Source organism: Pseudonaja textilis, chromosome 2, assembly GCF_049901715.1.
Source record: "Pseudonaja textilis isolate UNSWEBS1 chromosome 2, rPseTex1.2, whole genome shotgun sequence".
In the NCBI taxonomy this organism is placed as follows: domain Eukaryota; kingdom Metazoa; phylum Chordata; class Lepidosauria; order Squamata; family Elapidae; genus Pseudonaja; species Pseudonaja textilis.
The window spans coordinates 191,730,653-191,870,486 of record NC_141991.1 but is presented as its reverse complement, the minus strand read 5'-3'; the positions used below and the strand labels follow the sequence as shown (position 1 = coordinate 191,870,486).

The 139,834-nt window shown below is 37.4% G+C and overlaps 2 protein-coding genes across 5 annotated transcripts; one reads left to right on the top strand and one right to left on the bottom strand.

Moving 5' to 3' along the window:
• The first annotated feature begins 24,295 nt into the window (after nt 1-24,295).
• APBA1 (amyloid beta precursor protein binding family A member 1) lies at nt 24,296-106,137 on the top strand. Of its 3 annotated transcripts, XM_087926719.1 has the most exons (14): nt 24,365-24,565; nt 52,470-52,509; nt 72,035-73,238; nt 80,949-81,050; nt 85,623-85,662; nt 93,240-93,385; nt 96,098-96,130; nt 97,524-97,610; nt 98,909-99,094; nt 99,846-100,025; nt 100,823-101,035; nt 103,108-103,227; nt 103,545-103,685; nt 105,148-106,137. In XM_087926719.1, the coding sequence occupies exons 3-14, from the start codon at nt 72,087-72,089 to the stop codon at nt 105,217-105,219; spliced, it is 2,472 nt and encodes an 823-aa protein (XP_087782845.1). In that variant the 5' UTR covers nt 24,365-24,565; nt 52,470-52,509; nt 72,035-72,086; the 3' UTR covers nt 105,220-106,137. The 3 variants fall into 3 exon arrangements, with proteins under 3 accessions (XP_087782846.1, XP_087782845.1, XP_087782847.1); XM_087926720.1 differs by lacking the exon at nt 52,470-52,509 and having other exon boundaries at nt 24,296-24,565; XM_087926721.1 differs by lacking the exon at nt 96,098-96,130.
• Nucleotides 106,138-112,095: 5,958 nt separating this feature from the next.
• On the bottom strand, nt 112,096-139,592 carry ENTREP1 (endosomal transmembrane epsin interactor 1). 2 transcript variants are annotated; one of them, XM_087926709.1, is made up of 11 exons: nt 139,310-139,592; nt 134,459-134,515; nt 130,660-130,770; nt 130,078-130,206; nt 128,067-128,174; nt 127,825-127,961; nt 124,074-124,203; nt 121,409-121,484; nt 118,785-118,922; nt 115,330-115,619; nt 112,096-113,688 (listed from the first exon to the last, which is right to left on the bottom strand). In XM_087926709.1, the coding sequence occupies exons 1-11, from the start codon at nt 139,484-139,486 to the stop codon at nt 113,485-113,487; spliced, it is 1,557 nt and encodes a 518-aa protein (XP_087782835.1). In that variant the 5' UTR covers nt 139,487-139,592; the 3' UTR covers nt 112,096-113,484. The 2 variants fall into 2 exon arrangements, with proteins under 2 accessions (XP_087782835.1, XP_026559566.2); XM_026703781.2 differs by lacking the exon at nt 139,310-139,592 and adding an exon at nt 138,314-139,294.
• Between the last annotated feature and the right edge of the window lie 242 nt (nt 139,593-139,834).

Below are 139,834 nucleotides of genomic sequence, written 5' to 3'. Positions count from 1 at the left end.
AATTCCATTAGAAATGGAAGAACAAAAAGGAACCTGCCTTTTACAGCCCTAACTGCATAATATTAAAGGCTTCTTGCAAGCAAACTGGAAGTTAAATAAATGAGCATAGCAAGCATATTTTCTGAAACATGGGGTTGTCTAGAAATACAAATTGACACAGAAACATGACAGGCAACTCTAAATGCTGTACGTGATATTTAGAGTATAGATGAAAACTTCTGAAGTTGGATTAATTGAGAATCCATTTGTGAACACTAATTTGACTAGTTCCTTTGAAGTCTCCAAATAGGAAAAATAGCATACAAGAATCACATATATTTAACTATGCCTCTGGGCACTAGTGCTTATTACCATACATTAAAGGCACGTAGCAGAGCTCTGCACTACTAAATAGCAATATATTAAGCATTTAGCATGTCAGAAGTCAAAATACTGAGACCTAATAACTCAGCCATGACACTAGTGAGGAAACACCTGACTACCTTATCCAATATCAAGTGTTTCTTCATAAAATTTGTTAATTGTATCAATATAAGCACATTATAAGCACTACAGAGTATCATTCATGGGTGTTCTTAAGAATTCAGGAAATGTTACAATGCAATCCTAGTTGGTTCTGAAAATGAGGCACAAAGTGCCTCCACTGGAAGGATCCTAGAGGATTCGTTATTTTATTAACCTCACATCCTAAGTTTTGTTGATCTGCTAATAAGCCAACAAAATAGTATAGTAGAGTAATTGAAATTTGGCTTAGAATGAACTGAAAAAAGAAAAAGTTAAGCTGTTCCACATTCACTCCTATGTCATGGACAATACTGACCTCAACTTATTACAAATAATCTGAGTTCAGTAGAACTCTAAACAAATAATCTAATTCTCCCCTATTCACACTTACATATTTAAAGGTTAACACCCCTATCCCAATGACAGGGTGTTAACATACACACAGTTTAACCAATCTGTTCAGCTCATTAGTCTATTTTGCTCACTTGTAATTGACTGCTCCTTTGCTGTTTGCTAGATTGCATCACATTTGAACCGGTACATTTTTACTTTTCCTTATATAATTGATAGCCTTATGCTATCTTTTTCTTAAATGTAAACTGCAACTGTGTTTGTAGATATCACGGGGTAGTTCAAAAATGAAAATCTCTTAAAAAAGGGAGTATCCAACAACAAGGAAGTCATCTTAAAGAGAAAATAGTGCCAACTTAGTAAACTTAAGTAGTACCACGTAATAAAGAGAGCAAATTGGGTGAGCTAAAGTTCCATCTTCCAGCTAGAGGTTTCTTTTCAGCCTTCCAATCAGCAAATGGTGAAATGTGCTGACTAATCTGCAGTCCCAAAACCGTCTTTCCCAGCCTACTGTTCGCCTCTGGCTTCTTCCTCTTGCTGCTGCTTCTTTCTTTGCTTTCCAACTTTTAAATCCACATACAAATCTTCCAAAGTCCAATATAATGCTCAATTTATCTTCTCCCCAATATTAAGTAGATGTAATAGTCATGTTGTGCTCAGACCTGAGGATTCATAAGACTCAATCAATGTTAATATTCTTTCACCTCCATCGCCTCCCTCTTCTCAAATAGAGTCAAAAAGAAAGGTCCAAGAATCAAATAAAGCCCCTCACCAGTTCTTGATCTCCAATCTTCAGGTTTTAGCAATCTCCCTCTTTCCCCAAAGCTTCCCCCTCACAGAGTAAAATTTTCCCAATTGCTTTTCTGGCCGCTCTCCGCCCGACTTCCAAGAGGTGCTTATCACAACCAGGAGAGAAGAATTTATGCTATCATTCTTCTGTCATTCTACTCCCTTCAGACTTCAAAGAATCCAAGATATAAACCGTTTCTCTGTTCCTGTTACTCGATCTCATGAGGCTGTCACTGCTTTGCTTATTCACTCAAGTGGCAGACCGGATTGGAAGCTGCCATAAAATGACAGCTTACTCTTTAGCGCCGAGCTTGGGAGCTTCCCTCTTCACTGTCGGGGAGTTGCCTTCCCCCCTCTGCAGCTCGAGGATCTCCACGTTGACACGAACCTCTCCGGGGTTCATGTATCCCTGGGGGATTGCTCTTGACGCCAGAAAAGGTGTTCGAAGCCTGCACCAGACTTCTTCACCTCCGTTCTCCTGTCCTGCCACTCCAGTTCTCGGGGTAGTTCAAAAATGAAAATCTCTTAAAAAAGGGAGTATCCAACTCCCGGTCCGTGGCACAGTACTGGTTGGGAACCAGGCCGCACAAGCGGTAGGCGAGTGTGCAAAACTCCATTAGTGCAAGCAGAAGGGATGCGTGTGAAACCATCCTCTTCCCCCTCCCCACTGCACTGCTGAGCTGGAAAGATTAGGGACTGCTGCTTTAAAATAGTAAATTACGAGATCAACATAAGCAAACAATCAATACATACATCATTATTTGTGAATTGATTTAAAAATTAACTCTTCATTTCCAATACTAATCAGATAGAATTGCTAGTATCTTTGGGATGACAGTTGTTCCCCATTGCGATAGTTGAACTTCTACTAGCCTTTATATCTTTTTTTTTTCCAGTTTCAGCCCTGTTTTGATATAGTCTGCATCATAGTAACCATCTGCTAAAGATTCTTTTATTTTTGTGTATTGTGAAAGCAGAATGCCTACCATGAGTACAGGTAGTTCTTCACTTACAACCATTCGTTCAGTGACCATTCAAAGTTACAATGGTGCAGAAAAAAGTGACCGATAACTGTTTTTCAAATGTTGAGATTGTTGCAGCAACCACTGTGGTCACATGATCAACAGACACTTGACAACTGGTATGTATTTATGACAGTTGCCATGTCCCAGGGTCACGTGATCACCTTCTTCAGTTTTCTGACAAGCAAAGCCAGCCTCACTGAACTGTGTTACTAGCTTAACAACTGCAGTGATTCACTTAACAACTGTGGAAAGAAAGATCGTAAAATGGGGCAAAACTCACTTAACAACTGTCTCTCTTAGCAATAGAAATGTTGGGCTGAATAAAGCATTGAAAGGTTTTGACTATCTGAAAAGCTTTCTTGATAGTTACATTATGGGCTCCCTCTCCCAATTGTTTTATATTAATGTTTATCACAGGCAGAAAATGATGCTAATCCTTTTAATAAGGTCTCTATGAATGTAGCCAACGCCAACAGAAGCCATTGATTTTCAGCTTTATGTTTGCAGCAGTGGTTGATCTGTTTTCCCCTGCTTATTACAACTGACAGAATGTATATACATTGTTTTTAAATACAGTTTTGTTTTAATGAAAGAATTAAAAGAAAACTTAAGCAATCTACTTGAGTTATTATGAGACATACTGTTAGTTCTGTGTAGAAAACACCAGAAAAATATCAGAAAAATACAGGTACATATTATACCTTATTATTAATTTGCCTTATACCTTAACATCTGCTTTAAACCTGCAGCTCATTACCTCTCTATATCTGGAATATTATTTGCACAGTAATGCAGTTCTAAGAAAATAAAGTTGTCTACCAATATTAAGAAATGACTGGCTGTTAGTGTACAGTTCAGTCTAATAGCCTGATTTGGAGAGTTGTTCAGTGGTTTCCATTGAAAATAGTAGCATTTTTGGATAATCTTAACCAAAAAAAAGTATATATTACTTCCATGCTTAGTTATTATGGATATAATTGAACCTGAATTTTACAATCTTTTCAAATGACAGAACTTAGACTGTCAACTTTTATTTGTCCTAGGTGTTTCAAGTGAAAAATAGATGTGAATTATATGCACAGCTAGACCAGGAGTCTCCAACCTTGGCAACTTTTAAGACTTATGGACTTCAACTCCCAGAATTCCTCAGCCAGTAACTGGCTGAGGAATTCTGGGAGTTGAAATCTACAAGTTTTAAAGTTGTCAAGGTTGGAGACCCCTGACCTAGACCATTGTTTCTGAGGCTTGGCAACTTTAAAGGTATGGACTTCAACACCCAGAATTCCTCCTCTTTTAAAGTTGCCAAGCTTGAGAAACACTTACCTAGATACATTCCCTCAAATGACAGAGTTTCTGTTGAATTTTAAACACTTTTTGATAAAAAAAGATGGGGGATCCACTACTCTAAAAATTTGAGGCAGCTTTTATTGAACAAAGCCAGTACTTGTTAATGAGACATTTTTCTCTCTTGCTGCGTTTAATTTGTTGTGTCCTAAGCTGTTTCCTTCTTAAAGAGTATGGTGGTACCATGGGGAACATTGTCTTTTATAGGTAAACTTGACTACCTCCCAAAAACAGGGATAAGGCCATCTCTTCAGATGAGCTTCTTTTTATGTAGAACCTCATCCTTGGGGTTGAAAAAGCGAGAACTGTAGGAAGCCTATTTAATACCTTAGGAAGCACTTGTTTCAAATAGTTTTCTAAGTAAAAAAAATGCAGTGCCTAGACTTCATTTTTCCATTTCCATAAACAGAGCACTCTGCTGTTGTCAAAAGAAGGAAATGACCACATGTGGTCAGTTAATGTTTTCATTAGATAGTAAAGTCAGTAGTGAAAATGGACTCTTCCCTGTGATTTCTAGCTCAATGCTAACTTTACTCAGGGCATAGATTAACTAGTGCATTAAATACTTTTTACCATTATGTTGTCTACTGTTGTAAATTCTTAAATGCCTAAAATGGTATTTTATCAGTCTAGCTTTCTATCTTATTTTAAAAATGGCTTTTTAAAAATGGCTTTTTTTTAAAAAAAAAATGTGGCTCTTCTTCAGTTTTCTTTGTGCTTGAAACTATTTTGTCTTTTAAATAAAAACAGCTGTGGGCCCTATGTTAGGTCAAATACCAATCTCTTTGTACTGGAGGGTTTCTGAAATGAAGAGGTGAAATTATGTTTTACTTAATAGCACAAATTATTAATTTCTTCTGCTCAATATGTCATCTTAACTGAGCATGTCTTCTAATACCAAGGATATGAATCTCATGTAGATTCAATATTACATGATTGGAGATATGCATCTTCTTCTAAGATGCAAACCTTAACAAACAGGTTGATATTTGTGTATGTTTAATAGAATCAATTATTAGGCAAATACTTTTTAATATGGGGCAAACTCCAATGAAACTTAACTGTGTATGTTAATTAATTTTTACTCTGATGTAAAAGACACTGACTTTAGTAAGTTTACTCCCAGATAAATATACATAGAATTGCCGCTTAGAACACATGTAAATCCCATTTATTATTGTGCTCTCTGAAAATAAGGCTTTAAGAGTGATAAATATCCATATATACACAGAAATAAATCCCACTGTTTACTACCAGGTCTTCATATAGAACAGTATTGTATTACATTTTAAATTGGTTAGATTTACATTTTGAAATGTGCAGAAAGTATTCAGAGCTGAATGTGGAATTAAACATGAGAGGAATTAAACACAATAGTGTATAACAGTGTGCTTTTAAAAAGCTTGTTTATTTCCACTACATTGAATGCAGCTTACATAAATAACTTAAAACACAAGTAAATTAAATGTTTTTTTATTCATTTCTTCGAAACCTTAGAAGCTTTTCCGGAATTATTTTGTTGGATTTTATTTTAATTTTTACTTTGTGAAAGTAAAGTTTCCTGCCTTGGTGCAATTTCAGCATAATTTTTTCAGCAAAACTGCTTTGTTTATATGTTCTGTTGCTCCAAAGTAATCAATTAGATTAATACTAATAGGAGAGCACTTAATATTAAACAGACAGAACAAAGCAAAGCTGTAGCCCATACAATACTTGTTTTTCACTATGTAAATTGAGTTGTGGTGAACCATGAATTTGCTTGTAAGTCCTTTCATGAGGTTAGAAGCTTTCTCTTTTGATTTCAAATAAACCACAGTCCTCCACAGTGTTCAGATGTGTACATAATTCTCCCCATGTATATGTTTCATGTATTCTCATTCTGATTTCTTACTAACACCGATTTAAGCATATTGTGGTTGTGTCAGCCGCTCCCTCTGGCAAGGAGGGGCAAGGGGGCAATCCCTTTTCCTTTTTGCTATCTCATGAAATACTTTGTTTTCTATCACATCTGAATCATACTTTTTAATTCTTCAGTAGTGATGTAGGAATGCATTTTGCCATTTTCATCTAAATTGGGGGTGTCTATCCATGGAAACTTTTAAGACTTGTGGATTTCAACTCCCAGAATTTCCTAGCCAACCTTGTTAAATCCACAGGTCTTCAAAATTACCAAAGTTGGACACCTCTGGTCTAAATAATACTTTTCATTCACTAGGGAAAAAGTGAAATGAAGTTGTATGTGTAATGCCAAAAATAAAAATCTAAATAGCTTGTTCTGTTGTTCAGAAGGAATTGATCTTCTAGTTGTTGCATTGTACTGTAATAAGTGGTAACAAATACTAAATTACTTGCAGCACATTAATTTCAATTTAATTCAAAGCACTTCAGTTTAATGCTCTGAATTTGTTCTACGTTGTGCTAGCAATTAATAAGTTAGAATCTTTCCATTTCGATACAGAATAAAGCAGTAACTATATCAATGCAGTTGTTGATTTAACTGCAGATGTTCTAATTGATAGCAATTTGTGAATGGCTGTTCCATGATTCTAACATCTGCCAAATTTCTCATTCATGTGCTTAAATTGATGAGGAAGGATTTGTGTATGTATTCATTTAATTTTATGCTACTCTTCAAAATATTGTACACTACTCCAAAACTGTTGGATAGTACAGATTAGGTAGAATAAATTAAGTAAATATTAATTAGTTTGTCTCTCTGCATAGATGCATTCTGGAATTCCACTGGTTTGCCCTTAAGGAAAAATAATATATCTTGAGTATAGAGCAGAACATTAGCTAACATGTTAATTTGAGTTATAGCTCCTCCTCCAACCAACTATTTGTGATGTTCTTTGGATGGTTTCAAACAGATTATGTTGAGGAAGTGTGTAAAAAAAAACATTTGCAGCAAACTCATTTTAAAGTTTAAATCAGCTGACATACACATGCTTGTTCAGTGCTTCCTGACAATAATTGTAATAGCATTATGATACTTGATCAGTCTGAATAGTTAACTGAGTTTAGGAGTAGCTTACAATCTTTGCAGGCTAATGATTAAGCCACCCTGTAAAAGAAAAAGTAGAAGATCTACAAATAATCTTGACAAACAAACTGTTAAGAGACATAGTAGTTTTAAGGCAATGAAAAATGTACTTGGACAGGCTTGGCTTCTTTCTATGCTGCACTTCATTTGTGGTATTGTTATCCGTACCTAATCTTAGCTATATTTATATATTTTTAAATATCACTACTTCCAACTTAAAATACTGACAAAGGATTTAAAACAGTAATGGATACCTTGAAAAAGCATTTTCTTAAAAAACAAATGTACAGTTTAAACCAAGAGCGTCCAACCTTGGCAAGTTGAAGACCCAAGGACTTCAACTCCCAGAATTCCTCAGCCAGCATTCTCAGAATTCTGGGAGTTGAAGTTAACAAAGTTGAACACACCTGGTTAAAAATGAAGTTTTTTTCTTTTAGGATGACTCATTAAACAAACAGAACAGTCTGAACAGTTTCAATAAACCACAGAAGTGTTTTGAATTCAGCTTTTTGATTTTTGTCCCCAACTTGTAGATTTTTGTTATTATTTCCTACAGGAAAATAAGTCAAATATGCCAAACTGCTTCACAAAAGGATCCATTTCTGATGTAAAAATATGGTTCAAATTATTATTGGCCTCAGTATTAAATCAAATGCAGTGAAACTATGATGATGTGATGCAGTACAAATGTAAACCTTTTTATACTACATTATTGCTTAGCAGAAGACTTTGTGATACTTTTGTGTGTAATTTCCTTGATTTTGCCATTTTCAAACTACACGGTACCTATTTTGGTGCAATAAAATGTCCTTTATAGCTGCTTTCATCATTTTTAATTGCTGCTATAATTTAGATTTAAATTATTGTACTGTAACTACTTAGGAACCCTTAGTATTTCCATATTCATTCTCATTGTATTCCTTCTTTATAGATTTGGCATCTTTTACTTTGCTTAATTTTGTGATTTTATTAAATTCTGTGTGGACCTGGAGAAAGAGTTGGAAATGTTATTCTGCTTAAAAGATTACCAGCTTGTTGTCACAGTAAAAGTGGGCAACCACCGATTTTCTACTTTGGCTTTATGTATGTTAAATTAATTCTTTCTTTTTTTTCTGATTATATCAAACTTCAGATTACAGATTGATGCTTGGGATTCTTTCCATCCCTAAGCATATATCTTCCAATTCTAATAAGCAAAATCACAATAGTGATTAAGGCATTGAGGAGCAAAGTGAATTTTTCACTATTTATCATTTACATTTGGGTGTTTATGGGGATTTTGTATGTGTTTATATAGAATGTTCTAGTACTAAGCACAGTGTAAGTTATTGTATTAGTGTATAAAAAGAAAAAAATAGTGTACTTTTTCTGGTTATATATAGGCAGTTTTTAAATAAAAATTTCTCCTAGAATCTCAGTCTTCCTTTCATTTTTCCATCCACTAAAATACATTTTTTATAGATTTTTAAAAATCCGCTATTCATATCTTTAGATAAGAAATGTACAACTTTGGCAACTTTAAGACTTGTTGGTTTCAACTCCCCAGTCAGCCATGCTGGCCAGGGAATTCTTGGAGTTGAAGTCCACAAGTCTTAAAAGTTGCCAAAGTGGGACACTTTCTGCTTTACTTAAACTTACTGCAAACACTTAAGATTGGATCATGGGAATGACAACTGTATCATTTAGGTGTGAAGAATGATAGAGCTACATTCCTGTAGGAGTCCTTTCGAATGAAAACATTGAAAACAAACATGAAAAACAAAGAACCAAACAGTGATATCGTCGCTCTTGCATATATTACAGAGTACACAGGATTGTACTATATTCCACATGGCAGTCTCCTGAATAGCAGCTGTCACTTAGAGAGTTTGAAGTACCAGGAGATTTCAGTGTTGAAGGCTCCATGCTTCTGGCAGCTGTCATATCAAATAGGCATTTGGACACTTCAGCACTCTATTGTTATTATCATTATTATTGAATCAATCTATTTCACTTGGCCCCCAAAATCTGACAGGAAGTAGCCTGCAGGAGCCAGTATGATTGACAAGAAATCAGAAGTGGGTCATTTTGTAATCATAAAGTTTGAGAAACTCCTTGCAGCACAGAAATTGCCATAATTGGGACATCAATAGTGTATTTATTACAAGCACTTTTATGCCTCCAATCGGAAAGTAAATTTAAGTGCATTACACTAGTTGTGTACCGTAAAATACATTACATCATCCTTTAAAAGAAAAAAGACAATCTGTCAACCCTGACACAAATATAATAACAAGTGTTTAACCTTCCTCAGCTATGTTCTGCTTGCATATCACACCCAGAAATACCCTGTCAAACATTAATTTCCTCTTAAATACTAAAACAACAATCAACTATTCGTAAGAATGGGAACAATAAATATGAGGCAGGTTAAATAAGAAAAAATTAATAAAAAGTTTGACTATGTGCTCTCAATTTGGCATTGATTATTAGCAGTGCATAGATAGATTTTCTCCTAGACAATGTGTGATCACTCTGTACTTCAAGTTTTTCAACTATGTTGATGTTCCCCCATCAACATAGTAACAGTTCATCCTCTTAATTGTCAACCACTTCTCTTCATTCTGCCTTTCCCAGCATTACAGACTTCTCCAGAGGGTTTGATCTTCACATAATGTATCTGAAGTATCAACTGAGCCTGATCATTTGTGCCTGTGGGTTGATCAGTTCAAATCATTTTTCCTGGAACATAATAAAAAACCGCGTATGATTATTTTAAAAGGCACGGGATAATTAAAAATACGTACTTTCCTAGCATTCAAAGGATATCGAAGAGAATCATTGAAATGAAAAGGTAAGCTTGTGAAGAAGCCCTTGTCATGGTCATAATACATTCACAGCTCAAAATGTATCCTGCTGAAGAGCTTCCAATAATGTCCACATACAAATTGCTTTATAAGAATATATTCCAAAAAAACTGGAATTACCATGAAAGAGAAAAAAGCAGTTTAGATTTTGAACAAAAATGAGTGATATAGTAAAGAACAGATTTTTAATGAAACTAATGTGGATTAATTTCCTTGATGTAGATGTAACGTGTTCTATATCATATTGTATCCTGGTAATGACTTGGCCAATGAAATAGACTTTCATGAGAAATTAACCATATGAAGTAATGTTTTGTTATAGCAAAAGACTGACAATTAAAAATAGTCTTATACTGTTAGTATTGAAACACGTAGACAATCTGCTGCACAATACTGAAAGAATGGTACAGCTGCTGAGACAATCACATTACTAGTTGTTACCTACTGGTGCACAGTACAAGATGCTGTACAAAATACTACTCCTAGGTTTTAGTAGTTTATCTAGATGGCCAAGGAATATTTTAAAGGTACGGATTACTATCCCCAAATATTTAAAGCATCTAATTGACAGCATTTTCCTGGATGTTACATTAGTTCATTTGGGGATTTTTGCAAATGATAACTTTTATCTTTGTTCTTTAATCAAAAGATACTTGTACCTGGTCTCTATAGGTAAATTGTAATCAAAGGTGAGCAATATATTAAAATAGGCCTCATAGTTTAACTTGCAGAAGCACTTCCTATTCTCGGATATTTAATAATAGATAGTTATTCTTCCATCTCTCCCTAAATTATATTGGTCATGAAGACACCTAGGTTAATTCAAGTAGGAGAGTGGATTTTATTTAACTTCAGTTCTAAAAATCTTGAGTTAATTGTTTTAAATGGTATGCATATATTTTTGGGTTATATTTCCATGTATGTTTAAAAAAACTCACACAAGAGTTGTTGAATTGTGTAATCACTTGGAGCATGGGGTTCTGTCTAAAAAGAAATTTAAAAAACAAAGATCTGGTGCTTCAATTTTTTAAAAAGAAATTAAAACCTAAATGGTGTATTTGCACAATAGCCTATAACTAAGAGTACTAATAACAGGCAGATGGAAACTAAACCATCACAAGTTAGGATGACTGCCCGATGAAAGTTTCCCCCCACCAATAGTGATGTCTAAGAAATGCATTCAACTGAATATAAATTATTATTTTTAATGGATTTACCCATAAAAGAGCATGGCCCAGCTCTACTTTTTACCCAAATTTTTTTGCGTACAATATGTTTCAGGGGAGAAAACTGAATATTATTTTGGGGGTGGGTGGGAGGATAACATGATGTAGAACGTAATGGATTTGCAAATTGTTGCGCGTTTCAGTTCTTCACCTTTTCTTCAAATGAAATTGAAGGCAATTATGACAAGGCCCAAAATGAACAGACTGCTTGGTTCCAGCTGATGTCCTTTGGGCAGCCTTTTCAATTTTGTCTTGTTTGACTTGAATGAACAAAAATTAAAACTCTCTGGCCACTCATTCATCTGCAGTGACACTGACCTACAGTATTTCCATAATCAGTATTCGAAAAATTGAAGGAAGAGAAAACGTCTTAGGATTTGAAGCAAAATATGAAGCCTTATTAAAACGAATTGTATATACGCTTTGTGTCTTCAGTTGTACCTGACCTAAGCATATTGGTGTGTTGCTGGTTTTGCGCCACCTTTTTTGATTATTGGGAGATTATTAGGAACCTTTCAATGCCCTCTAAAAAGCAAAAGTAAAAGAAATCAGGAAATGAATCTCAATTTCTATATAGAAAGCTTCTCAGATACTGTAGGATGCCTTACCAGGTTCCAAAATTCCCAGTCTAATAAGAGTTGATATCCCATCCTATTTTAAGGGCACCATGTTGAGAAAGCTTAAAATGATAAATTTCTACTGTATTCACTTGGGTATAATCATATTGCTATCATTAATAACAGTCACAGTAAAATCATGCTATTATTGAAGTATTTGAAGAACTGAGTGGACTCCACATTTTTCTAACCTCTGAAATTTTAACATATCAAAAATTTGCCCCATACCAAACTGGCAATCAAGAACAGAAGGGATACTTTTCATTTATGTAAAAATATGTGAGAATTTTTAGAATATCCACATTTCAGAGAACCTCATTTTCTTATAACTCATATTGATTTTTTATCTGTACGTATAAAGGATGAACAGTATAGAGATAAAGAACAACTTCTGAATAAATTTTGCTCTGCTCTGTTAAATGCTCTATTATCATTTTTGTCTTTGTCAGGTTAACAGGCATTTTTTTTTCCAATCTACATTATCATGTGTCTTACAAAAGTTTTCCGGTTACCGACTTGAGTTTGTTTGTTTGGTTTTTTTTTTACTGTCAAATTATATTTAATTTACTTCTTTAAGAAAATTAAGTTTTCCATTTGTAAGAATGACAAGTAAGACTAGTGGTGTTTTTTAAAAAATATACTGTATTATATTTAATATAAGGGTTTTAAAAAAAATCCTTTTTTTACCGTTTAGATCTGTATGAATTAATAGTTATGCTGATTCTGAAAATAATGACTGGTTCACTAGGTCTTATTTGAAATGTCTTTATATAAAATATTTCCCAAACCATTAGAGCTTAAAAGTTTCATGAAAGTCAGAAGGTGGAATTCTAAGTTTTAAAATGGTATAAGCCTTTATTTCTCTCTCTTGACAGTACATTTTCTGACTATGTATTCCTCACTTTTTTTCTTATAAAAGTTTTAAAGGTGGAAGGGAACATGGCCATGAAGTCCAGTCCCTGTTCAATGTAGGAATCCAAATTAAAAAATTCCCTCAAATTGGTTGTTTGATACAACCAATCTCTGGGAAATTGGTCTCACTGTTGAACTTATAAGTACCCTTTCCCCCCCAATCTTTAGTTGAAATCTGCCTTTTTCTATTTTTAAGTTCATTATTCCATGTACTGCATATTTTAAAATCTTTACTTTTTGTGACACATTTTCAAGGATTTGAGAAATGCTACAACATCCACTTGGCCTTCTCCTCTCAAGGCTAAACTTTTCCAATGTTTCTTCATAGGACAGTTCCTAGACCCCCATCCTCTCCCCCATCATCCTCGACCCTTTCTTAATAACCTGTCAACTTTGAACTGAACCTAGCAGCAACCATTTTTCTGTTTCTCAGTTGCCATACAGAGGGGAAGCGGGAAAGGGGGTTGGAATGTCTTACTAGACACAACAGAAAGCTTTCTCATGAGAACCAAGGTCATTTCTACTGGCAACAGATAAGGTCGGGGAAGGAATGCCTGGAGAGCCTGCCAATTAACCGAATTGGTCACTGTGACCTATGATAATTGGGGGATGGGGTTATTTCCTATTTAAATTAAACTGAAACCATGGGAAAGGTTTAGAGTTGGTTTTCTTTTGAATCTATGCCAATATGATATATTCAATAAAAAAAGAGCTTTGAGGAGGATCCTAGTCTCAGAGTTCTGATTTGCTTGGATTTATGAGTAGGAACATTCTAGCTACATTAGTCAGAAGCCTTTCTTAAAATGTAGCTCTCAGAATTGGAGATAATATTCAGGATGACTAATACAAGATAGAATGGACCTATTATGTTCCAAGGAGTAGAAAAAAATTGTCGCAGTGTAACCTTCCCTTTGCCACATTCATTTGCTGCTTAACATTCAGTTCATAAGCTATATCAAGTAATATTACCAAGTTGACCATTCCCACCCATTCTACAGTATATTTTTAGTTTGATCATTGCTTCCTGTATGAAGTTTACTAAAGTTTTGCTAAATTTTATTCTGTTATTTTCTAACCTATCAAGTCCACTTCAAATGTATGTTTGCTTTCTAGAGCCTTAGCTATTCCTTGCAATTTTCTGCCATCTGAAATCTAACAAGCGTTCTTCCATCTCTTAGTACAAATCATTAATGAAAAAGATTAATGAAGTACAGGATGCAGGACCAAATTTTATGGCAACCTAGATAAATCAGTTTGATGAGCATCTATGGATAACACTCTGCATACAATTTTAAATTGACCTTTTTGTCAGCTTCATTATCATGCTAACCATGTCACACTTAATAGCTTGCTAACAAGGAGGTCATGGCATATTTTGTTCTGTGTTTTGCTGGAATCAAGATACTTCCACCATCAAAATTACCCAATCAAAACTTGAATATGTTTTCTCTTTGGACTTTTTTTCTCAGGCATTGACCTTTGTAATATTAATTTCAATTCCATTCTTCAACATATTCCTGTGTTCTCAAACAAATCTCTAAATACTCCTATTAATCCATCCCTTCATTTTCATTCCAAATCATTTGATTGCTTTTATTAATTCAATTCCTTCCTTTGGAGATACCTTTGCAATCATATATATTATGGTTTATATTATGAGCTTTTTTTCATTCATAGCTTTTACCTGCTTTACTCCACTAACATCCATTTTCATACTACACATTAGCCTCGCTCCATATGTTTGCTTGCTGTTTCAAAAAATTTCCACATCAGTTTTCTTCATGGCTGTTTTATTTTATTACTGTTTTATACAATTTTTCATAAGAGCACTGTGTTCCAAAATACTCCAAGCAGTTTTCCATTCATTTTACCATCAATAATTATCTTTTTAAAAAAGGGAATATATAACTTTCATTATTCTTGCAGGTCATTTCACTTTCACTTCTGTTGCTTTTCTATCATGTCTTTTTTTCCCTTGAGAACCACTTCTGACACTAGCAAAAACTTAGCCCAATCAAAGTCTCTCATCATTCCTGTAGCCCTCATTCATTAAAGTTTCTCCTCTGGTAATACTGTTTTACAAACTAGGGCATTAAAAACCTTTGCAAAACCAATACTTGAATTCAGCTCTGCTGTCTGGAATCCGCACTGTATATCAGACATAAATACAATTGAGCGAGTCCAGAAGTATTTTACCAGAAGAGTACTACATTCCTCTTTTCACAACAGAATACCTACAGCACCAGACTTGAGACTCTAGGCTTAGACAACCTTGAACTATGCCAACTAAGATTGGACAAGCATAGTACATAAAAATCATGTTACAACATCTTACCAGTTATTTCAGCTTTAACAACACAAGAGCACACAACAGATATAAACTAAATGTAAACCACTCCAAACTCGATTGCAGTATGATTTCAGCAACAGAGTGGTCAATGTCTGGAACTCACTACCTGATTCTGTTGTCATCTGCTCAAACCCCAACTCCTTTACCCTCAAACTAACCTCTATTGACCTCACCCCATTCCTAAGAGGTCTGTAAGGGGCGTGCACAAGCATACAATCGTGCCTACCGTCCCTGTCCTATTGTCCCCAATTATTAGTTCTTATCTCTTGTATTTAAACTTATATTTATTCTTGTTTCTGTTATATTGTAAGCTTTTGACAAATAAATAAATAAATCTCACAAGCTTTCCTCATAACATCTGAAACGATGTTGCTTAAACCACATATTTAAAAGTGACATATATTTTTCTAAGCCAATACTAACAAGCAATCACTCTCCCTATTTGTGGCTCTCTGAATGTCCAGTTACTTTTTATCTATTCTGACATCTCATTCCATTTATTTCATTGCATAGAACATTATTCCATTGGATTACATTAATTGAGAATATTGGAATTTTTTCCACAAGATTCATAACTTCTTAATAAAAGTAGGAATCTACTATGATTAATGTATTTGCAAATAACTGGAAAAATAAAAAGCAATTTTGGAGAAGAGGGACCTTGAGAAAGATGAAAAGTTTACACAGAACCAAGATTATACACATCTATGATTTTTTGTTAAAATTCAACACAGAGGTGGATGATAAAATGGATGCAGAATTTTAAAGAATTACAGGGCAACAATGAGAAGATTTATGGAGAAAATAAAATTCACAGCAAGCTACAGTCTGAGGGATGGTGGGTATAAAATGTTCTATTGATTATGTGAAACCAAGTCTTTTTTTGGTAAAAGATGGAGTAGAGAGACTTACAGGTTTTCCATATTTTGTTAATCTACAATAATAAGAGAGTATTCCTAGAATTCCTGCTCTTCTTTCTTGACTTTTGCTGTCCTGAAAGGCTGACCTAGTGGTAGAGAATATCTCTAGCTCTGCTTCAGCCATCCACTCTCCTTGCATTTTGTGGTGTCCTCAGTCAACTAGGATACCACATCTCCTTTCTTTATTTGATGAATCTTCAACACTCATCTGTCAAAGTGTAGCGACCTGCACCTGCTGCTCCAATACTTTGAACTTTTTGTCAAGTGTGCAGTTGTTATAAATAAACACCAAGTTATTTTCAGGCAGGAACACACACATGCAATAAACAAAGCACAATTGTAGAGTTCGCTCTGTTCATCTAAGTTTTTATTTTTTTCAGAAACTTTAATTTCTTGTTCCCCTTTTAGGCTCTCAGTTCAGCCAAACACAATACTGACAGGATGGAAAAACTTACAGTGACTTCTCAGTTTAATAAATTTTCAGTGCCTTAAATCTGGAAGGAACTGCCCAGATCTCTGCAGATACACCCCTATTTCTTCTTTTCATCAGTACCTAAAATGGTTGGATCTTTGTGAACAGTATCAGTTTAAATTACATGTGCTGACTTTATAGTTTATGTATATAGGAATACTTGCTTGTTTGAATAACATCATTTCAATTGAGGGTTCCTTGATGCTCTCTGAGCTTGGTTGTTTTCTTGAAGATGGTTCATTACCCATAATAGGTAATAAAATTACAAGTAATTTTGCTGATTGCACTGATGGTGTTACCTAGTTTGGTTAATTAAATATCTGCAAGAAAACAACCCAAGCTTCACCAGAAGCAATGATGTTTGGGTACTGAAATGTTTGCAAGAAAATATCCACACTCAGAGAGCACCAAGGACCCATCATTTTAATCTTGAGCTGCAAATATTTTTCTTTATTGGTATCCTCCCAATTCATGTTCTTGTATAATCAAGGTCAGTTAATTTTTCCTTTTGTTAAAATGCCCCCCACTCAGTTTTGAGGGCTTTTTCCCATTCAGCCCCTACTATTTAGAACTGATTTGGCCTTGAATTAGATCTGAAATCTGACCTCCTAAAGTTTAAAATGGTCTCTAAAGCATTTTTTTTTTGCAGGAACTTTATGTAACTGAAAGAAACTTATTTCTCATTATGTCTACAGATGTATAAAACCATTGTGTCAGTATCAGAAAAGTTTTATAATCATTATTATTCCAGGAAATTATTATATTGTTTTATTGCTGATAATGATCTCTTTTATATAAGGATAAACTTACTACTACTATATATTATATACTATATTATTATACTATGAAGAGCCGTGGTGACACAGTGGTTAGAATGTTGCACTGCAGGCGATTTCTGCTGACTGCTGTCTGCCAGCAGTTCGATTCTTACAGGCTCAAGGTGAACTCGGCCTTCCATCCTTCTGAGGTGAGTAAAATGAGGAGCCAGATTGTTGGGGGCAATATGTTGTCTTTGTAAACCACTTAGAGAGGGCAGTAAAGCATTGTGAAATGGTATATAAGTCAAAGTGCTATTGCTATTAAAATAGTAGTATAAATTGTCTATTGTGAATTTGGGCTCTGAAAAATATTAAGTTACCACAAGTTACCACCCCCACCTCCAGCAGACACTGCACTTTCCTGATCTTGAGTGGCATGACAATAGGTACATTACCCCATTAGCCCAATTCTTCGTGCCACATAATGAGAGAGAATAAGTGAGCAGAACTGTATTTTTAAATCCATCTGTGTACACTGAACTCTTTCAGGCATTTGTGGCCTGTTGGCAGACTGCCCCATTCGCTCACTGATCTACAATGTTAAGCAAATCCATTTTTATCCAATATTTCTTTAACCTTCTCTCTCCATATTAATTATGAAAAGTCTTTTTTATTTGAAAGCTATGACTTTATTAACATTGGTCTATTAAGAATTAATAATCTCCATAGCTATCCTTTTTCCACAAAAACCTTCTTTGAAACAACTCCTCCTTTCTGGCACTTTCAGGTATCTCCTTTAAAAAAAAAAAACCATGCAGTATCTGCATTATTCTCCAATTCCAGCCGTGTAAATATCTACCCTGGTGTTTGTGCATGTCTTTTAAGTATGACTGATTTTCCTGTACTATAATTCTGCTTTGAAAGGCTTATAAATGCAGGTTTATTGCTGTATCATCACAAAGCTACAATTTTTTTTCATATTTTACAATTGATCTTCCATTACCACTGTTTGTCAAAAAGATTTTTTGCCAAAACACAGGGAAATTTTTTGCAGACGAACTGATGGACTGGTGAGATGATTATATGCCCTAATCATGATTGACTGTTAATGGCCATACAGATGCTCCATGAAGCTCTGTCTAACCTGCTCTTTCTGATTTGTGAAGCACTGATTTGTGAACCTGGACTCATAACAATGCTAACTATACAGATAGTCCCCAGTTAATGACCATAATCAGGACTAGGATTTCTGTTGCTAAGCAACATGATTGTAAAATGTGATGTGTGACTTTTAATTGCAGTTCCAGTTGCAGTCATTAGGCATGATATCACACGATCATCATTTGAGACCTTCTGCTGGTTTACCTGTTGAATTCGCTTATCAGAAGCAGGCAGTGAAAGTTGCAAATGGCAATCATATGACCACAGGACACTGTGACCAATGTAATTGTGAGCCATTTGCCAAGAGCCCAAATTGCGATGATTCGATTGCGGGAATGCTGGAACAGGGTGCAATTTTGAGGCCTGGATGTAAGTCTCCTTACAATATTCAGCACTGTTACAATTCTTAACGGTTGCTGAACAAATTGTTGTTCACTGAGGATTAGCTGTAAGTACGTTTTAATGACTGCATGCTCCTATGAAAATCATCTAATTCTGAAAATGATAAAAGCAACTCATAAGTAACTGAAATACTTATTGGAAGAAAAATCAGGTCCAGCTCCCAGTTGGGAGCAAAATGAAGTAAAATGGAGACAGGCGGAAGGAAAGGTCTCTGTCTGATAGCCAGAAACTTCAGTGACGGCAGCGTGTTTCTGGGGTGGCTGACAAAATAAGGTAGAGAGTAGGTGGGTTTTTATACATTCTTTGGGACTTCGTGATTGAGATGCCTATTCCTGTGTTAAGAATGTCCTTTAATTTAATGGCTGTTGCCATATTCCTATGGGATCATGTAGGGGTCGTGGTTGGCTATACAGGCAAGAGAGGAAATGCAAATCCTAGGTGTTTGGTTTGAGCTAATCTTATCAGTTTGGGCTCTTTGCCTATTTTGGGGTTTCTGGCTATTCTTTGCATATGAACAGTGTGGCCCAGCTTTCTGAATGGATGCAAAATATCCATTCCTAAAGACTAGCCTCTTCAAGCTTCTGCTTGAGGCTGTTTTCCTATGGCAGGAAGACTGAGGCTGCTTTCTGCCTTTGTTAAAGATTTTTCCCCTCTTCTCCTTTCGGGAAAATATTCTATCTTTTAATGTCCTGTAGAATAATTTCATTATAGGGAGCGGGGGCCTTCCCACACCCTTTAATATTATAAGGGCCCGAAGAACTGATAGACCAGTAAGAATTTTATTCATTTATTTGTATAATTTATCCACTACCTCAATCCTAATGGACTCAAGGCATTTTTAGTTAATACACAAAATAAGTAATACAATCACTTTAATGAATAAACCTAGTACAGCATATATCAATAAGTAAATCAAAAGAGCCGCATATCCTTTTCTTTCTTTTTTTCTGGTTAAATAGTGGCATTTTTCTGGTCACATTTTTGGATCAAAATATTATATGCTCTGCATATTGATTTTTTTTTTTTGCAATCTCCGTTTCTACTTCTCCTCCCCTTGACTTCCTACTATCTAATTCCCCAAGAAGATAAACTCTTTAACAAATAAATTCTAAAGGCAAACCACATGGTACCTGAATTTAAGGCTTCCGTTCTGCTGCATCCTGGCCTTATACTGAGAAATCCTAGCAACACCACTGCTGCTGAACCCAGCCTTCCTGCTGCTTTCCAGAGAGACAGAACTGAGAGTAGCTATGTGCTGCTTCCTCTTCTTACCCTCTCTGAGGAAATAGTTTATTCACTAGGTGCAATCCTCATTACTACTGCTGCCCAAAGAGAGATTGCAAGAGAATAAATGAGGTGAAGTCATTGTTCCTTCCATCTTCTATATGTTTTGCTAAGGGAAGGCAGAGAAAGAGCCCAAAGAAGGACTCTTTACCCTTTCTAGGCCATACTGGGGTCTCAGCATCTCCTTCTATGGCTTCTGTAGATAAGCAAAAAAGGGTAAAGGCACTTATTTGGCTTGTACATTTCCCTGATATAATTGCTGAAGAAGCAAGGAACCAAGTCTTGTATTACTGACGGTTTATTGTTTGCCTTAGTCACGCATTCATTAACTTATTTATTTATATGTTTTATTACTGAATTTGTATGCTGCCTATCTTGCCAAAGGTAACTCTATATTGTGTTCTTATTGTTTTTATAAGTACAAGCAGTCTTCAACTTACAACTGTAACAGAGCCCAAAATTTCTGTTGTTAAATGAAATATTTAAAGTGAATTTTGCCTCATTTTACAACTTTTCTTGCCATAGTTGTTAAGTGAATTATTAAAGTTGTTAAGTAAGTAACATGGTTGTCAAGTGCATCTGGTTTCCCCATTGACTTTGCTTGCCAGAAGTTCACAAAAGCTATTCACATGACTTAGGGACACAGCAGCTGTCATAAATAGGAGTCAGTTGCCAAGCATCTGAATGCTGATCACATGACCATGGGGGATGCTGCAATGGTTGTGTGAAAAACAATCATAGGTCATTTTTGTCATTGCCGCTGTAACTTTGAACTGTCACTAAATGAACTGTTGTAAGTTGAAGACTACCTGTAACTCAAGGCAATGGACATACCTAATAATCTTTCCTCCTCCTATTTTTCCCACAACAACAAACCAGTGAGGTTTGTTGGGTTGAGAGAAAATGGCTGGCCCAAAGTCACCCAGCTGATTTTCAAGGGTTCCTGAGCACTCTATGAAACCTGTTATTTATTTATTTTAAAACACTATCACCAATACTATGCCTGTCAAAGGAGGATTAAACATGCCTGGAGGAGGGCACAAGGCTTCTGTGCAAAGCTCTGAATATCTGCCCTAGGATAGAAAAGGAAAACAAACAAGCTACAAGATGGCAGAGGGAGGGAGGGAGAGAGAGATTGGGGGGGGGGGATTTACAAGAAGCAAGCACCAGAAGGGAATATTGTAGAAAAAATATGGGCTGTTTGTTGTCTTACTGTGGCTCTTTTTGGGAAAGAGCCAAAAACAACTTACAGTCAGTGTTTTTTCCATGTTACAGCAAAGCCAAAACAATTTAAGAGAAGCTGGTTTAAGCAAGGAAAAGCCTTGTGTTTTATTTTGTCTCCCGACTTTGAAGAGTGGAAATGAAATCCAGATTTCAAGAATTATGCAAGTTCATCTTTTCCCTTTAGAAAATGGCGGTAGGTTTTTCTTTGAGAGTGATGGGCAGTTCAGAAATGTGAAAAATAAATAAAACTGATTGATTTTTTTTTACTTATTTCCAATATACGATAGTACTGTGAAACGCTTTTAAATTAAATTGTTTGGTGATTTTATTTTGATCTATCAATTAAAATTTATTAAGAGTGATATTTTTATTCCTTGCCCAACTATAACTCTACTTTATTTGAGAGGGATTATTTATTGCACATATAAAGTTTATTGTTTGGGGAGTTCTGAATATTGCAAATTCTAAAGATCCCTAGCTTATGATACCAGCTTTAGTGCACATCCTGATTTTCTTCAAAGGATCCATCTTGGTAAGAAAATGCATGTCTAAGACCATATTTCCTTGCTACATGGAGAGATTAAGGGAGAAGAAAATCAGAATATTGTATAGGCTTGATGCCTAGGTTAAAAAAAAAAACCTGAGCCCTTTGTTACAAATGCTTTTCATTATTTTCTCTTCCATTATCTTCTTGAAGTAGATACAAGTCTCTGTTGATTTATATCAGATCTTTCTTCCAGTGAGGCTGAGAGTAATTTGCCCTTTTAGAATGTGCTCCAAGTAGTGTAAGGATAACAGGATAGGAATATTCAATAGAGTCAGTTTGGTCTTGTGGTTAAGGTAGCAGGCTGGAAACCAGGAAACTGTGAGTTCTAGTCCTGCCTTTGGCATAGAAGGCAACTGGGTTACCTAGAGCCAATCATTCTCTCAGTGCAATCCACTTCAGAGGGTTGCTGTTGTTGTGGGGAAAATAGAAGGAAGAATACTATGCATGTTTGCCATATTTTCTAGGGGAAAACAGTAATAAAGGTGGGATAAAAATGCATAACACATAGAACTGCAAATTTGCAAATGAAAGCAGTTTTATAACCTAAATAAACTTACATTGGGAAAAGCAGCAAAAAAGTCAAGATGCCTGCTCATTCACAAGAAATACCAGGCTACTCCTGTGTACAAAGCTTATTTTGTACTACAGAGCTACAACAGCACAATACCAGGTAGTCCTCGAATTTCAACCATGACTGAGTCCAAAATTTGTTGCTAAGCGACACAGTTGTTAAGTGAGTTTTGCCTTATTTTATGACTTTTCTTGTCATAGTTAAGTGAATCACTACAATTGTTTTAAGTTAGTAACATGGTGTTAAATGAATCTGGCTTCCCCATTCACATTGCTTGTCAGGTCACAAAAGGTAACATGTCGTTGGGACACTGCAACCGTTATAAATACAGATAATCCTTGAGTAACAAATGTAATGGAGCCTGCCAATCACATTCGTAACTCAAGGATTCGTAGGAGTGAATCGCTTAACATGATCACTCTCTGCTTTCACCCATGCATTTGCTAATCGAATGTGTAGATCGTTAAGTGCACATGAGGTATCTCAGGGTGGGAAAGACTATGGCGGGGGGATAGTGATGGAACAGGCCCCCAAGGCCTCCCTGACCCACTGAGATACTTCATGCTTCCATCCTCCCATCCTAGACTCATTTACCTTGCAAAGATCTGTCTCCTCTCTTCCGCAGTTTCTTTGCCTTTGAGGGAGAGGAGAGCAGGACAATTTCCTTTCCAGCCTACCAGCCAGTTTGCAAATGCTTTTTCGCACTGGGAGTGAAATGTTCTGGGGGGTCCATGATCTCATGCGACTTCAGGCATCCATTCTCTGCAAAAGTGGATGGGTGCCTGAAGTCATGTGAGATCACAACACCCAGAACCTTTCACTCTCAGTGTGAAAAGTATTTGCAAGCTTACAAAAAGTATTTGTAGGTTGGAAGCAATGCAATTTCGCTTCCCGCCTACTGGTCAGCTTGCAAGTGCTTTTCGCAGCGAGGGTGAAATGTTCTAGGGGTGTGTGTGATCTCACGCGACTTTAGGCACCCATCCAATTTTGCAGAGAATGGAAAAGCATTTGCAAGCCGACTGGTAGGCTGGAAAAGAAATCATTCTGCCCCACTCTCCCTCAAAGGCAAAGAAACCACAGCAGAGAAGAGAGATCTTTGCAAGGTGAGTCTGGCGCAGCAGGATGGGAGGAAGAAGCAGTTGTGGGGAGCGGAAGGGGGCAATAGGGTGAATGTTACAGTGCCTCTGTGATCGTATGTCAGGGTGAATAACTGCCATGGTGCTGCAAGGTTCGTAATTTCGGGACATGGTCGTAAATTCTAGAGGCGCTTATCATATAATTCGACCAATCACTAAGTGAACTGTTGTAACTTGAGAATTACCTGTATGACCTGTCTCGCCAAGCATCTGAATGTTGATGTCATCATGCGGATGCTGATCATGGGGATGCTGTAACGTTGTGTGAAAAATGATCACAAATCATTTCTCACACAACCGTGGCAGCAACATTCAGATGTTTGGCAACTGGTTCATACAGGTTAACCTTTCACTCTCAGCGTGAAAAGTATTTGCATAAATCTTTTTTCCCCCAGTGCCATTGTAACTTGGGTCATTACACGAATTGTTGTAAATCGAAGACTACCTGTAACCCTCTAACCTTAATGTGCACTCCGAGATAGAGAAGCGGCCTCTGCACATCATCAGAGAAAGTCGTTACTTCGGATTAATATGCTTGCAACCCAGCAACCGAAGCAACAATTAAGCGAACCGCTTTTTTTTTCTTTTTTCAACACCCGAAGAGAGATCCGCGGGTCGGAGGTCTGCCTTCCTTCCTTTCCTCCCGTGGAAGGAAAAAAATGCCATCTCCGCCGCCTGAGGAAAAAAAAAAAATACCCCTCAGGCCTCTCCTCCGTTTCCGTGGCACCGGTCTAAGCGAAGCGCCCCCCGGCGGAGCTGCGAGCCTGGTCGCCACACCGGAGTCACGGGGGAAGCTTCGGAGGCGGGCTGAAGGAGGCGCGGGAGGCGGGGGCAGAAAGAGGCGCTGTCGCGGATGGCTGCTGGACTGAGCCGAGGAGGAGCGAGAAGAGGCGGAGGAAGATGGTGGAGCGGGAGGCCGGATTAGCGGCTGAAGGAAAAGCGGCTTCCCAGGTTTCCTGCCTGCCACTCCGTTGCTGCCGCTGCTGCCGCCACCGCCGCTCCCGCCATCCGCATCCCAGCCAGACCCGCTGCGGCTGCTGTGCGTCGCGCGCGGCTTTGGCGCAAAGGCGCGGAGAGAGGAAGGTAGGGAAAAGGCGTCGGCTGCCGTCTCCGGGGGAGCGGGGGGGGGGATGGGCCGGGATGCCCGAGGCTCCTTGCAGTCGAGGAGGCAGAAAAATCGCCCCGCAAGGTTTGCTGAAGCCGGCGGCGGAGCGCGAGGGGCGGAAAAGCTCGGCCGGATCCTCCGCGACTTATCGAGCGAGAGGCCCTGGCGGGGCGGAGGAGGTGCCCGCGCCACATTGCGTGTCATCTAACCTGTGTGAACGGGGTAGAGTCTCGCTCCCACCCACCCCCATCCCACCCCCGTTCTTTCGCCCCCGTGGAGCCACAGGCTCGCTCTTTTCCCCTCCTTCCCCAAGTTGATGCGACAAGAGAAAAGGGGGCGACAAGGACGCGGCGGCGACGGCCGCCGCCGGATTCAACAGTCCGGCAGTCCCGGGCGAGCGCTTGGAACTTGTGAGGGAGGCGGCGGCGGCGGCGGCGGTGAGGAGACGCTGTGAGGCTTTGAGGGTGAGGGGAGGAAGGAAGGAAAAAGCTGCGTTGGGGATGGCGAGGCGAGGGGCGGCTTCGCCTGCCTGCGGTGGAAAAACCGAGGCGGTGAATGACGCGCGTGTTTATTCGGAAAGGTGGTCGAGACGAAGCTCGCTCAGTGGGCGGAAGGTACCCGCGGTTGCTTGGATTTCTACGTGTAGTGAGAGAGATGTGGGGAGTGGCGAATCGCAACAGGGTACTACTTACACATGGCAAATGGGGAGGAGGTCCTGAGGGGTATTTTTTTTTTTCTGAAGGGGGCGCTGCTGGTTCTCCTAGATCTCCTGGTTCATGGAGGACCACCTTCCTCCTCCTCTTGCCATCTGCTTGGGTTCTTGACCGCATTTATCACTATCGACATGCTAACCTGCAGAAGAGTGTACCTGCTGACATTTGCCCCTTCAGGGGAACAGAAAGTGCCTTAGCCTACCCTCTTTATTAAAAAGGGCATCTAAACATATGGTGCAAGCCAGTACTGTTTTTTTCATTCAGTGTTATGGTATACTGTTATTTTTTTTAAAAAAAAAAAACGTATTTCTTGTGGAGGTGTCTGTGACTGAGTATTTGACCATTTATTTTACTGCCGAGGTGATAAATGAAGTACCTGGGTAGTGACTAGAAGCTTCGTTTAGTGCTTTCTCATTTTTCTCCAAGGCTTACTGAGAAGATGAAATTAGCCCTCTTTCTCTAGTGATAATGAAGATTTTTCTTTAAAGTGCCATATGAGCTTCAACATATTGCAAAGAATTAACAAAAAGCTTGCCTTAACCCTTTCCTCTTCCCATCTTGCAAATTAGATATAAATAAATTCAAAGGAGTATATCAGTTAAGTAGCATAAATCTCTAAACTTGAAGAATGCTCCTCTTTATGGAGGTACCCGTCAAAGTACAGTGTGTGTGTGTGTGTGTGTGTGTGTGTGTGTGTATCTCCACCAGTGGGCTTTTGGACATATCTTTGTTTATATATTTCATAAACTCCTGTAATGGCAACTATATGCAGTCTTTTTCATGGAACCTTAATATTCTTCTGCACTGCTATGAAAATGAGACATTTTTCCACAATCTTTGTACCTTTTTTGCTGCTCACCTTGTAAAGGCATCAATGCCACATTGTCATATTTATCTGAGATTGAGAAATTGAAAAAGGGTACGAAACATATTTTAGTGGTGTGATTTTATCTTTTTCATATCAATCCAGATTTGTCTGATGTGCTTGCTTCTTCATTCCACGACAAAGGAAATGGAGCTGAAACACTACATATGCTTTCCTGGGACTAAACCACATTGGACACACTACTTATTGAATAAAAATCTATAGACTTATATTGGGTAGCTGCAGTCTCAATCACATTTACTTGCAATATGTTCTGGTAAGCAGGACTTATTTTTGAGTAAATGTGCATAAGGATAAAGGTACAGTTAGATCCTATGGATTATTTTCTTTCTATGACTGACCTTTTGTTTGTAGTCTTATTTAAAGTTTGATTGTATTTTAATTTTAAAATATGTTTTAGGTTTGTGATTAGTGTATTAGAACTCTTTATCACAACTGTTTTAAAAGAATTATCAGCCAATGGTGTCCTGAAAATGAATACAGCGCAATAATATTTATTTACCATTCTATTTTATTTGTGCATGTTTGCATATGTTTCTCTCATTCAATCTGTCCTTCATATATCAGCATTTAGATATTTTGTGAATTAGAAGACCAGCATTCTTCAGTTGATGTTCTTCAGGTATGTTGGAGCAAATCCTATAATTCTCCAGCTGCTATGACCAATCTAGAGGTCACAGAATTAAAGAAGGCAAGAGAAAGCAGTTAGCAAGCTTATTAGCGTATTTTATCTTGCTTGAGTTTGCCTTCACTAGCTGAGTGACTAGCAGAAATCCAGCAACTCTTTATGAATATGCCATATTTCAGAGAGCTTCACTGTGTTTCTGTTTATAATGATTAAATATGTTGTAATTTTGCTGAGAAAAAAACCAGACAATTTTTTAAAAATTGTCTTTCTTAATATATATGGAAAAAGAAAAAAAAATAGAAGAAATTGTTAGACCATTGCCTTGCAAATGAGAAATCGTTAACCTAGTTTTAAAATACATAATTAAACCCTGTCTACACGAAATAATATTGATCAGTCTTTCCATTAAGTCAATAGAGAGCCAATTGATAAATAGAAAGCAAATACATATTAGTAATCTAAGATAGAAAATGTGGAGTTGTGCTCCTTTCGACATTAAAGAGAGATTTTTTTTTACTCTCTTCCCTGTGGTCAGTGTCCTTCATTATTCATATAATTCTTCCAAATTTTGGATATAAAATTCAAATGTGAACGTACCTTTGAATGTAATTCAAATGTAATTCAAAGGTATGTTCACATCTTAAATAGTATTGGTTTAAAAATATAATACTTACAAAACCTAATACGTCAAACCAAAGCCATACAATATTTTATTCATTTATTTAACAGTTTTCATAGCCAGCCCATCCAAAGCAAAAGATTCTGAATAGTTTACCACACACTAAAATCCTAAAAGCAGCAATAATAATAAATCAAATTGTAAGAACATAAAACAACTAGTACACAAGTCTATTAGTAAGAAATTAAATAATAAATCAATCCTTCCCCAAGGTGAATTAAACTTAACTAGAGTTGAAGGCTTGGTGAATAAAATTGCTCTTGAAGATCTAGAAAGTATGAGAGAAGAAGCTTTATGGACCTCTGGGGTAAAAGTGTGGGGCCCATCACAGAAGCCTGTCATTCTGTCCATATTGTTCTCACTTCAGTTGGAGACAGAACTCTTAACAGGTCTAGAGTTAGTTTCACCAATGAGCAGATTTGTTTCTGACAAGGCAGTGTGTGGTTTAAGCTGATGTAACACCATACAGAACTTCAGAGATAGCTACCAGCAGATCAGAATTGGTCTGGAAATTGATTAATAGTTACTATAGTGACTTCAGAAGAAGTGTTACCCTGCAATGGCTGGTTTAACCAGCTAACAATATCACTGTTGTATTCTGAACTGCATGTAGTTCTTGATTTACATTCGTTTAATGATGATTTGAAGTTACAACAGTAGTGGAAAAAGTGACTTACTCGAACTTGTAATCATCACAGTATACCTGAATTCAAGTGATCGGAATTTGGACACTTGGCAGCTAGCATATATGGTTGCAGTATCCCAGGGTCAGTTAATCACCATTTGTGGGATTTCCACAGATTTTCTGACAAGCAAAGTCAGTGGGAGGAGCCAGATTTGCTTAACAAGTAACTGTATGATTCACTGTGATGGTTTGTTGCACAACTTTGGCAAAAAAAAAAAAGGTTGTAGAATTAGGCACAATTCACTTAACAGCTGCATTTCTTACTGATGGAAGTTCCAGTCCTAAGTGTGATCATAAATCAAAAGTAGCTTTTGTCTCCAGATAGTTTTGAAAGGCTTCCACATATGGCACGCAATACAATAATCATCATTAAAGTATCCTCAGCAGTGGTGGGTTTCAAAGTGGTTTACCATCAGTTTGGTGGGCATGCTTTGCACACGCGCGCACACTTTGCGTGTACACACGTGCCAAACTCCTGTAGCTTCAACAGCTGACGTGTGGCAATCTGCTGTGCCTTGCAAAGCAGCTGCGCTTCAAAAGCAGGGAATAAAGGTCAGTATGAAAGCCTGGGCGGATGGGCAGGCCCAACAGCAGCTCCCAGAGAGAACTGGTTCGTTCTCGGCTGATCTTCGGCGTTACCAGTACGCCAGAACTGGGCCGAACCGGTAGAATAGCACCTTGATCCTGAGATATACCAAAATTGAGCAAAGTTGCCTCAGGCAAAACTCAGAAACAGTCTTTTACTTTTGCTTAAGCAGTAAAACAATCTAAGAAGATCCCCAAGTCATGTACCAACTCTAAATGGGACCGTGCCTCTCCTCAGCAATTTGATCCCTTTTGATGTACAGTAGTTTTAGTCTTGGAGGAATGGAATATGAGTTTATTTTGCTCCCTACAGAGCCTGATAGCTTTAAGGGCAACAGAAGCACAAGTCTGTATAATATGAGAAAGTGTCCCTTTGCACATTAACATGATAAAGTTAATAACAAGATTTTTAAATCATACTCTGAGGTATCCAGTAAATATGAAAAAAGAATCACTTGTTGAATTAGTTTCTTCCTAAGATAGTAAGAAACATACTTCATATTCAAACTTTCAGTTTTGAATTACTCAGTGAACAGCTTAAAATCCTTATCTGATTTGCATGATACACAATCATATTGTTGCCGCATTAGGATGTCAGTGGAATTGAGATAATGAATGAAATTATATTTATGGCAACCTGTAGCCTAGGTTGGGCTTATCTGGTCCAATGAGGCATCAGTACCCCTCATCATGTGAACCTATGTGGTTCATAGTTAAGCAACCATATCTTCAACAGTGTCTCAAATTCTTTTCAGTTTTTAATAGTCTCTCTCCAAACACACACACACACACACACACACACACACACACACACACACACACACACACACACACACTTTTTTGGAGTTGGGAAAGAGATAAATTACAGTGGCTCTGATCTGTTAGTCCATCAGTCTGTGTTTCTCTTTTTATTTTATTAACAAGAAGAAAACCATGGTTACTGGAAAAAAATAGTTGCTGTACCAGCTGGGGAGAAAGGGAAGCTGGAAAATCAAAGCTGGAACCACCATGGTGTGACTTCTGTGGTATCCTCTATGGTACTTTGTTTACACCCAAGTCTTGCTATGCACTAACTTTCCCATTTTCTCAAGTAAAGTGCTGCCAGTTATTCGCTGCTATAAATTGTTATAGATATAAATTGATAAAACATTAATATCACTATTATGGTGGCTATAAAGTAGCTGTATATAGATTGCAATATTTGAGTTAAAAGGGACATAAAATCTGAAATTCAAATGGCTCCTAAATAAGAATAGTGGAACTACATAGAATATGAGAGTATGTGTGTCCTGTAATTCATGGAGGCATAGTACTATTCTAGCTTGAAGCTACATTTTTATTTAGCCCTAATGGGTTTGGCTTAATTTAAGGGTAATGTCTTTTGACTGTTGTTTTGCCTTCTGTCAAATGCGAAGCTAGCATTTTAGAGAAGTAGTGAAAGAAACATATTCATAGATTGACTGGTTGAATATAAACTGAAAAGATAGCCAGGAGGAGGCAACTCTAAAAAAACATACTGCTTCCTTGAGAAACTGACACATTTTTCTCATATTGCCTATCATATTGCCCATTTTTTCTATCAGTAATATTGCTGCATTGCAGGTTTTAGTGTCTATTGATTCTGATTTCTCTAGATTGTGGGTGTATGGACCCACAAGCATAACCATTCTTAATAGGCAAAAATCATTTGACAAATATGTATTTAGTTACTTACTTACAATCCTTACTTATATGATAAAGTGTTCTAGGGAATCCATCCAAAACAAATTATTTTAGTATCTAGCTCTGTTAATCAAACAATAAGAGAAATAAGCACTTATTTAAGAGTTAAGGTGGACTTACATAATTAGCTCAGGATTCTGCCTATGGGATAACTGAGAGGAATAGAAAAATAGTATCTATGTACCGTAGATGACTAGTGGCTTCTTACATTTCTTTAATGAACCTCTTCTACTTTGTGAACACTGACCGTAATAAGTTCCTCCATGGAAAAATATATTGTCATCTTTGAATAATTGTCTTTAACTTAGTTTGGCTTTTTTTAAAAACCTTCCTGAGATGGATCTAGGCAGAAATGTAACTTTTTTGGTTGGGAAATTCTAAATCAGCAATTTTAAATACTGCTACAAATAATTTGCAAACAAATAAATAAACAAACAAACAAACAAACAAATAATAAATAAATAAATAAATAAATAAATAAATAAAACATAAAATAAACTTGTCTTGGGCCCAAGAAAAAGCAATACATTGCTTTTTCTTGGGCCCAAGACAAGTTTATTTTATTTATTCTTTATTTACTTATTGGATTCATACCCACCAGAATCAATCAACTCTTGGCAGCTTACAATGAACATAGCAAAATGACAATTTAAACATCTCCATATAATGCCAACACAAATGACAATAAGTAAAAGAGAATGAAACAATAAAATGGTGCAATAAATTAAGTCAACAAATCATGGAAATGCTCTTTGCAATAATTCAGCTTTTAATAGCTTTCTAAAGACCAGTAGGAAGGAGGGGAGTCTAATTTTTCAATGGGAGGCCATTCCAAAGCAAGGGTGCCACTACTGTATAGGGAAGCTGTGTTGCCTGCCTTTGGCTGTTCTTCCTTTCTAGAAGTGTGGAACCAATAGCCTTCATTCCCTCAATGCAGGTAGTTCTCGACTTATGATCATAATTGAGCTCCGAATTTCTATTGCTAAGTGAGACAGTTATTAAGTGAGTTTTGCCCCATTTTATGATCCTTCTTGCCACATGGTTAAGTGAATCACTGCAATTGTTAAGTTAGTAACATTCTTGCTAAGTAAATCTGGCTTCCCCATTGACATTGCTTGTCAGATGGTTGCAAAAGATGATAATCAAATGATCCTGGGACACTGCAAAAATCAAAAATATGAGTCAGTTGCCAAGCAGCTGAATTTTATCCCATGACTATTTGACAGTTTGGCTGTTTTGGATTTACATTATATTGTGTTACTTAATTAACATTCCTATACTTACTTACTTACTTACATACATACATATACATATACATATACATATACATATACATATATATATATAGTATTCAGCTTTGTTCGGGTATTTTCCCACGTCATTGTAGTTGTAGCAACGTTTCAGCAGAATCTCATCTGCCATCATCAGGCTTCTGGCGAAACGATGCTACAACTTTAAAAGCACAACTACAATGACGTGGGAAAATACCCGAACAAAGCTGAATGCCATACATGTAAGTACCCGCGAAAACTTAACATATATATATATATATTTATAAGAGCAATAATAATAATTATAATCATAATTATAATAATTATAATAAACTTTTCTTCAGTATAATATTTTAATGTCAATAAAATATTATTACTGAGATACAACTCATTTTACATAGGTACTATATATATAAAAGTGGGGGGGCAATAAGAACATCAGGGCAACCGGTCTTGACTCAGATCAGGTCCCTGAGCGTGCCAACCGCCTTCTCAGTATTTTATAATAAGCATACTGTAATTCCAATTTGAATCGAAATGGCAGATGGTAGCACCTCTTGGACCTCATCCTTGAAGGCAAAAGCCAAATCTCAACACAAACCTAAGCAGGCTAAGGGGACTTCTAAAGCCTCAGAAAGGGATGCTATAAGGTGCCATAAAGCTTTACAAAAGCAGATAGACAAGCGCACTTGGGAGGCGCACAATGTATCACAGGACTTCTCCTCCTCCAGTCCATCTGTTTCTTCACACCCTCCTCCTCCCCTAGATCTCTCCCTCTCATCCAGGTGCAGCTTGGCTCCCCAAGGTCAACAGGCCCAAGTGCCCGGAACACTGACCACGCAAAGGGCTCCTGAAGCCACATTCACTCCGACAGCTGCTGGTCTTTGTCAAGGCGATAGTCTCATTGAGGAGGTTCCAGAAAGGATGAAAGCCTGGATGGATCTGGCAATTCGCCAGGGAATCGCAGCGGGGCTTCAACATGCAGTCATGACCAGGGAATACCCTGTGATCACCGATCATGAGTCCCAATCACTGAGGTCATTGACTAGGTAGGAGCAGCACCATACCCAGGTACATTTACAGGGGGAGACCCCCCTCCAAGGGCCGGAGGAGGAAGTGGATCAGATTAATCAAATGGAAGAGACTGAATCGGGATCAATACATGATAGCGAGCCCCTATCAGAAGCAGACCCCTTAGAAAGGGGAATGTCTGAGGATGAGGGTCTTATTCCTGACCAACCTATTTTTACAGGCTTATTCCGCCCACAGCTTTTCAGATCTCTCTTGTTTAAGGCAAAAAACATTGCACGCCTAAACAAGTCAACTCCGTCCACCACACCAAATCCTTCGGAAGAGGGACCAGAGGACCTGATCTTCAACCAACCAGTAGTTGAAGCAGAGGTGATCCCAGTTCCTCCTATGTTTTCGGACCTGGTACAGAAGCAGTGGGCCTCTGCAGCGGTGTACACAGCCCCCACTGGATATGACAGGAAATATTTCAATCTGGCCCCTGATTTCTCAAAATTATTGAGTACTCCCGAGGTAGATGAGCCTATAGTGGGATTAGCATCCTCCTCCATTCCCAGTGATGCGCTCGAGGCATTAAAGCCGGAGGAAAAACGGGCCAAGCTAGCCCTACGCAGAGCTCATCAGTCTGACGTGTGGGCCATCAGAGCAGCCACGGCCGCCTCCTTCACGCAGTCGTCTCAGATGGCTCTGTCTTTTACAGCAACATGTCCCTAATTCTAATCTTAGCACGCACCAAGATATCGCTAAACTTATTGCTGTCGCTGAATTCTCAGCTGATGCAACTTATGCAGTCAAGGGCCATTACCTCACATGTCACAGCGAGGCGCTTGCTATGGTTAAAACATTGGCAAGCCAACTTTAAACACAAATCCAAGCTGGCCTCATCCCCCATTGCGGGAGACAGATGTTGGCCCTTCCCTTGATCTGCTACTAATCGAAACCCGTAACAAAAAGAAAATTCTTCCTTCCCTTTTTTGGAAGTCAGATCCTAGAAACCCCCAGTCCTTTCGGAGGGGATCCTTTCGACCATTTTACCAGGGATCCTTTGACCCAGATACCAAAGATCCCCACCATTCAGACCAGGACAATGGTCAGATAGGTCCGACTCAGTGGACAGGAGCAGAAGGGTTGGTCAATCCAAAAGATCCTTTCGGGGAGCAGGAAATAGGTCCTTTTGGCGTTCAAGATAACTCCTGGGACCCAATCCCCATTGGCGGATGCCTTAAAATATTCGCCGACCAATGGGACGCCTCTACCTCTGATTCTTGGTCAGAGATACGGTTAGATTCAGCCTTGTGCTGGAGTTTCAGTCCACTCCCCCAGATTTTTTTCATGTCATGCCCAGTTTCCAGAGACCCGATTAAACGTAATCTCATGGAATCGGCTATCCAACATCTACTGGATATATGAGCCATCCAACCAGTAGCTACCACTCAACGAGGGCGAGGTTTCTATTCACATACTTTCGTTGTGCCCAAAAGTTCACGGGGGTGGAGAGATTAGACCTGAAACGTCTCAACCATTTCTTAGTATATCGCAAGTTTAAAATGCATACCCTGCAATCAATCTTACTGGGCATCAGGAAAGGGGATGTCCTCACGTCCATAGATTTGACGGAAGCGTACCTGCATATTGCTATTCGGCCTTCCCACTATACATTTCTGACATTCTGTTATAATAACCACCACTTTGAATATGTGGCCCTTTCCTTTGGACTAGCTTCTGCCCCTAGGACCTTCACGAAGGTCCTCGCAGCGCTAGCTGCTCATCTCAGGGACATCCCCGTACAACTCCAGTGTTATCTTGATGACATCTTGATTTTTGTCACCTTCCGCCCATCAAGCAGTCAAAGACACCCAGAACACATTACAATCCCTACAAAAGCATGGCTTCTTAATAAATTGGAAGAAGAGTCAATTAACACCATCGACTTGGATAACCCATTTGGGGGCGGTCATAGATACTGTGGAAGGCAAGGTTTACCTGTCACCAGATAGACTAAATAGCATTCAGCAATTAGTTAAGGAGATCAGGGGTCTTAAGAGGATGTCCCTAGCTGAACTATCAAGATTGTTAGGCAAGATGATCTCATGTATTTCTATCATCCCTTGGGCCCACCTCCACACTAGATCCTTCCAGTGGTTCCTGCTACCATACCAGCGCTCCGGCCGAAGCAACTCCAAATCAGGGTTCCACCAAAGTTCTCATCTCTCTCCTCTGGTGGTCCAAACCAGTTATCAACAGAGGCTGTCTCTTCAAGGAGCCACAAAGGCTCACCATCACCACTGATGCCAGTCTGTTTGGATGGGGAGCTCACGTCCAGTCGCTTACAACCCAAGGCCGCTGGTCCGCCATAGAACAGTCATGCAGCATAAACTGGCTGGAGCTTTGAGCAGTACACCTGGCTCTCCGCAGCTTCCTTCCCCAGGTACGCGATCAGCACATACTGATACTGACCGACAACGTAACAGCCAAAGCTCACAGAAACAAACGGGGGCACACAATCGAAATATCTTATGTGGGAAGTGGAGCGCTTGTGTCGTTGGGCGGAGACCAACCTACTTTCCATCAGAGCAGAGCACATTTCGGATCTGTCAAATACACAGGCAGACTGGCTGAGCAGGGCCACCATCGATCAATTGGAGTGGAGCTCCATCCCTCTTTGTTTCAAGAAGCGGTCAGGACATTTGGACAGCCAGTGGTGGACCTGTTCGCTTCCCCCCTCAACACTCATCTCCCGAGATTTTTTTCCAGGTACCCATCGTAAGGGGCGGAGAACTTCAACTCGCTCCACTGTCGTTGGCCTCCGGGGCTCCTGTATGCATTCCCTCCACTTTCACTGGTTCCCAAGGTCATCCAGAAATTACTAGATGAGAGGGCGGAACTACTTCTAGTAGCTCCTTACTGACCCAGATGGCCATGGTTTGCAGACCTCTGCAGTCTCTCTGTATCACCTCCTTGGAGAATCCCGCCAGACAGGATTTCGTTAACTCAGGGGCCCCTTCAACATCCGGACCCTCAATGGTTGCACCTGACTGTCTGGAGGTTGAGTGGAGTGGTTTGAAGAGCGAAAAGTTTTTCAATAGAGTTATCGCCACTATCCTAGCCGCCAGACACCCCTCAACAACTCGCATTTACAATGCCACATGGTTCAGTTTTTGCAAATGGTGTACCAAGTGTCGAATTGAACCTACCTCTTCTTCTGTGGCTCAAATTCTAGAGTTCTTACAAGAGGGACTTGACAAGGGGTTGTCACCTAATACATTGAAAAGACAGGTGGCGGCCTTGGCATCAGTTCTCACTTGTGAAGGCCTATTGTCTCTTTCCCATCATCCACGCATACACTCCTTCCTTCGAGGAGCCACTAATTTACACCCTCCAGCAGTGCACCGTTATCCCACCTGGGACCTTAACAAGGTCCTTGTCGCACTCACTAAGGGCCCTTTCGAACCCTTGAAATCGTCAAGTCACCAATTTCTGACGTATAAAGTAGTTTTCCTTGTAGCGATCACTTCTGCTCGTCGGAGATTACGGCCTTGTCTATTAGACAAGATCTTTGTGTTTTCCATGCTGACTGGGTGGTCCTTCGCCCCAATCCTACATTTATACCCAAAATTAACACAGCTTTTCATAGGGCACAAGAGCTGATTCTTCCTAATTTTTGTCCCAGACCATCACAAGGGATGGAACTGCAATCGCATAGGCTTGATGTGAGACGAGCATTGCGAATATATATCAATCGTACAGCGGCTTTCAGAAAAACGGAGGCCTTATTCTTTCAGCCCAACACTCAGGGATGCAAGGTCTCACCTTCTACGATAGGCCGTTGGCTACGGGCTGCAATAGCGAAAACGTATCAGACTCAATCCCTTCAAATGCCCAGGGGCATAACAGCTCATTCAACAAGGAGCGCCACAACATTGGCAGCGTGGGCCACACTGGCACCAATAACTGAAATTTGCTGAGCCGCAACTTGGGCTTCCCCATCGCCATTCATTAGACATTATAAAATTGATGTGTTTGCATCCACTGAGGCTTCTTTTGGCAGAAGAGTTCTGCAACAGGTCCACAGGGACCAAGAGGAGATTCCAGGCCAGATGGAGTCCCTCCCGTAGGACAGGCCAAGCTTTGGTATGTCCCACTACTGGATGTTCTGAACAGCTCATGGGAGAAAGGGCGTCGGTACTTATGTGACACACCCGTTCTCTTTGAGCTGTGAAGAGCATCCAGCCTCACCCTTTTCCCATCTGGTGGGGTCCTGTTTCGGCCAACGAATTGTTAGGGCATTGAGGATGAGGGCGTTTATTTCTCTCATCTTCGCCAAAACTGGGGAACACTGAGGAGGAGTCCCGTGGAGGAGGAGGAGGAGCATTCCACAATTTAAGCCCAGCCTACACATGCAGAGACTGAAGCACCTCCTACTACTGGATGCTCTTCATAGCTCGAAGAGAACGGGCATATCAGGTAAGTACCAACGCCCTTTTTCTCCCATGAACTGTTCAGAGCATCCAGAAGTGGGAGGTGCTTCAGTCTCTTCTGGAAAGTCTAGGCTTAAAACTCTGGGACGCTCCTCCTCCACGGGACACTTCCTCAGCGTCCACCAGTTTTAGCTCAGCCTTTGTGGTAAGAGGTTATGCACTCCCTGACTGGAACGGTTTTCTGATTCAGGTTTACTCTTGGGTTATTTCGGCTTTTAAAATTCTTCCCCATTTAATTTGGCCTTTTCAGGCTTGTCCCTCTATTAGGTTACCTTGATTAGTTAAAAAAAAACACAGTTTCTTTGTAAATAGCGGAGCCTGCCACTCCACAGACAGCTTGAGGCTACCGCCTCAGGCAATTACCTTATCTAACTTTCCGATTGCCTTCTCTGCGATCGGAGAGGAGCGCTCGCAGCCGCGGCTCACTTTGCCTTGCTGTTTCGTCTGACAGCAGCATTTAACTTGCAAGTTAGAGCCTCAGCAGCAGTGGCTCATTAGACGGCTCAGACATTAGCAATGGTGATTCTGCTTCCCGCCCTTTTCAACGGCTGGCTCAACTTCACGCATAATTATCACAGGCGCCATTCCTCGTTGGTTTCCCTTTCTGGGGACTGAGGCAGTACCTTTCCACTTTGTTCTCCCTGGGTTTAGCTCTCCCTTGTCTGGCTAACATTGCATTAGCCGGCTAGTCATTAAACAGGCATTTCTTTGCATTTGCCTTTGGATCATTTATTTGGACTGAAACTGTGAGTGCCATTTAAATTGCGGGACGTTTGATTTTGACAGGAAAGGATTCACCTCAGAGCCTGTATAGCTGGTTTCCCTTGTTGGGGACCAGGGATCCAGAGTTTTTCTCGCTTGGAGCATTTGGGGGTTTCCCTTGTTGGGGACCCTTAGATACTGTTTACCATATACACAGTTATAGATATAGGCATATGTCTATGTATATGGGCGTGCATATGTGTGTGTGTATTCTTACTCTCCTGGAGGAGCGTTCTACTTTCAACCGCAGGGGAAGGCATCACCCCAAAGTACAAATATTAACAACAATAATAATATTTTTTTTTTTAAAAAAAGAAAATTTAAAATTAATGAATAAGTCCCGAGATAAGCCAGTGGGTCCCAAAAAGGCCTCTAAGGCAGCGGATAAGGATGCCCATAGACGGCACCTAGCTTTGGAAAGGCAATTGCAGAATCGAGCCAGGGAGGCAGACAAGATGCCTATGACACAACAATCTGATCAGAACCCAAACCCATTGATGGGGCCCTTGGACTTATCTACCCAGCCCAGGCAGGCTGTTTCTGGACAACCTCCCATAGGCACATCTCCTGCAATGAGCACTGCCCAGCCAATCTCAGAGGCAACCTTCACCCCTACGGTCGCCGGCCTAAGACGGGAGGTGGGATTACCTGAGACTATCCCCATCAAAATGAGGCAATGGATGGAGATGGCGATTCAAAGGGGCATTGCAGCTGGAGTTCAGCAATCCATCAGGACCAGACACTTCTCAGCCGCTTCGGATGTGGAATCCCTGTCCACTCGATCCTTTGCGCATATGGGACAACATCAAACTCAGGTATTCCCCAATATTCCTAACATACCAGCCCAGGGTCTTCGGGAGGAGGTGGACTTTGAGGATCAGGATGTTCCCATGGAGGGGGGGTCGATCCATCAGATGGACTTGGGGTTGTCAGAGGCTGACCCGCTAGAATGGGGAATGTTGGACGACGAGGGCCTCATTCCGGACCAACCTACTTTTTCTGGCCTTTTTCACCCACACCTCTTTAAATCCTTACTGTTCAAGGCAAAGAACACCGCTAAACTAAGCACATCAAACCCTCATCCATTGTCAACAGGGTCTCAGGACGAATCTAAGGATCTAATATTCTCACAACTGGCTAATGAGGTGGAAACTATTCCTGTCCCTCATATGTTTGCTGAATTAGTACAAAATCAATGGGCATCAGCAGCATCATACCCAGCCCCAACAGGGTACAATAAACGATATTATAATTTGGCACCAGAGTTTTCAAATTTTCTCAAAAAGCCAGAGGTGGATGAGCCCATTGTGGCACTGGCCTCTTCTTCAACCTTTCCCAATGAGACCGAGGAAGCCCTGAGACCGGAAGAAAAGAGAGCAGAGTTGGCATTCCGTAGGGCACACGTTTCTGACACCTGGGCCATTAGGGCTGCTACAGCGGCGTCCTTTTTTACACAGTCCTTCCTCCAATGGCTCTTCCACTTGAGGGATATATTGCCGGTGTCAAATGTCAGACACCACCAGGACATAGCTAAAATTATTGCATCAGCAGAATTCTCCGCCGACGCCACATTTAATGCAGTCAAATTCTCGTCTAGTGCCATAGCATTTCATGTATCAGCACGGAGACTGCTATGGCTCAGGCATTGGCAGGCGGATACCAAGCATAAATGCAAATTGGCATCAGCCCCAATATCGGGGGATAAATTATTTGGCAGTGTCTTGGAGCCCCTCCTTATAGAAAATAGAAACAAGAAAAAAATGCTTCCCCCTCTTTTTCGGAGGTCTGAAAACAGAACGCCCCAGTTGTTTCGAAGGGGTTCCTTTCGGCTTTACTATCAAGGCCCATACGTTCCCAGATCTCAGAGAACATCAGGCTACAGGCCCAGTTTTAGACAGGATAGGTCTGAATCTTCCAATAGAGGTCAGCAGGGAGGCCAAAGCAGAAGAAACCCCAGAAGCACTAGAGGCCAATTTTTTCGTCAGCCCAAGTGAGTCCTTGACAGCAGTTCCCATTGGAGGGCGGCTAAAATTGTTTGCTGATCAATGGGACAGCTCCACCTCTGATGCGTGGGTCAAGGACACTATTAGGTTTGGTTTGGCGCTAGAGTTTCAATCCTCCCCCCCAAAACTTTTTCATTAGGAGCCCTAGGTCCACGGACCCCATTAAGAGGGTGTTGATGCAGGAGGCTATCAATCATCTTCTACATATTCGGGCCATTAGAGAGGTCCCATCTGAACAGCGGGGTCAAGGCTGTTACTCTCTATTGTATGTGGTCCCAAAGAGTTCAGGGGGCTGGAGGGCAATTCTGGACCTCAAACGTCTGAACAGATCATTGGTTTATCGAAAATTCAAAATGACTACTCTCCAGTCCATTCTGCTCAGCATCAGAGAGAACGATGTCCTGACCTCTATAGATCTGATAGAGGCTTATCTACATATACCAATTAGACCTGCTCACTACAAATATCTTAGATTTTGCTATTGTGATCGGCACTACGAATATATCGCCCTGCCATTCGGTCTGGCTTTGGCTCCTAGGACTTCTACCAAGGTCCTCGCGGCTTTGGCTGACTCACTCAGGATCAAATCTATTTGCTTACAGTGTTATCTGGATGATATTTTAATTTTGTCATCTTCCAGACATCAAGCAAAATTGGATACCAAGATTACTCTGGAGACCCTTCAGGGTCGTGGCTTTTCCATAAATTGGGATAAACGCCATTTGGTCCCCTCAACTAGGTTAGTTCATTTAGGCGCAGTGATATATCTATCACTGCGCCTAAATGAACTAACCTAGTGGAGGGCAAGGTCTTTCTCTTTCAGGCCAGGTTAAACAGTATCCAGTCTTTGGCCAGAGAGATCAGAGCCTTAAAGAGGGTTTCCCTGGCAGTGCTGTCTCAACTATTAGGAAAACTGATTTCTTGTATTTCCATTGTGTCTTGAGCTCGATTCCATTCTAGAGAGCTGCAATGGTTCCTACTACCTTTCCAGCGATCTGGAAGAGCCACTTCCAACGTCTGAATAAAGGTACCGCACAATGTTCTCCGATCGCTCCGCTGGTGGTCAGAAAAAACGATAAACAAGGGGTGTCCTTTCAAGGAACCTTACAGGGCAACGATCACAACCGATGCCAGCCTGGTAGGATGGGGAGCTCACTTCCAATCCCACACTGTGCAGGGAATTTGGACTATTTCCGAACAATCACAAAGCATCAACCTGTAGGAGCTGCGAGCAGTTCACCTGGCCTTACGCAGTTTTCTACCCCTTTTCCAATCACGCCACGTTCTGGTCTTGACAGACAATATCACAACCAAGGCCTATGTAAACAGACGGGGGTACCCATTCTGATGCTGGAGACGGCCAAGTTGTTCAAGTGGGCCAAGGCCAATCTGTTTTCACTCAAGGCAGAACACACAGCAGGGGCCTTAAACACACAAGCGGACTGCCTCAACAGGGCCACGATAGGTCAGGCAGAGTGGTGCATACACCCGTCTGCCTTCCAGGAAGTAGTGTGGAGGTTTGGGCAACCGGTGATCGATCTATTTGCCTTTCCTCTCAATGCCCAATTGCCCCGGTATATTTCAAGATACCCGACTCAGGGGGCGGAGGCTGTCAATGCCCTACGATGTCAGTGGCCTCCCGGACTTCTATATGCGTTTCCTCCACTCCCGATAATACCCAGGTTGATCCAGAAGTTATTGGAGGAACGAGCGGAATTGATATTGGTCGCCCCTTACTGGCCCAAGTGAACGTGGTTTGCAGATTTACAGGACCTGTCAAGAGAACAACCTTGGAAAATTCCACCGTCAAAAGTTTCCCTCTCCCAAGAGCTGATACTTCACCCGAACCCACAATGGCTCAGTCTAGCTGTATGGAGGTTGAGTGGAGCCGTTTAAGGGCCCAACAGATTTCAGAGGATGCTATTGCCACCATTCAAGCATCCAGACGGTCCTCAACAAATCGTATATACGAGGCCACGTGGTCAACCTTCTGTCGCTGGTGCCAGAGGTCTAAGATCGACCCAACTGCCCCATCAATAGGACAATTATTGGACTTTTTACAGGAGGGGTTGACCAAGGGCCTATCTCCAAATACTTTACGCAGACAGGTGGCGGCTTTAGCCTTGGTGATAGCCTGGGGTGACCTCCGTTCCATAGCGCACCATCCACATGTCCGCAGCTTTCTTAAGGGTGCTGCAATCTTACGACCTGTAATTCACCGCTATCCCACCTGGGACCTCAACAAGGTGTTAACCGCACTTACAACTGGCCCGTTCGAGCCTTTAAGAACCTAGTCTTAAATTCTTGACATATAAGGTGGCCTTTCTAATTGCAATCACATCAGCTAATCATCTCCACAGGTGAATCATTAATACATCGAAGTGTTTGGCTATGTCTGCCTTTTATGAAATTGACAATGACCACTTTATTTTTTTCTATGTTTAAAACGAGGCTGTTTTTGTTACATCAGTTCACCAAATCCTCTACTTCCTTGTGGTAAACACCTTCATTGTCATCTTGAATAAGGCCCACTACTAAGCATGTATAAATTCTGAAAGGCTCACTAGAAGTGGATCCATTAGGTACCTGAGGCAGGCTAACAAAATCTGATTGGCTGATTGGTAGTGACAAAGTCCTTTGGCCAACTGGTCCACAGGTTAGAGCATCTCAATTAAAAGTTGAGTTTGCCACAAGTTTGGGAGTTTCTTGAAACAGCCTACTAAGTGCCATCCCCATATCTTCCTTTACCTGACAATATACCACTACAACATCCATCCTCTTGCCAGGAGCGACTCATTCTTACCTTGCTGTGAATTTGGGAGTGTACATGCCTCAATTAACCACAGTAATATAATAATAATGAAAGAACAAAATAACCAGTACCCAAGATCAACTATTGGAAACCCAGTCAGTTGGGCTTTACCGTTAACACCCTCAACTCACTCCTCCAAGTCATCAACACACTCATTCTACAATATATCTTTCAAAAAATGAGAATATTTTTAGCTCAGGGTTGAAATCAGGGATCCTTGATGCTCTCTGAGCTTGCTTGTTTTCTTGCAGATGTTTCATTACACCCCCCCTCCATCTGGTAAAGAGTGGGGATTTTCTCTCAGTTTATATTCTTGTGTCTTGCCCTGTCAGTGTTGGTGGGTGGTCTTAGGTATTCTTTGGTTGGGCTGTTTACTGCTGGCTTCTTTGCTATTTCTTGATTGGGGTATTTTTACTTGATTGTATCTTGGAGTTAATCTATGCAGATCTGGGTGCTGATTGCTGTTGGAGAGGTGTTTGGGTTTTTTTGTTCCCTTTTTGGCTAGTTGATTGTCTCTTTTGCCTAGCCTATAGATATTGTTAATGTTGGCTAATTTTCAGAGTGCCAGGCTTCTAGAAATTTCCTAGTGTTTTGGGGACTTGGCTTGGTCTAGGATGGCCACATTTTCCCATTTGAAACTATGGTTAAGTCTGTCTATATGTTGTAAAATGAAAGAGTTTTCATCGTGTCTTTTGACTGCTGGTTGGTGTTCATGGATGCCTTCTGCCAGTCTTCTGCCTATTTGCCCTACATTGGGTAATTAAACGTCAGCAAGAAAATAAGCAAGCCCATAGAGCACCAAGGGCCGATATATACCTTCCTCTTTAAATAATGCAAATCTAGAGCACGTAGGTGTATTTTCATCTCACACTAGGCCTCTAGACTTCTCCCACCCAATGTGGACATGCAGATTTGGAATTAGCTACAGATTTGGAGTTAACTACATCATTGGGGGAAGTTGGCCTATCCGTAATCCTGAGCATTCAGACCCATTTACTACTACTGTCTCCAACAAGGCAGAACAGCCATAGATACTTATTTCTGAACCACCCACTCCCAGAGGTGGGCTACATACATTCTTTAATGACCACTTTGCCGAAAATGTGAGTGCACACATGCCCCCTTTGCACGGCTTGCGCATGGCTGCAAAACCACAGGAATTTCCTGCGCACAGCAGCCAGGGTGAGTTGATCAGGCGAGACGCGGAAAGCAGCTGGGCTGTGAGGGTGGGGCACGCAAGCAAAAACGTGACATATATAGGACGGGATAGCACCTGGATGGGTGGGTGGGCCCAACTGGTAGTCGTAAGTACCAGTACAGGGGAGCCAGTCCGAACCGGCAGCAGCCACCACTACTCAGTCCTCTGTTACTGGCAGTCTGGCCAAATGTCCTAGAGTTGTAATTATCTATCTGTTGAAAGATAGACAAGACATGATTGAATTTTTAACTTAGCTATAATGAACAAGTTCTTTCTTGCTCTCAGTTGTCCATTCATAAAAGAAAGGAATGTTTTCTTATGGAGATGAATAAAGTAGGGATTGTAAAATGTATTAGGGATAAATAATGCTTTTAAGTTCTAATAATTTGGCCATAGTAAAAAAGCATAATCTGCAATGATTTGAATTTTATCTTCCATGACTAAGCTAGTCCTCTGGTAATCTCTTAGCCTTTGCGATTGAAATGTTATGCTGTATTTGTCCAGGTTTGCTAGTTACCTTTAAGCTTTAGAATTTTTGAGTAGGCAATTATTTTCTCATCTTGTCCTATTTTTCATGTTCTTCTGTGCCTGAACCACTGTTTTGCATAACAGCTGTAGATTTCAGTTAATAAATAATTGGAAATCTTTCTTCCCTATATTATGATATGCATTTGCAGGAAAATAATAAATATTCCTGCTCTTTTAAATGTATTGTGCATTGTATCCTTACAGCAGCTGAAGATTTCACACTTCCCAGGATTGAAAAGTGCATCTAATCATTTACACTTAAATGTAGCAGATTTTATAGTAGTGATGAAAAATGGATTTATCTTGTTATTATGAATAGCAAAAGGTAAATACAAAAGGAATTTTCCTTTGAATTGCTGGATAGAAATACTTTCATTTAATGGCAGATCCCCAATGTGAATCCCTTTGAATCCAAAGCACTAGTACCATCATCTTTATTTGCAAAGACGTCTATAGCCTTCAAATAGTATTAAAGGCATGGCAGCATTCTGGGAAATTGGTGTTTTTTTATATATCTGACATAACTATTTTGTGGATGCTCAAGATTCCTCAGCAGCAATTTTGGCCTACAACACGTTGTCAAAATTTCCAGTATGTCCATTAGATGAAAATTTGGGAATCGATGCACTCGATTATTGACTCATTGACAATGGATTCTACAAATGTATGTATATATGTTTTTATGTAAGCATGTATGGGTATGTGCAATATAATTTTTCAGTCTGTATTTTGATAGCACACACATTTTGTATTTTAGATAAAACAAGTATTTATCTTAAAGAGGAATGAAACCTCAACTCTTCTGCAGAATTATTTTAAGATACAGTGAAGATATTTTGCCTTGATTAAATCATCAAACTCATGTGTTTTTTTCCTATGAATGGAGCCCCTTCTCTGTTCTTCATCCAAGATTTGAAATTGCTTTTAAACTTGCTGATTCTGAATTATAATTATTGTTCCCAATTTTAAATGAAATGGGAAATTAGGTTTCATAGTACATTTCCAGATTTAGATGCTGTATATGCCATAACAGGCATAACAAAATGGCTCATATTATGATTACCCAACTATTACCATTATTTCTCTTTATTAATTGCCAGATTTAATTATAATTATGTGAAATTTTAATTTTTGAATAATTGTCTTACAGCTGTCTAGCGTATATAGTATTTTTATTTTGCATTTTATTATATATGTTTTATTCAGATTGCATTTTAATTTGTTTTCTTATAAACTACTCAGAGAGCTAGTGCTTTGAACATTTTTAATTTTTGAAATAAAAATTTAGGTAAAAGATAGACAGGCAGAAAGGTAGACATACATAGATATTTCATATAAATTTTAAAGATGCAAATACGTTTTGAAGAAAAATGAAGATGTCTTCCAAAATAGAACAATGCATGAAAATAACTGATAAATTAGAGTATAAAAATATACACTGCAAGAATTGTATTGCAAATTATGCCATATACATTTGTTTTTCTACGTGCCCTTTTAAAGGAGAATATTATATAATTCTTTTTGCTTTTAAATGAGAATAATAAAAGTCAGATATGCCCTTAAGAAGCAAACTGAACAAAATATATTTGAATTACTATGATTCTACCCATTTGCTTATGGGAATCGCTCACATAAGACGAACATTGTTTTAAATTTAGGAGAAAAATGTCATATAATGAAAACAGAAAACAAACTGAACAAAAAACAAGCAATTGCTAATAAACAGTAAAAAAATATTTTATAGAATTATCAAAAAAAACAGCAATAATGACATATTCCACATTCCCCAGAAAAACTATTTGAGATCTCTAGATAAATGCTGCAGTTTACATGATGAGGTAGCCCATTTCATATGATCAACTAGCAGTCTACCCTCTTTTCTTAAAAATACCCACATATGCATCTGAATGAGCTATATTCATATCCCTAATTCTCTGTGTAAAAGCTTTTCTTCTAAAAACAGACATGCAGAATAGAGGAAATAAACTAGAAAAGGTTTTAAAAAATAGTTATTATAAAATAGCTAGTTGCAGCAGAATGTACAGAAGCATTCAATACATGTTGTAAGAACATGGACTAGGTCTTAACTAGTTAGGAATAAAAGGTATTATTACCCAACTTTTTAAAAAATTCGAAGCAAGGCAAGCAAAAAACAGTGGAGGCATAATTACTTTGTGACTTCTTTTAATTAGTCAAATCTACAGCCTGGAATTTCCTAATGGTTGCTTTTCCAAGTATTAGTAGGTCTAGCCCAACATAGCTTTTTTTGTCCCCTGGGGTTTGGGGATTTATCTCTGGGATTCAGGAGATTGGCTCAGTTTGGCTAGATTCTACTACTACTCTGTCTTTTCTTGCCTCTTCTTTCATCTGGAGTCCTCTCTGAGCTTGATTGTTTGATTGCAGAAGCTTCAGTACCTAAGTAGATAACATCATTAGTGCTAGCGTTTGTGGGGTTTGTTCCTTGTTTATATTGGTATTGGTGGGCGGGTGGTTTGCTCTTTGGTAGTGCCTTGATTAGGATATTGTTTTTTCCTTGGTTATTTGTCTGGTGTAAATCCCTGCTTATCTGTTAGTTACTGGATATGTTCTGGTCATTCTGTTTCCTTCTCAGCTTTTTTATTGAATGGTGCTTTTTTATTGAATGGTATGTAAATGTGGCTTATCTCTGTCTATTTAATATCTTACATTGGAGCGGATAGAGGTACTCTGACTTGTCTAAGGAAATTGCAACTGGTATTTTTGCAAAGGGGAGAGCTTATATTTCACAGTGCTATTATTCACTGAAATATTCTGTTTATGTTGTTTGTTTCTGTTTACCTTTTCACTAATTGCTTTCTGTAGGCCGTTTCAGAGAGATGCCCCACAAGCATAGAATGCATTAGCATTTCAAGGGTAATGAATGGGCAGGCGGTAAGAAGCATTACAGAACCTTTGAATAGCAGCTGAGCTGGTGCTTTTAAGCAATGACATCCAGGTCACTGAAGTGGAAACTGGTAAAGGAAACAACATTAATTTGTTTTATGCAGTTCTCTTCCTGATACCATCTGCCAAGTGATTACAAACACAGACACTGAGCAAATGATCTATAGTCTTGGTATTTAGTAATATTATTAGACAGTCTATTTTTCTTGGAACTATAAACACATAAATATGCATATTTAGAAAAATTATTTTCACTACAGAAAACTAGCATGGGAAATTATATTTAGTTTCACACTTCTTGCTGTTATTATGCATTTTTATATATCTAGAAAATTTGCTTTGGTAGAGTAGTACAGTATGAAAAGGAGCAGAGTGGGTTTTTCAAATGTTTGATTTAATAACAGTAAACAGATTGAAGGTAAAACAGGGTTACTCTATTACTTCATATATTTCTTAAACAAATATATGTAACGTTTGATATACCAAGTGATGCAATTGATATGTAACTAGATTGTACATTCATTAATATCTTTAAAATAATATTAAATATATATTTATATATATATATTTTTCTATTTTATATTAAAATAGAATACTGTAGAAAATAATAGAAAACAAAAATAAAAAAAACGTTTAACCACCTTTTTTATATAGGCTTCATTTAACTAGCAAATAGGTCATTGGATAAAGTACTGTATAAATTGTTCCATTTCAAATCCACATATTTGCTAGCATTTCCACTTCTGTATGCATTTATCCAATTGTTTAGAGCAAGGTGTTTTCCATTGGTTTGAAAAAAAATCGTTTTCATTTGCATAAACAACAAGAATTTTACAGAAGTAGGAGCAAAGATACCTTGGGCATAAAACTGGAGGGTTTTTTCCTTAAAAAAGAGAAATAAATATTTATACTTTTGATGAGAAGAAAACAAAATATAAATATTTTGAAAACTAAACAATTATGGTGCTTAAGCAAGTAGAGATTATCCTGTCCATATCCCGGATGCAGAATCCTAACGTGCACTATTAATTTGTCAGTCTGTTGTTTCAACAAACAGCTTGTGCTTGCCTTTGGAAGTTGTTCACATACAAGATTCAGGATCTTGGATTCATTTTAATCTTGGGCTTCGTAGTACTCTGACCTGATTTCTACTTTGCTGACATTTGACTAGTAGTCCTACCTTTGAAGGTAGTCCTCAACTTACAAACAGTTGTTTAGTGACCGTTCAAAGTTACAAAGCAGTGAAAAAAGTAACTTACGAGTTAACAATCATTGCAGCATCCCCATCATCATATGATCAAAATATGGATGCTTGGCAATTGGCATGCATTTATAACTGGCTAGGAAATTCTGGATGTTGAAGTCCAAAAGTCTTAAAATTGCCAAGGTTGAACACCCCTGGTTTAGACTAAGAACCCAAGGTTTAGATTAAGACATCTTAGACTAACAGCCTAAGATCCAGCATCAAGAGTGGCCTGAGAGGTACGTTTAGAAAATTTACAAGCGGGGTCAGTCTTCTATCATTATCATTCCCAAGCATGTAATACTTATTAAAATCCTGCAACCTCTCAATTTAATGCACCTTAGTTTAGCACAGTTTGGATTTCATTGACAGATTCTGCTAGATGCGCAGGGTTCAATAGATACTGCCCAGTTCCCAGTCCTTTGGAAGTTCCTCTGACTCTTGGACCAGCTCAGTCTATAAAAGTAAGTGATTGTTCTGGCTGTAGTGCTTATCCTCATTTTGTTGAATTTGTCTTTGGCATGCCAGTCTACTACACTTATAGTTGACCAAATGTCTAGTGTTTGAAATTGCTCCATGGCTTCAGCTCAATTTTTGGGCTTTTGGGGGATGGGAGTTGTATGAGAGTCTTGTTTGGCTCAAAACTTCACTTCAAAGACATTCAGCTTTACCAGGTGACTGTTTCCTCCATTAGTTTGTTAAATCAAGGGTTTATTGTTTGCTGAATATAAACTAATCAAGATTTGTCTAGTCTGGTTAATTGGATAGTGTCACTGAATTGAGTGTAACTCCTGATAGCTATATATACCATTCTTGGCAATTTGTTTTAACTGCAGAATTATAGGTCTTCCAAGGATAATCCAGTATTTTCTATTATTAGTGTTATTATTATAGATATAATCAGAAAAAGAAAAGACAAATATGGAAAAACAAATTATAAATGGAAGACTCGCAAGGACTGTAAAAATAAGGGAAAAATGAAAATACATGTGAGTCTGAATGTGTGTGTGCTGTACAGTGTAAATCAATATTTTGTAAATCACTATTTGAATCAGATTTAATTTGGTAAATTTAAAAAAGGAGAAAACATAAATATTATAATATATATTATACTACTTGTTAGGAGAAACTAAAACTTTGGATGTTCTGTAAATCCATTTGTGAAGTTAGAATCAAAAAACAGTTTCTAAGTTGAATTAATTCTGTATCAGATTTTATTTTTTAAATATGAAGTTAGTTTGATGTTGATGTATGTATACCCATTACTTAATTTGGCATTTTCTATCAAAGTTATTATTCCTATTTTCCAATAAGAAGCATTCCAATAATTTCTTTAATCTTGTCATCTGTCTCTTCTTCCTCCTTCTCCTTCTCACCCGCCCAATTCTTGAATATAATAAGTTGTAGTCCAGTATTCACTTGTATCACAAACCCAGATCTTCTACATATTGTCTCAAAGGATTAGTCTGTCTTTAGTTTAGGACTGATGAGTTTTGCTTGCATTCTATGATACTCTTAGTAATCGTTCTATAGAATCTGTAATTAAAAACCTCTGACTTGTTCTTTTACTCTTTGTCAGCGTCTGCCTTTCACAATCATATCTTACTACTTAAAATTCATTACTTAACTTTTAAGATAATAATTTAATAATAATAATTTTCATTATTATTTTAAAATTTTGTTTCCTTATACACTTGTTGACTGAATTGTTCTCCATCTCATGGTGTTATCAATTTTATTTTGAGGCTGTCCACTGAGCGACATCCATATGTGGAATTACATTCTTACTGCTTAAATCAGACATTGGCGATGAATAAAACATTTTCTTCACAAAACGTTATTAAATACTTTTCTATATAATTATGTTCATCCAGTTCAAATCCTCTTGTGATTCCCCATTCCTCCATTCTACCAAGTTTTGCGTTAGTGATACCACTTTTTTGATGTTGCATTTAGCCTTGTAGTTTGTAATAGGAGTCTTTGAGATATTTTTACTAAATATCAACAAATTTTAGCAGATGTTGTCTATGGGTTCTAACACAGCATAAGCTTAGTAAACTTCTTTTTGAATGTCATTTCCATGCCATTCCTCGAAATGAATTTGAATTAAAATTACCCAGAGTTCTTAAATTGATTTAAAAGCATCTAATTTGGTACACCTCATTTCCATTTTGACAGTTTCAGGTTTTCCTTGGTTTGTGATTCTTGCATTCTGCAGTTTCTATGTATGTCAAAAAAAATTATCTCTGTACAGTACTGGCATTATCAATGAAAATACTTTTTTTTGGCTCTGGTCTAGCCACATCATCACTTCTGCATCTATTCATGGAATGTTAATATTTAGTATTCTTTAGTGTTCTTCAGTATTTCAAGGAGTGCCTTCCAACACAAAATAGGTGTCAGCTTGATCAGTTTAGCATACAATAATCTCTGTAATTATGTGTTTTTGCATTATTGTAATCAACTTTAGGAGATTCTATTCCTAATTTTTATATACAACTATCTTTTTGTATAATTCTTGACTTACAGACATTCATTTAGCAAACGTTCGAAGTTACAATAGCACAGAAGAAAGTGACTTACAACTGATCCTTGCATTTGCAGCATTGTCACAGTTGCATGATCAAAATTTGGGCTTTTAGCAACCAGTATGTATTTATAATGGTTGCAGTGTCCTGGGGTCATGTGATCAGCATTTTGACCTCCTACCCAGCTTCTGGAAAACAAAGTCAATAGGAAAAGCCAACTGCAGTGATTTGCTGAAGAATGGCAAAAATGGTTGTAAAATAGATTACAATTCACTTAACAACCTCCTTGCTTAGCAGTGGAAATTATGGTACTAATTGTGATCATAAGTCAAGGACTATGTGTAGTCTCAACTTTTTTTTGATACGTGTAATGGCTATGAAATTTGATTGTGTGTATTTTATTTTTAAAAAACTGTTTATAGTCTATTTTAATTTTTATTATTATTTTGTCTATTCAACAAATAAATAACTTTCCATGTCTTGTATATTATAGTACACTATTTCATAGTTTCATAGTAAGTTTCAATATTTAGAAAACTGTTCTAAATTACATTTTTAAAAACGTTTGGGTAATGTTAGATTCACCAAATTAGAAGGAAATCATACAAAAAGACCATATAAATCAGATGTCAACTAAACATCCTTCAAGAAGAAGTCAGAAAGATGTTGAAAATTACATGGCCTACTTTGGATGAGAGAGTTTAAGCATTTAGTATTGGAGAGGATAATGTATGTATTAACCAGACAGATAGTCTTTACCCATCTTTGCCTTCTAGTAGTATTGAATTTCACTTGTCATTATCCAAAACCAGCAGGTTTTTAAATATTGGGGTGAATGAGAGTATAATTTAATATGACTTGATATTGCTAGTTTTGAGAAAGCTGAATCATAGAGTGCCATTTGGTTTTCTAGAATTGTCTTTCATTGTGCAATGTATAGTTAAACATATGTATATTTCAGTATCCAGGAAAATACATAAAATTATTGCTTATATAAACAGTATTCAATGTGCCACTTTAAATGCTAATTGTTAACTTGTCCTTTTCAGCAGTTCTCACTTTAAAACACACTTCTATTTTTATTGTTGAGCTGCTAATGCTTAAAAAGGTGATAAAAAACATTTAAAGACTACAGTTCTTTAAAATGAAATTTATTGGGTACAGTCAAGTCCACTGCATCTTTAACTCCCCCATCTCTCCTTTTCCTCAGGGCATCTGAGCATAAGTGGCTGAACACCAGATCATTACAGGTAGTCCTTGTTAACAACTGTCTTATTTAGCAACTATTTGCAGTTACAACAGTGATGAAAAAAATAAGTTTATGACCAATTCTCTCATTTATGACTTCACAGGTCTATAAAGCAAAGGAAAACTAAAGTAAGAATATAAGCACAATTATGGTTTCATTTAGTAGTAGCTCCACTTAATATCCAAGTTGTCCATTCCAGTTGTGGTCATAAATGAGAAATACTTGTACACAGAATAGATGTATATTATCTAAACTTACATAGTGTACAGTTAGACAAATCTGTCAAACTTTGTTTTTCTCCTCATTTTTTTAAAAAATGGCAAGCATACATATTTTAAAAAAGAAAATAATATATACAATATGTTGGAGATATTAAATTATTACAAGTATTTTAAACTTTAAAGAGAAATATTTATCTGTGTGCACATTTTATAATTTTCCAAGATGCTACACTATAATTCCTTAAGCATTCATATCATTCATATAAAGTAGAGTTAACAATAATGCCAAATTTTTAAAAAGCATTATATATGAATCAGTTCTTTGCATGCTCGTTCATTCAAATCACATGATTTGCAAGTGTTAAATTCCATTTGTTTCCTTTCAGTACCATAAGAGAAATCTGGAAATAGAATAGAAATTATGCCACATTTTCATCTGTGAAATTCTTGGATCAGCTTTATTTTCAAGAATGCCTTTGAGATTGAGATGAACATATCACTTGCCAGAAAAAAATTAAAACAATGAATACTACATCAGTGTTTAGTTTGGAAATGTTCCCTGACCTTTGGAAGGACAAAATGAACAGAAATATTAGGGAATACATGGAAGAAAGGGGAAAGAATACATTGCAGATAGTATTCTGATAAATCTGTGAATGGTCAAGCTCTCTTTTGCAGCGGTTTTACAAGAACACCCTTAAATGCTCTTAATATTTCCATTGTATCCACCAGATAAAAAGTTGAGGACCTGCCTTGAAACTATTACATAGTTTCTATTTAACTATTACATAAAAATTACATAGAATGCAGTAATAATACCACAAAATTGTTTTGTTTGGTTTTGTTTCATTTTTGAACCAATCCAAGCTAGTGATGTCCTGAATTCTTCTCCATGCTGCTGCGAGAGTCCAGGCTAGGGAAAATTCCTCCTCCTTTGTTATAAGGGCTGAGTCTGTCAAGCTGATAAGACCTGCCTCTGTTGTCATTGCACCCAGTTTTCGACTCATTAGGGAAGGATGTGTCTCTAAGAACTGTAGCTAGTTGCTACTTGAAATAACATAGACCAACAAAAATTAAATATCAGCTGCTCCTGGGGATCCGGTGGAGCCTGTGCCATCGCGGAGAGCAGGAATCCGCTCTCCTACAGCGCCGGGGCTTCGGCGCCAGGACGGCAACACAGCTAGTGATGTCCTGAATTATTCTAGGTCACACTGCACATCTAGAGTTTTCTTTTTCAGTTTTAGGGCAATGGCTTTGGGAGATGTTACTATCAGTCCCTTGCCATACCCTGATTATGTGATCATACCCTGTTAACTCTGGAGTTCTTTTTACCTGTTCCTACCACAGGAAGGGAAGCCCTATTCAATCTCCCTTGTAGCTGAAAGACCCATTGGATTACAGAAGGAATTTGTGATGCTTCTGAAATTCTGATGCAAGGTTTGACTGAGGCCTTGATTATTGCTTGGATTGAGCACATGGCAAAGGCCTTGGATCACATTGTACCTGAGTCAACAGTGTTCATGGATCCCTGTGGGCCTCTTGATTTTTAATTTCTCAAGAAGCCATTGATGGATCTCAACATTTTTCATTTCTTTCCAATCTTCCCTTGTTGTAAAAAGTTAAAGGGAGATTGGCAGGCTTGCTGTTCCAAAGGTCCCCAGAGGAAGAAGATATTTGGATCTTTTTTCAGTTGGGTTTCAGGCCAGATTATTGCACTGCTAGTGGTTGACCTTGAACAAGTTTAGGATAGGGTATGGCATCCATGCTGATTCTCTTTGATCTCTGAGTGGCTTTTCAATATAGTCAGTCATGGTATCTTTCAGGAGCGACTCAAAATATTGAAAATAGGGTGTACTTTTTTATGGTACATTCTCATTTCATGGTACATAGTGCTCATTTCTTCTGAGGCCAGTTCCTTTCAGTATTGATAGATACTGTCCAAGATTCAGTCCTAGATTCTCGGATGTTTTGAGGCTTGAGTTTCTCTCCGTCCTATTTAGCATCTACTGGAAATTTCTGGGTGAAGTCATTCATCAGCATAGGTCTAAATACAACCATTATACTGGTGGTATTTATACAGTTCTGCCCCAGATTGTACAAATGTTTCCTTTTGAGGTTCTTTTTCAGTGCCTGAAGGCTCTGGGACTCTGAGTAGAAGTAAGATCTAATTTAATCCTAGAAAACCAAGAGATTGTAGGTTTTAGGGCCTCCCAGTTCTGAAGATTTTCTATCTTTGGCTCTGGGTGGGATAGCACTCCTTCAGACAGAATTGGTGTGCGATTTGGAGATTCTTCTGAGAAGCGAGTGGCAGCCAAGGCCAGCAAGACCTTTGTACAAATCCATCCATCGGTTGCATCAGTTTCTATTCAACAATCACTCATGCTTTAGTTATCTACTTTATGTAACTTTACTTTGGATTACCGCAATGTACTCTATGGCAGGGGTTGCCAACCTTTTGGACCTCAGGGACCACCAAACTCATAATTTTAGATCCCAAGGACCACGAACTGGTTCTGTGGGTGTGGCCTAATTTGTGGGTGTGGCTTGGTGGTCATGTGACTGGCTGGGCATGGCTTGTATGTGAATATTATAAATATTTATATAAATATTGAATTTTTTATAAAAAAAGAGCAACTTTTATCCAAAATCAGGCAAGGCAGGCAGATTGAGTTGCTCACAGATTCATTCAGAAATCTGTCTATCTTCCATTGGCTAGCTCAGTCTGTCACATAAAATTTGCTTGCAAGCAAATTCATAAAATTTGCTAGCAAGCAAACTCACAAAATTAACTCATAACACACCATGCATGTAAATATTGAATTTTTTATTTTAAAAAAGAGCAACTTTTACCCAAAATCAGGCAAAGCAGGCAGGCAGATTGAGTTGCTCACAGAATCACAGATTCATTCAGAAATCTATCTTTCTGCCATTGGCTAGCTCAGTCTGTCACATAAAATTTGCTAGCAAGCAAACTCACAAAATTAACTCAAAACACACCATGTATGTAAATATTGATTTTTTTATAAAAAAAAGCAACTTTTATCCAAAATCAGGCAAAGCAGGCAGATTGAGTTGCTCACAGAATCATTCAGTGATCTATCTAGCTGCCATCGGCTCTATGGGATTACATTTGAAAGCTGCAACTGGACATCAAGTAACCAGAAAGATGGATTTTCCCCATGATAATCTGTCCCCAACTTGCAAGCTACCGATCTATTATGAAGTCACTTTTCAGAGAAAACAATCCCATTTTCTGCATAAATAATGTTTCTATATGACTATGTTTTAAGAGGAAGAAAAGAACTGTATTGTTTTGTACAGGAGTCCCCAACCCTTGTATGAGCCATTTAGAACCGGGCCATCCTCCCTTGCACAAGCAGCAGGCTAGTGTGTATGCACACATTCCATTTGCACAAGTGGCAGGCATGCATGCCCGCTGTTCCCACAAATAGAATTGCGTGCATGACCATTTGCTGGCCTTTCGTGCAGAATCATCCCCCCTCTCCCGCAACTGGTCGCAAAACCAGAAAGATTGGGGAACTCTGCTTTAATACATTGCATCTTATATTGGGCCAGTTATAAATAAGCAATCAGCATTGGGCTGTATGTAAATTTAAGTCTTTCTCATTTGATTTTGGCTGAGTTTAATTTGCATAGGCTGTCTAAATTAAGAATGTATGCTCATGACTGAGGTGTCTGCTTATCCAATCGTAATAGATGAGGCTCATCTTCTTTGGCAAGAAGATGTAGACAGATTACTTGGAAAGATCAAAGCTATCATTCATTTATTGAATGCTTGAGCATCCTCGTGTCAGACTTTACCTCAGGTGTGTCAATACATTTTAACAGTTCAAATAGTCAACTTAAGAGTTTAGGAATTTTCTGTCAGGTAAGATTTTTACAAACATGGTTAGATACAGTGCTTTATTGTGGACAACAAAGTCATAAATGTGGAATATCTCATACACAGAACACAAAAATCAAGTACTCTTTCTCTTTCTGTCTGACTGCAACTGATCAATCTAGAACGGGGTGTCAAACTCAAGGCCCATGAGCCGAATCCAGCCCATGGGGTGCTTAAATCTGGCCTGCAGGGCTGGCCTGGAAATAGCAAAGGACTGGCCCACGGTGCCTATGGCAGCCAAAACGGGGCCCGGGGGCCCGAATGCGGCCCCCACTGTCTGTTTTCTGCCTGGACGGCCTCCTGCAGCACTTTGCCAGCCAGAACTGGCTGTGGGTAGCCACACTCATTTTGGCCGGCAGAGTACTGCAGAGTACTGTATTTTCCAGGCAGGAAAACGGGCTGTTGGAGAGGAGGGGCTGCACCCTATTTTGGCCAGCAAAGTACTGTAGGAGGCCAGCCATCCCGTCTCTCCTCCACCTGGGAGGAGAACTACAGGGCTGACCCAGCCCTCGAAGAAATCCAGTTTGATATCCCTGATCTAGACTCTTCCCTGTTGCCCTTTCAAGGCAACTGACTTATTTCTCTCTGGTTTAAAAATAATAGATTCCTGCTTCACCAACTTCAGCCTTTATACCTGGCTAATAAAAGCTGCTTAAACGATTGACTTAATTTTGGAGTAAAGTTCTCCCTTAGAGGAAGTTTGTTTTTTAAAAAATGTCAACTCCTAAAACATTTTGTATACACGTTTTATAGTTGACAACAGAAAGAAGGGAGGGAGTTTCAAAGAAGAGGGAACAGTGTAGAATCGAAAGTACATTCCATTGATATTTTCTTCAGGACTGATTAGATGGCTGAAGCTTCTGCCACAAAAAAATCTAATTGGAGAGTATGATTGATAACTCTTGGCTATGGATGTTTTTTGCTGGATGATACACCCAGAGGTGTGGGTGGGGGAAGCAGGATCAAGGGTGACAGTGAATTACGTATCTCAGAGTTGGCTCCACCCAGGTTAGTGGCGGAGGTAGAATGTTAACTTCAAATAAATCCTTTTTAGTTTTGGAAGTGTGGCTCGAGGCTCATGATTTAATTGGAGTAACTGCTGGAATCCTGACAAAAATCTTGCAAGACCATGGTTGAAAATGTCATTGTTACATAGGGTTAGATTTGGCAATCCTTACTTTGAAAGACAAGGATAAGGTTGACAAGATCAAGGAAAAACATTCTTGGAAAAACTACAGATTATTACTAGAAATAGGTTGTGATGCTGATCATTGACCACAGAGTCACCAGGGGATGAACTGGCTTGGTTGCACTTTCCTAATTTAACTCATTTAATGAAGATGTCCTGGAGTCTATGAACAATATGCCCTATGTTTGCATTGGTTTGAAGCTGATTGCAGATAAGGGGAAAATGACACAGTTACCACACAAGCAAGACATTTTTTCCTTTACAAGTTAAGTCCAATATCGAACAACTTTCACATTTATTCCTTATCAGGTAACATCCTAATATTAATTAAAGACATAATTTCCTAGATTAATATGTTAAATTTACTCTTCCTATTCTAAATTCATTTGTAAGTTGTTAGTTCATGATCAATATCCATTGCTGAGCATAATTTATTTTGTTGGAATATGGATAGTCATTGACTTACAACCATTCAGTTAGTGAATGTTATAAGAAAGTTATAAGTTATAAAGTTCAAAGTTATAAGAAATGACTTATGACTAGTACTCACACTTACGTCTGCCACACAGTAATATGATCAAAATTCAGGCACTTGGCACATTCTCACAACAGTTGCAACCTGCCAAGGTCATGTGATCACCTTTTGTGACCTTCCCAGTCAGCTTCTGACAATGGGGTAACTGGATTTGCTTAATCACCTTGCTTAGCAATGGAAATTTTGATCCCAATTGTGGTCAAAGATCAAGGACTACATATAATTTGCTTTAAAAATGTAAAACTTCTGTTTTGTCAGAGTACAAAAAGATAAATCCCCAATTAAGAAGATTCTACAATGTTTCAAGGTTGAATTGGCTTAAATTACAGTCTTTTAGAAATATTTTTGGTGAAAAGGTTTGACAGTTGTATGTTAGTGTGCAAATCATATCTTCTAGGACCTGTAGAGATTTCACAAGTCAAAAATCTTAATTGTTCAAGCCACCAATTATATACATATTTTCAAAGAACATTTGCTTAAAGCAGTCTTCTGTATATAGTATTGATTAATTAGGCTCTAGGCCCTTTTAATTTCCCCCCTTACATTTAAAAATGTAACCACTTGGCTTGTATTTCACATGTGCATTTTGTTGTTAAATTTTGATATTATCATCAGATTTATAAAGTCCTGACTTATGTACAACTCATGGTATTGTACGTAATACTCCCACTTTCTGTTTTCTTCACAGTAACAACTCTATATGACAAGCAAATTTTCATGTGCATTTATCCAAGATTGGTTTCGGTCAGAGTTAATGGGCGAAAAAGGTCCAAGCCCATATCCCATCTTTGTAGGGTGCCATGGAGTTTGGGGCTCATTTGATGATATGCAGCAAGATGTCATCAGTATGCTCATGACACTCAGTTGTAATTAATCTGAGTCATTTCAGCCAAGTGATCCTTCTTGGTATCTGAGGTCTGTGGGGACTCGATAGGGAAGAAAAGGCTTCAGCTGAATCATAACAAGTGAGTTTAGTGCCCCCGTATGGCTGAAAAATGGTATTGTGGTACCCCAGCTAGTTCCAGTATGCAATGTAGTGGACCTTCTGGACTTGCAGTTCTTGCTTTAGGGACAGGTGACAGCCAGGAGGGCTTTTGCACAACTTCAGGTTGCATCCCTGGATTTAGCAGCGTTGTGCAAAATCATGCTTTATTTACTGTGTGTTTGGATTACTGTGGTGCGCTCTATTTGGGACTGCTCTTGAAGAGCGTCTGGAAGCTGCAGTTGATCCAGAATGCAGCAACCCAAGCAATTATGGACTTGCCTAGATATGCCCATATTACATTATTGATTCCTGACCACACTGGCTCCCAATAGGCTTCTGCGTGCAACTAAAGATGCTGATTATCGTGTACTTGATACAAGATCAAGATACTTAAGATAATACCTATCGCCAGTTTTCTCTACTTACCCAATCAGATCTCACAGGAGGGGCGTGCTCTGAGTCTCATCTGTGGGCACAGGAAGTATGTCTTTTCTGTCATTTTGTTTGCCCACTGGAACTCCATTCCCTCCACCACCTCCCTCACCACCCCCATTTTTCCAGGCATGAGATTCAGGAAGTTTTGTGAAGCTGTGAGTTACACTGACAGGTATCTTCAATTGTCTTTTTTATTTTTTGGTCTCTTCTTGACTGTGTTCTTATTTTTATTTTATATTATGATATTGATATTTCTAATTGTGTTCTGCGCCCAGAATTGCTTAGGGGGGGGGGCAGCCTAATAAATTGAATGAAATAAATAATAAATAAAATCCAATTTGGTTGTATCTACATTCTACCGTAGACCATCCGGTTCGTTAAATCAAGGGCTTACTTTAATCACTTGCTTACTAGCATCAACTCATAATTCCTGAACAAAGGAACTCAAAGATAGAATCAAATGTGAAAACTTACAGAGAGTTTTAATTCTGTGTCTGAAAAGAAGCAAATGATTTAGTTCATACATTAATCAGTTCAACAGTGCGTGAGTATTCTAAGCCTGCAACTGTTTGACGAACAATTAAGATAATTGTTACTGCTTGTACTTTATGCATTTTCATTCCTTATCCTACCTTCAAAACTATGAAGTTAGAATGCTTCTAATTTACGATGACACTTCATTCAGCTGATAAAATGGAATATATTCCACAAAAGCTTAAGTCTTCTGTCATTTGCAAAGGTTTAAAATGTCACCACACTCCTGGTTCTTATGTCACTAATAATATCATTAGAAGTTTCAGTTGGAGTTGAAAGTTGGTGCTTCTGCTGTATTGTTGTGTAGTAAAATACCAATATAAAAGTGATAATCAAGTCTGATTAATTAATTAATTAATGTTCTGCCCATCTTACTGATACAGCGACTGTGGCCAGCTTGAAATATAGTAAAAAGTGTTAGAAAACAATTAAAATTGGAAAAATAGAATAAAAAAGCTAAAACCCAAGATGATGGATAGGGATTTCTCTGCCCATTCATCCACTCCCAATGCAGCAATCCCCCATTAGGACTCTAGGCCAAGAGGGTTAAGGTTAGGTCAAGAGGCAGAGCCACGTTTTTAGGCTCTTCCAGAAGGCTAGGGGTGGACCTCACCTCCAATAGGAGAATATTCCAGAAGGTGATGGCCACAGGAGAAAAGAGTCTTCTGGGAACCTGCCAACCAAAATTATTTGCCCAATGAAATAGGTCCATTCTGGTGGGGTGGGCTATTTCTATTGGATTGTGACAGTTTTTCAGCTATTCTGGAACCAAGCCATAAAGGGTTTTAATGACCAATACCTTGAATACCGTACCAATTTCAGACAATAGTGACTAGATATTTACTGTCATAAAACAAAAAAATATAGAAAATAATCTTTATTTCTTTGTTACATAGAGATATGTATATATGGCTACTTTGCCATAGAACTGAAGTTTTAACTGAACCATGGTTTTCTCAATTTCAATTTTCTGGTTCAAGTTAAACATAAATTAACCACAAGACATTGGGTTTGCATTTATCCTAGCATGTTGTGTGGGGTGACGGGCAGCAGATATTTATAGTAGGTTAAGATTTAAATTGAGCTGCATCTCAGAATGACTTTTTAAAATAAACTAATTTTACTTTTAATGAATTTAAAATGAAACCCCCTCTGTGATGTCCTTTTTTGAACTCTTGAGAAGTACTAAAAAGGATCTGTGTTGGGAACAACCTGTCCTATATTTCATACTCAAACTGGTGCCATCCCAATGTGTTGGCCGTGTTGACTGGGAATTCTGAAAATAATAATTTGAACACATCTAGATGGCACCAGACTGGAGATGCTGGTATATATCCTCTTTCATGGATTTTCCTCTTTTAGCTTTACTGCAGCTTCTCACCGAGTATCCTCTGCAAGAATAAATTTTCTTAACTGTAATCATTATGGCTATGCAGTGCTTCAACTCAGTCTCCAAAAAGGGCTTCAAATTGCATTTGTAGAACATAACAATAAAAAAGCTGCCCATATGTAATATATTACATATTAAATTTAATATTTTCTACTTCCTATTCCTTTCCCTTTTAATTATGAGCTTGTATGATTTCTTTAAATTTTTCTCTTTTTGTTACTGTTTTGTTCTTCAGAGGCAGTCTGTTCAGTTAAAGTGTTGTGTATCTTTTTTGGCCAAACTAAGTATAGCATCTTTCACATATAGTTGAAATTGGGAAGAATTTGCATGGAGATAGGTTTTAACTTTTGATATCCTCTCTAGTCCAGGTCATTCTTTTTCTGATTACACCATTGCTTCTTGGCTTTAGCTCATCTTCAGTTTGCTGATCCAGGGTGCCCCTTGTCCATTTCATGCAAATTAAATATGATCACTAATTAAAAAGTACCACCAGGGGAGTGGAAACATTTTCACCATTTTTTTTTTTTTTTGGTGCAAGAAATGTCTACTGCTGAGTCCAAGAAACTCTAGAACTCAAGCTGTTATGGTAGATGCCGTAATACCTGTAGGATGTTCCACCTATTAATAAAGCAGCCATGGCAATTAAGATTGTATTAATATTCCACATCCTTAAGTTTCTAAAGGTACCTTCTGATCATTCTACAAAAAACTTTGAATCTAACAATTCTTAAATAAAAATGTTTAATTCTGATAGAGAAAAATATTTGTAACTCAGAGTTTAAATGAGGGGTCCTTTGTGCTCCCTGAACTTGGGTGTTTTCTTTCAGAGGCTTCATTGACCAAACTAAGTAACATCATCAGTTTTGATGAAGTTTGGGTAATCAAACTTCTGCAGGAAAACAACCAAACTCAGAGATGCCAAGGACCCGTCAATGTTTAATTATTTTAATTTTTCTAAAATTTTGTTTATTCATGTCAAAATATAATACAGTATAACTTGCTTGAATGATACCCACCTTTAGAAATGGAGCAAAGAAAACATATCACTTGCCCTTGCTTAATGTATGGATGGTAGAAGAAACATCTTCTGAAGGAGCTAATGCTATTGAAACTATGTGTTGCTACTTTTTTCCAAATAAAAATGTCTTTTTAGCTTGCAGCATGTTTTGTTCATAAATGCCGTTTGTGAAGAATACAGAGAATGTTGGCCAGCCTTTTTATTTATTGTTCAAATTCATGTATCTAAAGGAAACAGGTGGTTTTTCTTTTATATGGAATGATTTGTTCCCAGACATATAATATTGCCTCTTCATGATTATTTAAAGATTTACTATATATTTATCAAAGCAAGGAAATTTGGAGAATCATGTTAATCATTTTTATAAACTATTCTCTCTCTCTCTCTCTCTCTCTCTCTCTCTCTCTCTCTCTCTCTCTCTTTCCTTCCTTCCTTCCCTCTCCCTCTCTCCCTCCCTTCCCCCCTTCTGCGTGTGTGTGTGTGTGTGTGTAAACTGGTTTTGTTAAAATAAGGTTTCCCTACTGCTGCTACTAATAACCAAAGATTAGAAATCTTTTCTGGTTTTGAGTGCCCTTATGTGAATGGTCTAAGCACCATGTTTAATTCAGTTTCTTTGGTGTACCCAGATGTGTCTGTTATGGATTTGCCATTCATCATGCTATCCATAAAGCTCTGCCTTGCTGCTGTTGTTATAGTGTATGATCTTAGTGACAGAGAAGTACTGTTGCATCCCATATCCTTTCTCAAAATGTATATAACAAGGCAGTATCCTACTAGGCTACTGAAGAGATAATTTATACCTGCAAGAGTGGGTTATATGTGTATTGATAATCTTTGTACTGTGTACATTGGGCTCAGGTTGAAAATTGGCAACTATAAATTCCAAAGATCAGGCTTTGCACATAACCTTGTACCTAAACAGCAAATACAATTTTGCATTGGAATAGGAATAATTCACTCTTGATATCTGTTTCATATTGAAACAATACAGATTGAAAATCCAGGCACAAATCTTGATTTATTTAGTTCCTTTAAAATCTGTGACTAGTCCGATTTCTCTGAAAGATAAATATATAGGTGAATAGGCTTACAGGATTCCTGAGCAGCTTTGGATTGTAAATTGATTAGATTTATTGTGTTCAATTTCAGTCCTAAATCCTTAGTAGGATGACTACAAAAATCCATCTTTTCCTTCTGCATTTAACTAAGAGGATATTAGTTGTAAAACTTGAGGGGAATTTGTAGCTCAGCATAACTACAATGGTTGAACATAGACAGCCAGAGATACATACACATAACACATGCTTTTCTTGCAGTGTGCAGCCAGTAGAGGGAGTGAAAGTTAACAAACTTACCCTGTTATTGCCTGATAAATTAGTGTTAATTGGACATACTTCTGTGAAACCTGTTCCTGAACTCATAGCATAATATTTGTTTGTTTTGCTTATTAGAATGATGTAACAGTAATAACTACATAATGATGTTTTTATTCAGGTTTCCTAAATTCCCAAATTTTAAGAGTTATAATATCAAAATATGTAGAGAGTATTGATTAGAAAATCATAAAAGTAATTTGCTATTTTGCTATTGTATCCCAAGCAAATATACATACTGATTATTTTTCTTAACCCTGTGTGTATGTTCATCCCTAGTCTGGCTATTAAAGTGGTAACTTGAATCTCCTTCTTTTGTCTATCTTATGAGCTTAAACCAGGGCACACAACTTGAACCAGTGTCTCTCTGAATTGGAAAGGGAAGAATATAAAATACATGGGAAATGTAACTATACAAGTTGTACATAACTACACCTATACAAGTTTTATTTCATTGGATTTAATTCTTGTTTTAGTGCTGACCAGTTTTTTACCATGTGGCATGCAATATACTATTTGAAGATTAAGTAGCTTTCAGCCTGGGAAAGAAAAAAACAGATGCAGCCTTTCTTTAAACTCTAAAGATGAGCAGTTCTTATTTTTAATAACTCTTTCCTGGGAAGATAGAGTATTGTCTAAGCCTTCTGGCATATTCCCATATAGTCATTGGCCATGCCCTTTTTATAGCTGTGAATCAAGGCAGAAGCTATTCTTTTGTGTTAGCTGCAAGTTATATATTTTCCATTATATGCTTCAAGTGTTAGCATTAAATTTTTATGTTAAATTATAATGTTTTCTAGGGCAGTTTTCTCCCTTTTCCATGACTCTCTTGTGAATTTTAAACAGTTTTGAAATGGAAGAGCATGATTGTTAATTTTATTAGACAATTTAAAATGCATATAAATACAGGCAATTTTGTTTCACCCTCCCCCAATTCTGTTGTCCAACGGTTCTGATTACAAAGCAGTATCTGAAGTTGTCCTTGGGCTATCATGAGTTATTTATAGGAATAAGCAGCACCTTTGCATGGATTCAATTTTGAAGAAGGGCAAAGAATGGCTTTTCTTGTCAGAGAAATGCACCTGAAGAATAGAGATTCAAAATGTTCAGCATTGGATTTAAATTTACAGCCTGGAAAAAATAAGAATTACCTTTCAGTTAGAAAAGAAACAGTTATATTTAAAATGCCTCCAGTCACCCATTCTCTCAGCTTACCCTATCTTCTTGACTATTTATGAAATCCTATTAAATAATTTCTTTAAGTTGAATGCAATGAATGTTCACAGACATTTACATATACTGTATATAGAGTGAGTGGGCAATCCTCCACATGCTGGGAGCGGTTTGATCTTTCATTTTCTGCTACTTTTAAATAATGGAAAGGAACTTAGGAACTTTAGCATGTCAGTTCAGTGTTGTTAAGAGGCTGGACCTCTGAAGTCTCTTGTGGCAGTAGAGGGGCTCTGGATTCAGCTTTGAAGAAGAGCCAAGAATGCTGCTTCTTGTCAGTGAAATGCACTTGAAGAATAGAGAGCAAAGCATTCATTGCTAGATTTAAATTTACAACCTGGAAAAAAAATGAGAATTTATCAGTTAGAAAAGAAACAGTTATACTGTTTATTATAGTATAGTTCATATGTAGCTGCTTTTATCCCTATCCGTCCCTCCCTCCCCTCCCCTCTTTTGGAGGAGGTCCTTCTAGTCAGTGTTGACTCCTAAAGACTGCCTGGACAAATTTGGAAGTGATTTGACATTGCCTCCTTCCTAGGGCTGAGAAAGGGGCTGGCCCAAAGTCCTCCAAGTAGCTGGATTAGAATTTACAATCTCACTTTCTAGATTATTGCCTTCTAATGCCTCCCATTAGAACAATTTAATAAAGCCAGTAGCAGAAGCCTGCTTGACTTCAGAGCTATTTTCCCCACCTCTACCCACTGCTAACAGATTTGGGAGCTATAATTGTTGTGTATATTATGTTGTTCATAAATAATTATAATTCAATTGTCGTTTCAGGAAAGCTAAAATTTGTCAACCTTTATTTTTCTATATGGGGGTATTTGGTCATATTTTTAATCTTGAATTTCTTTCCTGGAATATTCAGCAATTAATTTGTTTTCTTTTGCAGGAAGGGGAGGCAGAGGCCAAGAGGTATCCCATGTAAAGCCATGACTCTGTCAAGGAGATCTCTTAGCAGCACTGGTTAGATTATAAAAACAATACTGAGAATCAGCTCCCACCCACCACTATCCACCCCCCCCTTTTTTTTTCAGCTTCCTTTACTACTCTTTTTAAGGAGATGGTAAAGGCAGATTTGCCTAAATTGGGAACAACAAGTTGTACGTAGTAGATTTTATACAATACTTTTATGCTACAGTAAATGGAAAGAAATGACAAATATAACTTCCATTTTCCTGGTAACACAAAATTGGCTTGCTCTTTCCTCCTCTTGCTCACGAAAAAATGCTGTTTATAAATTCTTGATATCTTTTTCAAAGGCATTCTAATAAATTCATTTTCTTGACTAGATAGAAAAGAAACAAACATATTTTAAAAACAAAAGAAACAAACATATTTTTGTATCTTGCTTTTATTCCCTCCCTCCCCCAAAAGCAGGGAAAATGAGCATATCTTTGTAGAGGAACTGTTATCCCAGTTTGGTCATGGCCTATTTAGAAATTCATGGTTCTTTGTTTTGAGATCTAAATCCAGAGTGCCATTCTTCGTTAAAGTTTTAATTGTATTTAGGAAACAAGCAGACTGTGTACTCAGCTGTCTCCGATCAGTTAATTCAACCAACAGAAAACCACTCACTGCTTGAATTAAATTGGAAGGTGATTTCAAGGTAAATCTGGTGAGGCATGATAGATCGAATTAACTATTTCAAACCCTGAAACTTGTTCAGGGAGAAATCTTCATAAAGAAAGGCACATACTTGCCACCAAATTACAAGAAAACTTGAACATTGTACGCTTAGGTTCCTTACAAGTACAGGAAAAGAAAATAATAAAGGTGACATGACCACCTATTTCCCCCATTTTGAAAATAAACATGCCTCTTCCTTTTTATTCCTATAGAATGAGAATCTCCTTGTATTCTGGCTACATTGGCATGTTCATATCTCATTGTAATCAGGCAAGTTAGGAATGAGTCCAAACCTGTGTAGGGAGGAACACTCCTGCAAACAATCATACTGCATCTTTTAATTTTATCTATATACCTTCTGCCTTGGCAAATCTGCTTTCTGGTTCCTATAAAACAGAGGTTTCAAACTCAATTTCATTGAGGGCTGCATCAGGGTTGTGTTTGACCTTGGGGGCCAGGTAGGTGTGGCCAACTTGACGTCACTGGTGTCAGTGGTGCCTGTGGTGGCCCAAGCACTCTGCCAGTGAAAATGGAGCTCAAGAGGCTGCAGTGGCCTTCTGCAACCCTCTGCCAGTGAAAATGGATCTCAGGAGGGTCATGCACGGCCCTCCCAATCTCCATTTTTGCTGGCAGAGGGTTGCAGGAGGCCATTGAAGCCCTGAGCTCCATTTTTGCTGGCAGAGGCATCACGGGCTGGTCCTTGGCTGTTTCCAAGACAGCTCTGTGGGCCAGATCTAACCCCTCCAGGCCAGATGTGGCCCGTGGGCCTTGAGTTTGACACCCCTGCTATAAAATAAGGAATGAATAATTGGAGTTCCTCCTGACTCCCTCTAGATTATGGCTGTCAAACTCCCGGTCCACGGGCGGTGTCCCGATACATCATGTGACGCCGCTGTGACAACCATGAGTTTGGTATCCTGCTCTAGGTGAACAGGTGGAAGCCATTGCCAAAGGGGCTTGTGCCCAACATCAGCTGATGTTTCTGTTGCTGGCAAGTTACTTATGCCCTTAGCATCACCCATCTAGGCTACTGTAATGAAATCTATTTGGGTTTGACCTTAAAGAATATTTGGAAACTTCGGTTGATTCAAAATGCAGCTGCCCCTGCATTGCATTGATTGCTAGTTGGTTTTTGGATTTAATCTGGTTCTGGTTTTTTGAATTTATAAATGGCTTAGCACATGCCAACTTCATGGCTTAGCACATGCCAACTTCAAGCTGCCAAATTGGATCTAGCAGGGAAAAACTGCTGCAAAATCCACACTTTGAAGGAGCTTCAGTGGACTTTTTTATTACAGCACCAATATTGTCAAAGAGCTTCCCTATGGTGATCAGACTGGTTCTGTATTTCCTGGTTTTCCTGCAAAATTCTAAAGATTGAACTTTTTGGAGGGCCTTCCCTTGATTTCTTGTTGCTATCTTTTATTCACTTTCTCTTTTTATTGTGTTATTGTATTTTTAATATTTATATGTGTTTTGTGTTACAATATACCATGGATGTCAAACTCACAAAATCACATTGCCATCACGTGACGTATTGTGACATTTTTTCCTTTGTGGGGCTGGGGTAGGCGTGGTCTGCATATGACGTACCTGGCCCGCGGGCCGCCAGTTTGACACAACTGCAGTATATTGTATCTTTTTTGTGTGTGCTAGCAAGTCATTTTTTATTGCAGTGGCATGGAAATATGTTTCATAAATAATAAACATAAATCTTCTAATTATCTGCTTTTCTTGTGTAAGGCTGTGCAGGAAATGTAAGAATATCCCTCTCTCTCCTTCTCCCTCTCTCTCCTTCTCTCTCTCTCTCTCTCCCTCTCTCTCTGCCTCTCCCTCCCTCCCCCCCTCCCAAATTACAAAATAAAAATACATTCCAATCTGTATGTAAAGTATTGTATGGTCACTGCATAAAGTAGGCAGCTGCTTGAATAAGAAATTGAACCTTGACCACTGACGCCAGTCATCAACTACAATGCAAATTTGATGTCCTTTGGGCAATTTCCCACTCTAATTTACCCAAAGGATATTTATAAAGATAGATGTAAGTGTAGTGTTTTGAGGTTCTGGAGCAGTAATGGTAGTAGTAATAGTAGTAGTAGTAGTAGTAGTAGTAGTAGTAGTAGTAGTAGTAGTAGTAATAATTGCTGTAACAATGTTTGAAGATGTTAACTCTAGTAAATGTGACAGCTTCTGGCTCCTTAGTACCTGCTTACTTTAGAACCCTGCTTCCCAAACATTTTCTTTCATTCCCTGAAACAATTTATCAGAAAGTTTCAAAAGCAAATGCTGCTTGACTTTTTAAGATCCAACAGGACAGTATGTGATTAAGATGGTGGCTTGTATGGTCATTTGTGTGATCAAAGTCCCAGCCTATCTGTAGCAGGAGCAGGGCTTTAGTTACACAATTTTTTACCTTTACTTTTTTGATTTGCCCCCTGCCATGCTTAGCCTTAGTTGATGGAATCAACTAAGTAAGTAAGTATTTCAAGTAGGAATGGCTGACAAAATCCAGCCTCTGCTTTGTTACAGCATAAATTCAGGCAGTCCCCATGATTGTTTTTTCACACAGTATTCCTTGAATGTGCATGTTTATGGGATCAGAATAAAATTACTGGTGAAGGAAGAAGAGATCTCCTTCACATATTAGAGCATTTTGTTTTGTTGGATTTCCCTTACCCTTTGTTTTACTAAAAGATTTGAGGGAACATTTCATCTTTAAACCTGCTAGCATACATCAATTAACGATTGAAGCATGTCAGAGTGTGAATCATAATGTCTTATCCTTTTCTATATATAGTTTGACTGGAAGGTAATGTTGGAACTCTTCTCTGAGGAAAAACTTCTTATATCCTGAGAGGATATCAAGCTAATGGTTTCAACTACCGTGTTTCTCATATAATAAGGCCGGGTCTTATTTTTTTTTGAGCCCTGAAAAAATGGCTAGGCCGTCTTTTCGGGGGTGACTTAATTCCCCCCCTGTATCTTCAGGCAGGCGGGCAGCGACAGCTTGGATGTTGACCTCAGCGTTGGTGGGGCACTTCGTATCGGGGTCAATGCAGGCAGCACCATATCCGGGTGTGCAACAAAAGTACTTCCTAACGGCAAGCCCCCCCACCATTCCCCCCCCCCCATTTCACATGTTTTAATATAGGCCTTAATTTGGGGGAGGGGCTTAATTTAATTTCATACCTATAAAACATGCTGGGACTTCCTATTGGGGGAGGCCGTATTGTTGGAGAAACAGGGTAGTCACAAGAATTGATGCAGAAATTCAGATGAGAATTACCTTCAACCGCCTCTTCCTTTTCTCTACTAAATCTTTGTCTTTTACAGTCCTGGTAGTGTTAACACTAACTCCTGCTTGATTAACTTGTCCTCCATTGGAATGAATAGCCTACCTCTGAGATGACTTGAATTGCTTTGATGAAAAGATCTGTATGATGTGTGTCCCAAGGGCCATTCCATTTCTTTAAAGGGGTGAAGTTCCCAGAAACTGAATGGTGGGTGTGAGGTTATGCTCCTTCTTCCATACTTGCTTATCTCCATTTTGAATTCATCTACTAAGTTGAATCTATCTAGAATCTGCGAAAGTTGAAAGTGTGGAGAAGGAGGAGGAGAGGAAAGCTGTGAGGATGGGGTCCTTTTGTTTAATTTAATTTAGTTATCTTCAATTGTTCTGGCTACTGCTTAGAGAGAGTTATGGCTAATTACCATCTCTTGAATTAGCAATGAAGCCTTAAAACAACGTGTGCAAGCAATTCCGGTAATGAGTAGTAATGAAATTGTCTCCCCAGCACCGCAGTCAGTGGGCTTAACGGCAAGAGTAACATGTTATTTAAGCCACTCATTGTTAAATTCAGGAGATTTGTGACCCTGCGTTAGTTTTATCTGTTAAATATTTATTGATGTGACAAATTTCAAAGTAATTTGGAAACTTTTTTTTTTGAAATTGTAACAGACCATGACTACAATTTATATATAATTTTAGTGCGTGGTTTGATGTTGGTTCAGGCTCTAGAACTGTCTTTATTTATAATGTTGTATATCAAAATTTCATTGAGCTTTGCAATATAAATATATATTTCTGCCACTTTTCATAATACCTGACTGCAAGTCCTTAAACCAAATTCTTTTCCTAGTATCCTCTACCAACCTTTACTGTGAATTGGGTGAGGGGGGTTATTTTGCATTCAGCTGACAAAAATATACGATACTGTTAAAAATAAAGGAATGGAGGCAGTAAAGGTTAGACTGAAAAGCATTGATAAAAATTGTGTCTTTGAAGTTTTGTTATCACTTGGCAGGGGATGCTTGCCTGCTGATTTTTAACCTTTTTTAATGACTAAGTAGGATCTGCCTCTGTCCCTTTCCTGTTTGGTTACCTCTTTCCCTTGCTTCACCTCCATCCGTTTTTATTCTGCCCCCTTTCCTTTCCCTTCTCATGGCTTATCTCCATTCTGGATTTTTTTTTTTTCATTTTCTTAGTCTCCTGGAGGGAAATATGTTCACCCTTGTATGTTCTGTGGGGGAAAGTGACCTACTTTGGTACAGGGCTAAGTAATTTTATGACTAGATTATTAAACAAGTAATTTATTTTAATCAATAATTATTAATTAAATGAGTATTGATTTATTTTCATCTTGTCTCTGCCTCTTTTTTGAAATGTGGCTTTTGGCAAGTATATCTAAATAGGTACAAGCATATACAAACAGGTATTTCACCTGCACACATTTTGTACTTTCTTTTTTTCCATGCAGTTAGTTTCTATCTTCTTTCTTTCCCATTTCCAATAATTTCTTTTCTTGATATTTCTCATGCTGTCTAATCAATCTGCCTATTCTATTCTGATGGACACTTAGTCTTCCTATTCCATTCATTCCCTCAATTGTTGTTAGTGATTTCTGCTTATTATAATTATTGATTTTTGCTATTCCAGTTGTTGGGAATTCTTATTTATGAGACTTTTTTTTGTGAAAGTGGAAATGCGAACTAATTGCAAACTTTTTATAATTGTTGAAATGGGTTTTAAAATATCTCTCTTTTTTGTATGTAATAAAGTGTTCTTTTTGTAACTTCTTTACAGCCTCAACTCACAAAATGTCAGTAGAATAAGTGAAATACCCTTAGAACCTGCCATGAACCATTTTGAAGGACCACCTGAAGGAGAGGTCAGTGATGGACTAGGAAACAGAGAAGTGAATGAATCTGTAGAGGCAGACCTAGAACATTCTGAAGTAGAAGAAGAACAGCAACAGTATGCCATTCATTACCCAAGATGTGCCAATGGCAGCCATGAACGACCTTCTAGGCAAGAAGAGGAAAGCACATTAGCAAGGTCAGCCAGCACTGAAAGTGGCTTCCATTATCATACTGACACTGCTGAAGGAGATGTCATAGCCATAGCAGAAGACAGCTATGAAGGTGACAGAGTACTCGAGAATGAAGATGAGAGTGCCTATGCGGTGCAGTACCGACCTGAAGCAGAAGAGTACACTGAAAATGCTGAGGCAGAGCATGCCGAAACCATCCATAGCCGAACTCTTCCCAACCACTTGCACTTCCATTCCATTGAGCACGAGGAAGCTATGAATGCAGCGTATTCTGGGTATGTGTACACACACAGGCTCTTCCACCGAGGGGAAGATGAGCAGTATGCGGAGCCCTACGCTGATTATGGGCTACAGGAACATGTGTATGAAGAGATAGGTGACACGCCTGACCTTGATGTGCGGGAAGGTCTTAGACTGTATGAGCAAGAGAGAGAAGAAGCTGACAACTATCGAAAGGAAGCTTTGGGTGCACGCCTTCACCACTACGATGAGCGCTCTGATGGGGAGTCCGACAGTCCTGAAAAGGAGGCAGAATTTGCCCCGTATCCTCGTATGGACAGTTATGATCAAGAGGAAGATATAGACCAAATAGTAGCTGAAGTCAAACAAAGCATGAGTTCTCAGAGCCTGGACAAAGCTGCTGAAGAGATGCCAGAAGCAGAACAAAATGTGGACACTAACATCCCTGCTAACATGCGCCATGAAAGCAGCAATCAGGTTTCAACCAACTCTAGAGCCCCTGTTAATGCAGGCGAATCAGTGCAAAGATATAGCAAGGAAAAAAGGGATGCCATATCACTGGCAATTAAAGACATTAAGGAAGCTATTGAGGAAGTGAAAACAAGGACTATTCGTTCTCCATATACGCCTGATGAACCCAAAGAACCCATCTGGGTAATGAGACAGGATATCAGCCCAACCAGGGATGGCGAGGATCAAAGACCACTAGAGGGAGATGTGAGTATACCAACTTTTGAATTGCACTTTGAAAGCAAACATGTCAGAATTTTCATTAAGTTACTACTTTATATCTTTGGCAGGTTGGTTGTGGGTTTTTTATTTGCTTTGGAAACATCATGTTACATACAATAAAGAATTTTTTAAATGTGCTTTAAAATTATAATTATTAAAATGTGAACTTCCTCTTGGCTACCTTTTGATTTTTGTTGCATATCAAACAAAAAGGAAGAAAAAAATTAAGATGGCTTGCATAAAACATGAACTTTCTTGACAAGAATTCTAAGTGCTTGTGCTAATGAATTTGTTTTTGTCATCAATAGCATGTTGCCATGCAGGAACAGAATATCACGCTAAGCTGTTGTTAGCCCTTTTGAAATATGGGACCTTTTAAATCCTCCATATAGCAGATGTTTTCCTGCCATAATCCACATAACATTGTTCCATAGTTCTTTTGAAAATACTTATTTTTTTGCAAAATTATCTTGCTTTTAATGTAGTATCCCTAATTCCTCATTATGGTATTTTTATTTTTGGCATGCGAAGTGCCAATTTTTTTTACTTCTATGGAAATTTAATACCAGAAAGGTGAACATAATAGACATTGGTAGAATTTTTTGTTCATTTTAATTTATTGGCTGCCTGAATCTAGTGGCTTCTGGACATCGTACAAAGCAAGGAAAAACATTAAAACAGTTAAAAACATTGAATAAAGCAGACAGCTCAGACTAAAATAATGTAATATACTAATAAAAGAGAATATTTATAGTTCAGGGTTGAACTGTGGGATCCTTGGTTCTCTCTGAGCTTAGTTGTTTTCTTGCAGATATTTCAGTGATGATATTACCTAGTTTGGTAATGAAACATCTGCAAGAAAATAACCAAACTCAGAGAGCACCAGTGACCCTTAATTTCAGGGGTGGGATTCAAAAATTTTAACTGGTTCTGTGGACGTGGCTTAGGTGGTGGGTGTGGCTTGATGGTCATGTTATTGGCTGGGTGTGGCCAACTCAATATCACTCACATCGAGGCATGCATCTCCTCGCCTGGCCTCTCATGACTGTGGGGATGCTGCAACAGTTGTAAGTGTGAAAAATGGTCATAAGTCACTTTTTTCAGTGCCATTGTAACTTGAATGGTCACTCCACACAAGCAAAGTACCAGCAAAGGAGGGGGGAAAAAACTCCAGACAAGTTCCTGAGACAGGAAGTCCAGTCCTGCCAAGAATGTAATAAGGGTTAACGGAGAGGCAGTTTCTCTAAGCAACACCAGAATGTTTCCTTCCTGAGTTCCTTACAGGATTAGGCCAGTAATTTCTTCTAACAACCGGTTCTCCAAACTGCTTAGAATGTTAACAACCGGTTCTAGAGAATAGGTGCGAACTGGTAGAATCCCACCCCTGCTTAATTTAATATAAAAGAAAAACAACAAAACGGGGGCGTTTAACAAATAAATTATCAACTTCTAGCCTGGAATCAAAGCCAAGTTTACAAAGCTTTCTGGAACCCCATAGTGGGTGCCACCCTAATCTCTGGGAGGGATGCTGTTCCAGAGGATGGGGAAAGCACAGAGAACACACACTTCTATATGACAGTGTTTAATGGAGGTGATCTGAAGACACTCTTCTGGAATATACTGGATTGGCAGAAACAATTGGAGACAAGCAGTCTCTCATATATACAGATCCTATCTCATACCAATATTTATATGTAATAATCAGACCTTGAATTGCACTCAGAAGCCAACTGGCAACCAATACAATTCACATAGAAGTGATGAAATATAAGCACACCGAGAGACACCCATTACTGCTCACATCGCTGCATTTTGAACCAGCTGCAGCTTCATCAGTCTTGGCTGTGAAAGTGGAGCCTCATCCAAGACCAAAGTTGGTGACATTCCCAAAACAGGAGGTCCAAACAATTGGAGCTGTGTTAGGATGGAGCCAAACTCTGTTCTCCCCCATCCAGACCCAAACAGCCTCTAGATACTGGATCAGTGCATTGACAGCTTCACCTATTTCATTCAGGATGGAGATGTAAAGTTGGGCACCATCAGCATAGTGATGATAGTGTACCTCAAACTCGTGGATGAAGTCACCAAGTGCTTTCAGAAAGATACTGAACAGGACAGGGGAGAAGTGACAAGCCCTGAGACATCCCATACACGAAGGGCCATGGATACAATCTCTTCCCCCATGTCTATACTGACTGGAACTGACCATTGCGAAAGGAAGGGAGCCACTGGAGCACAGTGCATTGCCTCCTAATTCCTGTAGCCAGTTCAGAAGGATAATGTGGTTGAAGTATTGAAAGCTACTCAAATATCAAGGAGCCCTAGGATGGATGTACCACTCCCACCCCAAAGACTCCACTAAGAATCATCAGCAAGCATGACTAGTGCTAACTTTGCACTGAACCTTGATCTGGTGCCAGATTGAAAGCACTTCAGATAACAGTTCAAGATACTCCAAGATCTTTTGTAGCTGTCATTCAACTACCTTTTCCATAGTCTTCATCATAAAAGGAAAATTTGAAACTGGCTGATAATTTTCCAACAGAGATAATTCTTCAACAATTATCCAGTGATGACTTCTTGAAGAAGGGATTTACTGCTACCTCCTTCAAGGCTGGTGGGACCACCGTCTGTCTCAAAGGGGCCCAAACCACCAGATGAAGCCATCCCATGGTCATCTCCTGGATTGTTTTAATAACTCAGAAAAGCCAGGATCTAACAAACAGGGGGCTGGACTAACAGACAAGAGCACCTTGTTCACTTTCTTGGGTGTAAGAATCAAACTCAGTCCAAATAACATTCCAAGATTCTTCCTTGGGCAACCTATTAGGACTTGCCTGTCAAATCCAATTCTAAGCTAATCTGAATGACTTTGCCTATCAGATACCATGAATATCCCTCACCACAGTGTTGGAGATGATCCTGTGGCCCAAGAACTCCAATAGGAAGTGGGTCATCCTAAACAGGGTTGTAACGCAGCTATCAGCATCATGCAATAAGGATCAGAAATAGTGATGTTTTGCCCTCTTACTGCTACAGTGGAAGCCCAAAGACAGACTTTTACTCAGGTTTGGTCAGATTTACTTTTTTTCTTTCTCCAATGGCATTCTAGGCATTACTGTATTGCATTACATTACATTGTATGTAAGTTGAATGCATTCATTTGTCTATTAATCTGCTAGGATTATTTGTGGGATGTGATAAAATATTTTGGAATATAAACCAATGCTGATACACCTTATGTTTTAGACCACTGTTTAAAAGATGTACCAATTAGGCTCAGAGAGTAGCTTGCATCGAGAAATCAAACCAAAAATGAGGTTGCGGCTCCAAATGCTATATTGCATATTTGCTTGTTCCCTCAAAGCATGCAATATCCATCTGATAGAAGAAAAACTACTATGTATGTACGTACCCAGGCAAAACACTCATTCTGTATGCCCAAATATTAAAATATAATTAACAAACAAGCAAAATGTACTCACAATACACAAGCAAAAGCAGACTTCCTAGGAGAATGCAGGCAAAATGAATCCATCCTGTATTTTTCTTTCCTAAGGATATATTTAAGACCTCAAGCCTATGAAGATTTAGCACTTTACCGCATGTAGGTCACCCAGTTAAAAAGTAATTTAATTTTGAATGTCAGAAGGGAAGATCAGGAGCTGTGCAGGTCCAAAGGAATGGGTTCTGGGGCTCTCTAGTGAGCACAGATTGGGTATTTCGGACTTGTGTTCTTCAAAAAAAAAGTGGCCAGAACATTTGTGAAATTACAGATTGTCTGTGATAATGACATTTTGGACCCTCACAAATTTTCTGATCAGAACCAGGTTTCCTTTAGTAACCATTATTGTTACCACTGTTTAGAAATCGTTAGTTTTAATACATATTATTGTAATGTCGTTTCCTCAGAAGACATTGCATTTTATACAGTTACATGTTTATTGAATAAAGGCATTCCTTCCTGAATTTGTGCGTCCTCTCTCTTGGGACCAACAGAGCAATAACCTCAGACAGTGAATACCTCTCAGCCATGTTGAAGAACAGTCGGTGACTGCCTTTGCTTGGTTTGCAAGCCTCAGACAGCACAGATTTGTTTCTGTGTTGTTCTGAAAATTATACACGTGGGTAATAGGGTTTGATGAACTGGAGTTTTAACATTTTTTTAAGATAACTTGTGTCTTCACCTCTTTGTGAGGTAATGCTCATTCTATTTTTAACTTAGTTCTGAATCTGATGCTAAAGTTATTTTGTAAAGCTTCTGGGTTTTTTTCCCTACAGCAGGGACAATCTATTATTAATAAAGGGAATAGATAAGGTTGCACTGAATAATTGAGTAGGTTTCAGGTGCTGGAAGGGGCTAAAGGATTGTGACCAGCAATATGGATGTGAGGAAGTGCTCAGCATTTGCTTAAAAAAAAAAGTTTTGGAGTTGCACTTCAGAATACTGATGGAAGGGCATTTTATTTAGTGCTAATGCCTAAATTGTACAATGAACACCCGCATCCCAAAATAGCACGCTTTAAATGTTGTAATAGTCAGACCTTTGTTAATTTATTAACTGTCCCCGCCTCTTAGTTCAGTTCCTTTTATTTTGCAAACTTAGTTCAGCTTCTATTACAAATAAATAATACAAAAAAAGAAATAAACCAACATTTTAGTTTGAAAATTATAGCAGCCACAAGGAGACAATAATACAATTGTGTTACATCACTTTGGCTTTTTTTTTTAAATTTAGGTTTTTAAACAGACAAAATTCCATTTTTCAAGAGAATTTTGTTACATGTCATGAGCCTTGGTGTATGTGCCTGTATGCATCATGCTTCAACCTTTAGATGCTAGAAGTTGTCTATTGTTTGGGGGCTAGTGAAGAATATGTTACAGTCTTTATTACATAATTATACTTTTCTACAAAGTTCGGATAAATTCTTTGCAGAGCACATATGTTATCCTGTATTCAAAATTTATTTGCAGATATTTGTATTAATATGTTCAAATCAGACATTCTCTCACACACACACATTCCTCACTTTTTGGATTTTGGAAAATAACATTACAATGAGTGCACTCATTTAGTGACTATTTGAACTTGTGAAGGCACAAGTGGTATTTACAACCAGTTCTCAGAGTTCTGTCCATGACAGCACACCCACAGTCATTTGATTGCGATCTGGGTACTTGGCAATCAGTCTGGATTTCCACTTCGCAATCTCTTATGGTGACACAGTTACAGTTGTGACGTTCTCTGCTGGCTTCCCACAAGCAAAGTCAATGGAGAAGCCAGCAGGAACTTGGAAGTTGTGGTCATGTGACAATGTCTTAATGACCAATTTTTCAACAGTAGTGAGGTCTGCCATTGCTAAACAACACAGTCGCGTGATGTTGAAATTCTTATTCCAATTACCATTGTTAAGTGGGGAATACTTAGCAATATAGTTTCTATTCCTACATTTATTCTATTTTCATATCATTTTTTTCCCACTTCTTTCTTTTCATTCTTGGTCTAAGACTGATTCTTGATATTCAGTATCAATAAAATTATGTCTCACTTCATTCAGAAGCTCTCATTCTTTCAGTTTTTTATTATAAACAATTAGATCAGCCATGCTGTTTGATTTGTTTCTTTTGCATGCATACAAAGGACTAATGTTTAAATCATGTATGTTTGAAATGAATATGGAATATTTGAAATTGAAATCATGTATTTTGAAATGAGTATTTAAAACAACAATTTCATTTATGCCAATATGTATTTAACTCTGCATTGCTCACATTGTTTTAAAACATATTCAGTAGAAAAGTTTTCAAATTTATCTTTGGTTCTTAAAAGAACCATCGAGAATATTTTTCTGGTTGCTTTGACAATGACTCATAATGAATCAGTTTAAAATAAACTGAATAATCTAAATGCTTCTTTTCTATTTCACATGTTGATAATAGTATTTGCTACTGTATTGCTATTATTTGGAAGCCACTAGTAGGATTAAATTCTGATAGATATAGGCTCCTGAAAAGCAATAAAATAAAAAGAATAGACAGATGACAGCCTTTTATGGAGCAGGAGCTATTTGCTAAAGTAGAATGACCTTCTTACAGCTATTAAATAACAGAGAAGGTTAATCTACATAGGTAGCACAGCAACATCTCCTATTACTGGCTTCATTTTCAAGTCTTGAGCGTATAATACCACTGGAAAAAGCAATTTGCTGCCATCTGCTAGTGGATTATTTTCTTGTTGAACAGCAACATCAAAATGGAGAATTTCTGGATGTACGACACTGAGTACCTTAGGAACATGGTAGGTAAATTATAGAAATAGAATAAATAGTGATCGATGCTGCTGCCCTATGCATGTTTACTCAGGATTAAATCCTATTGATTTAATTAAGGTTTAGCCCCACATTAGTAAGTATAGGTAATATTCATTGAAATGGTTTTATTAGCATAATTACAAATTGTTAGTAAGATTGCATTACAATAAAAATGAGTTTGTTAATTTGTCATAAATAAATAAAGGATATAGATTATATACTTTGTTCTGCCTAATGTAGGATATGATAATTTGCATATGATAACTCATAAAACAGGAAATGCATATTGGAAGTAGTAAGTAAGTTAATATTTGTGCTGGAATTTTTTGTTGAGTGAAAATATGTCAATCATAGCACCAGGTCTTGCAAGAGAACCACAGTTTTCGATAAAGGCACTGCTTATTGGTATGATGTGTCAGTGCTAACGATTCAGAGCAAATTGCCTATATTTCGTATGTGGATCTGAACTTGACAGCTTAGTATCAACAACAGAATTATGTTCAGGCAACTATAGTCTTGGTATACAAACGGTGTAGTATGTAAGAAAAACATGTATGAAGGAGCAGGGAAGATGAGCCGAAAGAAGATGGGAGATGCCTCCTTACTCTCAAATATATCTGAAAATAAATTGGCCACCATTTGGACCTGTATATGATGAATGAAGAAAGAATAATGGGGTAGGTTGTTTATATTAATTTTACAAACCTGTTGATTTCCAGAACTATCATGGGTAAATATTGCTAGAACTGAATCCGAAATTGATAGATAATACAGTAAACATTATTTACTTATTTACATAGATTTAAAGAATGCCTGACTCCCAACAATTCTGAATCCTTTATATTATAGAAAAAGCTAGAACAATCAAATAAAGCAGAAAAGGGGTCTTCATCAGGAAAAGAAAACAAAGCCTTACATCATCCTATCCCCAGACCTGGAATATAATCCAGGTTTTCAATACCTTTTGGAATATCATCAAGGTGGAAGCCATATGGATTGGGAGGAATGAGTATTTGGGGGCACTTTGGGCTTGTTATCTATTGACAACTGCTTAAAACAAACATGGCTTTTGGGGGGCATTGTATAGGGCCACCATACATTTCTCCCCCCCCTCCCCATTTCTGGGAAAGAAGATGCAAAAATTAAAAGAGTTGCCAAAATGCTTTGAAGCACTTTCTTTAAATTCTAAGTACTGCTCAAGCTCTCAATTTTATTTCTTTATGAGTAAAATATAAATCTGAATATAGTATTGTGGAAATTCACTTAAATTAACCGAGTTTACTATTTTTTTGGAACCCACAATCCAATTTTGAATCTTGAGACCAAAATAGTAAAATGTTGTATGTTACTTGCTCAGAGTTTTATTTCCTTGCATATCTTGTAGTCGCCATCTCCCGATCCATCTTCACCTCAGGGTGCTGAATCATCAAGTACACAACACCATCAAGATGCCTGTGGTACAACAGAAACCCCCACCAATAAGGAGGTAGAGTGCAATATTTTTAAAAGCAGTGCATTTATTAGAAATGTTTTCCAAGTTTAATTTTATGTTTTGCATTACACAAACTGGAAATATGACTATTTTTGGATACGTATTTCTCTTCTTTAAAGATTTAAAGATTTCATCACTATCTGCAGTGCCAATAAATTTTGTTTGTCAATAAGAAGGCAGGTTTATAAAAATAGGTTACTAAATAATCTTGAAGGGGTGTTACTGAGAGTATTGCACCAACACAAATTCCTTGTGTGTCCAACCATGCTTGGCCAATAAAGAATTCTATTCTATTCTAGGTTTATTTATTCTCTTTTAAAATATCTTCCATAAAAAAGAAGTAGAAATTGTATTTTCATGTAACTCTATTTCCTATAAAGCAATGCTTTTGTCACTTTGTTGTATACTGGCAAAGTTACATACTTTGTAGTATACTGACAAAACATATCAGTTGCTTTTCTTTTCTCAGGTTTTATAAGTATAAACTAATAATGACTTTCTTTGTAATGTTTATAATATTTGCTGTGATAGGAGAATTTAGACATTTGCTCCAAACAACAAATAAAAATAAGTCCCCTTCTTTGTTCTTTAAAGGCAGCAGAGATTTTGATTCTTTGGAACCAAGTTTGTCTACTAGGTATGAGAACGCACAAAACTAGCAGCTGAAACCAGATTCATTAAGTCATTTCTGCTTCACCTGCTTATATGTTGAATACTACTACAAAATATGGACCCTAGAAGCGGAAAAGATTTTTAACTGACCAAAAAGATGAAATCCAAATATCATCTCCAAATATGATGCTATAGCATTAATAATAGATTCATGCATATATAGTGGGTACATTTCTCATTATGTTTGTTTCATATTATCTGGACTCTTACATTCCTTTTTGCAAAAGTAATAACTGTAACTTGGGAATATGGCACTAAAGACTAATAGAAAGTGTTAAGTTTTCTAAAGTATAGGAGAATTGCCTCTCTAAATTCTTCTATGTTTGAAAAAAAGTATCAAAAAAATGAATCTAGTAGCCACATCTGAAAACCATTCCTACTTCTATAATTACTTATGAAATTCCTCGGGGTTAGTATATTAACATTTATTCTGACATTAATGAAAATTCCAATATGAACCTGTTTTCTAATGCCTCCAGCCAAGTTTTTCTTCAATACCACAATTCAATCATTTTTCTTCCCCCACCTTTGCCCCCCCATGATATTTGCTGTGAAAGGGAGAAAAATAGAATAGCTACCCCAGAACTTAAACTGGTAACTGTTGGAGCAATCTTTTGGCAAATTTCATGGATGAGTCTCTTCACCCACTCAATCTGCTGTGTTAAGACTAGAGTGGGGAACCTTCCTTTTGGTAGTTGCATTTCTTCAAAGTACAGTAATGTGCCAGGGGCCATCTTGGAGGGCAGGCTAAAGCGAGTGAGTGAGGTCAGAGCCCAAAGTTAGTTGTGACAGAGCTGTTTTATCTCTGACAACCTCCCCCTTTCTGTCTTCCTCTTCGTTCCCTTCTGTAAGAGAACCTAACACAACCAAGACCAATGGTTCAAGGTGATGGAGCAAGGAATAGAATAGAACAGAACAGAACAGAACAGAATAGAATAACAGAGTTGGAAGGGACCTTGGAGGTCTTCTAGTCCAACCCCCTGCTTAGGCAGGAAACTACACCACTTCAGACAAATGGTTATCCTATATATTAATCATTATCCTATATATTAATCATTATACAATCATTTTTGTATAAAACCAAATACTTAAGGCAAGATTAATCAGAATATTGCACACAGTGCTGTTTGTTACAAAGATTATAAATTTAAACCTTTCACCATATACATTCTATTTCAGAAGGAATCTAGACTTTTGGTAATAACAGTAGCTGGAATGAATCACACCTCTTATATCAGTTAAATTAAGTTTGTGCACATGATAGCAGGCTGTTCTCATTAACTTTATACATCTAATTATGCTGCTTTATTATCACGCCTATTGAATACAGTAGACAACGTACTATAACCTGTTCATTGCAATTGTATAAATTATTTAAAGGGCTTATTAGTACAATAGAGTCAAAAATAATTGCAGGCATGTAATGGATCAGATGATGATCCCAGTGACAATTTCTTCTGTAAAAACAGATGTCAGAATTTTACCTAATGCTTAATTTTCAGAAACTGCCTTGTTAGCAGACTCTTTTCTATTATTTGGTAGTAACTTTTTTCTCACTTGGATCTTATTTTCTTATTCTAAGCTATTGCAGCATTGACAATCCTAGTTACTTTCAAATGAATATTTATCACATCAAAAATTATGTATGTAATAATAACACAACTAATAACCCGCATAATTTGATTGACTTGCTTATAAGATCCTAACATAGATGCTCTTCATTCATTTTAAGTTAAACACTAGACAACCCATGACCCATTGGGTCATAATTCAAATTTTTTTTTTTACCAAATTCCACAGTGCCTTCAACAATGATAGAGCTTTTAACATACTGGAAAAGTTAATAAAAATTCAGGGATACATTCAGAAATGTATCTGCCTTAAAAATAGACTATGTTGAATTTTAGAGCACATCAAACATCAGTACAGGAAACATTTTACAGCATTTTGTTTTATGTCATAAACCATTTTATTAAAATGTTTATGTCATAAAATATTTTATAAAAATTTCCAACTTTCCATAGAAGCCATTGGTGCTGGATTTTAAATGCATTCTGTTAGCTCATTCGACAGTCCTTGGTTTAAAAATTGTTACCCTACGATGCAGTTTCACCCAGTTAAAGGTTACAGGAACTACAGTTTTAATAGTATATAGGTTACAATAAACAGATAAAAACTAATGCAAACTAAAAAAATGAAAGAATAAAACTAAAAACTGCAATATGCAGAAAAGGAAAGAAACTAGAAAGAAAAATAGAAAAGAAAGAAATATCGAAAGAAATAACTAAATCACAGCAAGTCTAAACAATTTTAGTAATATTATCTCTTTTCTTAGCTATAAACAAATCCTTAAAGCCTAATAATTCAATCCTAGTCAGCAAAAGTCTATTAAGGATTACCAGAGATAATAACATACTGTATCTATTTTAACCTTGATGTACATTTCCCAGGACAGCTATAGAAATCAAACAAATAAAAATCAATTTTATGTTCTTTCTTTTAACAATCTTGATATTTCATCTTTTCAAATAAATTGACTTCTTTTCATGTTTCTTTGTTCCATCTCTAAAAACGCTTCAAATTTTTAACGTTAGTTATGTAATGTAGGGAAAATCCAGTATAGGAAAGTTATCCAGGTCACTCTTTTGGTTTGTTATTTGTATATCCCTTTTTCTTACTAAGATGTCCATCAGTTTCATTTGTATATCCAGTGTATCTTTTTTCCATATCATTATTGTAGCCTGTCATTTTTAATTCCACTATCAGATCAGTCTCAGTCTTGTTCACTAAAAAATGTTCCTCTTCCATCATATCCTTTAAATATAGCCTATCTATTATGGCAGTCACTCTTAAAATTAACTTCTGGGTCTGTTGTTCACATTTTTTTTTTCAATAGGCCCATGTTAAAGTATTTTGCTCCATTCTGTATTAGTAAGTCAAATTTAAGTGTTTTCCTTTAATTGTAATCTTTAGTTCCTTCTGGTTCCGTCTAGTGTCCAGCTTTCAAGGTTCCATCCTAACATTTTTTTTTAAAGAATTGAAAAACAACAGGATTTTCCAACAGGAAGGATTCTTACAATTAATTTCAAAATCTTATTTCAAAGGCATTTTGCCCCTTCATCTGTTCTTAAGTTTCCAAAATCCAAGTTCTAATAACCCTTTTGCTGTTTATTCCAAAAATGATTTTTAAAGTCCCTAAATTTATATTTAAAACTTCTTTTGCTAAAGATTAAAGGAAACTCACCTGGTGCTGTAAAACATATTGATACAAAAGTTCCTAATGGGTGAAAAGCAGTTAATAAGCAGTTTCAAAAGTGGTTAGAAATGGACGTATGCAATCACAGCGTCCATAAAGCTGCCATCCATAATTTGAACAAAGATCCAGACTTCACACCCACTGGAGGTTGCTGTCTTGAGGTATCCTCAAAATGTGCGGGGCCATTTGTGTATCATCTCAAGTCCTCTCCTTGTCCAGAGAGGAATTACAAAGTGGTCTATTCAGTAACTTTTCATTCTGCCACTTTGTTAGCTCTGCTTTTAGCGGAGGCATCTTCCGTTCATTATTTTTTCCCTGGAAGTCCTGGATATTGAAATCCTTGAATTTTTTGCATTATTTTTATTAATAACATCTTGTGTGTTAGAAATATTAACATTTATATACATGTGTAAATCTGGAAAGTCTTAATTAATGCTAAGGGTATACATTGCAGAATAACTTATTAATAAAGAACTAATACTTTGAATCATGTTTAAGTATTTCTTAATAGGCTGTCTACAGAGATTGGGTAATAACTGTCATTGTGTGATGAATTTGCCAGGTCTGCATGAAAGGCTTTTTAATGCAAACCTCAGCATGCTTAGCTTGGTTTGATATCCTGTTTGTCTTAATTACAGTCAAGGAAGAGCTTGGCTTCTTTCCCAACCTATGTTGAAGGTAAGCTGTCAACCTGTCTTTTGTTTCAATTTAAATTAGTCTGTACAGATATATAAAGTGGGATGAATTATTAAACTGAAAAGTTTTTAGATTCATTTGAATGTTTTCAGAGATCTCTATTTATGCATAAAGAATGGAAGAACACCTGAGAAAGAAGCGGACTTTATCATTTGAGATTGTCAAGAAAGAAATGTCATCCCTGAAGGATTCATCTGTTTAAAAAAAATAACAACTTAATCAAAATTTGTGGATTTTTAGAAATAGGAATTGGTTAAAAGAAATAACACTGGAAAGAAAACAATAAACTTGATTAGAATAGTAACTTCTTTGATTGTTTTGTCTGTCAGCAGTTGAATTAGAGTTTTAGTTAAATAACTTTATTACAAGTTTTAAAAAGAAAAAGTAAAACTAACAAGAACAATGAAAGAAAGAAAGAAAGAAAGAAAGAAAGAAAGAAAGAAAGAAAGAAAGAAAGAAAGAAAGAAAGAAAGAAAGAAAAAGGCAAAGCCAAAAGCACAGGAAAAAAGAAACAAAATATTAAAAAGTAGCTTCTGATTTTTTTTTACAGCAGTTATAGCTATAAATGTAAATTAACTCTTATTCTGGATTACAGAATTTCTTACATCACATTTTTCTATAATCATTTTTTTTCTATTCATTAAACTGAATAGAACATATATCATAGTTTAATTTTTTTTATTTCACACAAAAAGTATTTAAGAAGTCTCCGGTCAGCATTAAACTTAATCTCTTTTCTCTGATCAAAGCAATTAATTTGTCCATCTCAGCAAGTTCTATCATCTTTACCATCCATTCTTCCATTTTGAGTAATGTCAAAACTTCACCTTTGTATAAAAATAAAGTTCTTTGACTTCTTTCCAACAGTTTATTGATTGGTTTCAAAAGAAATACCTCTGGTTTCAATTGTATATTAATCTTTAAAATCTTCTGAATTAATATATGCAATAATATTATTGAGTTGAAAATTTCCAGAAGTTTTACACAACTATAAAGTATGCTAAAATATCCATCATAAATTTGAAATACTTTTATATATTCTAGACTATTTTAATTGAAATATACCAGCAATAAATCATGTTATTAAAAATCCACTTTAAAGATTATAATGTATATTTAATCCTTTTGCATATTCTTCCACTGTTCCATTTATACATTATAATCAAATTTTAGCCTATTTTATATCTTCCTTCACTTGTTTTTCAACATAAATTTATACATTTAATAATAACATGTTCATCCTTTGTACACAGTTCTATTTCAAACTCAGTCTTAACACTGAGACCAATACCTAAATCTTTCTAATAATTGTACATGAGAAAACCATTGACTAGAGTCTTCTTCCAGATATTCTCTTTATTTTATTTTGGATTTTTCCTGACAAAAATTGCAATATCACCATAAATTAGTCATTTGTGTTTACTTATCATTTTTCTTCAGTGAAATTCTTCTAGTGCTAAGAGCTACAAAGATATTTTTAGGCACAGTCTGGGTTCATGTCTGTTCCATATTTTCAATATTGCACATCTAACAAAATTATTTTTAAAATCTACATTAATCTTAGTTTTATTATATCATAAGTATCCATGCCCTCCAAATCTCAGATCATGTTCTTCTAGTTGCAAAAGCCCTGCTTACAGCAACATCCACTCTTTCATCCAAACTATAAACAGCAACCTGCAAAATATAATCTCAACTCAGGTAACCCCAGTCTTGCTTTTTGTTTTTTTGTATCTGGTAACACCTTATATCTAACTCATGATTTTTCCCCTGCCACACAAATTTAGATATAATTTTCCACATAATTGATATACAATGACCAAGTGAATATTGTCCTAAACAGAACTTTTGTAAAATACAAGCTGATTAGTCAAGACCTTGTTGATGATCCAAACTCAGTCAAGGACCTTGGAATACTCATCTCTAATGATCTAAGTGCTAGAGCCCACTGTAACTACATAGCCAAAAAGGCATTAAGAGTTGTTAACCTAATCCTACATAGCTTTTTCTCTGGTAGTATCACATACTAACTAGAGCATACAAATTTTTTTCCTAGACCAACACTCGAATACAGCTCATCTGGAACCCACATTACGTATCTGATATTAACACAGTTGAGAAAGTCCAGAAATATTTCACAAGAAGAGTTCTCCACTCCTCTACGCGTTGCAGAATAACTTATGCCACCAGACTCGAAATTCTAGACCTAGAAAACCTAGAACTACACCGCCTTCGGTCCAATCTAAGTATAGTATATAAAATCATACATTGCAATGTCCTACTTGTCAATGAATACTTCAGCTTCAACCATAACAATACAAGAGCACACAATAGATGCAAACTCAAGGTTAACCGCACCAAACTTGATTACAGGAAATACGACTTCAGCAACAGAGTGGTCAACGTCTGGAATACTCTACCTGACTCTGTGGTTTCTTCCCCAAACCCCAAAAACTTTAACCTTAAACTGACTACTATTGACTTCACCCCTTTCCTAAGAGGTCTGTAGGGGGCGTGCATAAGCGCACCAGTATGCCTACCGACCCTGTCTATTGTTTCTCTTTATTTTTCTTATATGTATCCATTTCATGTATTCATAATTATGTTTATGCTTATACCTATTGTAAGCGATTGACAAATCAAATAAATAAATAAAATAAAACGTAGCACTCAGCCATGTTAATTGTAGAAATTCTCCCCAGCAATGACATTTGTGCTTTCACCCATCTTAACATATTTTTTTAATTTCATGCCATGTCTTAGCATAATTATTTTGAGATAAAATACCAATCAAGTATTTTACCTCCTTCTCAATCTTAGAACCCATTTTATTCATTATTTTTGATCTTATGTCTTCATAGTTTTTGTTACCATCTTTGCCTTCTGCTTAAAACTGTTCTTAAAACCGGTCAATGCATCAGTTCTTTTAGAGGTGCATTGGCTTAACGATGCTGGAGATGGTCTGCTCCAGCAATTCAAGCCTAGCCCTGTGGTGGGATGAACTCCCGTCACTCAACTCTGCTTCTGTCCACCTAATAGTTTGAAAGCATGTTCTATGTAAGTAGATAAAAAGGTACCAATTTAGTGGGGATATAAGTTGGTGTTCTGTGCAGTCAGGCAGGTTCCTTTGAGGCAGGGGTGGGCAAACTTTTTGGCTCGGGGGGGGGCCTCATTGACTTTTAAAATTTGACAGACGGGCCGCCACTGGTGTCAAAATGCCTGTCATTACAAGTCAAAATCAAATGAATGCAATCATTCAATCATTCACATCAAACCTTAATTCTGTACCAATCTTTGGTGGGCCATATTAAAAAGACCAACGGGCCGGATGTGGCCCCTGGGCCGTAGTTTGCCCACCCCTGCTTTAAGGGATCCTTATTTGGGACTGAATTGGTGGCAAAACTAGCAACTATTCCTTCACCAATTTCCTCTTACCTGCTATTTGACAGAGAAAAGGGAAGCACACATTTCACATTACCTCTGTTTTGGCATTATGTTACTTATTGTATCTGGTATAGGATTTTAACATAATGATTTTCCTAGCCAGATTCAAGAAAGAAACTCCATCTCGATCACATTTACATCTTTTTCTCGTTTGCATATCTGTACAATCAAGAGTCTGTTAATAGTGTTAATAGTAATGGTGTTAATAGTAAGTGGCTAGTGAACAATCATTGTACTGACTTTAAATTGACGTGCTATCTAGTGTCTTTGTCAAACTATAGTAAAGGATTGGTATCTAGCCCTTTTTATTAACTCACACAATCATTTCAATATAAAAGGCATATAGATTTTAGATTCAAATCATGTTTATCAACTCATATCTGAAAATGCTACTTTTTAAAAAAAATGGTGATATGATACTTGTGCTTTTCAATCAGCTATTAGGTCCAATATATGTATCACTAATTCTGCATTGCTAATTTGCCCCTATAATACGTCGAAATAAACTGAATCTATGCACACCTTAAAGCGAGTTTTGTTTGTGCATGCTGGTGTTCAGCATTGAAAGCAACAGTAAGGAGTAATAACTTTGCATGCCCTCTGGCTGTACACTAAATTATGTTCAAACATATTATGTATGGATGTTTGTAGTTTAAAAAAAGATTTTTTTAAAGAAACCCAGACCTGAAAATTGAATAAATAGCACCTGAAATAGCTAGTGGCTTACATTTTTATTGCTTATAAAAAGTACTTCCAACCTTTGGAAGTAAGTTGCTTATTTTTCCTTTGGTTTATGCATTCATAGACCTTATTGGGTGGATTATGTTTTATTTTACTCCTTATGCCCAAAGAACTCTCCTCCTGTGCTTGTCTATGGAGGATTAAGAAACAAAATATGTATTGTGACATTGCAACACAAATTTCACCCCTTTTGTGCAAAGCGCTGGATTCAGCAAACTCCACTTTCCCTTTTTTTTCAATACCACAAACCCCAGAGATAATAGTATTTGTGGGACAATGGCACAAAGCAAGAATAAGTTAGGGTGCATCTTGCAGTCTTACTCTGAAACATTTGCTATCACAGCACACTAGTTCTTGTTCTGAACATTCTTCAGAATATTCTAGATCTGTAAATAAAATCTAATTAAGTTGTATTGCAATCACTGCCTTACAGGTCAACAATAAATTAGGCTATTTACAATCCTATGTATTCTTGGAGAATGAATTACATCTAGCATATTAAGATATGCTTCTCCAAATATACTTGCATAACAGTTTCTTCCAGTTATTGGCACCTACATTTTAATTACACAGGCCAAGCTTCAAATGGCTTTTTGAAATTATGCCAACATAGTTTGATTTCAACTGTTGCAATTTTGGTTGAATATTAATTTTATATTACATTGTCATATTTAATTTTGATCTGTGTGACTTTTGTTTGAACCAAAAAGATTCAATTCCATGATCTAATTACTGTATGCTTTGCATTTTAATTTGCTAGAGTAAATTTGTTTTAATCTTCAAAAAAACTTAATATAATTAGAATGACATTTACATTTCTTAATGATACTAGCAACAACTAATTAAAAATATGAAGTATTTATAGATGTTTTAATTTAAATCTGTCTTTGTCTTTTACCACAACATTTTTCTATCCTAAACTTTTTTAGTAAAGTTTACAAAAAGTACCGTAATTGAATTGAACAATTTGAATTGCTCAACTTTATTGAATGTATGTTCTTAGAAAGTGTTATTTTATTAAGCAAGGTGATAGTACCAATTCAAGTGGAAGATTATATGAATTGCTAGAGTCTGTTTTCCCTATCACAAATTCCACTGCTGAAGAAGCAAATAACTTTTTCAACAGAATAGCAAGATTATATATAACAAGACTTGTATACTAGTATACTGCTTCATGCTTTACAGCATTCTCTAAGTGGTTTATAGAGCCATCATATTGTCCCAAATAATTTGAGTCCACATTTTATTGACCTCAGAAGGATGGAAGGCTGAGTCAACCTTGAGCCATTCGGGATTGAACTCCTAACACTGAGCAGTGAGTTTGTCTGTAATACTGCACTCTAACCACTGCACCCCCACAGCTTCAGAAAATGAGGAGGCAATAATTCCAATACTTCATGGTATTCTTTTATGCATATGTAGATGTTCTTTGGAACCCGATTTTATTTGAGCATATTACCTTTTCATCTGTGAATTCTCCTTCTACCAAGGACAATAGAAGCATAAAATTACCTCTCAAATCAAACTATATCAATCAGAAGGTTACTTTTTTACTGTCTTTTCTCATATCAATAGGACCAAAGGAGAAATGCATTATATTTTCTTATATTAGCGAGCCTGTTAATTCACTTATTGATAAAATAAATTACTGAAACATGTTTTAGAAATTAGTGCTTTATAAATGTATGAGTTCTATACAACAGTCAAAGTGAGATTTTTTTTCCTAGGATTACATCTAAGTATATATGTACATTTCATGATTTAGAAGCAGAAGTGAACTTTTGGGAAAGCCAATTCGATCTCGTGATTAAGGCAGTGGGCTTGAAACCAGGCAAGATGAATAGTAGTTCTTGCCTTGTCACAAAGTCATCTGGGTAACCTTGGGACAATCACTCTGTTTCAGCCTAATCTAACCCTAACCCTAACCCTAACCCTAGGTAGGAAATAATGGCAAATCACTTCTGATTTGTCCAGGCAATCACCATGCACACACACAATGAATTGTGAGAATTTTGAAATCTTGTCCTCTTTTTGTGGCCAAGAAAGTTTTAAAAACTGTGGGCAATCTGGAGAAAGGATACATTATTGAAAGCTAGGAGGGGTTTTCAGAAGTCTTCATAATGCCTCAATAATGATCCAGCTAATCCTATTGTATAAAAATTTCTAACTAAAACAAGAAAAACTAGAGTTTTCATCTCCCACTCTGCCCTTTTCAAGTTACTGCACACATTTCAAAAGATGCATTTGTATTACTATGTCAGATACATAATTAAGATAGATGTTTATGTCAGAGCCACTTCGCGGCGACACATTATTAGTTATTTATGTATTCATATGTCCCCCTCTCACAATCTCATGGAAGTGATTCTGGGTGACGTGTAAAGTTAAAACAGCAAGAATCTCACAATACAATATCTGAAGTTAAAACAATAATCTCAATTTATAGAAAACAATTTTAATCAACAGAGCTCATCTTTGGTCCATCGATGTCTACTAGCTGCCTATCTAACTCCATGGATTGTTGCTATTGTTTAAGATGAATGTTGGCCATGTCATGAAGCTAATACATGGCCATTATTTAATTTCCTTTTTGCCCACAACTTTGGTTATGTCAGTTGGTATTGCTTTCCTTTCAAGCTAATGAATAATCAAGACTAATAATAATAATACTTTATTTGCAGTCACAGATCAAAACACAAGTACAACAAAAGAAGAATATGGGAAAATTAATCATGAACAATTGGTCACCAAAAACTTGACTAAGGGGAATTACAGCATTCTCCTCTGATGGTTACAGCTTTTTTAAAAAAATTGGAAACCAAAGAAGTGATACATGAGGAGCCACCCCCTAGACAATATAAGAACAAATTACTAACATTGGGTCTAGAAGGTTCTGTTTCAAGGAGAGACAGTAACTTAGATCTGCCTGCGTTATACATAGGGCAATATAAAAGGACATGCTCCACAGTTTCAACCTCAGCTCTGTCACAGGGGCATAGCCGCTCATTAATTGGGAGCCTCTTAAATCAAGACTAAAGAATAAAGGCCATTGCTAGGGCAGAGGCATGAGTGCACTCTGTGCCTTTCTGAGATGGGGAGAGAGAAAAAAATCCATTCAGGTTGTTTCGCTTAAGGGGCACTCCTCTCACAACAGAACAAACGAATGTCAAAATAAATTAGATTATCAAGTGTTTTCTCTGATAGAGAAGAGTCCTTCTGTTCATTTCTGATTGTATCAAATCTTTTAGGGAATGATGATTTTTAACCACACCAGAATTCCATCCTGCATATGCTAATACTAATAATAATGTATTCTGTTATTTTACTGTTAGTAATATAATTTTGCCCAATAACTCAATTTTCATGTACTGTAGTTCCAGGGCCTTGTGATCCTGAAGATTTAATTGATGGAATCATATTTGCTGCCAATTATCTTGGCTCAACTCAACTCCTTTCGGACAAAACTCCGTCCAAGAATGTGAGAATGATGCAGGCTCAGGAAGCAGTGAGCCGAATTAAGGTGAAAATCAGTCATTCTCTTAATGTCTGAGTTATAACTCTGAATAATCCATACTTTATCTCTGTAATGAACCATACTCTGGAAATGGTCCTATTATTGAATTGAAGTGTTCGTTATTTTTATGCACCATCTGCTTTCATAATTTGTAGATTAATATTTTGTTATAATTGAGTGCAGTAGACAGATAGTACATTCAAATAAATTTATCTTCCCTTTATCCAAAGACGAACAATGCTCATCTGAAAGGAGAATATTGTTTCTACAATTGTTGGTTTGCAAACAGCAGCTGGGCCCTAAAAATCAAAATTGCCAAAAATGATTGACAAGCTTTCAGAAACAATAGATTACAACAAGCCAAGACGTAGCAGTTAAAAGGGAACCTAGGCGTTTGATTAGAACAGCTTATTTCCCATATAACATGTCGAGAGTAAAATGGGACCTGCCAAATCTCAAATTTTAGAATATTCCAACCTAAATTATTATGCAAATGCAGAATTTATATATATGAATCAGAGTCCACAAAGAACCAGGGATTACAAAGGATAGAAGAGATACAATTCAGACGATGTTTCATAAAATAGGATTAATTTACATTCAATAGAACTTTTTACATAATACATCTGGGTCTTTAGGTAACTATTTAGATTATGGCACCGGACATCTTAATATGGTAATTAAAATATTATACAGCAAAAGTACTGTAGCAAATCAGCAGAATACTTTCTCTCTTACTGCAGAATTTAACATTGTATAAAATATATGCAAATAATGGCACTGTTTGGTTTCTATAAAAGTGATTTAAACTTTTAAAATAACTGATGTTAGAAATTTATAGGTACTGCTCAATCCAGCAAGACTTACTTAAACCTCATTGATTTTGTTAAGCTTAAAACAAATGGATGGTTAACGATGCTTAACTTTGGCTGAAGTTTGGGCAATACAACAAATAGTGAAATATGTTACACGTTAAAAGCAGTACATATTTATAAATTGAATTGTTTCACCTTGTCAAAAGTGGCACGAAGCTAACATTTCATGAAAGTACCTCAAATAGTTACTAACACAGAAATAAGTCATACCTTATTTTGTATATTTGTATAATTTTGTATGACAAATGTCTGTCCCATGGTTCTATTACATTTGTATGCTCTCTGTGAAAAAAAGATGAAATATTGCTAAATATTTGAGGTTCTTTTGAAATCAAAATCAGCTTTGTTCACATCATTTTGCTGTTCTTCATCAACCGCCATACAACAGATGAGACATTATAAATAATACATTGGTTTCAAATTAGAGCTAAGTTGCAAAATGTTTCTTAATGTTTGGTGCATTATCAGTCTATTAAAAAAGATAATCTAATCTAATATTCTCATTCTCTTGGAATTAAGAAAGCAACTCAATTAACAAATATATTTTCATATGATCTGTTTCTGCTTAATGGGCATTTTCTTGTTTATGTGGAAAGAGGGAACACAAAACTCCTATGTACAATGGGAGCAGATGGGGATGGCAGTGTATCATAAATTAAAGCACTTCCTTTTGCATCTATTTCTTTGTGCGTCTTCCTGAGCAAACTTCATACAGTCTAGCCAGCTTAGGATATGCATTGTTTTTACATTAAGCAGCCTTATTTAATAGTTAAACTTTCCTTTCACTAGTTAATTCTGGTAACCTGTTGCTCAGAAATCAGGATCTGGAATTTCACTGCATAATGAGCAATAGTGTTGGATGATATTTTTGGCTTGCATTCATAGAAATGCATTTGTCATCTCTAACAGCATTTGTAAGGGTGTATGTAGTGATAAGATATTGGACAAGGAGCCCTAAATCCTAACAGCAGGAGCTTTGGGTCGGTCATTCTCTCTCAGCCAATCCTCCTCGAGATTGTTAATTGTGGGGAGAAAAGAGGAGGAAGGAGCTCTCTGTGGTCTTCTTTGAGCTTGCAAGGCTGTATATAAATCAAGTAAACAGGACTAAATAAATTATTTTATTAAAAATCAGGAAATAATTCAACCCCGTGCCTAGAATTTTATTAAAATAAACTTTATGTTTTTTAATATGTAATTTGCAATTCAAAATAATTACTTAATCTCACATTGTGACATGAAGATGTATATCTAAAGCAGACCAAAAGTGGTTTATTTGTTTTTGTTTGGTTTGGAATTGATTTACCCCAATGTCCTTATTTTGAAAACAATCTCATGGATGACATTTATTGAATTCTGCTCTATAAGGAGGCCACAGTCCCTAAGAAGTAAGTTTAAACTAATAAGATTCTCCTTATAGTGAGAAAGGGATCAACATAGCAAACCATCCAGCTGAGTTTCTTTCAGGTAGCCTCTGGGGAAATAATATCCACTGATAGTTGCTAGTTTTATTTCATGGTGGTGTTGTTGAAGGTGAAGGTGCTGAAGGTGACATCTACACATCTTGAAAGTTTCAAGGTTGAAAAACAATGATATCAATGTATTGTACTGCAAATACCATAGTTCCTAGTCAACACCAAGAGCCATGTTGGTTGAAATGTATAAAAGTTGTAATGTGACAAAAATGGGAGACTGTAGGTTGGAAAGGCTGTTCTAATGTACTGTTATACACAGTTTAATTAGGTGACACCAACAGGTGTACTGCTATAGATCCCTGGTTGACATAGAGTCTCTACAAGATGTTAGCTAACTATTCTCCTTTCTTTGTTTATTTCATGCTAAGCAGATGGCCCAGAAATTAGCCAAAAGCAGAAAGAAGGTGCAGTACAATTTCATCAGCTTGATGTGTTGTCTAGGTTTTGTTATTTCATTTTACTTTTCTGCATTTCTTTTTGTCACATTTTTTTAAAAAACAAACTGTATCCAGCAAATGTTCTTCATTAAATGTTTGAACCACCATGTAAATTGACACATGTCAGATAACAAGTGGCCTAATTTTCTTGTTATTAGCCATTTCATTACCATAATAAGATAATTATTAATGAAATGAAAACATGCTATTGCTAAAAGCACATCCCAAATTTAGAGCAGATGAAATCTTTCTTTCCAAAAAAGACAAGTTATATTTTATTTTATATTTAAATTTGATTTCACTTAATTAATGGATGTAACAAAATTGCTGGATGCAACCAAATGACTTACTTTTCTTATATAAAATTTAAATTCTATAATTATATGCAGTATATAAAAACACATTATAGAAAGTATATTGATGCAAATACAGTTCAGCAGTGGGCAGCAAAATACAATAATTTGATATTCTAGAGCATTGTTTAGGACCAACATTTTCAGCATTTACAATTTTTTTTTCAACAAATAGACGTGTTATGCCAGTTGAAGTTTTAATGAACTTATTTATTGCTCCTTTAGTTATAAAAAAATAATATCAATATTATTTGGTGATTGGCATGTGATTTTTTTTAAAACCACAGTAATTGGTAGGGCTGGAACCACACAAAATAATGTGATATTTAGCATGCATTGTACATATGTTACAAATAGCTCATTTTAGCATAATAATACTTCTGTTTGTATAGCTGTAGCAAGTTCTACATTGGGATTATATTAATTTTTTCATCAATCCTCAATCAATTTTATTGTAATGGGAGTTGGAAGTGAGATTATTTTACCATTTTTGCAGTTCATGCTTCGACCTGAAACAAAATGTCATGAATATGAATACACATGAAAACCTGTTTTTATGACTGTGCTTTAACTTTGGCGAAAGAGGGGAATGAATACTGAGCATATGGAGGCCATTGGCTCGTTTTTCTTCCCTCTTCTTTTTGGTTAGCCAAAACAGCATAATGCCACCTCTCTTCCTCCCTACCTAACTGTGCCTTGATAGCCGTAATTAAAGAAAGATTGGCTGTTGAACTGATTTAAAAGAATCCAGGGAGAGCCCCTATGCCAGAAAGAGGACAGAGGATAATGTGTTTTCATGTGAAGAAAAAATATTGCACGGACCAGAGTTGGGAGGAAATTAACAATTTTGTCCATCACTCATATTTCATATGATTTCTTCTTATCATTAACTTCACAGTCAAATAGTATATTTTGTAAGATTTATTTTATTTATATATAATCCCATATTTTTAAAAGTATGGCTTCTGAAGTATACACTTCCTAACTAAAAATGATTTCAACTGCAGGTTCCTGAAGGTGAATCTCAGCCCATGACTGAAGTTGATCTTTTCATTTCAACACAGAGAATAAAAGTGCTAAATGCAGACACTCAGGTACAGCAAACTCTCTATAGTCTATTTTACAAGGATTGGAAATAAACTATGGAGCCATTTCTTCTTTATTTCCATTTACTTCTTGCCTTACTATGAAAAAAGCCTAGTTTAGAATTTCTATAAGATGATGAAATAATTAACTGCTTCCAAATTTGTTTACATTAATTAATTACATTTCTTATTTTAAACATAACTTTTGCAATGATTGCTTATTTGAGTGATCAAGAATGCCAACAAGCAACAGTTTCAAGGGGAAACATACAGTCCTAGATTAAACTATTTAAACTTACATATATAGTATCAGTCATAATTCATGTATAAGTGAATTAATAACTAAGTTATTCCTCTTCAAAATAAGGTACAGGTAGTACTCCACTTATGACCATAACTGGGTCCAGAATCTCAGCCATTGAGCAAAGTGGTCATTAAGCAAGATGCCATGTGACCGCTTTGTTTAATTATTTCAATCCTTGCTCTCTTTGGTCAGTTGTTAAGCAACCTTGTGAGTCATTAAATGGACTTCCCAGTTGGTAGGACAGGAAGCCTAAATCCCCATCAGGAAGAACAGTCAAGAGAGTGATGACATTTGCTAGCATTTTCATCAGATGGGGAGATGAGGGTTTTCCCCCGCTCTGGAGGAGAGATCCCTTGCGACGCTGGAGGCCTTTCACTTTTAACCTAGTGAAAACACTAGCAAAGATCATCATCCTGAAAAGCTCAGAACATTGGCATTCACTATCTGGAGAGGAAAATGCCTTCCAGAACAATAGCATTTTTGCCAAATGTAAGGTCTGTTCCTCTAGCATGGAGGATCCCTGCACAGAGCTGAGGGGAAATACCTTAAGGAACAGACCCCAAATCCAACGTCCCTTTCCTGCCCATAGACTTTCTGGAGGAGCCAGCAGAAAAGTTTGCAAATAGTAGCCTTGTGATTCCCAGACACTTGGCAACTGGTTGCCCAGTGTCATGTGAAAGGGGCAGCACAACTTTTATGATGGCTGGAAGTGCTCTATGGGCCATACAGCATCTGTCCTGAGGCTACTGTAACCGCAAATAATCCTCAGACAACTGGTTGTAAGTCAAGGATTACCTGTACAGGTCATGGTCCTGATAAGTACTTTACAAGGGACTCTTGTGATCTGGTAGGCAGGTGGCAACTCTGATTCTTCCCTTGGTTTGTATAGGTGATGAAGATTTCCTTTAATTTGGAAACATGTTGATATGGAATGCCAGTGTTCTAAAATGACTGTGTTAGTGATAAAGAATACTAATGCGAGGGTCTTTTTTTTTTTTTTAAGGAAACAATGATGGATCATCCTTTGAGGACCATTTCCTACATTGCAGATATTGGAAATATAGTTGTGTTGATGGCTCGAAGGCGAATGCCAAGATCAAATTCTCAAGATAATGTGGAGGCCTCTCATCCTTCTCAGGATGGGAAGAGGCAGTACAAAATGATCTGCCATGTTTTTGAGTCTGAAGATGTAAGGAACTTTGTTGTTTCCGTGTTTGAAATTAATACAGACTCCTCTTCCATCAGGTTGTTTGTTGCAGTCAGTAGTAGTGGGGCATGAAAGTATGCATGTGCTGATCCTGATAGAAAGGAACCTATCAGTAAGAAAAAGGTGGTCAGTTTTTCTAGTCTGCTAGTTTCTCCCAGTTTCTCTAGGACCATGGAAATCACAGAGATATGGATAAGTCCTCTTTTCTAAAATGGTTTCCAAATAGAACTTTAATGCCAAGGGGGTTGAACAAACAAGAAGGCTGCTTAGAGCTGAGGAGCACAATGGTAAGGTAAACAAGAGAGATGAATAGATCAAACACATAGAAGGGAAAATCGCTCTGTAAATACAGTTTGTCTGTCTGTTTTAGGGTTGAACTTCTTTCTGTAAAGCTTCACCATATTAGAAGGAAAATCTCAGAGGGTACAGATGAGTGTTTATTGCTTGAGCTTAGTAGACATTCTGAACAATAAAATTATTCCCTCATGCTTGCTATTCCATAAAGTGCTACATCCATGGAATTGTCGAGGCCAATAATTTGAAGCAGCCTTTCAAATTGAGGACCCAAATAACATTTTAAGGTTCATCTACCTCCTTCAGGCTCTTTGTAAGCCTTGGGTTTCACTCACTGTCATGCATTGGGTGGGGTTGAACCCCCTTTTAAAACTTCTCTGCTCCTACTGGATTTCCTTAACTATTTTATTATGTTTTTTTTCTTTTACAATTGCTATAGGCACAATTAATTGCACAGTCCATCGGCCAGGCATTCAGTGTGGCTTACCAGGAGTTCTTAAGGGCAAATGGAATAAATCCTGAAGACCTGAGTCAGAAGGAATATAGTGACCTCCTCAATACCCAAGATATGTACAATGACGATTTGATCCACTTCTCAAAGTCTGAAAACTGCAAAGATGTATGCATCTCTTTATTTGCAATGCTGTTCAGCTAAGAATCCTCTCACCTAATTTTTGCAGCGAATTATAAAGCTTCTGTTAATGAGTGACTTCCTTCAATACCATACAGAATTTTATTTACTTTTAGAGTTTGCAAAAACAGTTATTTTCTCTCTTCCCCTTTCTCCTTTTTTTCATCTTTAAAAATGTTCACACCTTGGATTAACATGGTTTGCAGTGCATTCTGTTGAAGACACAATTTTCTAATGTTTGACATGTTGGACACCACTGTGATGTGGCAATAGGGAAAAAAGCCAGTTATTTTATCAGCAATTTCTCTCCTGTTGATGTAAAATATTTGTAAGAAAAGTTATTTAAAAGTCTACATACAGTTAAAGCTGTTTTTAAATATAACTTTCGAAACACTACATCACGGATGTCAAACTCCTGATGTCACGTCATCATGTGATGTGTCACAACTTTTTTTTCCCTTTGCTAAACCAGGGGTGGACATGGCCAGCGCGTGACGCATCTGGCCTGCGGGCCACGAGTTTGATACCCCGCACTACATGTAGAAGAATAGGCAGTGTACCTGTAATTTGGAAATATTTATATTCAAGTAAAATCCTAATATATTTACTTGTGTTATTTCCACTCAATGGTTACACACAAAATCACTTTATATACTGTTTATTAAAGTCATTTTTTTAATGTTCACATTGTAGTTGTATGGGTAAGGCAAAAGTGTTGCCAATTGGGGCTATTTTGCAGGATTACTACATTTCATAACAGAAAATTATTTCTGATTTTTGTTCAGGTTTTCATTGAGAAGCAGAAAGGTGAAATTCTGGGCGTAGTGATTGTAGAATCCGGGTGGGGATCCATCTTGCCTACAGTTATCATTGCCAATATGATGCATGGGGGACCAGCAGAGAAATCTGGAAAGCTGAATATTGGAGACCAGATCATGTCTATCAACGGGACTAGTTTAGTTGGCCTACCACTCTCTACATGCCAGAGTATCATAAAGGTACAGAAAATGATTTTGTTTTTTGTTTATTTAAAGCAGGATCCTGACTCTACTTAACCAACAGGAGCCTTTTCTATTTATCAATACTAAAATATAATAAATAACTCAGTATGTAAGAACTGAAGATAATAAAAGTCATTGATAGAAATATTACTAAGTATTCCCTTTATAAGTTAAAGCAATAACCCACAAAGGAAAAAAAACATAAGTGACTGCTACTATAAGATAAAATCAAAATGATGACATATATATTGAAGATTTATCAAGAAGTGCCATCTTTTCATACATACAGTATGACATTCTGCACATGTAAAATGCAGTGTTTGTATCATAAGACCACAACACACATTTCATTACTTGTTCCCTTAGAATACAATAGAATTCTTTATTGGCCAAGTGTGATTGGACACACAAGGTCTTGGTGCAAATGCTCTCAGTATACATAAAAGAAAAGAAACATTCATCAAGAGTCAAGTTCTCCTTGGACCCCTATGAATCTATCATACAAAATGTGAAGAAAATACAATGATGCTTAAGTGTATTTCTAAATGCTTCTGAATGAGAAACCAACCTTGAGATATGGCTGTCATTATCATTACAATCATTACCAGGGTTATTAGAGAGATCATCTCCCATGTTTATATGCCCATCCAATCAGTTCAAATAGGTCAACTTCCTCCATGTCTCCCTAGTCTTTTCTCCAGACCGATACCAGATATCTTTATCCTGTCCTCATAGAGCAATGACCTCAAGATCCTGTAATACCTTTATATTGCTGCCCTCTGAGTGTGTTACAATCCTACAGAAAATGTGTTGCCCAGAATCATACACAGTATTGCACATGTGGTTTTGTAAATGTAAACGTGATTAAGGCTATTACATAGCTTCAATTCAAAACTTCTGATGTGTTAACTTTGCTAGAGCTGCTTCACGCCACTCTTATGTTATGACCACAGTCAAATCGTTTTCCAATATAGTGGTTTCCGAGCACAAAGTTCCCTGTCTTTTATGTGTGGTCTAAGTTTTTCTTTCCTATATGGAAGTAATAACACATTTTTCCCTTACGAAGGGCATCTTTGTCTCTCAGCTCAGTCTTCCAATCTGTCTGGATTAGATTGCAGTCTCATTCTGCATCCTGAATGTTAGCCAGATCTCCAAATTTTATATTATCTGAAAATGGGATATCGACCCATCAATCCAGATCATCAATTAAAATATTGAATAGTATTGGCCCCAAAAGTGGTCCCAATGGTTTCCACTGTTCAGCTCAGTGTAAGGGCATTAATTCATAGGTACTGAGACTAGGTTAAATGGCCAATAATTTTTAGGATCGTCTCCTTTTTTCTTGCGTTTTCTATTCTCCAATTGTCCAAGACTTGTCAATGTTAATTTACAAAAGTCCCAACATCCCTTCAGCTAATTCCTTCAATATTCTGTTATCGCTACACAGCCCAGGGACTTCATAATAGCTTGAAGAGTCTGTACCATAGTCTGATTAATCTGCAGTCCCCCCTGTGTTCATTTCAGAGCACAGGGTTTAACTCATACCTGGGCATTTTGTGGTCAGCAGGCCACACTTGGCTCACAGGCAGTCCCAGTCCAGCCCATGGCGATTGCCACATTGGGTGCGGGGCATCGGGGGCCAGGATGGTATTTGCAGAGGGAAACGTGCGGCATTAGCAGGGCAGGACTTAGGAATCGCAGCGGGTCCAGAGTGGCAGTAGTCTTCCACAACAGCCCCAGTTTCTCAGGTGGCCTCTTGGGAAAATCAATTGCCCACTCTGGTTTAACTGATGCAGATCTTATAATTATTTGTTTTTGTATGCCTTGCTTTATGTTAAGAATAAATTAAATGTAATGCTACCAAAATACTCTTTTAAAACAGGGTTCTCCAACCTTGGCAACTTTAAGACTTATGGACTTCAACTCCCAGAGTTCGTCAGTCAGTTGAAATCCGCAAGTTTTAAAGTTGCCAAGGTTGGAGAACCCTGTTTTAAAGTATACTTGCCATATTAAGGTCCATTGCAGATTTCAAAAGAATAATGTGAAAATCCTGCTTTATTGCATTCCAGGGTTTAAAAACACAAGCCAGGGTGAAACTGAACATAGTGAGATGCCCTCCAGTAACTACTGTACTCATTCGAAGACCAGACCTCAGATATCAACTAGGCTTCAGTGTACAGAATGGCATAGTAAGTAATATTCAATATCATTCCTTGTTTGTAATCCTATTTATTGCGAATATTTTTAAAATGCTTCCTGTTAAAACATTCTCATGTCATGAGAATACTGAGCATGATATCTTATTATTACTATATTTTTATCCAGAGAGAGAGAGAGACAGAGACAGAGAGAGAGACTGGTCCAAACACACTCAGCCAGCTTTCATGCCAGCATTTCAATCCCTGCATCAAATTGGCAATCATACAAGTGCAAATTAATGCTTGGCCTTATTGAAGCATCTGCTATTGTACCTTTTCAATGTTGTTAATTTCTTGTATCTTTCCAGATCTGTAGTCTTATGAGAGGAGGGATTGCAGAACGAGGAGGAGTCCGAGTGGGTCACCGAATTATTGAAATAAATGGACAAAGTGTTGTAGCAACACCTCATGAAAAGATTGTTCATGTTCTCTCAAATGCTGTTGGTGAGGTAAGAGCTGGCATCCATCAGTGCCCCATGAAAGCTTGGCTTGGCTGCATTATTGCTGCCACAAATTAAAATTCTTGTAGGACATTCTTTAATAGAGATAGTAGTATTTTAAATTTTCCTGAGCCTGTTGTATTTTTTATATTGTGTATTTGATGGGTTCAGGATTATACCCCTTTCTTTCAAGCTGTTTAGATCTTATAAGAGTCATAAAATACTGTATATCAGGGGTGTCAAACTCATGTCGTCACGTGACGTATTGGGACTATTTTCCCCTCCGCTAAACTGGACGTGGGCGTGGCCAGCACATGACACATCCAGCCCGTGGGCTGGGAGTTTGATAGTCCTGCTATATATACTCATAGACAAATTTAGAATTTTAGGAACCAAATTGCACCCAGAAAATTAGGTTCAGCTTATCCACAGATGGGCTTATTGGCAAGTATATACCATAATACTTTTTATACATGGATGGATTTACCCGTTACATATGATTATTTTAGCTGAGTGATAAGGGGACCAAATGAAAATTCAGACTAGGAATTTGAACCTATTTAATCTAATATGCCCTTCACCACACCAAAAAGTCTTATCTGGATTACACTCAAACTTAAAGTGAATTACACTAATGCAACTGCCTCCATTTTCTCTTTCAATTGTTTACGAACTAGAAGGGCATGAAAGATGACAGAAAGTTTTTTTTTTTAAAAAAAAATAGATGCATAATTATAGTGGTGCTTAAAAGTGTGTGAACCCTTTTGACACATTTGTTTATTTGGGTTCTCTTTATCTAGTTTTAGAGCTTGTGTGGAGAACAGATCACATTTTAGGTCATGTAGGTGGTCCTTATTTAATCTACTCTTTTAGTGGCTGGTGAAATTTACAATGAGGGTAGTTGAGGCTAGATCTTGTTCTTACAGCTAGAGTCCCCACAGTCACATAATCACAGTTTGACGATCTTCCTTCCAGTTTCCCAGAAACAAACTGAGTGGGGTCTCTGCCAAGAAGTCAGAAGTCACGATCATAACAGAATAACAGCTTCCATTATATAGAAGGAAAAATTATCTCCCTGCCTTTCCCCTATATGTTGCACAGCTATTTTTAGTTATTTTCTCATTTAACTTTACATCCAATGATTTAATAGACTTGACTCCTGAAATGGACATATATCACCATGTATTTCCCATTAAAATGTGAGTTGCTGTTTAATATCCCATTTTAAAATAAATCCATACATTTAGCATTGATCTAAATATTGAATGGAACTTTTATTTATAGGCTTATACTAACGTGTTAGCTAACAGATGATATTGTATATTGTATATTGCTATAATTGAACATACGTATCATCCTCTTTTGAATGGAGAGTACGGAAGCTATTCTACTCCTGACTCCATGCAAATGCCCCAGTCCCTTTGACTCTTTGGGATGAAGCATCAACTGAATAGTTCTTCCTTTCTTCCAGATTCATATGAAGACTATGCCAGCTGCCATGTACAGACTCTTGACTGCACAGGAGCAACCAGTTTACATCTAAAGCTGACTCTTCCAGTGTGCATGGAGGAGGCTCCTTCTCATTAGTGGTGGTGTTTTCTTGGGCTGCATTTTGATGTCTGCAGCAGTCTATCTCTTGCTCTTTTCTTACCTTGGATCATTCCGTTGGGTATCAGATGGCATTTTTGGTTGCACCTTTTTACAACTAGTTTTATGTAACGAAGAATCTCTAATATACACATGCATGCACTTCTTCAAGCTATGTCATTTAGGTTTTGTGGCTCTCATGATAGAAAACACAAGTATCTTAAATAAAAATAAAGTAGAAAGTTCTTTTTACCGAATAAGACAGACTGCAGGGCTAAGTTCTCCACTTATGAAAATAGACAGGATATTGATTGATTTGTCTTATAAAGTTGCTGTGCCAAAGGTAGGAAAGCAACATTATAATTCTACCCTAAGCAAATAATTAAATATGGTTTGAAGGAAACACTGATTTCCTTATGTAATTAAAAATCTATATAATGGAAATCTATTACTAAAAGATGATGTTTAGCTTTTGCTTATAAACCTCCAGACTTAAAGGTGTATTGTCTATGGGAGATACTATTTTACAATTTTTCCCCTTGAGTTCAAAAACTTTCCTCATATTTCTGAAAAGTCATTTATTTCTTGAATATAACATGATTTTTAAAAAAGTGGGTTTTCTAATTCCTGCTTTCTTTCCAAGATAAATTATAAATATCCAGTAAACCAGTATGTGGGTATGAGGAAAATATTTTGCCAGAGAAAATAAGAATATTTTCTTATTTTTCTTATTGTGGTGATACATGGGTTAATAAGCTTTCACATTTTAAGTGTATGCTTGTTATAGGAATTTTAACAAGCCTGCGTACAGTACTACTTTTGTTTGTTCTGAGCCAGTTTTAATTTTAACATATCTTGGTATAAAAATCTTGAATTTATTTATTTTTATGACTTTTCTTTAATTCTGGACCATAATTATGTAAGCAAAAACTTAATTTATTTTGTTATATACATATATATATATATATATAAATATACACATATATAAAATAGATGAAAAGTTATTCCTACCCCATGTGAAGCTAAAAAGATTGTGTTTGGTTAATTATTGTAGACACTTGTGAAATGAAAGAATATTGCAAAAAGTTTGGTTATGATAGTTAAAATCAAGGCCAGTAGACTGTAATGTTTGTAGTAAACTATAGAGTGAGAACACAAAAGTTTAGGTCCTGTGGCAGCTTACACAATTATAAATTTAGCACAGTATTTTTGAATAGCGCACATAAATGTTTATTCACAATACATACCTTGATCTTTAAAGTAATCTAAAATTGTTTGCTTTAATATGACACACAGACATGTTTTATCTTTCTGAAAAGTGTTTGGTCTTTGTGTGGGATATAAGAAAGAAAATAGAAAATAGAGTAATAAAGGGGAAAGGTGATAGCCCAGTTTTACATCCAGAGCAACACATGTGTGCCAAGGAGCTGGGTGTATGCATGTTGCATGGATGTGCATTCTGCACACATGTTGCAAAGATATGTAATGATCAGGTCTTTGGGATTCAGTGCCCTGCATGGGTGTTAGATGTAAATGCATGTAGATCCCACCCTTTTCCAGAATTGTAAAAGCATTGGGAAGCTGAGAGTTTGATAGTACAATAGAACAGTGAGTGATTTAATGGAAAATTGTGGCCTCATAGGCATAGTGTTATTCAAGTTCTCTATGCCCCAATCACACACATTGGCAGAGGCAGAGCAACAAGACTGGAGTGTTAATTCCTTTTCTTCAAAAGAATTGTACACTATCACATCATATTGCCTATAGAGTATTACTTCGACGATATACAATAATAAATAAAATTTCATTTCCACCAGTCCAAGTCTGCCATCCAGTCCTATCTATTGTAGTACATTTCAACTCGCTGAAATCAGTGACCAACTCTGCATAAGACTAAGATGCAAATTTGGGGTCAGTGAGCTACTTAATGCTATTGCTTTACTGAAATGAAATGGCTATTATAGCTCAGGTCAACAAACCACATGTGAGATCACTAAATGCTGCATATAAAAGTACAAGATATATATAAAGCTGTAATTTTTTCAAAGCAAAGCAAAATAAAATATGTTACATTCAGCTCTTGGACTTTGGACATTTAAGTAAATTCACCTATTGTATTTATTTAGCTGTGAAAAGAAAATGCATATTTCTGCATTTGTATATATGTACATATATATATACACACATGCACACTATACATATATATTCAGTTGGCCTAAAATTGGATTTTTTTTAATCATTCTGGTTTGCTTTTTCTACATCTAGGGTAAGGTGAATTTTTCACTTTTAAAATAGAGAAATGTATCTGGAGAAATGCAAAGTTGTATGGATTAGAAGAAAAAATGGCATACACTATATAAAGCACAAGTACAAAATGTATTCAATGCGATAATTTGGTAAAATTACCTTGTTGTGGAATAGACATGCCAAGCTGTGAAATCATCAGCTTTCCAATATATATTACAGGTTTGTAATATATATTACAAACATATAATGCATATTATAATACATATATTTATAATATATGTAGACTAGCTTTGTGTGAGACATCCTCCATTCAGAAACAAGCAAGTGGATCTTTTTTGATGGTGACCTGCTTTACAAAATATTCAATTATTTGTAAAGGCTGTCCGCATGTATTATTGTGATCAGTACAGGAACAGGAACATACTGCTCACAACCACGACCGACAACCTGAAAGTTAAAAAGAAATTAACCTTTTTCCATTAAGGAAAGACCATAATTAATTTTCTTCCTGATCCCTACAATCAAGAAAAATGGTCTCTATTCTAAGTTAAAAAGACCCAAATCTTCAACATTGACTCTTAAAATAGGTTTGTTCTGTTTTAGGTATATCCAAGAGCTTTCCTGACAAGACATACTAAGAAAGTAAGATACGAGTAGGATTGATAACGTTTTAAGGAAATGAAACAAATGCTTGTGTAAGCTTCAACATATCCTTAACTTGAATTCCCATATGTTTTTCTAGGACAACCAGTCCGGTTCAAAAAGTCCAGCATCAGGGCTTTCTTTCTCTTTTCTTTCATTTTGTAATCAACTCCAGAATCTCCAAAGAATATTTTAAGAATAATATGGATCAGAAGTTAAGAATTCACTGAATACATATGTTTTTAATAGTTGATATGGGAAAATTCTCTGTGTGATCAAAGGTACTGTTTATTTTATATCATTTCCAGTCTGCAAAAAAATCCAGGAAAATGTAGCAGCAAACTTTAATTTCAACAGGTTTACAATAAAGTTTAGGTTGCCTCAAATTTACCATTTTTCCTATGTGCATTTGAATAATTTAATTTTAAGGCAAACAGTAAGTTATTTTTTATTTTAGGAATAAAAGAAATGTGTTCAAACGGGGGAAATATTCATGTGCGTATGTGTGTAATTTTTAGACTGCCTGTGAGGGTTAAAAATTGGTGTACCCTTTTACAATAGTTCTGCTACTGAATGGATAAGTTAAGCTGGTTGTAGTCGTTTTTCTCCTGACCTACTCTATTTAATGAAACTGTTTGGAAATAACTTCCCATTTTGAGGTAAGATATACATATGGTCATATAAGTAAACATACAAGAAAGACACTACACACTTCTGTAGGCCTTGACTGGATACTGTACCATTAATTGATTGGAAGTGTTGGGATTTTTTTTGTGCCCCTTTAATTTACCTTAGGCAGCTTACAAGTAAAACTAGATAAAACATTGAACATTAAAAATAAATATTAACATTAAAATTTACTTAAAATTAAAGATGGGAGCAGGATGCACATGGGATGGAGGTGAAGTCTTAGTCCATTAGCCACCTCCTGTATAATACGCCACTCCTCCCACAGGGCCTCAGACCAGTTGGCAGAACCAGGTTTTCAAGCCCTTTCTGAAGGCCAAAAAGGTGAGTGCAAATCTCACCTCAGGGAGTACAATGTTCTCCAGAATGTGGGAATCACAACAGAAAAGGCATTTCTGCTAGAGGGAATTCCTTGACCAATGGGGTCTTCAGCTTACCTCTTCTACCAATGCAGGTGACCAATCTCAAACTATGTCTCATGTCATAAAGACCAAGATGCTAACCAATGTCAAGGGTAGCCCCATGTAGCACATTGTAGTAATGAAATGACACATATGTGAAATGACACAGCCTGAGTGACTGAGCACAGGGAATCGCAATCCAGGAAAGTGCAACTAAATACAACACAAAATTGCCACATGATGTCTTCTAGCCACAACTACCACTTGTTCTTTCAGCAGGAGTCAGTTCAGGAGAACCTGCAAGTTGTACAGCAGGTCTGAGCCCTGCAGCGCTCCACAAAGGAGCGGCCATGGACTTGAGCTCTCACTCCCTATCAACACCAAATGGGAGTATGGCCAGGAGAAAGGAGCCAAACCAGTGCAAGACTCTGCTACCCAGACCCAGATCGTGCATCTTAACCAAACAGATACCATAGTCAATGTTACTGAAGGCAGCTGAAAAGTCAAGATTATGGATGGATGCCCTACCCTCATCTTGCTTTTGCCAGATATATGTATATTTTTATGGTTTTATTGTTTTAATGTTTTGGTGAGACAGCAGCAAATCAATTTAATAAATGAACATGACATTAGGCATCACTTCACAAGTCATCTAAGAGGCAATTGTGAAATTGGATTTCTCCTCCATCTTTTAAGATCCAGATATGGCACCATGTGATTCCAGCTTTACCCAAAATTGAAGGGACAACTTTGTGGGCAACTTTGATTCAAATAGATGGAAAGGCCCATCAGGACCTGCTTTAAGAGATAAAGTATGGATATTTTGTGACATTTTAAGAAGCTTGTCTATCTTTGGCAGAATGAATTGTAAATAGTGCTCTGCAGAAGTAAATTTTGGCAACCAAAGGGTTAATTTCAAGGATTTTTTTTTCTGTTTCCTTTATTAAAGTGTTCCTATTTAGTCATGGAAGTCAAGGAATTATCTTTCATTGAACCCTCATCAAAAATTACATTCATGTTTTTTCTGTTAGCAAATTGGAAAACGTAATTATTTTACTGAATCATGCTTCAGATGGAGATATCTAATTCAGATAACAGATAATCAGAGTTGGTAGGGACCTTATAGGTCATATAGTCCAACCCCCACGCCCAAGCGGGAGACCCTACACCATTTCTGACAAATAGAAGTCCAATCTTTTCTTTAAGGTCTCAACTGATGGCACTCCCACAACTTCTGAGGGCAAGCTGTTCCATTGGTTGATTGTTCTGTCAGAAAGTTTCTCCTTATTTCCAGGTTAAATCTCTCCTTGTTCAGTTTCCATCCATTATTCCTTGTCTGGCCTACAGGCGCTTTAGAAAATAGCTTGACCCCTTCCTCCCTGTGGCAGCCCCTCAGATATTGGAAGACTGCTATCATGTCTACCCTGGTCCTTCTCTTCACCAGACTAGCCAAGCCCAGTTCCTGTAACCATTCTTCATGTTTTAGTCTCCAGTCCCCTAATCATCCTAGTTGCTTCTTCTCTGTACTTTTTCTAGAGTCTCAACATCTTTTTTATTATGTGGTGACCAAACTGGATGCAGTACTCTTAGGTGTGGTCTTACTAAGGCTTTATAGAGTGGTATTAGTACTTCCCTTGATCTTGACTGTATCTCTGTTAATACAACTTAAGATCGCATTAGCTTTTTTGGCGGCGGCTGCACACTGCTGGCTCATATTTTGCTGGTTGTCCACTAAGACTCCAAGATTCCTCACAGTTACTGCTATTGAGCCTGGTTTCACCCAGTCTATATGTGTACTTTTGGGTTTTTTTGCCTAAGTGTAGGACTTTACTTTTCTCTACATTGAATTTCATTTTGTTAGATATGGCCCAGTGTTCTAGTCTTGTCAAGATCCATCTGGATCTTGAGCCTATCTTCTTGGATGTTAGCTATTCCTGCCAGCTTAGTGTCATCTGCAAATTTGGTAAGTTCCCCTTCTATTCCGTCATCTAAGTCCTTAATGAAGATATTGAAGAGTATTGGGCCTAAGACGGAACCTTGTGGCACCCCACTGCTTACTTCCCTCCATGTAGACTTAGACCCATTAAGGACTACTCGTTGAGTACAATTTGGCAGCCACTTGCAAATCCATCTAGCGGTGGTGCTATCTATCCCACTTTTTTCTAGCTTACCAAGAAGTAGGTTGTGGTCTACTTTGTTGAATGCCTTGCTGCAATCTAAATATATTATGTCCACAGTATTCCGCTGGTCTACTAATTTAGTCACTGTTGAAGAATGAACCCACTATGCCACTATATCGGCATGATCTGTTTTTAACAAACCTGTGCTGACTTGCTAGTTATTACTTTACTTGTTTCTAGATGTTGGCAGATCTGTTGTTTTATTATCTTTTCCAGTATCTTCCTGGGTATTGATGTTAGGCTGATTGGTCTATAGTTTCCTGGGTCGTTTTTTTTTTTTTCCTTTTTTGAAGATGGGAACCACACCAGCTTTTTTCTAGTCCTCTGGTAGTTCCCTGATGCTCCAGGATTTTTGAAAGATATAGTGCAGTGGTTCTGAGATGACCTCTGCCAGTTCCTTTAAAACTCTGGGGTATAATCCACAGGCCCCGGTATTCAATAAACTCAAGAGAGGTCTGAACCACTAATGCAGGCTTTAGCCCAAGGTTATTCAACCTTGGTAATTTTAAGATTTGTGGAGTTCAAGTCCCAGAATTCCCCAGCCAGCATGGCTAGCTGAGGAATTTTGGGAGCCAAAGTCCACAGATCCACACCCCTGCTATAGCCTATTAGTGACACTTCGGGAAAAAATGGAATAATTCATGTCAATGTCAAGAAAAAGAAAACCAGAACATGTTTATTTCATTTATAATTTTAATCAAAATTAAATACAGTTTATTAATTTTCTGAATTAAGACAAATAATTTGAGGAAAAAAGAGTTGGACTATCAGAATTTCAGCAATCTGAAAGTAAAAACCTGAAAATTTGTAGCAATGGATCCTACCGGTATCACCAGTTTCTTCCATTACAGACAAGTGTTTTAAAATGTACAGAATGTATTTTAAGTTTCAGCAAAGATTTAGGGAGAGAGAAAAACCTCTCTTTTCTCATCTGGATTCTTACTAATGATTTAAGCCAAATTATGAAAAGAAAAAAAACTAGAAATAATTTATAATCTGTGTGTTTTAAACAGAAAAAAAATCATTCCCATAAAACATTTAGAAAGCAATGCACACTTCAAAAATGATTCACAAGAAGTGCTTCAGTCTTTCCAAAGCCCAGCATTTTTGAATAGTCATTAATGCAATCTAGTTTTTTTGCCAGGCTTCTACATGATCCCCAAAAAGGAGGCCACCTCTTTAATGGACTGATGATTATGAGTTAACTTTTAAAATCAATGGCATTTTATTTTCAGGATGTATAAATAAGTAGCATCTGTACTGTTTCCTCACTTTCTTCCAGTCTGAAGCTCTTGAATAATTTCTGAAGCATGCACAGCCCTCTGCATTGAACAAGATTGCTCATTCTCCCATCATCATTTTAGTAATAAAGCTGTCCTGGAAAAATGTATCATTGCTCTGAATTTTATTAATCCATGTTTTCAAGATTATTGAGTAGTTTATGGGCTGGGAGCAGCAGCAGAACACCTGAACGACCTACTGCTTTTAAGCACTTTTGCACCTGAAGTGATAAAAAATGAAAGCTGAAGGTTCATGCAGCACTTTTAAGCACAGTAAAGTGATAGCTCTGTTCACCCCACAAGTCAAACTCATTTTAAAAGCTTCTTCATACTTTTTTTAAAAAAATTATGATAATGTGTAGTGCATTATTAAAAAGGAAAGGGATGAATGAGAATACATACTTCAATTCCATATACTGTAAATATATCACTATCTTATATTCCCTTTCAGATATAAAACATTAAAATGTAACCCACACATACCAGGGACAACAATCAAAGTTTATGTAGAAACAATGATTTGTTTTGATAAAGAAGACTCCTTCTTTACAGAGCTGATCCTCATATATCCTAACTCCACCTGAATATCCTTTTTTTCTGATTCAGAGCTATATTTATAATGCACCGTGGTTTTCTTTGAAGTAATTTACTCCAACTTTTTCCTCAAATGCTCTTTCGAAAGCAGCAATACAGTAAATGAGAAGCATAGATTAAGGATCCCTCTATCCAACTGCTTCCCTGCTCTGGTCTTTGCACTCCACGAGGGACCAAAAAGCAACCGATCTCAGAGTACTGTTTCTCGGACGACTCCAATGAGGCTGTGAGGTCGCTCTGACTCCATCCGCTGCGTCTTCCTGTCTAGCCTCCGGGTTCCGGCTGTAGTAAAAGTACTTACATCTCCACAGCTCTCCAAGTGTAAAAGTCCCGGGTGCCTCCTGAAAGGCAGTGTGTGTGCTCCTGTTATGGCTGCGTGAGCAGGAGTCATGACCTTTGGAAAGAAAGAACATTTACACTGTCAACTGCCGTATCTATTTTTATCAGAAATGTGAGGATAAAGAGTACGTTAGCTGCCTTAAAATGTAATTTTAAAAGCAGACTGGGCATGCTGCAGATCCCCTCAGCCAAAGTGTGTCGACTTCTGGGGATCAGAAGAGGGGCGTTTTTTCCACAGTGGCCACTGCTCCATGGGATGTTCTCCCATTGGAGATTAGAATGGCCCCAACCGTATTGGCGTTTTGCAAGGCTTTAAAAATGCCCCTTGTACTTGGGCCTGGGGCTCCAAATGTGTTAAGGAATCCGTTTATTGACTTTAACTGTTAATTGATTAACTGTTTCAGCTGCTGTATGTATTTATTGTTTAGATGTTTTTTATTGTTTTAGAACTGTAAGCCATCCAGTGTCACTTGGCTGAGGTGGGAAGCTATAGAAATTGAATAAAGTAAATAAATAAATTTTAAAAAACTGACTTCATATAATACCTGGCTATTTCATTGAACACCTAGGTGTAGAATCCTTTAGCTATCAGGACATGTTTTTAATATTCTTAAGCCCATTTTTCCTTTTGATCAGTAATTAAGCCTAGAAAGACTTCAGCCATAAGTGGAACTATGCAAAAAGTATGGATATGATACAAATAAATATTGCTCCAACTGCAGAGGGTTTTGTGTGCAAATGAATATGAGTGTGTTTTAGTATCACCAGTAATTTTCTTCACTTGTTTAGTTTCTTCTCATATCTCTCTCTCTCTCTCTCTCTCTCTCTCTCTCTCTCTCTCAAGTTTTCGCGGGTATCTATATGTATGGTATTCAGCTTTGTTCAGGTATTTTCCCATGTCATTATAGTTGTGCTTTTAAAGTTGTAGTGACGTTTCGGCAGAATCTCATCTGCCATCATCACAATACGCAAGCCTGATGATGGCAGATGAGATTCTGCCGAAACATCGCTACAACTTTAAAAGCACAACTATAATGACGTGGGAAAATACCCGAACAAAGCTGAATACCATATATATATATGGATTTCCAGAATTGTCAGTTTAAGAGGGATGATATAATTCTGCAAGGACAAACTCCCTATTTTTTCTACTTTGTCAGCTGGAGATTTCTATCCTTATCCATTTTCTACAGACAAGTATACCCAGCATTGCAAATGGATGACCTGACCAGCTAAACTTGGGGAGAGCTTCAGCCACAAGTATTACCTCTTCCTTTAACTTACTAAGTAAACAAAATCATATTTCACCCTTAAGAACTGCAATATAACTGGATAGTGCAACTATAGGATAAGATCACATTTATTCCTTAAATAAGTACTATAGGCGTCTAATTTGGAGAGAAGGAAAAAAAATCAACCCAGAAGTGATAAGTGATTAAATAAGGACAAAAGATCCACCATCTTAGGATGCCCTTCTTCACTAACCTGGTTCACAAAAATTGAATCATTAACTCAAAGAACAAACGTGTAACTAAACCAAAGAACAAACCAGATTGTTTGCTAGGATGAAAGATGATTTTGTCTTCTCCCAAGAGAAAAAAGCTAACACCAGACAGCAACGTATACGGAGTCTCACTATGAGCTGGCCTTTCCTTCCCCAAGCAGAGCTGCAACTGTTTAGGAGTTTGTATTTTACCTGCTCGAGGAAACTGGCACTGGTGATGGCTTCCTCCATGTGCTCTTCATCTGATTTTAAGACAGATTTGATGTCTTCTACTAGTTCATGTATGTCAGGCGTCATGTTGCAGGAGGACTGCTCCAAGAATTTGGCTACCAGAAGCTTAGTATCTATATATGATTTATAGTCTATTAAAGACTGAGGCCTTGAACGTGCAGCCTTTGCTCTCAGAGTTTTTCGTAAAATGACAGTAGCCAGTTGTGGTTTTCGGTCTGTTTGAGTAGCAGCTTCGCAACTTAGCACTAGACCTGGAGACAAAATAAAACAAAATAAAAATCCCAATGGATGTGCCCTAGTAGTTTATACATCAGCAGAGACAGCTATAGACAAATACAAGTCTATAGTAAAACCACCCACACCAGCCAAGTGCTCCACTACCAAAGTAACAATGCATCCTCCCACAAGAGGTGTAAAACACTATTTAGATGAGCACAAACTCATTGCAGCAACCTGAAGTTCAGAAAAAGAAACAGATGAACTATACAATATCTTCCAACAAAACGGATACCCACGTAACTTCATGAAAAGTGCCTGAACGTTCAACTTAATATAGCACAACCAAGACTAGCTGGTAACACTGCCATACATCAAAAACATCTCAGAAATCACCAACAACAACCATATGACATCAACGTGGCACACAAATCAACTAAATCCCTCTAAAACAGTGGTCACCATTTGGTGGGCCGTGGACCACTCGTGGTCTGTGAGAAAATTTTGGTGGTCCACAGAGAAATGTCCCCCCCAAAGCAATTAATCCAGGCTGCACAGGAACACAAGGCTGCACTGCCCACGTGGCCTGCCCACCCGCTGGCCCCCAACCTTTGGCCAAGTGCAAACCTTACCTTGAGATTTTGAAATCGTCTCTCCTTGAGGAGCGCTCGCAGAGTGGGAAACTTCGGCCAAGCTCTCGAGAGACGAGAGTGACTGCAGCTGTTTCCCTCCGCGAGCGCTCCTCGATAGACCATTTTGCAGATAGTTTGGCCAAACTTCTGTCCCTGGGAGTCAAAGCGCTGAAGCGTGAGTGGTGCGAGAAACTTTGGCCAGGCTCTTTGAGTGAAGGCAGAATGCTGATGCCATGCAAATGCAAATAGTGCAGCACTCACACACCTTCCAGCTATCTCCATCGCTGCTTTGGCCTGTCTGTGCCACCGTCCCCCCCTCTTGCTGCAACAGCATCATTACCTTGTCCTGGCCGGTGAGGGCTGCGCTTTTTGCACACTGCACCACCTTCAAATTTGCACATTACATGTGCCACCCCCTACAGCGGAGTTTTCCAACCCCACCACAGGGCGGTCCCATATTCCAGAGTTGCAGTAGTCACAAGACTGGCCCTTTGGTCATTCTGGAGCAGCTCATCCATGGCAAGCCAGTGTACAGGCCAGTCCTATGACTACTGCAGCTCTGGAATATGGGACCGACTTTCCCACCAACGTCAGCAAACCACAGTCAGTCCAAAGTCATATTAGTGATCCGCGGGATTTAAAGTTATGAGTTTGGTGGTCCCTGAGGTCTAGAAGGTGGGCGACTCCTGCTCTAAAACATCTTAAGTAAACCAAAAGATTCAGCAATCCCAGAAGAAAAACAGGAGTCATAGATAATATTCAGGGCAAGAACTCCAAGCAGCCACTTTGTGGGACAAACAGGCAGAAGACTAGCATCCATGAACACCACCTAGGAATCGGGAAACATGATGAAAACTCCTTAATTTCACAACACAAAGACACACTTAACCATAGTTTCTACAGGAAAACTGTGACCATCATAGACAAAACCAAGTCCATAAAAAACCAGACAATTCCTGGAAATTTGGCACTCTACTAAACTGGCCATCAACAGGCACATAGGCATAAACAGTATCTACATCCCATTCAAAAGAGACAATCAACAAGCCAAAAAGTAAACAAAAAAGACATAACCACCACCTCATCAGCAATCAACATGCTGATAACCAGAGATTAACACCAAGATTAACATTAAACTAATAATCAGGAAGCAAACAATACCCCAATCAAGAAACTATCAAAAAAGCAACAGTAAACATAACACCAAGACCACTCCCACATTGGATAGGGCAATTCTGTCTGTCTAAGACTCTACCCTCAATAGTGTACAGAGGATTATTTTTTCCCAAGTGCATAATCTTACATTTAGGAACACCGAATTGCAGTTTCCACATTTCTGATCAATTTTCCAGCAAAGCCAAATTGTTTTCTCTATTGCAAATACTCCCAAGAACGTCAACTTATTACACACTTTTGTGACATCAGCAAAAAGATAAATATTACCTAGCAATCCTTCTGTTGTATCACTTATAAACACACTGAATAGAACAGGACCTAAAACAGAGCCTTGTGGCGTACCACTTTTGATTGGTCTCTGTTCAAACAGTGCCCGATTAACAATCACACACTAGGATCTATCCCCGAGCCAACTTTCCAACCACTGAACCACCCAGTGGTTAAGTCTTTGCCTATACAACTTTTAAAGGAACTCATTATTTGGAACTCTGTCAAGTGATTTGCTAAAATCCAGATAGGCTTTGATCACAGCACCTTCATCCAAAACATTTGTGATATAGTTTAAAAACTTAATAATTTGAGATATACTGATTGTTAAAATGATTCATTTTAAATGCTGACTTATTTAGTACTTAAATAACATTTCAAATTATATTTCCAATAGGCCGATTTTATTATCTTTCTGATATTTTAAAGGTTAATGTTGTAACATTGGTAAATACTTTTACCTATGTTCTGTTTGTGTGTGCATGTGTGTGTAGGGGGGGGCATTGTACCTCTAAAGGCAATACCTTTGAGGGGGGGAAAGAGAGGGATAAGAATTCACATTCATATTGGTGCAAAGTGATCCACACTCAAATGATGTATTGCAACTACCCATTCCCTTTCCTAAAAAGCTTCTTTATTGTTCTTTGCCTTGTTAGCAGGATTATTGTAAGAAACCTGTCTATCCATGGCTCTGTAAAGGCTGCTGAATAGCAATATTCAGTGAAGGATCCTTTTAGCATGAGAATGAGGTAGGCATAGAAAACAGCCCTCCAGCACCACTGATCTGCAAATTCAAAGCCTCTACAAAACTAAGCCTCAGTTCTGATGGCTGCAGCCAAACCCTCCCGTCGTCTGCAGCCGTCTGCAGCCTTGGAAGAATTGGTGGGTGGGGGCTGGTGTGCAAATGCAACTCCTGCTCTTCTGGCTGAGGTGAGGGTCTCACTGGGCCTTATGGCCCTGATTCTAACAAGACCACCATCATTTTTCATTGAACAATTTATAGCTCCAAGGCAACAATACCATTTGAGATGGAACCATCTTAATGCCAATAAATCTTCATTTTGTGGTCTCAGAAAAAAAAGAGATAAAAAACATTTTCTGGAAAGGGGAGAAGAATCAGGTCACCTCTGGATGGAAAACCATGAAGAACAGGATCACTTTTTGATCGTTTTTTGAATAGCTGAGAAGTCCCCACAGGTACTAAGCTGGCATCTGGAGACAAGGTGGTCTCTCTACTCGAAGAATTAAGAGAATTTTCATCACCTGCAATGAAGAAAGACCAAATCAAGAAATTCATTTAGCATGAACTCATATGTGCTCTCTCTCTTTCTACACACCCACATCTACATGCACGCATGCGTACAAACACACACACACACACACCAGGGAGAGAAAAAAATTCCGGAAACATAATTCTTTTAATCAGATTTCTACAGTCATTTAAAGTTAAACAATGGTTACCAAGCAATGCTTATAAAGCTTTCCATTACAATAAAGATTTCTGTTAATCATGATAATACAATTATAAAAAGGAATATGCAGTCATTATTGAAAGTATTGCCAATGTGACAAGTGTCTAACAGAGGTATCACATCTGGCAAACTATGTTTCAGTGATCAAAGAAAGCAAATATAAATCTTAAAAAGCTGGACTTGTTATTTTAACATCATGTTCACAAGCGGATGTAAACTTGGGTATGCAGTATTATAGAAACATGGACATAAAAAGACATGCTTTGCTCTAATCACCTGAGAATCATCAATGTTATCACAAATAGCTTGCAGAAATGAAAAACTCCTATTGTCCTCAGAATATATAAAAAGTAATATTCCCAAATTTTATGACAAACCATTTCTATGTTGTTGGCAAATAAAAAAACAAGGACATGGATCTGGGGCAGGCCACATGAGATTTAAAATAATTAATACAGGGGAGTTGCTTTTTTAATAGGGAATGGTGCCAAAGCTCTTTTTAGAAGTATCTTGTTTCAAAGTAAAGGGAATATAAATTCCTAATTTTCAGGTGGGTCATTAATACTTGGATACTGAAAGAGGGCTCACTGGTCTCTCAAATTTTGATCCAAATGAAATAATCATATTTGTGTTCTAATATAATTTTCACACAGTAAAACTGGTTGTAACAAGGTTTATCCTAGAGAACAAATCTTGATAAAGGAAGAATAAAGAAGGTGAACAAATCAATAAAGAATGGTAAGAATTAGTGGTACAATGATTCAAAACATCATGTCGAACTCAAAACAATGTTTTCCATTTATCCATCAAATCACTAGGTTCAGAATCAGCCATTCACACAGGGGATAGAACATAACTCTCCTGCCTTAGCTTTACAGATCTAAACAAAGCTGTTGGAAAATTACTGTTGGCAATTTCTCCCGAGTACCCACCTAGCCGTTCCCTTCATCTAAATAAGAGCGGTGCATACAACATTCAGTTCAATGATATAAAAAAAAAACATAGCTTGATATTTTGGGAATTCAAGGATCCCTCACTGAGAGAATCTAATAAGAATTGTATTATATTCTGCCAGGTGAGGCCTAACTGGATCCAAAGATTATTTTATTCTGGCAGTCTTTTCATTTAACAATAATTCTCTCACATTTTAAAACACACGTTGAACTTATTAATATTATTTATTCTATACTTTTTAAAATTGTAAACGGTGAGAACTTGCCCTAGAAGACAAAATATAAATAAAATTATTTTCTTGGTCTACCCTAGACACGTGTATTTTCAAAACCAATAGCTTGACAACTCACTCCATCAATACAAGGTCATAAAAAGGTGCTAAGTATGTGTTAAGTTTCTTCACTTTAGTTTTTAATCTAATCCAAGGTCTCTATATTTTGCTTATTCACATTTCTAAAACGACAGGGGACTTCGAACAAATAATTAAAATATTTTTAAATTCACATTAACAGCACCATTTCTTTTTGTCTGACAAACATGAAACTGAAAGCATTGTAGACAAAAAGAAAATGTGAAATTTATTCCTCAAATAATGACACTGACATGAAATAGGCTTTAGAACGAATAAGGTTTTAGTTCTGTTCAGTTGCTTCCAAAATCCAACAGTAAGACATACTCATTTCATTAGCAATGGTGGAGATAAAGCCTTGGTATTACAAAAGAGTTACTTCAAGGACTTTACAAGGCTGAAGTGCTCCAATGCTATTTTTCCTTGTTTTCTTTCCTGGTGTCAAATTTGTGCTATTAATTCTTCTGTGCAGTTTGTCCTGTTTGTCCTATGAAAAATTCAGTGGAGCATTTTCAACTCCATCAGCAAGGGAAAGGATGCTGAACTCACCTACGTCAAAGGTGCAGGCAATCTCAGAAGGACAGAACAAATACAATGACGGGTTTTTAACACATTCCAATGAAGTACTGGCAATCTGTCTTATGTGCACGCTGCCTCTACTTAACTGACCTCCATTCTCCCTCTTCCCCCTAGCCCTAGTTTAAATCCTTATTCTATGCATCTGAGGAAATGAGCTGCAGGTTTTTTAATATAAACAAACTCCTTCTGACCTTTTTCTACCATAGACTAACATGGTTCTCCTCCTACAATGTTTAAGTGAAAGAAAGAGAAAGGCTGTTTCAGTGTGATCAATTTTAAGAGCAAATGGTTGTTATATACAGTAAATTAGTTTAAATAAGAAAACAATCATTACTGCATTTCTTGTAATTCATTGTGAACCCTTAGCGTAATACTCCCAAAAGCACTTTTTTTACCTTGTGGTACCTGTATGTCATTTTGTTCAGGTGGGTCATTTACAACTTCTGCAACAGCTGTATTGGATGCATCTTCCTAAATATAAAAATAACGGAGTTATCTTCTAAGTAAATTAATCGGAACTAGAAATACATTCCTGATTTTAGAGAATTTAAATTTAATGTAATTTAAATGTAAAAATTAAACAGAATTACAAAGAAACACCACCAAATCACAAATGTTCTCCAGGATTAAGGATCTCCCCTTTTTACTAAACATTCTGATCATTCTGATTTATTTTATGTGTGGTGACAATCTTATTAACTAGTCTATGACTGAATAAAAAATGATTGACTGATTGAATCAATTGAAATTTCCAAATTGTTTTTAAAAAGAAATCCATGTACTGTAGTAACCCAACTTTAAGATCACTAAAGAATATGTAAATGATGCCAGGCTGTTTCTGATGCATCTGGTATCAAGATGATTCTGGTTGCTGAAACTACTTTATCTTTCAGACAAAGTGTAGAAAGACAGAAAGGAAGAGATCCATTGTTTAACATATTCCAATTCTGACAGCTGAGAATAGATAGCATGGTTAATACCACTAAAGGGTTCTGAGGGGTTCAAGAGAAGAAATTATTTCCACTTCTGGTTCTACCTTACAATCTAATTTGCAAAGTCAGCAACTAATGCCATATTCTTAAAGACAAATATACAGCTGGATTGAAAAGGATCTGAAAATATGACAGTTATTGTCCTGTCGTTCAAAGCATTCCCCTTTATTAGGTGTAAAAAGTCAAGCATAAAAAATATTTTTAAGTTGTCCAGGAAATTTTTCTGCATTCTCAGATAAAACAAAGTACATCTACAGTTATTGTACAAGACAATATGATCGACATCTGTTAAACAGCCCACCCTCCTGACTCTTCCCAAGAGCCTTAAGACCAGGCTCTGCCCGATGGTTTGGGAACCCAATGGTGGAGCCTCACACTAGAGTGGTTGACTAATTTAAACCTTATCCCATCCCCGTCCCTGTGGTCCAGCTCCGTCCGTCCATCATCTTGTGTGTAGTGATTTTATCTGTTTTGCTCTCTTATAGCTGGTAATTGTAGTTTTTCTACTGTAAGCCATTCAGAATCACCCAGGCGATGGGCAGCAAATAAATTTCTAGATAGATGATAGATACACTATCATCTATATCTATCTATCTATCTATCTATCTATCTATCTATCTATCTATCTATTATCCACAGAGTCCAAGTCATACCAAATGAACGTGGCTTTTATCCTCAAACAGCCTTGCAAATGTGTCACAAGTTGTTGTTGAAGAAACAGCTAATTTCCTTAAAGATCAAAGGTGAATCCCTGGATGTTAGTGAGGAGATTCACAGAGGTGGAAAAGAACTCTGACTTTATTATTCCTATAAAATAATTCCAAAAGTCACTCATATAAATCAAGATTCAGCATGAAACTTCCCCTATTTATTTTTCATTACCTTTAGCTGAGTGATATACCAAGAAGCTCATGTAATGGGAGGGTGAGAGACTTAAACCCAACTATACAATGGCCTTAGTCACTTTTTTATTCCACGGGGTGACTGTGGGTTATGTGAGATTACATGCCAACTGGGGGGGAGGGGGGGAACGGGACTCAGAGACATATGAAAAAGTTTAGCAGTCATTAATTTCTGAATTCCAAAATTCTTATAGACTTGCAGAAGGACCATAAATTAGTAAGATGGAAAATTAAGTGCATTCCCGTTTAAAAGTTTGTTTTCCTCCTGTTTTTTACAGATATTTAAAACTCTAGAATGTTTATGAGGGTTTAAAAGCAGAAATGATCTGAGATTTGATATTATAATTACTTGTTAAAACTGAGAATTTTTGAGATATAAAAACATGCACTGAGTAGAATAATTTAGCCTACAATTTTAGAGCTTCAGATAACCATCAAATAAGTTTAAAACAGAATAATCTTCTAGGAGTAATTTTTAAACATTCACAGTTCTGAAATACAGAGTTGGTCAATACATTAATTAGAACAAACAAGAATGCAAAAAACAAGTGGACCTTGACTTACAGCAGTTCATTTAGTGATCATTCAAAGTTACACCACTGAAAAAAGTATTTTTTCACACTTATGATCATTACAAGCATTCCCATAGTCGTGTGATAAAAATTCAGATGCTTGGCAATTGATTCGCATTTATTGCCGTGTCCCGAGGTCACGCAATCACCTTTTGCGACCTTCTGATAAGCAAAGTCCATGGGGAAGCCAGATTCACTTAACAACCATGTTACAAATTTATCAAGTAGAGTGATTCACTGGCAAGGTAGGTTGTAAAATGGAGCAAAACTCACTTAACAAATGTTTTGCTTAGCAACAGAAATTTTGGGCTCAATTGTGGTTGTAAATCGAAGACTACCTGGGTGTATACTTTTTCTTCAGAAGTAACATTTAATATTATATGATACAAAAAAGAAGGAACCGAGAAAGCAAGTAAGTCCCAAGCCTGGATCGAGTATAAAATATTTGTTTGTTTCAACAGCTTCCATTTCCACTATATGTGGCATTACTCAGTGACAGAAAAGTGGCACATTTGACCATCTGAAGGATGTGACAATGTACCACAGATTCCTGTGAAAACACGTTAATCTGGAAGAATACCCTGGACAATATACCTGCTCATGTCTTATCTGGCTCATCACAGCTTCGTAAGGAGGTGGGGGATCAAGAGGGCAGAAAACTTCAACGCCTTTAATTCGGGCTCCATAAATGTGTGGTAATGGAATGACATCAGAACCCAGCATCCTAAGAAAGAAAGTTTGCATCCACTTAAAAATGCCCATAACATTTTAATGGCATACACTCGAAAAGTCAGCATAATGGAATTCAATCTTTGGTAGAAAAACAACAATATAGAGAACAGGTTTTTTTAAAGTGTATTCACAAGAATTTAAACAGGGATTATTTTCCGTGGGGAAAAAAAGGAAGGGCCTAAAACATTTTAAGTATGGAATCCAGTTAAAATATTAAATATCCAAATATTAAATACTTGTCAGGTGCAAAAAAATAGGTTCTCGTGTTCAGGTACAATTTAACTGATTTATTGCTAAAAGCAATAAATGCACAGGAATCTTCTTAACTAATGGTCAGTCCTTGCTTAGAATTAGATATGTCAATGGCAATCAAGGGGAGGGGTTGGATTTAGTTCATTTATGGCTACACAGTGATTCTAGGCTGATCCCTCTTTTTATCCCTCCCCCAACTCTGGCAGTCCTTCTCCTACAATACTCTTTGCAGACCCTGTTGTGCTCGTACAATCTGCAGAAGAACTGCAGACAGCTGGCCTTGGTGAGAGGCTGAGTATGGAGGTTCATGGCCCAGAGGTTAGGACTGCGAGCAATGTTCCACAGCAAGGATCCTTCTGAATCTACAGTGTCCATCAAGACAAGCAGAGGCAAAGACAGAAATCAAGATATGCAGGAAGTATTTATGCAAGGAATTAGAACAGCCATCTTTTTTCTGTAACAACTATAATTAAAGACAGGATGACAAGTTATGAACAATTAGTTTTCTTCCCCAGCAGAGACGAAGACAATTGTAGCTATTACCCTTCTGTACATCATACCCATCTTCTGAAGGGGGAAGAAAAAAACCAAATCCTTTAAAGCAGGGGTCGCCAACCTTTTGGACCTCAGGGACCACCAAACTCATAATTTTAGACCCCAGGGACCTGGCTGGGCATGGCTTGTATGTAAATATTATAAATATTTATAGAAATACTGAATTTTTTATAAAAAAGAGCAACTTTTACCCAAAATTGGGCAAAGCAGGCAGATTGAGTTGCTCACAGAATCACAGATTCATATCTATCTGCCATTGGCTAGCTCAGTCTGTCACATAAAATTTGCTTGCAAGCAAACTCACAAAATTAACTCACAACACACCATGCATGTAAATATTGAATTTTTTTATAAAAAAGAGCAACTTTTACCCAAAATCAGGCAAAGCAGGCAGATTGAGTTGCTCATAGAATCATTCAGTGATCTGCCATCGGCTAACTCAGTCTCTCAAATTTGCTTGCCGTGAGTCTGCACTGAATTTGCTTGCAAGCAAATCTTCAGTCCTAAGGGAGGCTCGGCTGTGCTGAGCTGAAGATCTAAAGACTAGCTAGAAAGCAAGAAATCCAACCATTTCCTGCTTCCTAGCTAATCTAAATCTCCCGGCACAGCAGATGTTGCTCGAAAAAAGGAAAAATAGCAACTTAGCAGGCAAGTTTACCGGGTAAGGAGTGAATGGGTGGGGAGGGTTACCGCTGGCCATGTGGGCGGCGCAGCCTTGTGTTTCTGCGCAGCCTGGATTAATTGCTTTGTGGGGGTGCTCTGGGGGTGAGATTTCTCTGCGGCCCACCAAAATATTCTCACAGCCCACCAGTTGGCGGCCGCTGCTTTAAAGGATTGTAAGCTGTTTCTGCATGCTCCAAATTAGTCAGAAAAGGATTGTGCTTGTTTATAGCTCTCTCACTAAATTAGGATTCTTGGTTAGCCAGTTCTCACTATTTGATGAGAGAGAAGTATAGGTACATGATATTTGTTACACAAATGTTAAATATATGATTGCCAAGAGACAACATAGATAGCAAGGATCTTCCTTTTATCTTTCCTGCACATGCACTGAATGCATGAGGGGATTCATCTAAATATCCTTTATCTAACTGTTCCATGTGTTCAGCTAATTGAAGATAAGACATTTTAGCCACCTCTGCCATTGTTCCAATCATTAGCACATTAGAATAAAAAATCCAGCACTGCAGCAATCAATGCTTTATTTCCAAATAGGCATTCTAAAGGTCAACCTCTCAACCAGTTTGCTCAAGTCTCTTCTATACTCTTCGATTTGCATCTTTCTACTACTGACTCCTCTGATATATAGTGGACTAATGCTATTCGTGCTAAGTAAGTTACATGGTCTTGGGTTTATAAGGCAAATCACATATGCCACAAGGCTTAGGATTGTTATTGGTTTAACCTCTGTGATGTCACTGGGTTCCAAAAGACCTTGAACCAGATGACTGCTCAGAGTAAAAGAAGCATTGTTTTGTAGTATGAGATCCATAGGCAAATATGTAACCGTAATTGCACATGGCAAAATTATGCAGTTTCAATCTAAAGACATACACATTTTGTTTTTCCTCTTCATTCTTCGCATTGAAGCTCTTAAGCAAATTACAGTTAATTTTAAAATTACTTCATTGGTATTTTTATTACTATTATGACAATGAAATGAAAAGTAGCAGTGAAATGCTCAGCATATAAAAAATAAAAATGTTGTACAGAGCTTGCTTACTTCAGTGTCTGACAAGAACCAAATCTCTAACAATGTTCTTGAGGAAAATTGATTCTGCCTGTAATCTTAAAGATTTAAGATAGGATTAGGAACCTGCAACTTCAGGACCCAATACACTCTACTGCTACCTTCACAATTTATGCAATAGTTCCTCAATTGCCAAAAAATATGCAAAAAGAAAAAAAATGAAAAATCCCCATCTTATCCACTTTTAGGACATTAATTTAGTTAGTTGCTCAACTCAAAATAACCTTTGGCAGCATATAATATTAAAAACAAATAAAAACCAGCAATTAACAGAAAATAAAAGTGACACAGAAAACCTAGCATACCCCACCCCACCTTTACTGTGACTCTTAAGGACCTTAAGTATCCAAGTTATTCCAAATCCTGGGAGAAAAATAAGATTTTAAGGTCAAAATAGGGCTATGGAAATCACAAAGAGAATTGTGCCAGAGAAGGTATATTTTCAGATGACATTTATTCATGAGTAGGCTAACCCTGTCAGATCAAAAAGGATGGGCAGTCACCTTGACAGAGAGATTCCTTCAAGCAGCTAGGTGCTATGCCATAAAGGTTTTAAAAATGATAACCGGAACCTCAAATTGTAGCTGAAAGTATACTGATGAGTGCAGCTCACTATTTTTTGACCACAGTCCTTGTTGAAATCTATAAAGTGAGGTCCTTGGCTACAAAAAAGTTATCCACTCCTGGTTAAACCTATTCAAAAAGCTGAAATTCATGACATTCAAAGAAATGTCTTCTGACAAGCTACCGGTCCGTGTCCAGGAGAAGTGAAACAGGTGGCACTGAGGGAATCTGTAGGCAGGATGGTGGTGTCACAGGGTTAATTTGGAATGACAGTGTGTTAGGAAACGTTATTTGGAGATCAAGCGCCTATGTAAACAAGATGGCAGCAAGAGAGCAAGAGTGGGCAGTTGTTAAATGAAGCGATTTCACTTAACAACTGTCACTACTTTTGGTTTTAAAGGTCCATTAGGGTCGTAAATTGAGGATTACCTGTAAGAAGGTTTGGATTAAATCAGTTGTCAAATCTCAGAATGCCAAGAGCGATTACTTTACCTGCGACTGCCTCGTGGTGTCGAAGAATAGAAGGTATCAAAATATGATGGAGGTGGGGCTGGTGGCACAAAATCGTCAGGATCAGAAGAAGCCTGGCCATCTTCTTCAACTTCCTCTGTATAAACTTGCAATTCTTCCTATCAAGATAAAATTCTGTAAAACACTCTTATAGCAAGAACAGAAGACTAACTTCTTTCCATACCTATTTTTTTAAAATGAAACTGTTTTCTACACTCACTTACTCTGCAGGATCTTCTAGTTGCAAATATCTGCAGGTAACGTAGGGCAGCAGCCACCAAACAAACAGTGGTTGTCAAGGCATTCAGAGTACAGAGAGCAAAGAGAACTTTCTGAAGGACAAAAAAATCGAAAAGAATAGCTGCAGTTGTGATTCACCAAACATATGTTTAAAAGTACATGCATTAATTCTTTTTACTTCCAAGAACAAAATTCAATTAACTTTTAAGCAGATGCCCTTTCTTCACCTGAAAACTATGCTATATGCAAATTTGACAATCGTGGTATAAAAAGTCATGGTGTATCATACTAGCAACCTCATACTCCCTAGGATTCTATTCATGTAACCTACATTTGCATAACCAGCATATTTTCTCTCTTCTTCTCCCTCCAGTTTAAATCTAAATTTAAGCCTAGCCACTCTATTTATCTGATGAAGTAATCTGCAGCTCACAATAGCTCATGTCTTTTAATAACACTTCCTAGTGCTACCAAACTGATTTTCTGCTACTGTAGGCTAACATGGATCTCTTCCTACAGTATTCTTCTCTGATACCTTTCCTCTATGCAGTTTATACATTTTTTTAAAAAATCAATTTACTAATAACTTAATCTACAAAGAGATTCAGATATATAAATATATTATTAAATATAAGTTTTAATTCCTGTTAGAGATTATGATCACTTCTATAAATTTGCAAGCATGTTTAGTATCTCTGGTGGATCTTCAGATAAGTTGTTTTGTAAATCTTATCAAATGTCTGCTTCTGAGAGAACCAAAGCAACAAGTTAACCCGTTTTTAGAGCCATGCTACAAGTGATACTTTTCGCAGTTTGGCCTGGAATGCAAGATGTTTCTTTTCACACAGATAGCCAGACCTGGAGCCCATCTAGATGGAGATTTAGCTATAAGATAAAGAAATTTTAAACCTTAGCCCATCACTGCAGTGCGGATACAAATTGGAACTCCACACCATCTATTTGTGTGGAATTAAGCTTATGCTTAGTTCAAGGCCCATGACAATAAGGAAGCCTGTTTCACTATACAAATGTACTGAATATGGGGAAGAACAGGAAGAACTAGAAATCTTAATATGGATCTGGAAGGTGAAACTTACAAGGAAAGGCTAGAGATATTGGGCATGATCATCTTGGAAAAGAGAACTGTGGGGAGATGTGACAGCTGCTCTCAAGTAGTCCAGTGATTGGCACGTAGAAGATGGGGCAGAGCTATGTGGAAATGTTGCAGAAATCAGGATAAGAAAGAACAGGTTTAAATTACAAGAAAATGAAATGTGGTTGAACATCAGGAAAAAAGATCCTATAGGTAAGAACCATTCAGTAATGGAACAGACCCCCTTGGGAAGTGGTAAACTCTGGCTGAAGGTATTGAAAAGAAGGCTGAATACCTATAGGTCAGACATGTTACAATAGTGACTCCTATCATCCATGCCAAAGTTGTGATCCAGATCCATATTTCTAATGGCTATTTGAGGAAAATAAATATTGCACTCAATTCTCAACATGAACATCATTGTAACATGAACATCAATTCCGAGAGATAAAGTTATGCATTCTAACTTTACCATACACTGTCATATTTCCAAATGCAAGTATAGGATTCAGTTTACATACAGTTGCATTTTGTAAAGTGTGAAAGGATGGCGGAGCAGATATTAATTCCATAGCAAAAAAAAAAATAGAATGTAAAGAATGATTTTAAAAGAATATGATTTCTACAAAGAACACTCTCAATTTATATACATCTAACTTTCCACTTCATGTAGAATGTGCACTCTGATAAAGTCAACAAATCTTACATATACCACCTGACATGACCAAATGGTCAAATAAGGTTGTATGTTGTCTTTATTTCTTTAGTATTTTCCTCTACAGGAATAAAAAAGCAACAAAAAGTCTGAAAGTTCTCCATTGGAAAGAAATTATTATTCTTAATCATGTTTCTATTTATAGCAGTTTATTTACAACCACAACAGTCAGTATTAGTAACCTTACTTTGAGTAGAAGGTGAACTGAACTGCATGACTGGTTTGCATACAATTGCAATGCATTTGCTTTCTCAGTGCATTTTGCTGCCATAAATTCTTCACAGCAGAAACAAATTTTATTTTCAGCAGCATCTACCTTTAATATTGAGAAGAGGAAGCATTTGAATTAGTAATTTAAAAGCAATGTCTTATATCGAGAAACATCAAAATGTTATCAAAATTAAACCAAAAGATAATTTACTGTCATAAGACACATACAATGTTGTTAAGGAATTTGCTATGTGGAACAATAAATATATATTATTGCTTTATCTATTATCTATTCATTAACGTAAATTAAAGAACTTTCATACATTTCTATTTCAAGCCTTAAATTCTCAAAAAACTATATAAGAATGTAGTATCTGATTTAAACAGAAGAAACCCACAGATTCATACACTTTATATTAGGGTTACAGATATTATTTCATTATGCTTCACTGTGGTCTAATGCAGAATAGTAATAATTAGGTACTTAAGTATGGAACATTACAATTACTGTTATTTGTTATACTTTGGATGTATACTTTAAACATAAATATCTCCTCACCAGATCACACCTAGGGACGCTGGACACAAATTGAGCACCTTGGCATCCAAGGATAAAGCCCGCCAGGTTTAAGAGAACACAAATTACAGAAAGCAAAACAAATAAGTTAACCTAGAACAAATAAAAATTGCTCAGTGAATGACAACATTCAAACATATTGGTTTCTTCAATATTCAATATATATCCTATCATGAGGAAAATCTCCACACATACAGTCAATGCATGTGGATCTGTACATGCAAAAGTTTACTTCCCACAATTAGCTGGCTATAATAGGCTATATTGGGCTCAACTGTACAAGATAAAATAGAATAGAATGAACATAATGAATAATATAAAATGAACATAAATTCTATTTTCAATACATTTATAACAACTTAGGAAGGACCCTAATCTCAAATGATATAGAAACATTTGAATATTAAGTAAAATAAAGATTAAACTCAGATACTGTTGCATTATTCAATGCATTCAGTATTTGAATTATCTAAAATTATCTATGTTAGTAGCTAAGTAATATTATAATGGAATAACTACTCAAATGCATATAATAATATAGAAGCCATTCTTTCACATCCTATTAAGGACAACAATGTTTAAAGAATTTAAATTACCATTTGTTTCTTTCTCTATATCCAGAAATAAAATATAGGAAAGATAACAACAGTTTTGGTAAGAGACACTGTGGGGAAAACGCAGAGTGAATCTGAATAACTAACATATAATGCCCAGTTTTTTTAACCAGAACTATTAAAATTTGTGATTCCTAAAATGAAAGCAAAAAGTTTTTGACAAGAGTGTTGGTGTTCTCTATTGCCTTTTCCCTTGAATGTTTTCCAACTTCCAGATCAGATGTGTAGCCCTGGCATTCCTTGGTAATCTCCATTCCAAGTATACGCCATGCCCGATACAACAATATTGTTTAACTTCCAAATTCAGACTAGGCCAGCAATCTGCTAAGATAGCTGGGAAAGAGAATTAAATTTAAGATCTATGAATCTTTTTTCTTGCCATGGAATCCAATCATAGTTCTAAATTATTTTTGAAATACGATGTTATTCCAACTTTGAAATGATACAGATCATTTCCTTTTAATACAGAGAATGAGTAAATAAATGTTTAAGAACTGCAAAGAAAACTCAAATTACAAATGAGAAGCAGTGGATGTAAAGGATGCAAGTTCTGTATTTTTATTACTCCCAAGACTCCTTTGAAACCATATATATTTTCTCAACTTTTTAAAAAATGGTAGAAATAATTTATCACTGTATATTTTGAATATTTAAATCCCTGATTACTTTATTACCTATGTTTATTCAGCTTGTATTTTAAAAAAAAACCTTTATATATATTATGGTTAAAGTACGTTCGAAGCAAAATATATATTTACATACATAAGTACTGCATTATAGTAAAAGAATAACTTAAGGAAGTATACTAGTAATCAATATTATAGTAATATAATATTTCTTGAAGGGCTGAACTTCTTATGAAACTTTTTAACTATGTTTATGGTTATGAAAATTATAAAACTGAAAATTACAGCTTGACAGGTTTCCAATGGAGAAAGCTTTTTTATATTTATCACATCAATAACAAAATTACTTATTTATTCTTAATTGCTTACTGTCTATCTCATAAGACAAGTTGATATCTCAGAAAAGATTTGAATAATTTATTATTTATTTGTTATTTTTAAACTTGTATGATACTCTTCAAATTCAGATATTCCTACTGAGATTTTATGGGACTACACCAACTAGATTTTACTGCTTTGCAACCTGATCCTACTTCTGATAAATATTTCAAGTATCAGCTAGGTTTTGTATGCCAAAAAGTGGGGTAACAAATGTAATTTCTTTATTCCAAGTGCCTTTTGGAAAGGACTAGATATATTCTAAAAACATCCTAGAATCTTCTACAGCCTAACTGTATGTCTGCAGCCCTAAATTCCATTTTAACATTATAGCTAAATATGGACCCCATGGCTTGAATCTTCACATTCTATCTAGTTTATGCTTTATTTACTACTCTATCTTAGAAAGAAAATGAAAAATGCTTGCACTCTTTCCCCCTAACCCTGGGGGAAAATAGGTATATCATTTCATTGCTTGTCATTCTGTGCAACAAAGTCAAATATTAAAGTGTGGTATCCGAAAGGAAATTGGAAAAATATGTTAATCTGATAAATTGATCATTTTGCTACAAAACATCTAACACGCCAATTTGTTAAAATGAGTAGTACTATACAAGTATGCCAATCATGCATATACATCCAAAAGAAAAATATTTTCTGGAATAAAGACAGAAATTGTTTAATACCATCACACCTCTCCTGGAGTGCTGTTGGAGGAAAACTAGAACTAGTCTGACTAGAATAGGTAAAAGCCTACATTAGGGATTTCATTCTGGTGATGCAGGCAGCAGAACATTAATATTTCTCCATCCTTATTGCATCCACTGATAGTAATTCAGCAACTCTGTTTAAGGTAACCCAATTATATTTTGATTCTGGGCCAGCCAAGTGAGGCTAATTAAGGTTTGGCTCCAGCGCATAAAAGCTGGTTAGGGAAGATCTGTCTCCAACTGAATCCCAGCAACACCAAGTGACAAGCTGTTTGAATTTGGGGGATATCTGGGGATGTTCTATCCCTGACTTTGATTGAGGGACCACTTCCCCCTTCTAAACTAGTATGCAATCTGGGGGGTGAGGTTGGGTCTTCTTGAGGTTAGGGTTAGGGTTCCTGCTTGAAGAAGTGTCACCTGGAGCTAAGAAGGCAAGTTACACCTTTTCCTAGATTGGGAGGCCCTTCAAACAGTAATTCATGCCCTAGTAACCTTGTGGCTTGATTTCTGTAATGCTCTCCAGATGTGGCTGTCCTTGATAACTACCCTTTAATTAGTCCAAGCATGTAGCAGTACCAGCTCTGCTTTGCCAGCGGCACTTGTCAGTTTGCTTCCAAGTGCAATTCAAGATGCTGGTTGTTAGCTATAAAGCCCTACAAGGTATAGGGCCTGATTACTTGAGGGACTGCTTGTCTCCTGTAGCATCTGCCTGGCTAATTTGGTCCTGAAGGTTGGCACACTCAGAGTTCTTTTGATTAGACAATGTCAACTTTCCAGGATCCTGACCGCATGCCTTCTCTATAGCAATGCCTACCATCTGGAACAAGATATGAGATCTAGACTGCCCTCAGTCAGTTGTTTAGAAAATCTGGATCTTTACCCAAGAGAGAGTGAAACCCCTCACATCTTTTTGCTTGCCATCTTTTATCTTTAATTTTAATCTTCAATTGATTTTATTATAATTTGTTGGCCTGTGAGTTATCAAGAGTTGTTGAGAGATGGGCAGTAAACAAATTTAATAAATCATCTTTGACATCATTAAACATTACCTTTTAGAATGCAAATAACAATTACATTGAGAAACTCTTCATAATTATGTAGCTGCAGTATTAGATCCATTGGGAATTGTGTAGGTAAGAAAAATCAAGGACTTAACGAGTTAACATTCACTGAAGCAAAAAGAAAGTTTATAAAGCTTAAATACAGGATATAATAACAGAAATTTAAATTTATTGAGACTTTCTCAGAATCAGTTCTTTAAATCTGGGGTAAATACATATTTGTGGAAATACTTGAAATATAATTTCATTAAGAATGAGAAAATGTTGCCTTAAGAGATATCTATTTACATGAGGAAAGAAAGATTCCTTTTAACGGTCATGCTATTCCATTAAAAAGTGTGATATTCTTTGCTTATAACAGTTAAATCACAATCATATTAACCAACACATACCAAAAGTATCATGGGTCTCTTCCATATCGTTAATCCTATAATCCCTGATAAAATGACCTGCAACAATAAAACAAACCATTATGAAGGATTGAGAGAATATTACTCATGATTTTAAATGATAAAAGTAAATCAGCAGGTGTTAAATATGTCTCATAATCTAGACTTAAAATGAAATACAGGCTTACAGATTTTAATGTATTAGAAAAAGATCTATTCAACTGTGGTGTCCAAGTTTTGAAGTACTACAAGAGGTCTTAATTGGACATTAAAATAACCTTTGGAAGGTTATTAGAGTTTTTGAAAGTAACTCATTTCCTCATATAAAGTGCTTAAAACCCACTGAAATGAGACTGGTATGAAGTAACTAAATCCACATGTTTTAAAAAGATAGCTGTAATAAGATAATACCACATAAGATGAAACATTAAACCTCTTAAGACATTTTTAAACTATACTTTTCACTTTGGAATCTTACTAAAGAGGAAAAAAGGAACTTAAATACGTATTGGGGGAAAAACTTAGCTTGCAGTTAGCTTTAATAGGAAATTAATAATCTGCCCATATGTGCTATGTTTATCTCTGAGAAACAGACAACCACAGCACCTTTCAAATCTTGGCATGAAGATTTATGGCAGATTTATGGATTTCTTTACTTTCCAAGGGAAGGGATGACCATCATAATTTTGAGTCCAAGATTATAATAAGTAGTGCCCTGATAGGTCTGTTGTAACTTTTGTTGCTAAGCAATGGTTCTAAGTCAAGTACTTCCTGTAAAGGGTTTTCTGGTACAAATCAAAGGCCTTCCAGCAGTTTTGAACTTCTGGGCTACATATCCTGGGAAATGGTGGAGTTACTGGAGGGAATCTATGATATGAACAGCTTTTCCCCAAGAACAGATGCTGATTGAAAGTTTTTTCCTACCTGGGGTGTGAAATGGAAAGAATTACTAGGCTGGCTTAGAAGGGAAATTAGAAAGAATAGCACCAGCTAATTTGGGTTATTCCTGTATCTTTTCACTTGGCCAGTACTGGTATTTCTCTCTCTCCCAGTATTGGCAATTAAAATCCTTTTTCACTACTATCCTGTTCCCTGCTGATATCTCACAGCCTCAACCTACAGGGTCACATCAATAGCTTCTACCCAGAGGCAGGGTTGAGAGACCAAGAACAAAATATCAGTAGTTCAGTAGATCAGTGTTTGTAATGCAACTTTCAAAGCAGCAACATCTTTTTTTCAGATTCACCCAGAAACCTGGAAGAAAAGCACTGTGCTTCTACAAAATCTCTTCTGAATCATTTTCAAACCATGCAAAGCGAACTATGTGACCCAACATCCCTCTACCTGTTGTGAAGCTGGTTTTACCATACAGGTAGTCATCAACTTATGACCAGAATTGAGTCCAAAATTTCCACTGCAAAGCAAGACAATTGTTAAGACAGTTTTCCACATTTTACAACCCTTCTTACCATAGTTAAGTGAATCATTGCAGTTGTTAAGGTAGTAACACGGTTAAATGAATCTGGCTTCCCCATAGACATTGCTTGTCCGAAGGTTACAAAAGGTGATCACATGACCCCAGGACACTGCAGCCATTTTAAATACATGCCAGTTGCCAAGTGTCTAAATTTTGATACTTATGACCATGGGGATGCTGCAATGCTCATAAGTGTGAAAATGGTCATAAGTCAGTTTTTTAGTGCCACTGTAACTTTGAACAGTCATTAAACAAAAGTTTGCAAGTTGACGACTACCTGTATGACATTACTGTTTCTATATGCGGGTCTATTACTTTTCTTAAAATTTTCAGCAAAGTTTAACATTTGATTGGGTTATCTGCATATTCTTTTACACTTTTTTAAACTAGAAAATCAGTATCTGGAAGTGCCTACATTTACCATTAAGCTGTTTGAACAGTGTAATGCAAATTATGGAAAATATGAAAAAGTTTAATTTTTACATTGCTTTCCAATACAAGTATTTAAATGGACAAATGCTAATATAAATATGGCACTACATTTGCCTTGGTGATTAATCAAGAAAGTTGTTTAAAATAAAAAAATGTCATTTTTTACACTTACAAAGATTGTAACATGTGGGCAATTCACAAGCAGCTATCAAGATAGTTTAAATTAGGATGTGAACATGATTAATCTATTAAGGATGACAGATCTCAATTGGCAGTTAGTAGTACAAAGGAGACATAACAGTATTTACAAAGGGTCTGACTTGTCAGTACAGATGCAGAATGGCTGCTTCATAAAGTGATACCATCAAAAATATATGCAAAGCAAGAAATGTGAGAGAAAATAGAATGCAAATTACAAGATTCTGATTACTCTCCTCTTTCCATTTATGTCTACAGAAACAGTTTCTATATTTACTGTAACACCATAAGAATAAAAGATATATAAAGTTGTTGCTTGTTAATGTCCATTAAACTGGAATTTGAAATTATGCTTTGCAATATTGCTCATTATGTTTTTAGAAAGAGCAGCCTGTGATCATATCAATACTGCCTAATCATTGTGTACTTTAAGACACAGACCATTTTTATTGCCTGCAAATATTAAATAATTTACTGACTCCAAATTCTTTGAGATATACTTATCTTTAAATTAAAATCAAGAGAACTTAATTTATCTCTCCAATGTCTGTACAGCCTGCAAGATATTTATGACTGAAAGTCTTTTCACAAGAAAATGTATCACCAATTATACCAGGGAAAAAGGATATCTTCAAACTACCTAGAAATATCATAAAGCTACAGATATTATTATACTAATGTACATATATAACTGAAAACTTAGGAGATATGGCTACTTCTGCACATATTTTTCTAAATGTCATTTAACAGGTTTGTTTACTCTCTCAGCGGTTGGGACGGTATCTGCAATTCAGAAAGTCTAACCTTTTGAGAATGAGAGTTTTAGATGCAGCACTGAGGCAAAAGATTAATCCATGAATGAAAGCAAAATCCATAGCAAGTGAGACTTGCTTTTACGAATGCATTCAGCTGACTTTGCAAATACATATAAGCAGGAAGCCTTTTATTAAATAAGACAGTACCTCACCACATTATATTTAGGAGAGGCTTAAGAATGAAAATAGTTACAACACATCTGTATTAAGCAATTATGCTTAACAGCAATTCCACAAGGCATGACAAATAATAAACCAGAATTATCTGGAATCTTGTTCAGTACTATAGTTGGCTCTATCCTTTCACATCAACCAGGCTTTTCAAAAGTGCAGGGACAGCACAGGAACAGAGCCTAAGAACAGTAAATGTTTTTATTTGCATTATTAATATAAAACATTTAGAAGTAAAGAAAGGAAACTTTCCATCACAATTCCTATCTTTTTCTTTTTCATTTTAAAGTTATTTCATTAACATACTAAATTAACTATTGGGAGTTTCCTAAATATGCCATCAGGTAATCGCCACAGGTTAAAATCAATCTTAATTGGTATGAGATTTGGGCGATCAAAAATTCAAAACACAAACCAGCTGGATATGCCAGCAAAGGGATTCCGAAAACTGCCATCGCCCAAATTTTTGTAGCCCATATATGGCAGTTCTAACCCCAACGGCTAACAAAGCCGTTTTCCAGCTTCCCATTTCAATTTTAGCCAACACGTTTAAATCACGATTCCTGTTCCCGACTCTTCCCGGGAAAACCAGAACGCGTCCAACCTTGCAGGGTTGTTGTGAGCATCCATAATACACATGAGACGCTATCAAGAAAAAGGAGGAGGGACGGAAACGAAGAAGATCCAAGCAGGTGGCCCAAGGTAGCTGCTAGGCTGGAAAACCACCGCCGAGGCGAGAAAGGAGCCCGGCCAGGGGCCACTTACCGAGGAGCCGGCCCAGAAGGGACAGGAGTTCTTCACCTGCGGGGAGTTGCTGAGGGAGAGCGCCCCAAAGCTTAGGGCCACCATGCTGCACCCCAAAACCAACTGCAGCAGCCCCAGGGACAACAGCGGTTTGGCCGGCAGCGGGCTCTGGCCGACAACGGACGAGGCCCCGTTCAGACGTGAAGCCACGGGAGTCAGGGAGGCTGGCAAAGGCCGGGACTGCCGGAAGCCGGAGCTGGACCAACGGAGCCGGCGAGGAGGCGGCAAAGGCGGCGGGTTTGAGGCGGCGGTAGCCGCCCCAGCTGCCCCAGCTGAGCAAGGTCTGGCCACCTCAGAGACGGCCGAGAGCCGCGCCATGGGACAGCAGGAGCCCGGCAGTACCACCGGCAGGGACATGAGGGTGGGGGGAGAGTCGGAGAGTCGGCCAACTCCGAGCAGTTCCCCCGCGCGGGGAGGAAGCTTCCTCGGGTGGCCTCCTCTGGTTGAGGCGGCTGGCCAAGCCCCGGTCCCGTCTACCGCAGCCCGCCGGCGGTTCACTCCCTGCTGCTTCGAAGGCAGGCGACCGGGGGCGCCCGCTCCCTAGGCCCCCGCTGGAGGTTCTGGCTGGCGGCCGCTACCGCCCCCCTCCCACGCCTTGCACGGATCCCCCGATCTCCCACTGCTGGACCCCGCGCCGTCTTGCTCGGGAGGGAGGAGGAAACCAGCTCCCCGACCCTCTCGGCTCGACCCTCCCTTTCCGCCCAAAGGCTCCGGAGCCGTAGGACTGAGAGGCAGCAACCTATTCCATGGGGGAAACGGCTCCCACCCCACACGGCCTGCCGTCTCTGGCGAATTAACCGCTGCTCGGAAGCCCCCTCCCGCAACTACTCCCAACTCGCTGCCAAACTTTTGAACCCATCCTGGCAGATTTAACTCCTTGCTGCGCACGGCTCCCGCCTGGCTCGTCCCACCCACTGAAACGCGCGACCCACAAACTTCTCCACCGAAAAATCAAACCTCGGGATCGTTCACTTCCGCCCTAGATAAGGACTCCTCTTGGGTTGCAGCGGAGGTCCCAGATGCCTGCCCAGCTTCTTTAGCCAGGCGAGGCCAGCGGTTGTCCGAACGATCCCTGCCGGATAATCCGACTAGAAAGCCAGGCAGCCCCAACACTTTGTCTTCTCTCCCTCCCATTTATAGATTTGCATCAAATGGACTTTCCTGACAAAATTAATCTTAACATTAATCTTTTATCAAACCAGACTCGCTTTCGCCCACCGCCAACTTCTCTTGGCAAATGCAATTTTTGTAAACGATGCGTTTACATAAAAACACACACACATACACTTTAACAACCACAATGAGTCATCCTAGCTGCGGTTCAAATGAACCTGTTTGCAACAAGTACATGGCCGCCTCCCCCGTTTTAAGCTGTATACGTTTTAAGACTGGCTTTTTCGGTCTCCAGCTTATATATCTTTTCGTGCACATCTAAGGTGTCGCTCTGAAACTTTAAAACGTCTCTAAGATTCTAAAAGTATC

What these genes read in the sequence shown, in the direction of transcription:
- APBA1 (XM_087926720.1), top strand. Translation starts at nt 72,087, where the DNA reads ATGAACCATTTTGAAGGACCACCTGAAGGAGAGGTCAGTGATGGACTA. An exon ending in AAACCCCCACCAATAAGGAG is followed by an intron (nt 81,051 to 85,622) that starts GTAGAGTGCAAT and finishes TCTTAATTACAG; the next exon opens with TCAAGGAAGAGCTTGGCTTC. An exon ending in ATGTTTTTGAGTCTGAAGAT is followed by an intron (nt 99,095 to 99,845) that starts GTAAGGAACTTT and finishes CAATTGCTATAG; the next exon opens with GCACAATTAATTGCACAGTC.
- ENTREP1 (XM_026703781.2), bottom strand. Translation starts at nt 138,709, where the DNA reads ATGTCCCTGCCGGTGGTACTGCCGGGCTCCTGCTGTCCCATGGCGCGG. An exon ending in CAACTAGAAGATCCTGCAGA is followed by an intron (nt 127,962 to 128,066) that starts GTAAGTGAGTGT and finishes TTATCTTGATAG; the next exon opens with GAAGAATTGCAAGTTTATAC. An exon ending in GTGCCAGTTTCCTCGAGCAG is followed by an intron (nt 113,689 to 115,329) that starts GTAAAATACAAA and finishes TTCTTTCCAAAG; the next exon opens with GTCATGACTCCTGCTCACGC.